The sequence below is a fragment of the Macrotis lagotis genome, chromosome 2 (assembly GCF_037893015.1).
Source record: "Macrotis lagotis isolate mMagLag1 chromosome 2, bilby.v1.9.chrom.fasta, whole genome shotgun sequence".
Classification (NCBI taxonomy): Eukaryota; Metazoa; Chordata; class Mammalia; order Peramelemorphia; family Peramelidae; genus Macrotis; species Macrotis lagotis.
The window spans coordinates 331,612,392-331,736,750 of NC_133659.1; the positions used below are offsets into that span (position 1 = coordinate 331,612,392).

At 44.4% G+C, this 124,359-nt stretch overlaps 2 protein-coding genes, 2 long non-coding RNA genes and 2 other non-coding genes across 8 annotated transcripts; 2 read left to right on the forward strand and 4 right to left on the reverse strand.

Annotated features, from left to right (window-relative positions):
• Window positions 1–17,596: 17,596 nt before the first annotated feature.
• Window positions 17,597–30,270, reverse strand: LOC141511795 (uncharacterized). The gene is made up of 4 exons (XR_012475410.1): window positions 29,992–30,270; window positions 24,641–24,766; window positions 21,842–21,910; window positions 17,597–18,043 (listed from the first exon to the last, which is right to left on the reverse strand). It is a non-coding gene; the product is annotated as an uncharacterized LOC141511795 (long non-coding RNA).
• Window positions 30,271–46,891: 16,621 nt separating this feature from the next.
• Window positions 46,892–52,920, forward strand: LOC141515420 (uncharacterized). 2 transcript variants are annotated; one of them, XR_012476323.1, is made up of 3 exons: window positions 46,892–47,184; window positions 47,548–50,855; window positions 52,161–52,920. It is a non-coding gene; the product is annotated as an uncharacterized LOC141515420 (long non-coding RNA). The 2 variants fall into 2 exon arrangements; XR_012476324.1 differs by having other exon boundaries at window positions 50,286–50,855.
• Window positions 52,921–57,050: 4,130 nt separating this feature from the next.
• On the reverse strand, window positions 57,051–62,057 carry RPL3 (ribosomal protein L3). Its single transcript, XM_074226964.1, has 9 exons — window positions 61,913–62,057; window positions 61,217–61,409; window positions 60,790–60,958; window positions 60,065–60,200; window positions 58,755–58,941; window positions 58,364–58,524; window positions 57,900–58,097; window positions 57,481–57,600; window positions 57,051–57,152 (listed from the first exon to the last, which is right to left on the reverse strand). Exons 1-9 carry the CDS (start codon window positions 61,913–61,915, stop codon window positions 57,108–57,110), a joined length of 1,212 nt encoding a protein of 403 aa, XP_074083065.1. The 5' UTR covers window positions 61,916–62,057; the 3' UTR covers window positions 57,051–57,107.
• On the reverse strand, window positions 58,594–58,686 carry LOC141515778 (small nucleolar RNA U83B). Its single transcript, XR_012476522.1, has one exon. It is a non-coding gene; the product is annotated as a small nucleolar RNA U83B (small nucleolar RNA).
• Window positions 60,201–60,256, reverse strand: LOC141515791 (small nucleolar RNA U82P). Its single transcript, XR_012476530.1, has one exon. It is a non-coding gene; the product is annotated as a small nucleolar RNA U82P (small nucleolar RNA).
• Window positions 62,058–65,559: 3,502 nt separating the features above from the next.
• Window positions 65,560–76,055, forward strand: LOC141515422 (uncharacterized). 2 transcript variants are annotated; one of them, XR_012476325.1, is made up of 2 exons: window positions 65,560–70,849; window positions 75,200–76,055. XR_012476325.1 is itself a non-coding variant. In XM_074226965.1 (2 exons), exons 1-2 carry the CDS (start codon window positions 70,675–70,677, stop codon window positions 76,033–76,035), a joined length of 1,011 nt encoding a protein of 336 aa, XP_074083066.1. In that variant the 5' UTR covers window positions 70,583–70,674; the 3' UTR covers window positions 76,036–76,055. The 2 variants fall into 2 exon arrangements, 1 of the variants encoding a protein (XP_074083066.1); XM_074226965.1 differs by having other exon boundaries at window positions 70,583–70,849.
• The last annotated feature ends 48,304 nt before the right edge of the window (window positions 76,056–124,359 follow it).

Genomic DNA, 124,359 nt, shown 5'->3' on the forward strand with positions numbered 1-124,359 from the left:
CTCCTGAACATGTGCTGTACTCTCCTGACTCCATGTCTTTGTGTAGGCTGCTCCCTCTGCCTGAGATTCCTTCCCTCTCTTCCACTATGGGCTTCCCACTCATCCATTAAAGCCTGACTTAGATGGCACCTCTTCCAGGTAGCCCCTCCTGACCATCCTGCCATTTGAGACCTTCCCCGGCATTCTTCCCATCCCTCTTAGTCTTCGGGGTGCTGGTAAATAATAGCTTCCCAGTTAAAAAATGAATTTAGGACCCTCTTTGAAGTTTAAACAACATAAGTAAATACCTTATTCAGTCTAAACAATCAACAAAATGAAGAAACAACCTCCTATTTGTATAGACTGACAGTTTCCGGGTGTCAATGCTCAGCCTTAAAATTTTACAGCAGACTCTAGTGAGCCGGTGTGAGCTGCCTCCAGCACCCATCTGCTAGTCTTCCTCCCTTAGAATATAAGTTCCCTGAGGTATTTGTGTCCCTTAGGGCTTAATACTTAATAAGCAGCTTCATCAATGTGGGTTTGAAGCCCAACCCTTATTTGTGTGTTCCACTGTCTGGGCCTCAGTTTCCTCATCTGTAAAAATAAGGCAGCCCAATGAGATGACCCTTATGATGCTTTCAGTCCTTCAGCTCCATGATCCTAATTAGGCACTTTCTCCTTTTTAGGGCCTGGGAAGGGAGAGGAGCCTTCTTCCCCTTGGTCTCCCCCCACCCATTGACCAGGGTCCATGCCAAGAAGCCTTTATTTTTAAACCCATAAACAATGCCCCAGTCACAGCTCATTCTCTCCTGGGGTGGACAGAGAGGTGGAATTCAGAGCCAGATTTTCCTTCCAGGCATTCATCACCCCTAGCCAGGTGCCAAGATAACCCCTGACCTTTCCCTTCTCTCCCTCTCCAGGGTGGGTGGACCCTCTTGGGCTCCTCAGCCAGGCCTACCTCCCTTTGTTCTGTCTCTCCTTCCCTTGGGTTTCTGGAATTGAGAGACTCACCCAGTTCTGAAAATTTGCCCTTTCCTTCCCTGGGGCTGTCTACCTCCACCCCTCGGGGATAGTATTGGGCACTGGAAGGGAGGGAGAGAGGAGTTGTTTATAAGGAGGCCTAAGACTGGTCCAAGATCTTAGAGGAAGCTAATGACCAAGCTCCAGTGAGGTCTCTGGCCTACCACCAGAATGCATTCTACTCTACAAAAAGCCAGCAGTTTTCAAAGTGTGGTCTGAGGACACTGGGGGTCTTGAGTCTCTTCAGTGGGTCATCATGGTCAATAAAATTCATAATAATATTGAGATATTTTAAATTTTAATACAGTAAATATTGTTAAATCCCCCTGAATTTCTTGTAACCCCCAAATATTCTGAAACTTCAGCATAATTAAATATAATACTCATAATATTGTAACATTTACATTCTGCTTAAGACATCCGTAAAGAACTGCTGGGGAGGGGCAGCTAGGTGGCTCAGTGAATAGGGCACCAGTCTTGGAGTCAGGAGGACCTGACTTCAAATTGTGGCCTCAGACACTTAATAATTACCTAGCTGTGAGACCTTGCCCAAGTCACTTAAACCCACTGCCTTGCAAAAACCTAAAAAAAAAGAATTGATGTGGGGAACCATTTGGAGCATTTTCAGGGACCTCCAAGAGGTTCCCATTCCACTAAATGGCCACCATTGCTCTAAGTTGCAGAACAAGGAGAGATGCTCTTTGGTAGAGATCTCCATTTTCCCCCCAGGGAGATTGGAATCCCAGCTCCAATGCCTATTTATTTCTCTCTCTCTTCTTCTCTTTCTATGCAGTCTCTTCCAATACACTGAGCTCCCTGAAGACCAGGCTAATTCATTTTTTTTTTACTTTCTAGTCCCATTAGGTGTTTCACTCATTGATGTTTGTTGATGCACTGCACATAGTAGGTGCTGGGAGTGGTCACTGATCAGCCTGGACAAGGGGAAGGTCAATGGCAGGGAAGAAAGAGGCAAAGAAAAGAGAAGGAGGTTGCCAAAGCCAACCTGGACTCGCTGCATAATCCTGGCCCAGAGGCCAGCTCAACCAACACATCCGTTCTCTAGGGATGTTCCTGTCATGGAACTACTAACACAAGAGAGAATCTCTCTCTTGGATCTGGGTCTAAAACCTCAGAATGACTTGATAATTAAGGCCAGACATAGTGTGAACCAGTGAGAGAGCCCTTCTCTGAGAGTTAGAAAGGCACCCTGTCCCACCTTCCCAGCTGGCATTCCCTGTTCTAAGCTCCACTTCCAGTTCTGACACTCCCTGTTCTAAGCTCCATTCTCATCTCCTACATTCCTGTTCTGACATTCCACGTTCTAAGACCCTTCCCAGCTCTGACACCCCCCGTTCTAAGGCTCCCTTCCAGCTTGGAAAGTCCATGTTCTAAGCTCCCTCCCACCTCTGACAGACTATGTTCTAAGTTTTCCCCAACTCTCCCACTCTACCCTACTAAACTTAGCACACTCCACACCAGCCAGATTGTCCTTCGCCTCCTATCCAGACTTCTGTTTCATCCATCTTCTTGTCATCTGTGAGGGAGTTAGGTTTTGAAGTGGTAGATAGAGTGCCAGGCTTGAAGTCAGAGGACCTGAGTTCGAATGTGACCTCAGACACTAACTGTGTGATCCTGGATAACTTAACAGCCTTTACCTCAGTTTCCTCATCTCTAAAATGAACTGGAGAAAGAAATGGCAACCCACTGTAGCGTCTCTGCCAAGAAAACCCCAGATGGGGTCACAAAGAATTGGCCATAGTGGGCAGCTAGGTGGTGCAGTGGATAGAGCATTGATCCTGGAGTCAGGAGGACCTGAGTTCAAGGCCCACCTCAGACAATAATCACCTAGCTGGGTGACCTTGGGCAAGTCACTTAACCCCATTGCCTTAAATAAATAAAATTTATAAGAAAAAGAATTGGCTATGACAGCAATGACTGAATAACAGCAACCAAAAAATGGGGATAAGCTCCTCCCTCCCAGGATGGTTGTGGGAATCACAAAGAGTTGGCCAGGACAGAAATAACTGGACAACAGTCAAAAATGGGGTCAAGCCTCTTCCTCTCAGCATAGTTGTGGGGATCAAATGAGACAAATGTAAAGTGTGTGGTACAATTCTTTGCACATAGTAGGTGCTGGATAAAGCCTACTCCCAGCTACCAAACAGAGCCCTGTTTCCCCTTCCCACCTCTGGTTTAGTCAACAATGATTCATCAGTACTATTACTATCTCACTTCTCTTTTGTAAGAGGTCCTTCCTGGGGCTCCCCTCCCCGGCCCTTCTCTCTGAGGCTGCCATCCCTCCCCCACATGGATGTGGCAGGTGCAGAGTGAGCTGCTTGTCTTCTCTCTCAGAGTGGAAGCTCCTGGAGGGCCGGAACTATAAATCCCCAACACTGGCACCAGCCTTAGCAGATAGCTCTCGATGAACTGGCCTCCTTCATTCGGTTTTTTTTTTCTATTAAAGGAGACAGGGCAGGAGCCATCAGATGGGTGAGGGGTCAATCAGGCGAACATCCAGGAGAAGGTGAGCAAAGGGGATCGAACCAAGAAAGAGGAGGTTGAGAAAAGGCTGTTAGACTGGTCAATTGTTGATCAACTGCTGTTAGCAACCAAGTGACAAGCAATTATTATGCACTTACTGAGTACCAAGCACTTTGTTAGATTCTGGGAAGACATAGAAAGGTAAAAAGCTACTCAAGGAACTTATATTTGAACTGGGGGGATAATAAATAAATATAAGATATGAAGGGTGACCTGAGATGGGAGGAAGCTGACAGAAATAAACTCCCCCAAAAAGTGTTTCTGAATGGTAGAAACTAACTGGGGGCCTAGAGCTATCTTCCCTAGCTGAATTTAGACATATAGAAAAGTAAAGCAATTGGGAAAATCAATCCTCTAAAGGCTTGGATTAGCAGGGAAGTCTGGCCTAAATTCAGTTCTATGACAAGGACATTTCCCTATCCCCACCCCCCCACCCCACCCAAGCCCCTTTCTACCTCAGGTTCCCCAGTTGTCACTTAGAATTGTTCATACATGTTGTGGGGTTGGGTTTTTCCTTAAACCTCTCAAACATTCATTATTTTCATCAGCTTAAATTTTTGTTTTAATTAAAAATTCTTAAATGGAAAAAGCAAAGCAAACCAAAAACAAGAAAGAGATCATTGGTGACCTGGTGGACGGATCTGCCAATTGAATAATGAGGTCAGAAGCTGGGTGATGAAGGGCTCTGAAAAGAGTGAGAGGAGATAAAGGCGAGGTGGGGACATAAAGGGAAGGTGGGGAGGTAGGCAGCTTGTTCAAGGTTTGGCTGAGACACCCAGGACAATGGGTCTGAACATCTCGATTTGGACTGGGGGAATCAAGGAGGGAGCTTAAGTTGAACATCTGCATGTCTCTTCTGACTTCACAACTGGATGCATGTGGGAGGTGGGGAGGTTATTCAATCCTTCCCTGCCACCTCCCCCCTTAGCCCATGTCTGTCTCCTCTGATGTTTGTGAGCCATAAGAGAAGGTCAGATGGGAGTCCTGCCTCTTGACTGAGCCCAGGGGTGAAGAGGTCATTTTATCTCTCTCAAACAGCCCTTGCCCCTGACCCCAGAACTGGAACCTGGCCCCCAGTGTCCTCCCCTGCCCCCCACCCTCTCCTGGCTAGTGACTCAAGGTCCTGATTCTGGCCCCGCCGGAAGCGTCCCTGACCTGGCTCAAGGCCCCCTGACAGGTCAGAGGCATGGAATGTCAGCTATGCCAGTTGGGCACCAAGCCTACCCGTCGGTGAGCAGCTCCACCGCCCATGCTCCCCAGGGGGTCTGGGTTCTTGCTTCCTTTTGCCCCAAGGCTCCACCAGTATTTTGGGAAATTCCTCTCTGGCTGTGCTCACCTGCTCCAGCCTGAGGAGGATGCTAATGTTCATCCCAAACTCTCAGCCCTAGACTGGGCCGTAGAGGGCAAGGGCAGGAGGAAGGAGGAAGGGTGGAAGCAAGTACACCAAGGCAGCCCCTTCAGGAGATTGGGTCCAAGAACCAGCCCTGCCCCTAACAAAGGCTGAGTTGGGGCAACCTAAGATGGCGGCTCATAGTTCTAAAGCTGGAAGGGAACTTTGGACCCATTTAATTAGTGTACCCCTTTATTGAATAGATGAACTCCCTGCGGTCCCAAGAGGGAGGGGAGCCTGCTCAAGGTCGGTACCCATAACTACAGCCAACCCTTCTGGAGCTTGAGGGTGGTAAAGTTATCATAACATTTGATCCTCACAACAATCCTCTGAATTTCTGGTCCACTCATTTCAGTTGTGGTCAGTTCTTGGTGATCTCATTTGGGGTTTCCTTGGCAAAGATACTAGAGTGGTTTGCCATCCTCAGTTCATCTTATGGATGAAGAAACTGAGGCAAACAAGGTTAAATGATTTCTTTGTGATCCTATTTAGTGTTTTCTTGGCAGAGATATAGGAATAGTTTGCCATTTCCTTCTTCATTTCATCTTACAGATGGAGAAACTGAGGCAAACATGATTAAGTGATTTTTTGTGATCCTATCTAGGGTTTTCTTGGCAGAGGTATTGGAGTGGTTTTCCCATTTCTATCCCCAGCTCATTTTACAGATGAGGTAATAGAGGCAAATAAGGTGGAATGACTTGCCCAGGGTCACACAACTAGGAAGTATCCAAGGTCAGATTTATACTCAGGTTTTCCAGACTTCAGGCCTGGCTCTCTATTCATGACTCCAACCAGTTGCTGGCTGAATTAACTGCCATCCTCGTCCCCAAATTGAAGCCAAGAAATTGAAGCCAAAGTAGTTATGTGATTTGCTTGGGGTCCCTCAGCTAATAATCCTTGGAAGCCAGATTCGACTCTAGGCCTGGTCGTGTGTGGTGCTCCTTCTGCCACGCGATATTCCTTTTTATCCATTTCCCATTTGTCGTTCTGGGAAGAAGAGAAACTGGGGAGGACCTGGTTTGGGAGGAATTGAGGCGTCCAGGGTCTGGAACAGTCAGCCTGCCTCTAGTGCTGGGAAAGACTCCGGGTCTACAGAGCCAGCCTGGGGAAGTATACTAGATGGGGTAACTTAAAAGGGAGGTAGGAGAGGTGTGGAGCTATGGAGGAAGAATACTGCTTACCCTGCCAGTCTGGCCCATTCTCATACACTCAGACCACACTAACCACACACATAGTCACTCACAATAAAACACACACACACACACTCTCTAATTAACCCACATACTCATACTCTACACACAAGCACATACTCACCATATACACACACTCACAGCACACACCCATACCATTACACATACTCACATATGCAGACCACTCACTCACACACACTCACATCACACACACACCACATACACACACTCACACCACATACACACAATTCACACTCATACACATACTCACATACTCATACCACACACACACATACTCACATCACACACACTCATGCCACATACACATCTTCACATTAACACACACTCATACCACACATAAACATACATACACCCTACATACATATATACTTATACTCACACATACTCACACAGATCACACACACATACATACACACTCACTCACATCACACACACACACCACATACACACACTCACACCACATACACACAATTCACACTCATACACATACTCACATACTCATACCACACACACCACACACATTCACACCACATACACATCCTCACATTAACACACACTCATACCACACATAAACACACATGCACCCTACATACTTATATACTTATACTCACACACATACTCACACAGATCACACACACATATGCACGCACATACACACACTCACATCACACACACACTCACACCACATACATACAACTCACACTCATACACATACTCACATACTCATACCACACACACCACACACACATTCACACCGTATACACATCCTCACATTAACACACACTCATACCACACATAAACATACATACACCCTACATACATATGTACTTATACTCACACACATATGCACACAAATCACACTCACACACACACACACACACACACCTCAAATAATCTTCTTCTACAGCCCATCTCCAACTCTCTAAGAAGCCCTCCATAAGCACTTTCAGCTTAAAGTATATGACCCTCTTCTCTTTGGGCCTCAATTTCCTCATTCAGAAAATGGGATCATTTTATCCACACCAGGTCCCTCTCTGCTTGCCCCTCCCCACAACCTACACATCTCCCTTCTTGGTCCCTAGATGAGTTCTATCCAGTTCAACAAACTCTCAGGTCTCTGCTTCTTCCAGGTGCCAGTGGGGAGACCGTGTGAAATAAATAAATAAATAAACAAACAAATAAATAAATAAATAAGTGAATGAATGAATGAATGATGAATGATGAATGAATGAATGAATAAGTAAATGAAGCCCCCCTTCTCTGGAAGGAAACAGCCTGGTGGGGGCTTGCTCTGATTGAGCTCTTGGTCCTATTTTGCTTTGTCCAGCTGTTTCCTTTGCATGGGTCTTTCTGACTAGTTAGAGATGCTTCTCCTGCAGTACCTAAGCCAGGGGTCACAACACTGGATGCTCAGCAACCCCAGATTGACTAAAACAGTGAGTAAAAACAGCCAACATTTATCTGGTGGTGCATTCTGGGTTATGAGACCCTTTCCTTACAACAGTCTGACAGTGAAGAGTTAGTGTGGGTATTTTTTTTCATTTTATGAAGGAGGAAACTGAGGCCAGAGAGGGGAAGTGATGTTCAGATGGTGACGTGTCAGAGGCTGGATTCGACGTCACATTCACTAATCTATGTTCTTTGATTTCATCACTAGATGCTGCTTGGACATGAGATATTTGGGGCACATCCTTCTAACTTGAAATGTCTAATAGGCAGGAGAAAAGGCAAGGAGGCTGAATCCTCAGAGGCCCAGGGTGGAGGTCCACTTCCCCAGATCCAGGGCAGGTGGGCTCCACCCACATAGATAGAGCTGGCATCTTCATAGTCTTTAAACTCAAGGCCATCAGTAGGCCTACAGAGGGAGGGAAATGCTTAGGCAGCTAGGAGACCTGGAAGGAGAGACCAGCATCAAGACCACCCCCTCCTTCCCCTCTGCTGCCATCGTTGGCCAGCTGCCCATGTCGGCCTTGGAGGGGGCCTTCAATAGCGGCCATTGTACCCAGGAAAGGTCACCAGCCATGGAAAGCCACTGGTCTCACCCCACCCTGGCCCATAAGGTCACCCAAGGAGACAAGAAGCAGAGAACAGAAGCAGAGGGGGGGGAGGGGCAGAGTATCTCTATCCTCCCCCCCCCCCCCAATTCTCTAGCGGTTTAAGGATCCAAGTTTTGTCTGGTTTTGGTTTTGGTTTTTTCAAGGCAAATGGGCTTAAGTGGCTTGCCCAAGGCCACAAAGCTAGGTAATTATTAAGAGTCTGAGGCTGGATCTGAACTCAGGTCCTCCTGACTCCAGGGCTGGTGTCTATCCACTGTGCCACCCAGCTGCCCAGGATCCAAGGTTTTATTAAATGCCTATCATGTGCCAGGTTTGCCATTAAGCACTTTATAATGGCTATCTCATATGATCTTCACAACAGCTTTTGGAAGTAGGGGCTATTATTATCCTCATTTTACAGCTGAGGAAACTGAGGCAAACAGAAGTCAAATGACATATCCAGGGTCCTAAAGCTAATAAGTGCTTAAAGCTGGATTTGAAGCTGCATCCAACATCTCACAGCAGGGTCAGGTTTCACACTATCAGTCTCCTGATTCCAAATCTCCCCCTCCATTCTCCCCATGTCTCACTTCTAGGTTTTTTTTTTTTTAAAAAAAACCCTTTATTTGGAAATTTTGTCATGAGATTTGGGCTTGAATCCCCACTGTTGCCTAGTGAATTTGGGCAAGTCCTATCCCTTTTCTGAGAGCTTCCTAGTCCATATAAAGGGCACAGTATTAGAGGAAAGGAAGGGGAATAAGGATTTATAAAGAACATGTTATATAAAGTTTCCCATTTGGTTTTATTAGTCCACAGAGAGACAGCAGCTTCGGAATCAGGAAGATGTAGGCTCAGGTTCAGAGACAGACAGGACACTGGTCATGGTGACTAAGGGCTTGGGTTTGAATCTTGACTTTGCCATTGCCACCTGTGTGTCTTTGGGCAATTCCCTTCTCTACTCTGGGCCTCAGTTTCTTCATTCATAAAAGGAGGGAATAAATGACTCTGAGATCGATTTAGGTCTAGAGCTGTGACCCTGCAGAAGCCAGCTGTCATTCTCAGGCTTACAGTTTGCAAAGGCAAACCAGGCATCTTCTTTTAAAAGAATGAAAGGAAAACATGCAGATTGGCTGCATGACCCTGGGCAAGTCCCCTCACCCCTACTCCAAGGCTATGAAAACTCTTAGTTATAAAGCAGATGTGGATCAGATGTTGGGGGGGAGAGTTCCTTTCCCAGGACATTCTTACAGGATGAAAACATGTCTATTCTCCCCCCCCCCCAGCATCTTTAGCCTCCTGTTCCCACAGAATTGCCTTAGTGTATTCTTGAAAAGGAGACATTGGACTCAATTGATAGGTTAGATAGATGGATAGAGACAGAGAGAAAGACACAGAAACATATACACACAGAGAGAGAGAGGGAGACAGAAGAAACAGAGAGAGAGAAAGAGAGAGAGACAGAGAGACAGAGACAGACAGAGAGAGAGAGACAGACAGACAGAGAGACTGCATTTCAATATATTGGTTTCCTATGTAATCCTATATTTTATTTTACACATTTAGCAACATGATTCTGAGAAGGGGTCATGAACTTCAGACTGCCTGCCTGCCTAAGGGGTTTAAGACATGAATAAGTCTGCGAATCTCTCTCCACTGACTTAATTAAGTAGTCATCTAGCCCTTGTTTGAATACTTCCAGAGACAGGGGCTCAGTACCTCAGGAGACATCTCTGGTTAGATTCCTGCTATAATGTGCCCTCCATTCCTGGGTCCCCTAAGAGGGTTATTCTTCACTCACCAATCCTAACCTCACTCTCAGAAGGCAATTTTCCTTTTCTGTGATGGTTTTAGGATTGGCTGTGTTGGAGTATCTGAAGGGCATTTAGAAGGGCATCTATGACTTACTTTGTTTGATCCTAGAGGATGGGATGGAGAGATCATGGCAGAAGCCAGTTTGGGATTGATATGATTGAAGCAGTGTGGTATAAATTAGTTCAAAAGTCAGTTCTACCTTTTGGAATTGCTAAGAGGAGGCATGTCATTTCATCTCTGAGCCTCAATTTCCCCATCTGTAAAATGAGAGGGTTAACTAGAAGGTTCCTAAGGACCCTTCCAGCTTTAGAGCTATGACCTATTGCCTATGAACAACTTTTTTTTTTTAGTTTTTGCAAGGCAATGGGGTTAAGTGGCTTGCCCAAGGCCACACAGCTAGGTAAGTATTCTGAGGCCGGATTTGAACTCAGGTCCTCCTGACTCCAGGGCTGGTGCTCTACCCACTGCACCACCTAGCTGCCCTCTATGATCAACTTTCTGATAATTAGAACTGTCAGAGGTTGAATGTCCCCTCTAGAGGACTTTGGGTAGAGATTGGATGACTACATGTCAGAGTTTTTGTAGAAAGAATTGATTCCAGATCCCCGGCTGTGATCCCTAAACCATTTGTTCAACATGTAGGTCTGACCTGAGCCCCAGGCAGGACACTGGAAGTAGGGAAAGGGATGCCCCACTTTCCCTGAGAACCTGGAGATAAGTCAGCGTCATCTTTCAACAGAATTTAGGACTACCCTCTCCAAGAACCTGGAGTGGGAGAAGTACTAGACTTTGTGTGAATATAGAATAATTCTAACAATTCTATTAGAATATACAGATATAATAAAATATATAATAGAATAAAAGAGCCTGCATCTCAACTGTGGCTTCTATAGATGACTGTCTGATTGTACCAGGAGAACAAGGACAAGGAATGAGTCAAAGATTTTGATGCCGAAAAACACAATCTCGTAAAAAATGCTCAACAATATCTGGGAAAGAGCAAAATTGCAATTCGAGGGGGCAACAGGGATCCCCCTCTATAAGCAGACTCTAATTTGCCTGCACAACTTTATCTGAGACATCATGTATTTATATTACGCAGTTCTATATCCCAGGCAAATGACAGTCTCATATAAAAACATTTCTGTTTATTTTGCTAAATATTTCCAGATACATGTACATTTTAAAAACATTTTAATACATTAAGTTCCAAATTTCTCTCTCCCCTCCTCCTCCTTGAGAAGGCAAATAATTGGACATCAAATTAGACATATAAATTCATGCCAAACATATTTCCATATTAGCCAAGTTGCAAAAGAAATCACAAACAAAATGAAACAATGAAAATAGAGTAGAAAAAGTATGCTTCCATCTGCTAGAGTTCATCAGTTCTCTGGAGATATATGGCATTTTTAATCATGGGTTCTTGGGAATTATCTTGGGTCACTGTCTCGCTCTGAGCAGCTCAGTCCTCCCCACCCCCCATCATTGCTACAACATTGTTGCTACGGTTACAAGGTTCTCCTGGTCCTGCTCACTCCCCTTTGCATCAGTTCATGGAAGAGCTCCTCGGTTTTTCTGAAACCATCCTGCTCATCCCTTCTTATACAGCACAAGACAATCTCATCTTGACTGCTTCCGTACTTTCACCGACCCCACTCCATCTCTGTCTTTTGTCATGTACTCAGTCCGATGAAAGAAGTCTCTGTTTGCCATAGGCAGACATTTATATAGAAGTCAATAGGCAAAGAGGATTGAAGGTTTCATAGTAAGAAGGTTGAGATCAGAGTCCTGGGAAGGTTGCTTAGGTGTCTGAGTAGAATAGGGAGGAACTTGAGGCAGGGAGACCAATAAGAAGCCTACTGAAATAGTTCATAAGAGTGGTGAGGAATTACTCAACCAGCAACTATTGCGTACCAGACATTGTACTAGGCAAAAACGAAATACTCCAAGGCCTTATATCCTATTAAATGAAATATCTTGTACACTGAAGACTTAAATACAGATATAGCTATAGTAAGTTCAAAATAATTGGAGGGAGGAAGGTTGCTGGTAACTGGGAGGATCAATAAAGGCAGAGGTAGTGTTTGACCTGAAATTAGGACATTAGGGATTCTAAGAAATGAATGTAAGGAAGGAGGGCATTGCAAATATGGAGGACAGCCTGGGCAAAGGCATTGAGATGGGAGGTGGCACTTCACATTCTCTGTAATAGGTGCCGGTGTTCTATGGTACTCTCTTAATATAGAAATGCTTCCTTGTAGGAAGAAGTTTCAAAGTAAGAAACCTCCAGGACCCCAGCCCATCAGTCCTTAGCACGGCCTAGTCTGTTTATCCTCCAGACCCCAACAACGGTAACAGTCCTTGGCAGCTGCATCTTGAAGGGCCAGCACTTTGTACTCAGTCCTTCAGCCCTTTAAGATTGAGCCAGGGAGTGAGTTTGAAGCTGGTCTTGAACTCTGAGAAGGAACCTTTCTCCCCAGGGACTCTGTTCACGGGCTGGGCCTGGCTTCCTGGCTTGAACAATGAGGCCAGGATGTCCCACTGGCGGCTGGTGGTGTGGGGGTGTTGGGACATTTGAAAGGAATGGGATTCCAGACTCTGAGAGGGTCAGGAATTTGGGGTTGGAGGAGGGGGGATGTAAGGAGGTGGAGGGGAGCTCCTGGAACAGGCCTAGTTTCCACCTGCCTGGTACTGTCAAATGCCAAACAGGACCCTAAAGGCACAATTCAGTGAGGCCTGACAAATTGGGAGGGAGCCAAGGCTGACTTCTAGGCCTCTGCCAGTAAGAAAAGATCCCAGCAGGTAAACATGCAGAATTCTCTCTTGTACCCTTCCCAGCAAGTAGTCTTTCCAAGGCCCAGATGGGCCATCCGTCTGAAAGAGCCAGTTATGGAAAATAGGAAACACTATCCAAGGAACTCAGAGTCAATTTGGTAAAATGAGCTACAGAAGAAAGGTAGCTGACCAGAACAGGCAATCTGGGCATGGTCAGGGAAAGCTTCCCAGAGATGCTGGGGAGAACAGTGTCTTGAAGGATAGAGAATTGGAGAAGATCCTGGGAAGGGAGGGCACCATTATGTTCAGCTCTGAATTGAGAGAAGGATAGTGCCAAAGTGGAACATGTCCAGGAAAGGGTGACCAGCATGCGGAGAGAGGTCAACTGAGGATTGGCGTTGTATCGAGAACATTGGAGGTGTGCTGAAGATATGGGCCTGGGATTCAAATCCTTCATCTGATACTTACTTTCTCTGTGATCTTGGGCAAGCCATGATATCTCTGAACTTCAGTTTCCTCATTTGTCAAGTGGAGATAATGGCAGCATCTACTTCATAAGGCTACTTTAAAAATAAAAATGATATAAAGTATTTTGCAAATCTTGCAGCTCTAAAGAAATGCTAATTGTTATGTCCCATCCTGAATCTCTTCTTCCCTCTCTGGCAGGAGATAGGCAACCTACTTCTTCACCCATCCCCTGGAATCAACACTGAATTGGCCAGAGTTGCTAAGCTTTTCAGAGTCATTACTGAATAAATTGTTTGCCAGTTCTGCTCACCCACCTGCTTCAGTTCATCATGTCTACCCAGGTTTCTCTAAAACCATTCCTTTCAAACTTTTTTTTACCAAACAGCAGTAGTTCATCATATACATAAACCATCATTTATTCAGTCATTCCCCAATTCCTAGGCACTCCCTTGGCTTTCAATTCTTTTCCACTATGAAAAAGCTGTTTTATATATGTGTGTGTGTATCCAAAAATACATATATGAGACTTACATATATGCAAATATTTATATGTAAAAATAAAATATCTTTAACTTTTAGAGCTTCTTCCATCCCTTTCCCTAAAAACTTTTCTGTGTTTATCTTATCTCCCTGCCTTCCCCAGTAGCATATAAGTTGCTTAAAGGCAGGTACTATGGTTCTTTTTGCCTTTGTATCTCTGGTATTTTACATAATGACTGGCACTGAAAGTGCTTAATTTGTTAAATTGTTAAAGTTTTTGAGTTTGTTAAGTTGAATCCAATTGAATTGAATAAGGGATCTTAATCCTCAAGAACAGAAGAAAAAATAAACAAATCAGTAAAAATTAGAGAAATACAAATTTTAAAAAATCAGAGATTCTCATGTTTATCCTATTGGGAAAAATAACAACAAAAAAAAGGAAAATGACAATTGCTGGAGGGGCTGTGGGAAAACAGGGACATTAGTGTTCTGTTCATGGATTGGTTCAGCCATTCTGAAAAGCAATGTGGAGCCATGCCACCAAAACTAAACTGTAGCTATAGCCCCAAGAGAGCAAAGAAAGAGGAAAAGGACCTTTATGTACACAATTATCTATGATAGAACTCTTAAGATAGAAAATAACTGTAAAGAAAGTGGGTACTCATTAACTGGTAAATATCCAAGAGGAAACTGGGGCTGGTTCCAGCTAAGAGGGGACTGTTAGATTTCCACTGTGGGCATTTCCACCTTGGAGATCAGTCACTGAGACCAAATAGAGCTCGATCTATTGTTCTGTTAAATGGCTAGACTTAGGAAAGTGTTAATCATATGGATTAAACTGAAAAGCATATGCATACATTTTTCTCCCAAGCCTGGTTACTAAATATTTATTGGCTCATCTGTATATTGTTTTATTAATCTTGATTGATCTTAGAAAGGTAATAAAGAAGTCTAATCATATTCATAATAACTGATATTTATATAGTGTTTTACATCCATTATCTCATTTGAGCCTCATCACACCTTTGGAAGTCTCTGAACAAACTATGACATGTCAATGTAATGATATATTTATTATCTTGCCATAAGAAATAATGAAGGGGTGGTTTCAGAGAATCTTCAGAAGATTTGTATGAACTGATACAGAGAAAAATGAGCAAGACTAGGAAAATATTTATCCAGTAATAACCACAATGGGACAGCTGAATGTTTCAGTGATAAGAGTACCAGGCCTGAAGTCAGAAACACTCATCTTCCTGAGTTCAAATATTTACTATTTATGTGATCCTCCGCAAATCACTTAACCCTGTTTGCCTCAGTTTTCTTATGTGGAAAAATGAACCGGAGAAGGAAATGACAAACTACTCCAGTACCTTTGCCAAGAAAACCCAAAATGAGAGGGGTGGCTAGGCGACACAGTGCATAGAGCACCAGTCCTGGAGTCAGGAGTACCAGAGTTCAAATCTGGCCTCAGACACTTAATAATTACCTAGCTGTGTGACCTTGGGAAGCCACTTAACCTCATTTGCCTTGCAAAAACCTAAAAAAACCAAAACAAAACCCAAAATGAGGTCATGAAGAGTCAGGCATAATTGAAAATGATTAAACAGCAACAACCACATGGTAAAAACAAATTCTGATAGCCATTAGAATTGTGAGCAACACAAAGGTGCTGATTTCAGAGGTCCAAAGACAAAGGATGCTACGAACCTCCTGTCATAAAAGTAATGGACTCAATTTATTAAACAAAGTCTACATTTTCTGCCACAACCAATAATAACCCTTAAATTTGTTTTGCTTGACTGTACCTATTTGTTACATGAAAAGGCTTTTATTTAGGGAAAGGGAAGAGAATGAGATGGTGATAATAGTGATGTGAAAAATATGAAAAGAAGGAAAAATCATCAAAAAATATTTATTTTTTTAAAACCACAGGAAAAAAAAATAAGAGAGTTTAGAAGGGCACAAGCAAGGCGAGGTTGATATTGCTGTTTTAAATTGAGCTTTTAAAAAAATTAGCTGCCTATGGTAGAGTCGTAATTTTAAATACAATCCTCTTTCCTGTCTTTTGAATAGGAAAATATTCATGTTTGTTGATAACTGTCAAATTCATAATTTAAAATATGTGTATATATGTAAATGTATGCATATATGTAAGTATGTATATAAATTATACTATGTAAATCCAATAGAGACACTAATAGTTTGTGACTCTGTGACTTCTTTTCCCTTCTAGCTCTATCTCTATAATCCCCTAGGTGATTTTCAGGCCCACCTCCCTGGGCCTCAGTCTCTCCATCTGTAAAATGAATGGGTTGACTAGATGACCTTTGGCATCTCTTCCAACTCTGGCTCGACATTCTATGTGTGACCTTGAGCAAGGCCCTTCCACTTCCTGAGCCTCAGTGTCCCATCTGTAAATGAGAGGGTTGAACCATATAGACTTCAAGGTCCCATCTGCTTTTTGGGTCGTGATTCTCCCCCTTCCTTACTCCCAACCCCTGAGTCTGTCCCTAGGAGTCCAGGCTCCCTCTCTCTTCCCCCAGAGACCAAGCCTCCTCCTAACTTTTATCTCAGCTAACCAGTTAATCAGGGCAGGCCTAAGGAAGGATGATGACCAAGAATTCAGGGAATTGGGGGTGAGGCTCTGAGAGCCCCAATGGGGAAAGGGCAGACTTGGATACCATGTCTAACGTGTCCAATTAAACCTGACTTTTTTCACTTATTTCTTATGTGACCTTCAGCAAAGAATTTTTTACAAATCCTTTGTAAAATGTTTTACAAAACTCTTTGACTCTTAAAGATGTCCCTTGTGACTCCACATTGCCTCAGTTTCTCTCTGAAAAATGAAGGCTGAACTGAGTGATCTCTATGACTCTTTGCAGCTCTGCATTCTAAAACTGTAAGGTCCCAGGAGGAGGAGCTGTGGGTGTAGGTGAGGACAGTCCCCCACCCCACTTATGGGGAAGCAGTAGGTATAGGGGGATAAGAAAGTGTTAGGAAGGGCCTGGGAACAAGAGGGCTTTGAGGAGGCCCCTATCTCTGAGCAAGACAGAGGAGGGGGGGAGCGGAAGGAAGATAAGGGCCCCTTCTCATTTTCTGCCTCAAAGTCAGAGATAACCCCATCGCCCCCCACCCCCAGCCCCCAGCCCACAGGCTGGTGGTGGGCATCCTTTTTCCGGAAGGAGGTTGTCGACTCCTCTCTGGCTCAGACTCCCGGAACCCTTCCAACTCCCTGAGCAGGTGAACCCCCAGGTGTTCCACCCCCACCCCTGGGGGGGGGGGGGCTTGGCTGGTGGTTATCAGGACATGCTAAACTGCCAGGCACTAGAAACCTGAGAAGTGCCTCGGAAGAGGTGGGAGATGATGGATAAAGGAACACGGAGGGCCAAGAGAGGAGGCTGGGAGGTGGGGAGGGGGGTATATTCTCAGGAAGAGGAAGAATTTTTCCCTGGAAAATGATCTGCAGGTTCATCCAACCTGAGTCAAAACTTACCCTAGTACCTTAAAGCCCACTGAATTCAATCTCATTTTACATAGGGGGAAACTGAGGCCCAGAGAGGACAATCGACTTAACCCAGGTCATGCACTGCTTGCAAGTATCAGGATAGTACAACTTTAGGTGGAGAAAATCCTGCTCTAAAGTCACAGGCTCTGGTTTCAAATCTTGATTCTGTGGCATTCTATCCCTGCAACCTTCATAAAATTTCACCTGAGTTTCATTTTCTTTCTCTCTCAAATGGATTTATTTCAGTGCAGTGGTCTTTGAGATGCCTTCTGTCTCTAGATTCAGGGACCTAAAATCTGAGGGACATTGGGTAGGTTTCCTCATCTGGACTAGATCACCTCTAATATTCGATTAGTGTTTTCCCCTCCTTCAGGACCAGGCTCAAGTCCCCATCTCCTCCAAGAGGCCACTCCCAGAGAGCCACCTGAGTCAACTGTGTGGGACTGTGCTTCAGGAAACACAGATTCAGGAAAATCACCTGCTCATCTGCATGTAGTAAGGATTGGAAAGGGGGGATTCTGCCCAAGGACCTCCTCTACATTGTTCCTCACAGGTGGATCATCCAGCCCCCTACCTGGATACCTCTAATGACAGGAGGCTCAGTCTTTAACCAGGTGATCTTTCCATTTAAGGGCAGCTCTGACTGTCAAAACATCCAAGGAGAATCCTTCTCTTCCGGTTGCCGCTCATTCCTCTCAGTTTGTTTCTTTGGTTCCAGCATAGGGCACCTCTACTCTCCCTTCTTCCAGGTCTCCATGTTCTAAACTCCCCTTTCTCCCTCTCTCTGTTCATTATCAGGGTCTTTCTGGATGAGTGAATCCTGAAACATTCCAGAAAACAAAGAGACAAGGGAGTTGGTCTCCTTTAACCTGGGTGTTAGGAAATATAGTTTTCTCTCCCCCCCCCACCTCCAGTCTCAATCCTTAGCTGGTCATCCACAGGGGATAGAATTTGTTATGGCTTCTTAAGTGCTCTTGAATGGATGAATGAATGAATGAGTGAGTCATAGCCTTGGGGACATCCTTCCCTCCACCGCCCAGGCAGTAGCATCTGCTTCTTCCTTTTTCCCCAGGTTCCTGTCTCTGAACAAGAGCTCTGAGCTCACAGCTAGCCCTTACCGCCCACTGCTCCCAAGCTGAAGACCCTGAGGAGTCATCAAATGTCAGAGCTGAGAGGGAACTTAATAATAATAATAATAATAATAACAATATTAAAAATATTGAAGAAAATGAAGCTCTAGCACCTACATAGTTCTGTAAGGTAATGGCTCTGGGAGATAGATGCTATTCTCCCCATTTCACAAATGAGGAAACTGAGGCAGACAGCAACAGCGACTCGCCCAGAGTCACACAGTTAGTATCAGAGGCAGAATTAGAACATAAGACCTAGTTTTCTCTTCCACTACTTGCCTAGTTAACACTGGTACATGTCAGAACTGGGAAGGACCTTAAAACATGGAGTATCTTTTTTTCTCTCTCTTAAAAAAAAAGTTATTTTCAGTTCCAAATTTTCTTCCTCCTTTTACTCCTTCCACACCCATTTTGAAGGGAAGAAAAATGATACCCATTGCATATATGAAGTCATGCAAAACATTTCCACATTAATCATGTTTTTCCCCCTCCCCCATAAGCAAGAAAGAGAAAAAAGAACCTTATATAACTTTTATCAGTTTACTTGCTCTCCTAGAGAAGGGGGAAGGAATGGTTGGGGTGGGGGGGTGGGGAATTTTACAAAACTGAATGTTAAAAACTATCTTTACATACAATTAGAAAAATAAATAAATGAATAAATTGAAAGAAAAAGGAAACAGATAAATGAATAAAGTTAAAATTTTAAAAAGAAAAAAGTTATGTTTTCAACTGGCACTCGGATTTCTTCATTTCTCTATCTGGAGGGGCTTAGCATTTTTCACCATGAATCCTTTGAAATTGTTGTAAATCATTGTATTGGCTACAGAGTAGCCAAGTCTTCCATATTGATTACCTAGATAATGTTGCTGTTTTTGTACAGATTGTTCTCCTGGTTCTGCTCACTTCATTTTGCATCAGTTCATAGAAGCTTGCAGGTTTCCTGAAACCAACCCCTTGTCATTTCTTAGAGCATACCAGTATTCCATCACAATCATATAACACATCTTGTTCAGGAATTCTCCAGTTAATAGGTAACTCCTCCGTTTCCAATTCTTTGCCATAACAAAAATAGTTGCCATAAACATTTTGTACAAATAGTCTCTTTCCCTTTTTCTTTGATCTCATTGGGGTACAGACTTAGTAGTGATTCATACTGCACAATCAAAAGATGTGCAGTTTTTTAGGCCTATGCTCACAGATCCAAATTGACTTCCAAATATTTGGGCCAGTTCACTACACTACTCTACCAATAGAACAGTAGTATCTCTATTTTTCCAAATCCCTCAGCATTTGTCATTTTTCCTTTAGCAAGCCTGAGGGATGTGAAGCGGTACTTTAGAGTTGTTTTAGTGTACATTTTTCTATTTATTAGTGATTTAGAGCATTTTTATGACTAGTGATAGTTTTGATTTCTTTTTCTGTTCATATCCATTGATCAATTAGGGAATTGCTTTTGTTCTTATAAATCTGGTTTGGTTCCCTATGTATTTGAGAAATGAGATCTTTATCAGAGTAATTTGCTGTAAAAAAATTTCCCCTAGTTTCATGCTTTCCTCCTAATTTTGGTTGCATTGAATTTATTTGTGTAAAACCCTTTGGATTTTCTGTAACTGGGAACTGTCTCTTATATGGTCATGAACTCTTTCTTTATCCATAGATCTGATAGGTATTTTTTTCCATGTTCCCCTAATCTGTTTATGATATCACCATTTACATCTAAATCAAGTGCCCATTTTGAATGAAACTTGTTATATGGTACGAGATGTTGGTCGATTCCTAGTTTCTGCCAGAACATGAAACAAGCAAACAATCAATGTGTTAAATCACCTGTCACATGCCAGGCCTTCAATTAGCCAAACACTATAAATACAAAGACAAAAGCAAAATAACCTCTGCCTTGAAAATGCTTACATTCCAGGGAAGACAGTATATCCATGATATTAGATGTAAACCGTATAGAGAGCATATCCACATGTACTATATTATAGACAGCATAAACAGTATATTCATAGATATAGTATGTTATATCCATATATGTATATATATACATGAATCTACACATATATTGTAGATATGGTCTATGATATGAATATATGTATAGAAGCATGAATGAATACACATGCACATATATTATATATGTATTATAAATCTACACACAGAAAATGAATGTAAGGTAATGGGAAAGAAGCACTAGCAGATGAGTAGGGGAGGATGGGGATCAGGAAGGGCTCCCTGTAGGAGGTGGTCCTTGATCTGAGGTCTGAAGTGCAATTGCAGTCATTCTGAAAGGTCAAGGGTTGAGGGAGAGCAGGTTCAAGACAGGGAGACAGCCCTGTGTGAAGGTACAGAGAAGGAAGATGAAGTGTGACTTGTGAGGAAAAGAAGAAGAAGGGCTCAGGTCTCTTCGATCCTGTGCCTGGGAGGTCTTTTGTTGAGCTAATATTCTGTGTTCCAACATTTTATGACCAAGGTCCCCTCCCCGCCAGCTCTAATATAAGATGTTAAAAAATACAATGTCAGAGGTGGGAGGGCTCTGGGAACAAAGAATGCCAGGATTGGGAGGGACCTTAGATCAGAGAATGCCAAGACAGGGAGGGAAAGTAGGACCTGAAGAGCTAGGAGAGAAAAACACAGAATGTTAGAACAACAGAGAGTTAGGACAACCCTGGGAGACCTGTTATGGAGAACACCATTCACACTCAGAAGAAGGGGAAAACCAAACAAAACAAAAAAACCAACTACAGAATCTGAGTGGACACTCTGTTCACTTTTTAAAAATTTCTCCTTTGTTTTTCCTTCCTATTCCATGGTTTTCTTTCTTTTCCTTTAGTCTTCATTACTCACACAGAAAATGACTAATCTGTAAACATCTTAAACACAAATGTACAATGTTCACTAGACTATTCACCGCTAAGGGGAGGGGAGTGGGAAAGGAGGGTGGAAGAAAATTATGAAACTTATAAATATGCACGTGGACGAATGTTAAGAAAAACTTTCATAACGTGTCATTGGAAAAATAAAATAAAATGTCAATAAAATAGAACAAAAAGTTCGAGACAAAAGGGATCTCTTGAATGGAACATTAGAACAAAGAATATCAAATTACAAAAGCCTGGCTAGGAGTCTCCTAACTAGAAATTCTCCTACCTAGGACTAGAATCTGAGTTCCTACCTGAGGTAGGCATTGACTACCCTGCAGGGAGAGGAAGGAGAATAGCCAATTCCTTCCTATCCAGGGAGGCTGATGAGATAGATTTGGGGTGGGGGTAGGGAACACAGACACACACTCTTGAAAACTTCACTTAGAAAGAAAAAATGGGCGTCAAATTGGAATCGGGACCACTTCTTGGGCTCCCTGGAGAATCACCAAGGGCCCTACAGAGGCAGTAGAGCAAGAGGAGATAGGAAAGGACAGTGAGTAGGAGTTGGATCCATGTCTAAATTGGGGGAATGTTGGGGGCAAGGGAGGTTCTGATTGGTATGCTTACCCCTCCCCCTGCACTCTCCTTCCGCCATCTTCTCCCATAAGCAGGATATGACTTCGTTGGCTGCAAATCCTAGGAGGAGGGAAGAGAGATCAAGCACAGAAATAACCTCTTTGGTTTACAATAAGATGGGAAATCCAGGTGCTGACTTCCTGCCATTCGACTTGCTCCCAGAACAAAACTGCACCAACCCTCCCCCAGGCCTTCCCCTTGATGGCCTCTAGCCTCAAGACTCTCCCCTTCCCCAGGTTGTTGTGGAAGCTTCCTGAGTGGGAAAACACAGAAAATGATCCACCAGAGATATCCTGGACTCCATCCCAGCAGTAACATGGCAGGAGAAAAAGCCTTGAATATGGAATCAGAAGATCTGGTTTCAAATCCTGGCTCTGCTATTTGCTACTTGGATGGCCTTGAGCAAGTCATTTTAAGTTCTTAGTGCCTCAGTTTCCCTCATCTGTAAAATGAGGGAGATGGTCAAGAGTATCCATAAAGGTTTCTTTCTAGCTCCAAATCCTATCATCCTCATTTAGAACCATGCCTGTTCTCGGCAGCTGAAATGTCATCTTATGTCCCGCAAAATATGACTTTTGGTGGATCTCTTCTGAACTCAAGAACCCCCATTACTCCCAACTGCCTGCTGGATAAAGTCCACACTCCCCACCCTGGTATGTGACTTCATCAGTTCACTTCTCTCTCTGAGACTTCATTTCCTTGTCTAGCAGGTAGAGGTTCATAGCTTTAGACTGGAAGAAACCTTGGAAGTCATCAATGGTCCAAGAGAGCCAGAGAAGTTAGGTGACTTGATTAAGGTCATGGGAACCAAATTCTGGCTCCCCAGCTGCTAGCATCTTCTCCTGAACCCCATGACTTCCTAAACCCTCTGCATTTCTGACTCCAAATTCCATGCATTGGAGCCAATTTTCAAAAGAAAGAGGGAAGAAATCAGAACTTGAAGACTATAGGCTCAGTGAACTTGGTTTCAATTGCTGGGAAAATTCTAGAACAGATTTAAAAAATATATGGTGAGTGAATCCAGTCACCTCATTTCCATGCTAGCTCCCAAATGGTGGTGAATCATGGTGATAACATAGCCTGACTGCCTCAAGGAATAATTGTGGGGGCAAAAATGACTTGAAATCATGGGAGAAATACCACCACCACTTTTCCTCTTCCTCCTCTCCAAACATAGCCAGTCAGTGCAGCCAATAGATAGCTCTAGACTTGGAACCTGAAAGACCAGAATTCAAATCTGGCCCCAAACACTTATTAGCTTGGTGACCCTGGGCAAGTCGCCTTAATGCCTTGTCTGACTTAGTTTCCTCAACTGTACAATGGGGTTAAGATGATACCTACCTCCTGGATTTGTGAAGACCATGAGAAAAAAAATTTAGCAAGCCAAAAGCAGAGTAAAAATTGTAGCCATCATTATAATGATCAAATCACATAATATGAGTAAAGACTTTACAAACATTCATGCTGTAGTTCAGTATGAGCTATTCTTTTTCTCTTCCTCCTGTTTCTCTCCTCCCTCTTCATTTCTTTCCCTTCCTCCTTCTATTCCCTACACAATGAAACCACAACCCACTATTTCATTCTTATTATATATATACTTCATACCAGCTACACTCCAGGCAGATTGGTCTCCTTTCAATCAATCAATTAGTAAACATTTATTAACCATTTACTAGATTATCAGATGCTATGCTAAGTAATTGGGAATATAAAGAGGCAAAAGGCAGACTCTGCCTGCAAGAAACTTACAATCTAATTGGACCAGGCTTCCGTCCACCTTTTCTGTGCCTCTCTAAATCATAAAAGCAATGAATTCAGAGCAAGAAATGATTCAATTCAACTCTCACATGTTACAAATAGGGAAACTGAGACCCTGTCAAGGAGAAGGTGCTTATTTCAGGACACAGCTAGCCAATAACAGAGCCAGGATTTAAACTCAGCCTCCCTACTGTCAAATCTAGTGCCTTTCCTACTTCTCTCTACAGATATATCCCAACAATCCCATTTCCTCCAGGAAGCCTTCCCTGTCTACCTCACCCTCTGACTGTCTGGACCATCTTTTTATTCTTGAATTTTACCACTATCAACCCCAAGCATCCATTGAGTACATTAAAAATCTGTCTTGATTCTCCAAATACCTTCCTCCATCAACTTGTATCTCTGTCATGCATGTTTCTCTGCCAAAGAGAATGATCTTTGCCTTGGAAATGACAGAATAAAAAGGATGAACTGGGAATTTATGTCCAATATGAGTAAGGAGACTGGAGAGATCTCCCAACTGCCAGCGAGAAATTCAAGTCACCAACCTGAATAAGCTCTCTCCTTGGTTCTGAAAGAGATGGGAATGGGAAACCGCTATCATTGATACTGGAAAGATCCTGGAAAGCGAATGAGGAACCACAAAACTGGAGAAGGGTACATGGTCTCCCCATGCTTAAGAAAGAGATAGGGGCTTCTAGACTGTAGACTATGAGTTGGGCTTCAATTTATGGAAAATTCTAAGGCATATCATAAAAGGAATTGTTGGTGAATGCCTAGAAAGGGAAACAGTGATGGTAAAGAGTCAGTCTGGCTTTCTCAAGTCCAGGTCATGCCAAACTAACCTCATTTCCTTTGCTGAAAGGATTACTAAATCCGTGGCTCAGGGAATGCTATGAGGGAAGTTTGCCTTGGCCTTTGCAAAGTATGGGATAAACGTCTTATGTTTTTCTGGTGGAGAAGGTGGAGAGATTTGACTGAAACTATAATACAGTTAGATTCATTCTGAACTGATTGCATGGGTGAACTCACAGAGTGGTTGTTGGTAGTTCCATGTCAATGTGGCAGGAGATCTCCAGGGGAGGCTCCCAGAGATTCATGTTTGATTTGGATCAAGGCATAGATGGCATACTCATCACATTTGCAGATGGCACCAACCTAAGAGAGAAATATGAAACATTGGTATCAGGATCCAAAAGGATATTGCCAGGCAGGCACATTGGGCTGAATCTAATAAGATGAAAGCAGACTTAAACTTAGGTGCATAATCATCTTCACTTGATGGCATGGTTAGTTGGCAGTTATTCCCCCAAAACATCTGGTGAATTGAGTGGGCCACAGGTATAGAAAATGTCAAACAGGGTATTGTGCGAACCCATAAGGTTCATGCAATCTTGGACTGCAGAGCCTTAAGCAATGAAGAGAGGGTGGTTCAAACTTACAAAGTCCTTTCTGAGTGTTACAGTCAGCCCGGGATACCACAGTTTAAGGTGAAGTTTAAGGATAAGCTGGGCAGTGTCCAGAGGAGGGCAACTAGGGGTGGAGAGAAGTTTTGAGTTACTGTCAGATGGGAATCCATTGAAGAAACTGAGGACCATTAGCCCAGAGAGGAGAAAACTTGGGGGAACATGAGAGCCGTCAAGGGAAGAAGGATTTTGCCTTCTTCTGATTGGCTCCAGAGGAAGAGCCAAGGAGTCACAGGTGGACATTTCAAATTGGCTAATGAAAACTTCCCAAGGTGAAAGCAGTTTCCAAGTGGAATGGGGTGACGTTAGCTTCCCCTCCCTGAAGCTCTTCCAGCAGGGGTTGGTGACCACTTCTCCAGAAGATTATAAGGGGGAATTCTCTTAGTGTATGGGTCCAACTAGAAGGTCCCTGAAGTTTCTGCCAGTTCTCAAAGTCTCTGATTCTTTTGCATCCTCCTCCATCCTGCCAGTTCTCAAAGTCTATGATTCTTTTGCATCCTCCTCCAACACTGCACAGTGTTAGGCACACAACGCTGAAATCTTTTGTCTTGGCCAGGTCAGCCTTAAGCTCAGATCTGCCTTGACTTTGGGGACATCTGCTTAGGGAGCTTCCGCTTCCTCCACCCATGCCCAGCCTGTGGCCTTGGGGATATCCTTCCCCAGATCCTTGGCCAGCCTCATCCTTCTGAAAGTGTGGGAACTGGGAACTCCCTGCTCCCCATCCCTAACTGGGGACTTCTCTATGGCCCAGGTGCTCCATGACTAAGTCAGCTAGGCCAAGGCCAAGGGGATGGAGAGAGATAGGAGCTTCATTTCCTCCCGGAATCTTCATTTCCCACCTGAGACTCATCTCTGCCCTTTTACTCCCACTTTCCTCTCTTCATATCTGGATCTGGAGAAACATAAAGGGTCCATCCAAGGGAAGGGGGGGGCACTTCCTTCCACTCCTCAGTCAACTGGAGCCAAATTACTCGTGCATAGCTTGTATATGTATAATGCTTAGCAACGTCTTATAGATATGAGGCAGAACATGTGTGTATCATTTCCATTTACATCTGAGCAAACTGAGGCACAGAATTAGAAGACTTACTCAAACTAATATAAATGACAGGTTGAGAGTCACTCTTCCCATTGTCCCCCCAACCTCTCCCAAGCACCCAGAGCCTTTCCTACCTATCATCCCTGTGTATCACTGCCATTCTGTGGTCAAGACCCTTCATTTTCTGCCCTTCATTCTCTGATATTCTCCTAATGAAGTCTGGAGTAGTGGAGGGGAAAGAATATGGAAATCAAAGCTAGAGACCAGGTTCGAATATCATTTTGGTGGCATTGGGCAAATCCTTTCTCTTCTCTTGGGTGAGTTTCCTCAACTGCAAAATGAGGAGATTAAATGAGAACCTCAATAACGTCTCCTATATTGATCCTCTTCAAGAATGAAGGACAGGCAGACACTTAATAATGACCTAGCTGTGTGGCCTTGGGCAAGCCACTTAACCCCATTTGCCTTGCAAAAACTAAAAAAAAAAAAAAACAAAAAACTAAAGACTAAAAAAAAAAAGAATGAAGGACAGGGGCGGCTAGGTGGCGCAGTGGATAGAGCACCAGCCCTGGAGTCAGGAGGACCTGAGTTCAAATCCAGTCTCAGACACTTAATGACGTAGCTGTGTGGCCTTGGCCAAGCCACTTAACCCCATTTGCCTTGCAAAAACTAAAAAAAAAACAAACAAAAAACTAAAGACTAAAAAAAAAAAGAATGAAGGACAGGGGCAGCTAGGTGGCGCAGTGGATAGAGCACCAGCCCTGGAGTCAGGAGGACCTGGGTTCAAATTCGGTCTCAGACACTTAATGACCTAGCTGTGTGGCCTTGGCCAAGCCACTTTACTCCATTTGCCTTGCAAAAAAGTCTAAGAAAAAAAGAATGAAGGACAAACAACAACTTGAAATAGTGACTTGCAGGCTGCTCTGTCACATGCAATCTGACCTGGTGTGGAATCCAAGCTGGCTTCCATCCCCACTCTGGTCTTAGACAGGGGAGCTCCCAAGAGCCTCACTCTTCCCCTAAGTCAGTCCCTGGTCTTGTCAACCCCATTAGACTGGCAGCTTCCTGAAGGCAAACAATATCTTTTGTCTTCCTTTGTCACCTCAAGAGTATAGCCTCGAGTCTCATCCATAGAGGAGACACTTCATTCATTCGGGGAATTTTAAGACTTTATTAATTTAATGAATAAATGTTTGTTGACGAGCTGCCAGACTCTGAGGTTGCCTTCCCCAGACTATGAGGATAGCTACTCAGAGCCTATTAGAACAGGAGCACCTTGAGGACAGGGACCTTGTGTTTGCTTTGCTTTCTATTCAGGGTTCAGGACAATGTCTAGCATACCACAAGTGCTTCGTGAATGGGTGCTGACTGATTACCCTGGCCGCCCTTTTCTCCTCCAGAAATAAGGATGCTCTCAAGATCCCAGTTCTGAAATACTAAGAATAAAAGATCTCTTTCAGAGAGGAAAGGGAGAATTGGATAGGATGAAGGAATGCTGCTGGTGCCTTCAATCAATCATTCATTTAACAAGCATTTATTAAGTGCCGATTGCATACATGCCAGACACCTTCAAAGAATGAAACACTATCTCTTCTGATGAGCTCACATTTTAATCTATTCTCTATGTGGCTATTATATACCTGTTTATTTCCATGTTGTCTCTTTTGAATGTAAACTGCTTGAGGGTAGGAACCATATTCCTTTAGTCTATGGATTTCCAGTGCTTGGTAAACAGTAGGTGCTTTCTTCCCACTGTTTCCCCCTGACACCTACTCTCACCTCCCAGAGCACCCAGGGTCTACTCTCTCCCTCCATCCCTATGTATCTTGTTAATCAATTTGAAAACTGGAGGAGGCTAAAGGAGCTAATAGCTTCATCTTACAATTTAGGGAAATGAGTCCTAGAGAGCTGAGGTCACTTGCTCAAAGTCATTCAGAAGGGGCATTCCATAGGATCAGGAACGGGGTGACCCACAATGAAACCGGAAGCCAGAGAAAGGATTTCCCTTATATGGGTACTGCTCTACCTAGAAGACTAGCCCTCCTGGAGGTGGGGCTGTATAGTCAAGGAGTGGGGGAGGTAAGTGGGGAATCCTCCCCCCTTCCTTCCTCCCCTTGGCCAGGCCTGGCTCCCACCTGGGTGCTGACTCACAGAGTGTGACTATATGAGAACTGGACCCTAGCCGCCCACAGCTGCCCAGCCTAGGCCTGGAATGGCAGGTCACAGAGATCAGGACAATGGGGTGGGGGGAGTGGAGAAAAGGGCAGGAGAAGTCACTGGGTTCTGCTGACCCTTCAACCTGAGCTCCTGGGAAATGATGGGGTCTGGGGGGATTTTCTCAAAGGGAGGCCAAAACTTCTAGGATATGAAGCTAGAAGGGGTCCATAAGATGTTCATTTTAAAAAAGAAACTGAGAAAGCCCAGAGAGGGAAGGTCACACAGCAAAGCTGGGACCCTAATCAGGACTGGTTGATTTGGAGGTGCACTGGGCCAGGTTTAAGGAAGAAAGAACAGGAAGGAGGAAATAGAGGGAAGAAAAGGGAGGAAAAAGGAAGCCCCTGCAACTCTGGTCTGAAGCCACAAGCTGCTCCGGGGGCCAACTACTTCCAGCCTATTTCTGGACCCAAGCTATATTTAGCAGCTGAGCAGGGCCCAGCCACCCGGATGTAGGTCAGGAAGCGAGAGGCTGGTGTCATTTTCACATAGACACCTAGACATTGGCCTTGGCCATCCACCCACCCACAGGAGAATAATGACAAATATGTATTGGGGCATTCATGTCAAATGGGAGAAACACACATGTCACAGCACATGTATCACAATAGGCATGTACAACTATGTACATGTTTCCCATTGTGCACACACATGTGCATTGTGTTTGTATGTCATATACACTGTGTGCATCGTTTATCTCATGTGTATCTATGTATTGGTGAATTTGTATATTTATGCATACATGGATGTGAATTATTTATGTATTTATGAACATTCATGTTCATGGGTAAAAGAAAGATTCAAATATAGACACACATACCCATTGTCATTTGCTTAGAGACACCAACATACAGTGACACACATGTACCCAAGTTTGTACACAAGGCCATGGAGGATTATCCTGATCTGACTAACGAAAGTTAATAATTAGATAATAGAGTTTCTTATGTGCCTTCAGGCCCTTTGCTAAGAGCTGTTTATAAATATTATTTCATGCGATCCTCACAACAACCTTGGGAAGCAGGTGCTATTCTTAGTCTTGTTTTACAGATGAGGAAACTGAGGGAGGCAGAGATTAAAATGAATCTCTCAGGGTAATATATATAGCCAGTCAGTGTTTGAGGTTGGATTTGAACTCAGGTCTCCCTGACTCCACATCTTGCACTCTATCCAAGGTATTCCTAGCTGCCCAAGAGGAAAACAAGGTCCTGAAGACCCAAGGTCTTCCTTGGCCCAAGGGAGTCAATGCTGTAACTGGATTCTGACTTCCTGAGCCCAATCATTTGTTCTACGTGATTCTATCTCCTCCTAGGAATAGAAAGAGAGAAAAACTGGGAAAACTTCTTGAGGTGCTGGGTCAAGACTTGGTGGACGGGTGGAATTTAGAGCAACAGTTCTCTAGGTATTTCTAGATGATTGGAGGATGGGACACTTTGGTGGAAGCAATGTGAATACAAGATGGTGGAGATGAGACTAAATTCAGTAGGCAATGGGAGAGTCATAATCTGTTTAGAAAGATTAATGTAGTAACTTCTGCTGGATGGGTTGGAGGCAAAGACCCTGAGGCTGGAAGTCAGGGCATTAGATCAATTGAAATGTCTTAATTAATTCCAAGTCACTATGTGACAAAAATTAAAAAAAAATCAACCCTCTGATTTTTTTACCTTTGTCCAAATCTGGATTTTCATCTGTTGTACTAACTCTAAGTGAAGCTGAAAGTCTTAAATGATGAATATGTAATGGTGGTGGCCATGCTGGCTAGTTGATGGTCCAAGTCCCTGGATGTGAAGGTAATGATGGTGCTGTTGGTAATCATGTATGTGGACAGTTGTGATGGTTGATGTGTCAGTGAGGATGAAAGTGGTCCTGAGGGTGATGTTGAGAACCATGACAATGCTGACAGTTGTGTTGGCTGATACTTCAGTGAGGATGAAAGTGGTGCTGATGGTGGTGTTGGTAACCATGGCAATGTTGCCAGTTGTGAAGGTGATATGACAGTAAGAATGCAGGTGGTGCTGATGGTGTTGGTGATCTTGATGATGCTGGTAACCATGGTGATGTTAATGGCTGTGATTACCATATGGCAGTAAGGATGAAAGTGATACTGATGGCGATGTTGGTAATCATGGATATTGGCAGTTGTGACATGATATAACAATGAGGATGAAGGTGGTGTTGATGGGGATACTGGTAACCATGGTGATGCTGGTAACCATGGAGATGTTGATGGCTGTGATGACCATATGACATCGAAGATGAAATCATCTTGCTAATAGAGATATTGGTAACCATAGTGATGTTGACAGTTGTGATGATGATATGACAGTGAGGATGAGGATGATGAGAATGGTAATGAGATCGGTGGTGAGGTGGAGAGAAAGGTGAGTGGCCAGATTTGGGGAGTGGAGATCCAGAGCAGTGAGAGATATTGCAATCCTCCCCCCTGCCCTGGGTTTAATCTGGGGGTGTGGGTACTTCCGAAGCCATTGGCCAGGCCTGGGGGCTAATGTGCCCACATTTCCTATTGCCTTGTGTTCCCCCACCCCCATGCCTGCCCTTTCCACTGAAGGCTTCCTTTTGTGTGTTGGGACAGAGGGCCCTTGTACAGAGCAGACTCAGGCCCAGCTGCTTAGACCAGGAAAAGGGCTGTCGTTGATATGGTAGAGTCCCAGTGCCCACGCTGGGTGATGAGCTCTTTCCGACCTCCGTTCACCCAAATCCCCCATGCTCGTCCCCCCGGGCCAGTCCCAAGCTCAGAGTAGCTGGGGGCAGGGTGGGGCTGAGCCTGAAAGGTCGGGTTGGACTACCAGTATGAGTCAGCAAAGTGACATAGCCGCCAAAAATCCCTAAGCTCTTGGGCTGCCCAAGAGGGGTGTGGTGCCCAGAATAGGGGCAGAGGGCAGCCCCCTTCCCCCATCCTCTGCCCTGGTCAGGCCAGAGCTGCAGGATTAGTCCTGCAGGATTAGCCCTGCGGGATTAGTCCTGGACACGGTAATATAGGAAAGACTCTGACAAGTTGGAGATCGGCCGAGTAGGGCAATCAGGGACAGCGAAGGGCCTTCGTTCTTGCCATATGAGGAGTGCCTGAAAGAGCTGGGCATGTTTAGCCTTAGAAAAAAGAAGAGTGAGGAGAGACATGATGCTGTCTCCAGGTATTTGAAGAGCTGTCACGGCAAAGAAAGGATTAGGATGATTCTGCCCAGGAGGCAGTGCTAGGAACAATGGATGGCGGCTGGAGAGGGAGAAATGTTGGCTCCATTACAGAACAGTGGAATCTAGAAATCAAGAACTGTTCCCAATTGTGATCAGATGGCTCCAGAGGTGGTGAGGTCCCCATCTCCAAGAGTGCTCAAGCAGGCGATGATGATGATGATGATGATGATGATGATGTAATAAAAGGTAATATTTATAATAGCTTCCAAAGACCCAGGTTCTTTTTTGAGATGTTACAGAGGGTCTCTGAGCCCTTTGCTGACTCTGAGCTTCCCATTCCATTTTTCCTTTACTCATATAGCCTAGAATTGCCATGGGATGGTCAACTCCTTTGTCCCCTTCTGCAACTCTATATAAGGATTGGGGAATCGAGGCCTTTGGCGGGGGGGGGGGGGGATCTGTGAACTACCTGGGCTTCACCACTGCACTTGGTGACCATAGATGGAATGACCAGCTGCTTCTTTGACCAGATGCCACCCCCACCACCCTTAGACAGACAGCCAGGAGACCTACAATTGTCAGTGGATGCTATTCGTCAATGTATTTATTACCTGAAGGGGCCACTGATAGCCCTTAGAATCTGACTGCACAGATGAGTCTTTTTAAAAAAAGTTTATTTTAGACAATGGGGTTAAGTGACTTGCCCAAGGTCACACATCTAGGCAATTATTAAGTGTCTGAGGCAGGATTTGAATTCAGGTCCTTCTGACTTCAGGGCTGTTGTTCTATCCACTGTGCCACCTAGCTGCCCCTGCATAGATGAGTCTTTGCTAGATCTGGAGCTGGAAGAGACTTCAGAAGTCACTGAGTCTAATCCTCTCATCTTACGAAAGAAGAAACAGACCGAAAGAGAGAAAGGCACTGGACCAAGTCACCTAACTTATGGATTTGAACCCTGATCATCTGACTAACTTCTCTACTCATCTCACTAAAATCGTTAGGGATCCTTATACAAAGGTGAGAGTAGGCAGAAGGCTTGCCCAAGGTCACACAGAGAGGCCACCCTGGCCCCAGCTCTTCACATTTCACCTTCTTTCCATGGCACAGATTATATTGCTGTCCCCCAGCATGGAGCAAGGCTTTGAGGGATTGGTCCCAGAGTAGGAAACTTTAAGTCCTTGGGGACAGAGTGTTGGGGTATCCCAGGGTCCAGGGAAGGGTGGGCCAGAGCACCATATTTATCTTTGAGGCAACATGAATAACAGAATCATAGAATTTTAGGACTAGGAGGGGTCTTAGAATGGGGGATGTCAGACCTGGCAGGGACCTTAGAATAGGGATGTCAAAGTTAGGAGAGGTCTTACAACAGGGGACATCAAGGCTGGGAGAGACCTCATAACAGGGATGTCAGAACTGGAAGGGGCGAGCCTTAAAATCTAAGGGCTAAGAGAGATTTTGGATCAAGGATGTCAGAAATGGGAGGGGCTGTACAGCAGGGGATGTCAGACAGACGGGGAAACTGAGGCAATTAGTCAGGGAGCTGGAGCTGTGGTCTGGGGGTATCCTGTTTTTCAGGCCAGGGCTCTCTCTCTCCATTAGATTAGATGAGCCACATGCAGGACCACCAAGGCCTGGGTTCCAGTCCTCTCTGCCACATCCTGGCTGCGTGAGCTCTCATAAGCTCTGCAGCCAGTGTTGACCCGCTTGGCAGGAGGCCGCTTCCTCATCAAGAATTGTCCAAATCACTGAAATCTCAGGTCCCAAAGAGGAAAACAGTCGAGTCCGTTAATAGCAAAAACAACAAGGAACGGAGTCCAAGGCCTCAGCAAAGGCTTTCCTCACCGTGACCTTGGACAGGAGCTAATTTAGTCTTGTTGACAAATCCAAAGTGACAGAGTGGGGTACTGAGGCAGGGGGAGGGGCCCGGCACTGAGGGTCCCAAAGCATCCTAGGTCATCCTAGGAGACACTGTGTCTCCGGCCCCTCCTCGCCTCCCTCCAGGCAGGCCTCCCCCTCCCCCAGCTTCCCTGGAGGATTCCTCTCTCTCCATCTGGCCAGTCCAAAGCCCAGCCCAGGAGCAGCAGGAAGGGAGCCAGGCCAGGCAGCCCTGACTGCTGGCCTCCAGCACCCCCTAAAGGCCTGGCCTTGTTTAGTGCTCTGGTGGTGGAGATGAAGGCAGAGAAGCCCCATGATGGGGGGGCAGCAGAGGGGAGAAGCTGAGGAAACACTGCCCTTAATTTGGGGGGACTTGGGCTACCTGGGAGGGGACTGGCCAAGACCAGAAGCATCTTCTCTAAAGCCAAGGCGGCTGAGACAGATGCCCCCCAAACCCTCAGAATTCTAGGGTCCTGGTGCTCCCTTCGGCCTCAAGTCACATGGAGAACTCTTTATGTTAAGAGCTGGGGCCTTGGGGGAGATACCCCCAAGTCCTGCCTCCTGGGGCTCAAAGTCTGCTAAGCAAGGGAAGACCCAGACACAGAGGGACTGGGAAAGGATGCCCGGGAGAGGTCCTCCCCACTGCAGACCTTGTAGCAGCTACACAGCTGGGCTCTGGTACAGGGTGAGTGATGCTGAGCTTGGCATGGGGGGGGGAGGTGGACCTTGGGTTTGAATCCTGGCTCTCTGGACTCACAATGCCTCCTCCAGCCTCAGTTTCCTCTTCTGTAAAATGAGGGCAGCCACCTTCCTCGTGCCTACAGCAGAGGGCTACTGGAGGTTTCCATTAGATCCAGTATGGCCAAAGTGCCTGTTAAGCTTTGAAGTATGTGAGAATTAGGCCAACTGTGAGCCTGGGGGACAGGTGGGTGCCCAGCCAGTGGAGACTCTGGGGGACCGCAGGCGCCATCCTCTCCTCCCTCCCCATTCCAAGTGGGAAAGTGAGAGAAGTGTTGGAGGGAGACAACCTTGACCTGGAGGCTCTGGGGGTAGAGGACTAGAACCTGGTCTGGGTCTGTCTTAGCCTTTGGAGGGTACAGAGAAGCTTTTTAGGGACAGGGTGGAACAAGGCCAGACCTGAGGCAAGGAGTCTCCAGTCACTGGTTTCTAGGAGAAAAAAAGCATTGAAAACTTTTCAGTCTGGCTCCTTTAACACTCCCCTTCCCATTCTCTATGTGCCAGCAACTGCCCTATTGGCTGTTTGTCATAATCACACTCCATCTCTCACCCCAGTGACTTTGCCCAGGCAGTCCCCTCCACCTAGCATGCCTTCCCTCTTCCCCTCAGCCTTTTAGAATCTTTATCTTTCCTCAAAGCTTAGCTCATCATAGGGGCAGCTAGGTAGTACAGAGGACAGCTCCAGCCCTAAAGTCGGGAGGACCTGAGTTCAAATCCAACCTCAGACACTTATTAGCAGGGTGACCTGGGGCAAGGCCCTTAACCCTGAATGCTGAAAGAAAAGACAGCACGGTTTTGCTGATACTCTACTCCGTTTACTCAGTTTATATTTTATATCTAGTTATATGGCAGCTAGGTTTTTCAGTGGGAAGAGCACTGGAACTGGTGTCCAGGAGATCTGAGAATAATTCTTTCCTCATCACTATCTGCCTCAGTTTCCTCATCAATCAAATAGGGATATTAATATTGAAAGCACCTACCTCAGTTATTTTGAAGCTCAAATAAAAGCACTTTGCAAGCTGAGTTAAATAACATTATTTGTTATTATTTGACATTTTGCAGTTGGCTCTGCAGGCAGAATTCTTAGCCACCTAAGAGCCTCCCTATTAATTCTTCCCAGTAGAATGTAAACTCCCCGAGGGCAGGAATTTTTCTTTTTCTTTTCCAAGCAGCCAATTGATATTTATGATACTAATGTCTGCCCTTCACCCTCAAGGAAGACCACCACATCAGGGAGGAGACAGGTTTATTAAGCCAAGCATGGAAGCTCCCTGAGGACAGAACTGGTGTTTTTTAATTTTTTAAAGTTTTTTTTAAAAATATTTTTTATCTTCTTTCTTTTTTTAAATTTTAAACTGAAATCCAAAATAAGAAAAGAAAAAAAAATCATTCCTACGCACAGAGCAGAAGATGAGAGGATTCAAAATGTAAGGCAATGTGTTTCCATTTCAAGAAAGCCTACACTCTGCATTGTCCATCTTCCTATACAGCAGGAGATTTTTCATGAGCAGCTTTGCAGCCCTACTGATGCAGTAGGGATAGGCACTTAGTTGGATAGCTTGTAGAATGAATGAATGAATGAATAAGTGAGTGAATGAGTGAGTGAGTGAATGAATGAAAGGGACGAGAGAGTTGAGAACTGATGCAGGAGATGGCAGAGCCAGAACTGGCCAGGGAATATGGTCAGCCTGGAGGTTGGGGTTGCCATCTGGGTGAGGGAGAGAATCACCCTCTCTGACTGAGAACGGGGTCCTGCACCTTGTGCAAGCAGGGCTTCTATTGAGGAGCAGGGACCCAAACTTTTTTTTTTCAAAAACAAGTTTGAAGAACCCAGGTGACAATGCTAGGAGGAGACCTGAATGCTAGGCTTGCATCTCCTTCCAAGGTGACCTTATTGGGGCCTCAGTTTCCTGATCTGTAAAATGGGCAAGTCAGACACTAGTCAACCTCTACTGTCTCTTCCTTCTCTGACACTCCCTCCACTGTTGTGCCATCCCCAAGTTCTAAATTTCCCTGAGGGACACCCTGGTCAAAGCCTTCTTAATCAGAGCATCTTGGGGGCTGCCTCAGAGCAACCCTCAGAACCTAAGGACCTTGGCTGGTGCTGGGCTGTGGCTGAGAGGAGCTCTCTGGGAGACAGAGAGAGAGAGAGAGAGAGAGAGAGAGAGAGAGAGAGAGAGAGAGAGAGAGAGAGATGGGGGAGAGGGTTGCCCCTCCCAAAGAGAGCCTATATTTACCTCTCCCTTCTTTTCTCTCTTTCTCTCTCTCTCTCTCTCTCTCTCCCTCCCTTTCCCCCGTTATGTCTCTTTTCCTTTCCTCTGCTCATCTGTCTTGCAATCCCTCCATGCTTTTCCCTCTCTCCATCCCTCTGCATCCCCCCCCCCAGTTTCCCTGTCTGCTCCTCTCATCACTAGATGCTCTTATCTCTCTGCTCTCCTTTCAGTAACTCGTCTCTCTGTCCCTCTGTCTCTCCGGATCTTTCCACTGCCCCTGGCCTTATCTTCCCATCCTCTTCAGATCACTTGGCCTGCCTCTGCCTCTGCCTCTGCCTCTGGCTCTCTGACTGTCTCTGTCCTCCCTCCATCTTTCACTAACCTTCTCTGCCTTTCCTTGTCCCTCAGCCTGGTTTCCTCCTCACCTGTTGGAAGGAGATACCTGGAGAGATGTTTGTGGACAGACTCCGATGATGTAAATGAGGTGGCTGGCCTCCATCATGTCTCTGGGCCCTTCCGGCCCCGACATTCCACAGCTGTGTGACTTGGGGTTGAGGTCTGTCTGTGCACGCCCCTCTGCCTCTGCCCGCCTGCCGGCCCGTCTGTCTGTCTGTACAGATCTTTGTCTCTTTCTGTGTGTGCCCTGGGTAGAGGGAGAGGAGAGATCCCCCAGCCTGTACCAGGGGACAGCTCCCAGACTACCAGGGGGCCTACCGAGGAGCTAAAAGCCATGGGACGATTTAAAAATGAAGGGTGATGTGGATAGAGCACCGGCCCTGGAGTCAGGAGGACCTCAGACATTTCATAATTCCTTAGCTGTGTGACCTTGGGCAAATCACTTAACCCTATTGCCTTAAATAAATGAATTTTTTAAAAAAATTAATGGTGGGAGAGATGGAGCTCCTTCCAAATGGATGGGACCTGGGGGCTAGAGCCTTAACATCTTCCTCTGCCCCACCCTTCCAGAGCCCAAAGAGACTGGGGCCAAATGTGCCAAACAGAAATGCTCCCTGTGAGCCCCAACTCACCCCCCTTCCCCTTTCCAATGGGAAGGTGAACTTGATGTCAGAGGGAGGGGAGTGGCTTTAATCCCACAGACCAAGGTCTCCTCCAGCAGGAGGTGTACCCCCACCTCCCCTTTGGCAGGGGTTCCCCACTTCTCCCTCTAGATTCAAGAGAAGGGTTTGTTTTATCTCCAGGGAAAATTAGTAATTCCTTCCCAGACAGCCAGACTTGCAGCCAGATCCCCATCTGGGAGAAACAACCATCTTCTGGGGGGGGGGCAGGGTGAGTCAAGGTGCCCTCACCTGGGAGCTGAGTCACAACTGGATGGTGGGGCTGGGGGAGACACAGACAGACAGACACAGAGACAGATGAACAGATAGAATTAGAAGGGGGGAGGGAGTGTTGTGTGTGTTTGTGTGTGTGTGTGTGTGTGTGTGTATGTGACAGAGAGAAAGAGAGAGACACACAGAGACAGAGACAGAGACAGAGGAGAGAGAGAGAGAGAGATTCAGAGACAGAGAGAGACAGAGAGATTCAGAAGGGAGTGAATAAGCTGACCTCCTTTCCAGTTGTAGAAGTCATGAGGGTCTTTTTTTTTCCATTCCAAATCTCAGAATGGCTGAGGTAGAAAGGACCCCTTCAAAGCATAGATTTAGAGCTGAAAGGGACCTTGGAGGTTACTGTGCTCAATCCCCCCCCCATCCCATTTTGCAGATAAGAAAACTGAGGCACAGGGATGTAAATCAGTTAGCAAGGGTCTCACAAGTAGTAAGTGTCTAAAGGTAGGATTTGAATCCAGGGTCTCCTGCCTTCTCCAAGCTCAGCTCCCAAAGTCATCTAATAGCACCCCTGCCCATTTTTCTGCTGCAAAGTCTAAGGTTCAGAAGTCAGTTTGCTCTGGGCCACATAGCCATGGGCAGGCCCTGCCCAGCTCCTGCTGGGTGAATGTTCCCCCTATGGTCCGAGTTGAGCTGCAAGGACCTCTTCTTTGAACCGATTTCATCTCATCTCACAGGAATTGTTTAAACTGAGCTCAGGGACAAGGCTCAAGGTGCTGGGGCACCAGAGACAAAGCAGCCCAGAGCCCCTGCCCTCAGGGAGCTTGCATTCTGTTGGGGTTGCTTCAAGGTTTTGCCATCACCCAGAATCCCTTGTCTCCTTCAAGGCTCAACCTGTAGTTTAGGGGGGGTCAAACACTGACAAGAGTCAGAGGACCTGGGTTCTAGTCTCACCTTCCAATGCTTACTGCCCATGTGACACTTCTCCAGGCCTCAGTTTCCTTCTCTGTAAAATGAGCAGGTTGGACTCTAGGGTTTCTGAGGCCCCTTCCACTTAGACCCCTGTGATCCCAAGGGGTTACCCAACCTCTATTTAAAGATCCCCGGGGATGTCACAACCCCCAGGTAATGAATGTCATGAAAGAGCATCTTGTTAGGAAGTAGAATATAGAACATCAGAGTTGGCAGGAGGGCCCTTAGAGATCATCTAACCCAATTCTCTCTGTCCTGAGGAGGAGGCCATGACCCAGAGAAGGGAAGGGACTTGCCCCAAATCACCTGGGCAGCAGTAGGAAGGCTTAATTTTAACTCAAGTCCTCTGGATCCAGATACCATGCTCCTGCCTCTCCACAGTACACCCACCAGACATGCCATTCTTTCCCCTTATGAATAATCCTTGTGAGATGCAGTCCTATAACCTGGATCTACAGGGCCCAGGAGGCAGACGGGAAACAGGAAGAGAAGTCAGGGGTAAGGGAGGGAGTTGGAAAAGGTCCTTGGAGGTCATCAAGGCTGAGCCCCCCATTTAGCAGAAGAGACAAATGAGGAGCAGAGAGATTCAGCTAGAATCTAAGATCAGATTTTGAACCCAGGTCTTCCTTTCTTTTAATACAGCTCCTTTTCCAAAAGTAAGTGGTTGCCAGAGGCATTGCAGGAGACAGGAAGGGTCAAGGCCCCTTTTTGCAGACCTAGGGGCCAGTGGGCATGACCCCCTACGTTTTCTCTCCCAGTCTGGTGGGTGCTTTGGTTAATTTTGCTGACTCGCTTATCTTTTCCTCCTTCCCCTTTTGTTCTTTGTTACAAGGGACAGCTGGTTGAATAGATGAGGGGAATGGAAGAGAATATATAAATCAGAGATACATTAAAAGTTTCTTAAAGAAATCAAATGTATTGGGCAGCTAGATGGCACAGTGGATAGAGCATCAGTCCTGCAGTCAGGAGGACCTGAGTTCAAATCCAACCTCAGACACTTAATAATGACCTAGCTGTGTGGGCTTGGCAAGTCACTTAACCCCATTTGCCTTAAATAAATAAATCAAAAATCTCACAAAGAAGACTTAAGTTTGAATTCTGGCTGGAAGTTTACATGACTTTGGAGAAGTCATCTCCCCCTCTCTGAGACTGGTCTTTCTCAGCTGTAACTGAAGGGATTCTTCTTTCTTTCTCATTAATAAATAAAGGACTCTCTAAGGTCCCTTCCCTGATCCATGACTGTCCCTAAACCCAAGGAGCCAGGAAGGTTTGACCAATCTGTTAACAAACTTTTATTTTTTAATTTTTTTTAATTAACCAGCATTGCATTTTTAAAAATTTACTTTCAATTGAAATATTAATTGAATTAATTGAAAATTAATTTTAAATTCAAGCATTTTCTCCCTCCCACTCCCCTCATCCATTTAATAACAATATCATGATAACATTTGTCCTTCATTATTGAAGAAGACCTTGACATCAGGGAGGTGATGCCATGACAAACACAAGGGGCAGCCAGGTTGCTCAGTGGCTAGAGAACTGGCTTTGGAGTCAGGACTGGAGTTCAAATCCAATCCCAGACACTCACTACTTGTGTGACCTTGGGACAGTCATTCCACCCTGATTGCCTCGCATCCAGGGCCATCTCTGGTCATTCTGATTCCTATCTGTCCACTGGACCCGGATGTCTTTGGAGGAGAAAGTGAGGCTGGGGACTTAGCACAGCCCCCCTCACTCATATCTAAAATTAATATCAAAAGAAAAAATGAAACCCCTGAAAATGCACATCTCATTCTGCACCCTAAGCCTGTCCTCTCTCTGTCACCAGTCAGGCCCCAGATTTCATCTTGAACTCTTTGGAATCAAGGTTTTGAAATCAGGTCCATCAGTTTTAGAGTTTTTCAAAATTGTTTACCTTGTTTCAATAAACTTTTCCTATTCGAGACAATGACAGCAATAAAACAGCCCTGCCCTCGGGAAGCTTCCATTCTGTGGGTGAGACAACAACGTAAATGCAGAGTAAATACACGACTAGAAGGTTATTTGGGGAGGGAGGACACTAACATCTTGGGGAGGGGGGTTCAGATCCAGAAAGCCAGCCTGTAGAAGCTTTCGAACCCAGGAGGTTTCTTCCTGGGAGCCTACTGGACCATCCCCAGACCTCAGAGATCTCTCCCTTCTAACTGAGGCTGAGGCAGGAGGAAAGATGAAAGATTTAGAAACTGGTCAATGTCAAAACTCTTGGGTCAAGGTTAAGATACCTTAAGACTTGACCTGGGTGTCCAGAAAACTGGACTGGATTCGCCCATGGGCAGGATCTTGTGTATTCTCCCAATGAACTGGGTAGGATAAGGCTGGAGCCTGGGGTCCCTGGGGCTGCCAGGACAGGGATGGATACTCTTCTCCCACTGATCCCCAAAGCAGTCCAAATGGTGATGAATGGTGAAGGATGGATAGGTCTGGTTTCTTCTTCAGCCTCCGCACTTACCTGCCTCCGGGCTCATAGTTCCTCCAATATGGGGCCTCTTTCCTGAGTTTTGGGAAAGAGGAATGGCCTGGGGTTTGTGTGTGTGTGTGTGTGTGTGTGTGTGTGTGTGTGTGTGTGTGTGTGTGTGTGGCGGGGTAGAATAATGGAAATCCTTCATCCTTACAATGGGGGGGGGGGGCTTCATAATCTCTATGGCTCCTCTCAGGTCTGACATTGCAAGTTCTAAAGTCTCTCTCAGCTCTGATTTGGGTTGTAAGGTGCCTTCCTGATGTGATATTCTATACTTCAGTTTAGAGCCGTGTGTGTGTGTGTGTGTGTGTGTGTGTGTGAGAAGGGGCAGGTGCCTGCAGTCTCTTCTCCCCTCCCCAATTGCCACCCCAGCCTTCCTCTCTTGCACAATGACAGAAAGGGAGAAACGAGGGAAATGGCCATTTTCAGCCTGGCATTTTCAGACATCTCCATGCATTCCTGTTGTTAACTGGCAGGAGCCTCAGGCCCCAGGAAGGCAGGGCATGGGGGGGCCCCACCCCAGGTCCCTTCACACAGCTCCCATTGTGTTCCCTGACTGCAGACATTGGAGCTGGGAACCTGCCAGGGTTCTCCAGTCCCCCGGCCTCCCTCTCCACTCACCTTGGCTAGTCGTGTGCTCTAGAGGGAAGAAACAGCCATGTGTTCAAAGGTCACCATTCATGTCCTCTGGGGAGATACTGGAACCCACTCATTTCACAGATCGGGAAACTGAGATACAGAGAAAAGGAGCAGTATGCTATGATAACAACACTCCTTTCCCTGGGGCTTTAAGATTTGCAAAGCCTTTCCTCTCTCATATTGCCAGGGTGACCTTGGTTAAATCATTTCTTGTCTCCAAGACTCTTTATATTGATCTGTAAAACATAAAATTGGACTAGATGACTTAAGTCTATGATCTAATGAAATCCTGTGAGTCAGGGAGTGTGTATCAAGAACTATTTTTTTCTAGAGGAGAAAACTGAGGTGTAGAGAAGTGATATCACTTGACCAGTATAAACACAACTAACCAGTATAATGACTCAAACAGCAGGAGAGGGTTTGCCCAGTCCTATGACCCTTGAACCCAATAACTCTCCCTAAGTCTCAGTTTTCTCATCTGTAAAATGGATGCAATGATACTTTTCTTGACCACCTCCCAAGGTTGTTATAAGAATCGCTGACAATAGACATTTATTAAACATTTATTATGAAGTCCTGGAGGACAAAGCAGGTTTAATTGAAATAAAGCCACTATGGATAGAGCACCAGCCTTGGAGTCAGGAGGACCTGAGTTCAAATACGGACTCATACATTTAATAATTACCTAGCTGTATGATTTTGGGCAGGTCACGTAACCCCATTGCCATAAATGAATGAACGAGTAAAGAAATAAAGAAATATAAAGAAATAAAAAGAAATAAAGCCACTATCCTTATCCAACTCACAGTTTAGGATGTCCACATAGGACACAGACTTCAGTAATAAAGTGAGAGGGACCAAGTGCTGGAAGAGGACACAGACTGAGAACTGAGAGGAACCTGAGAGGTCATTTAATCCAATCTCTTCAGTTTTTAAACAAATGTATGGGTATTTTTTGTTTTCCTATCACCTTCATTTAATAAGAGAAATGCAAATTAAAACAGCTCTGAGCTACCATTTCACATCTATCAGATTGGGTAAGATGACAAAAAAGAAAAATGATCAATGTTGGAGAGGAAGTAGGAAAATTGAGACACTAATGCATTGTCGGTGGAGTTGTGAACTGATCTAACCTTTCTGGAGAATGATTTGGAACAATGTCCAAAGGGTTATAAAATTGTGCACACGATACAGAAATACCGATTCTCATGGTATATCCCAAAGAGATCATAAAAAGTGGGGGAAATCTCACATGTTCAAAAATATTTATAGCAGATTTTTGTAGTGTCAAAGAATTGGAAATTTGAGGGATGCACATCAACTGGGGAATGACTGAACAAATTGTGATATGTGAAAGCCATGGAGTATTATTGTTCTGTAAAATATCATGAGCAATTGGACTTTAGAAAAGCCTGGAAAGATTTGCATGAACTGATGCTGAGTGAAGGGAACAGAACCGAGAGAACGTTGCGTGCGCACATCATCGACAACACTGTGAGATGATATCTGTGATGGCGGTAGCTCTTCTCAGCAGTTCAGAGATCTAGGACAACCCTGAGATATCCATTCAGGGAAATGCCATCCACATCCAGAGGGAAAAAACTATGGAGTCTGAATGCAGAGCAAAGTGTACTGTGTTTGCTTTTTTAAATATTTTATTTAGAGCTTTCTTTTCTTTCTCGTGGTTTTTTCCCCCTTAGTTCTAACTCCTCTTTCGCAACATGACTAATATGGAAGTATGTAAAACACAGTTGTAGATGTGCAACTTTTATCAGTTTGTTTACCACCATGGAGAGTGGGGAGGGAAGAGAGGGTGGTAGAAAAATGTGGAACACATAAACTTGCAAATGAACCAGTGTTAAAAACTACTTTTGCATGGAAAAAATTAAATAAAATTTCAAATAGGTAAAAAAAACCAACCAATCAAACAAACAAACAAAAACATTACCTTCATTTCATAATACATTTCTCTTCCCTGTCCCACTCAGAGAGCAGACAGCACAGATGATAAGAGTACTGATATGAAGTCAAGAAGACCTGAATTCAAATCCAGTTCCAGACACCTCCTAGTTGTGAGACCCTGGGCAAGTCACTTAACCTCTGTCTACCTCAGTTTCCTCATCTGTAAAATGGGGATCATAAGGCACTACTTTCATGCTTGTGAAGATCAAATTAGACATTTGTAAAGTGTTTTGTGAATCTTAGAGTATTCTAGAAATACTTATTATTATAATAACCAACTAACCTACCCCAGAAATCAAATCTGACTGTGTGTAAAATGTTTCACCCCCGGTTTCCCAATTCCATGAAGAAGAGAAGGAGAGCTAGTCTTATATCTCTTCTCATGACTCAAGATAATTCATTATCATGATTGTGTACTTTGTTTGGGTACTTGAATCCCATGACTTTCATCTCCACAAGCCCTTGCCACCTTGGACAGCACTCCAAGGGCTAATGGCTTTCTAAGATCCTGAGCTCTGAAATCCAACTGCCAGTCTTTCCTTTTCTCTTGGGTTCCTTTCCCTCTTTTCCTGAAGCCTTCCTCTTTGTTCCCTCCCTCTAGCTCCGTCTTTTGTCTTGATGTCATTTCTGAGCCCTTGGTCAGCCTCTCTCTCTCCCCAGTTGAAGCCTTTACCCCATTTTTGACCTTTCTCTGCTCCCTCCCTGGTCATTCTCACTACCTAGTGTTTCTGGTCCCACTCCTGAGCCAGCCTCTGTATACCGATGGAGAAACCTCAACAAATGTTCACTAACTGCTCTCAGCTGGGCACTCACTGCTGAATGGAAATCAATTCTGAAGAGAAATCTGAACCCGACACTTCTCTCAGGGCATCCACGACACCTCAACAGCCTTCCTTGATGCTCCCTGCTCTCTCCTCCTCAGAAGCAATGAATGAAAATGCTTCTTGAAAAATATTCACCTTGTGCTAAGCTTTCTCCTTGCTGTGGTCATTCCTTTTACTTGTGACTCCCGTTTTGTTTCGATTCACAGGATCACTGATGAGAGGTCAGGGCTAGGAGGGACCTTGGAGGTCATTTTGTCTAACCACTTGGAGGGAAGTTAGGGGACCTATCCAAGGTTGCACGGGCAAGTTTTGATTACAGGACCAACACTTTTTCCACTCTCCCTGGATCACACATGAACAAACATTTATAAACACCTACTAAGCTTCAGACACTTGCACTAGACATGGGGTAGACAAAAACAAGAAGAAATCCCCTGCCTCAGTCTCAGTTAGGAGGGAGAGTTCTCTGAGGTCTTGGTTGGGGGGTGGGGGTCAGGTAGGCTCCCGGGAAGAAGGCAAATCCGCAGTGTTTAACCAGAAACCTGCTGGAGATGATACCAGATCATGGAGTCTTGGCCAAAGGACTCTAGATTTGGGAGGAGGTTAGAGATTGGGGTGACAATCCTGGGGACTGAGATGGAGAATTCCCCAAGGGCTCATCCTCACAGAGCGGGTGGTCCCACCCACTTCTACCTTCTCAGCCTGCCACAGCCTGCCCCCTGCCCATCAGACGTTTGCCAACATTCTTCTGCCAGGGGCCCTGCGGCTGGCCACGTCCCATCGTCTCAGGGTCCCGGATTTTAGGCTGCCCTTCTCTCCCCCTTCGTGTACCCTCTCTGGATCATGTCCTGTCCTGTCCCCTCCTTCCCTCACTCCTCTCCTTGCGAGTCTGGTGGGATGCCCAGCCTGATTTCAAGGAGATGCCCCAGCAGGCCAGAGGCCTCCAGCACGTGCCAGGGCTTTTCTGAATTCCAGCTTCATCAGGAAACCCTGGGAGCCCTGCCAGGCAGGGCTGGGGAGAGGGCACCAAGCCCACTGGGAGAGGCTCAGGGAGGGCAACTCTGGCCCCTTTCATAGCCCTCTGAGAGTTCAGGAGCTCTTGCAGAGAACATTGGGTGGGAGGAAGAAGACTCAGTCTTCTACTATGTGCAAGTCATCTTATCTCTCCATGTCTCAGTTTCCTTCTCTGCAAACTGAGTAAGTGGGACTAAAAGATTTTTATATCTTCCTCTGTCATTCCTGTTCTAAGGTACTGCCTATTTCTGTTCTAGGGTTCCTCCCAACTCACATGTCCTCTGTTCTAAGGACCTTTCCAGCTCTGACATTCCCTTTTTTTTTTAGGTATTTTCAAGGCAAATGGGGTTAAGTGGCTTGCCCAAGGCCACACAGCTAGGTCATTATTAAGTGTCTGAGACCGGATTTGAACTCAGGTACTCCTGACTCCAAGGCCGGTGCTTTATCCACTGCGCCACATAGCCGCCGCCAACATTCCCTTTTCTAAGGGCCCTCCCAGTTCCAATATTCTTTGTTCTAAGCTCCCTCCCAGCTCTGATGTCCCCTCTTCTAACCTTCCTCACAGTTCTTTCATTCAGTGCTTCTCAGTGGCTGTGGTATGCAGCCTCTAGGTAGGTACCACTGAGGTCTAGGGAGAGAGAAAAGGCAGGGTGGAGGTCCTTGAAAAGGATGGTCAGATGGGGACAGCTGTGGGAGGGCAAGTGAGCTGGCGCAGCAGGTGGGGCCGAGGTCTTTGAATAGTAAGGTTTGGGTCCCTTCAAAACTTGCTTGGCACATCTGGGCCAAAGGGATAGGTCATGAAGAATGAGACACATGGACACGCTGGGACTTTTTTTTTTGGTTTGACAATATTTATTTGTTACAAGTGGTTTTATTTTCTCTTTTCAAGGGGGTTGGGAGGTGGGAAGGAAGAAAAAAATAAATCCAAGATAACTGGAAAAAAAGTTAAAAAAAGAGTAGGGACCTTTAAATTGAGATGGATTGGAAGGTGGGCGAGAGCTGTACCCAGAAAAGGAGAGGCTTCTGGGAGTACAGATGACATGGCTAAATGGAATGGATCCCCCAGGCTGCAACATTTCATCTAGAAAGGGCATGTGGGTCCCTGAGCAGGATCCCCACCTTGTCTTGGTCCCCCAGGTCACAAATAAGGAGATAGATCTCCTACAGACAGAACAAAGCAGGCATCCTGCAGATTTTGGAATGGGCATCGGTTCTTGTGGTGAAGAAATGCAACGGGTGATGAAAACTGAATTCAGAGAACCTTGGGTCATCATGCATTTTTTTCTACCTGCCCAAGACAGAGAGAATCTCAGGGCTGGGAGGGTTCTTAGAATAGGGGATGTCAGAGGAGGGAGGATACTTAGAACATGGAACATTCGAGCAAAGAGGGATTTTAGAATGTCAGAGTTGGGAGGGACCTTAGGGGGTGGCACATCAGAGCAGGGAAGGCCCTTAGAACATGGGACATCTGAGGTAAGAGAGATTATAGAACATAGAATGACTGATTTGCCCACAATCCCTTGGGACTGGTTCCCATCTTTTCAGAAAATAAGATGTAGAGAAAGAAACTTCTCCGCCCAACGTGACGGCTGCCACAAGTCGCTGGACAGCAGAGCACACCGCAGTTCGCTGGGGGTCAGCTGACTTGGACCTCCGTGGCGCCAGGTCCTCCTGCACTGAGGCTCAGGTGACTGTGAGGAGCTACTGGGGGTGAGAAGGCAGGGGCCAAGGGGGTTGTGGGGAAGACACAGGTGAGGAAGAGGTGAGGTGGGGATGGGGAGAGGACCTGGGACAGGCTGCCTGCCTCCTGAGCTCATCCTCCTCCCTCTGCTCCCTCTCCACCTCACCCATAGGAACAGTCAGGCATGATGGTTCAGGCACAGTCCCCAGAGCTGGCTGTCAAAACCGGGGCTGCCAGCCAACACCCACACTGCCACACCTGGTGTGGCCACACCAGGATTCCATTGGGAGACCCAGAGAGGGGCCAGGAAAGGGGCAGGGAGACAGCCTCTCCCTCCCCATTCCTGTCCAACCCCCCTTATTCCTACAGCTTCTCCCAGTGCCATCCCCCTCTCTCCTTTCATCTCCAGTCCCCAGGAAAGATGTGGAAACTCTTGGGGGCGGGGGGACTGAAAGGTGGAGAAGGAAAGAAGAAAAAGGGACAAGAGACAGGACTGAGAAGAGGAAGGAGCTCCAAGCTGGAACTGGGGACCTGAGCCGACACCCCAACTCGAGAACCCGGGGCACTGTGGGCAAAGCTCTGCCCTTTCTGAATCTCACTTTCTTTACCTGTCAACTGGAAGCTTGGGATGAGCTTGAAGGTCCTTCCTGTCACTAACATTTTACAATGTGAATTCTAAGAGAATGGAAAAAAGAGGCTGATGTTCCAGAGGGTCCTATAGGTCCACAGTCCCCCCCACCCCAAAGCCACTTAACCAGAGAAATAGCTGATGAAAGAGAAACAATTCTGTATTGTCTCCAGGGATTAGTTCCTCAAATATCAATCCTTTTGTCCTCACCTGTAAGTAGGGTTGGGATGCTAAGGTCCCTTCTACATAAAAATCTTATAATCCTAGTACAGAAGGTGCTTTTCCCTCTGGATGGGGGGGCAAGGGAGAGATTTTATTTCCCACAAAAGGTTCTCTCTCTCTTCTCTCTCTCTCTCTGTCTGTCTGTCTCTTTCTGTCTCTGTCTCTCTCTGTCTGTCTGTCTCTTTCTGTCTCTGTCTCTCTCTCTCTCTGTCTTTCTGTCTCTTTCTGTCTCTGTCTCTCTGTCTCTCTCTCACACACACACACTCTCTCTCTCTTCTTCCTTTCTGCTTCTCTCATTTTCTCTCTGTTGTCTTTGTGTGTCTCTCAGTCTCTCTGTCCTGCCTTCTCCTATTCTTTCTGCTTCTTTGTCTATCTCTCTGCCTCCCCTCCCTCTCTCCATGCACGTCTCTCTGTCTCTCACAGTCTCTCTGTCCTCTGTCTCTCTTTTCTTTTTTCTCTCTTTTTCTGTTTATCTGTCTCTCTCTTTCTCCTTTATATTTTTCCTGAGGTTGAAAGAGGCAACAGCTTTGTCAAAAAGTCTGGCTCACCCTATTCCATGGGTTCCCTTCTGGGTTGGGGGTATATGTCACCAAGTGTGGGGCATAAGGGGAAGAAGGAAAGACAAAGGGACAAAGAGGATGGAGCCAGGGAGAGAGAAAAAGAGACTAGAGAGGCAGAGAGAGAGAGAAAGAAAGGGGGGGGAGAGAGATACAGACAGACAGAGACAGACAGACAGACACAGAGACAGAGAGAGGCAGAGAGATAGACAGACAGAGACAGAGAGACAGACAGACAGACAGAGACAGACAGAGAGACAGAGAGAGAGACAGACAGAGACAGAAACAGAGAGAGAGAGAGAGAGACGTAGAGACATAGGGAGAGAAAGAAGATGAAGAAACAAAAAGGACCTCCCCTGTTTTCTTGGAAGGCAGCAGCAGCTTAGGGAAGGAGGGACTGTGGTGAGGATGCCTGGGAAGGGCAGATCTTGGGATTTTGGAGAGGTGACTAGATTCCCAGCCCCAGTTGGAGGAGTAAGGAATTTTCAGTTGGCACGAGCATCTCATCCTCCTCAGACAAGAAAACAATACCTGGCATCCACCCTCTGAGGCGCCCAAGACCTTTGACAATTAAGCATTATTTCTTTTTTTAAAACCATTTTAATTTCATTGTATGTGTTTCAATGGAAAAGCATTTATTTTCTCTCCTTCCCGCATACTGTTAAAAAAAAAAAGAAAACAAGAAAACCCTTGTAACAGACACACATAGTTGTAGCAACACAAACCCCCACCTTGGCCAGGCCCCCACAACCACGTCTCCTTCAGCAGCCTTCCACCTTGGTTCTCCCACACCCTGGCTAGCCACCGATTGATCTGAGTTCTGAAGAAGTCTGTCAAAATTCCTTATTTTTCAAGGTGGCTATTGTAGAAATGGTTCTGATTCCACTCACTTCCCTCTACATCTGTTCATAAAAGTCTTCCTGGGTTTCTCTGACATTCTCCCTTTCAACATTACTTAGAGTTCAATAATAGCTATTAACAGTCAGTCAATAAACATTTATTAACCTCCTACCAGGAGACAATCCTGTAGAGAAACAGAGAAAGGTAAAAGAGGGCCCTGGGGTGGGGTCTCACAATCTAAAGGGGAGGCAGCAAAGAAGCAGGGTAAAATAGGAGATAAATAAGAGAGGGAAAGCCGTGGAAGGAAGAGGAGCTGGGAGCCCAATCCCTTTAGTCTACTCTTTGGAGAAGGGCCCTGAGTGTGAATCCAGTCCACTTCCTCTCTGGGTCCCAGACACCATCTAGTCCAACTCTCCCATTTTACAAATGAAGGAACTGGGACCCAGAGAGAGGAAGAGACTCACACAAGGTCACCTAGATAGTAGGAGAGACGGTCAGGACTTGGACTCACATCTGGTGACTTGGAATGTGATTCTCTTCCCCATTAGATATCCTTGCCTCCTAGAATTTCTTAGGGCTCTTGGGAGGGAATTTAAGGAAAGTATCATGAGCCTTAAAGCACCATGGGAATGCCAATTATTACTATTATTGTTGTTGTTCTCATCATTTATTATCTGGCCTTTGGCACATGCTGATTGGGTGATCCTGAGCCTGTCATTGCCAGGCAATTGTCTGGCAAACATCAGGGGAGGTGTTGACCAGCATTGGTGGAGGGAGTTTACTCATCTGGGAGTCCCCACCCCACCAAAATCCCTCCCACTCCCATCCTTATCCTACCACCCCCATGATTATTTTTGCAGTTTTGATTATGAATGACGGTCCGGGGTCACCCCCAGACAGACGCAGAGGGACGCACAAGAGCCCTCAGGATCAGGGCAAGATTCCGGAAGGAGGTTTGACCAGCTGCCCCTGGTTTTCTCACTTCATCTTTCCTCTAGTGGCTTTGCAGAAGTCACTGAGTCTGGAACCCTTCCTCCCTCCCTGCTCACGCACGTACATCCTCCTTCCCTGGAAGCCTCGGCCCCTTGAGCAGAAGCAGGGGCCATGAGGCGGCCGGGCAGCGGGAAGAGCCCTGGGCTGGGGACAGGAGGCTCAGTGGCTATTCCTGGCTCTGCTCATGATCTAGGGGTGGCCTTGGGGGAGTCATTTCCTCTCTCTCTCTCTCTCTCTCTCTGTGGGTCTCAGTTTCCTCCTCTGGAGAAGCCGGGACGCTTCCAATCTCAATCCCTTCTCAGGGTGGGACTTGAAGCCAGATTCCCCGAACCCAAGCCCAGTGTTCTTTCTGCTGTAAAATGGGAAGACTGTATGGAGCGCTGTCCTGCCGCCCTCTCCAGGTGTCAAGGTTTGAAGGAGAAGGAAGATTGGGGCAGGTAGGTGCAGTGGTGGAGAGAGCACTGGATGTGGAATCAGAGGACCCGAGTTCAAATCTGCCCTCAGACATTTACTAGCTGGGTGACCCTGGGCAAGTCACTTAATTCCATCACCTCCCCCCAAAAAAGAGAATGGATCAAAACGTTCTTTGTGACTAGGGAGTTCTATTCAGATGGGAGGGGTTCCTGAGAGGGAGCTGTTGGAGACTTGTACCAGCATCTACCCCCCTCCCTGCCCCCCAAATAATAAACACCAGGACCAGACCTGGGCGTGATCATTGATTTCTCCCCAAACTCTCAGCAGGGAAATCTGAAGAGAGGCTTCTCCTCTTTCCCTGTCTTTATTCTGGCATTCAAGGCTCGTTACAGAGTTGATTTCCATCCCCCAAATGCCATTCCCCCCCTCCACCTGAGACGGGTCAGCTGTGGCCTGAGAGAATGCCTCTGGAAACAGAGAAGGTAGAAGAGGCCAAAGGGCATCCACTGACCGGCTCAGGAGGGAGCTGGGGACCCGTGTGGCCATGGGCATGCCCTTGGGGACTTAAGGGGTTGTGCCAGGTGGGTCCCCGTTATGAAGGCCTGCCCATAAGGCTCAGAATGTTTTTACTGAGGTCAGTAGGTACCTAGAGGTGACCCGGGAGACCTGGCCTAGGGGCCGCTGCGAGTCCTTGTGGGGTCAGCAGGAGGGCCCAACCTGGGCAGCCTCCCGGGAACTGACCCAGGGCTATTGAGGAGAATTGGGGAAGTCGGGAGCATGATCTGGCTATCTTTAGCATCTTCTCTCATGGCAGTTTTCCGATGACTCTGCTGGAGGATGTGGGGGGTGGGAGTGGGGAGGGGTCAGGGGTGGGAGGGGGAGTTGGGGAGAGTTCTCCAAAGTCACATGAGCACCAGGAACTCTGAGGCTAGCACCGAGGACCAGAGCGAGAAGGTGAGGGGGCTGGGATGGCCAGAGATGGGAGGGACCTTAGAACAGGGCATGTCAGAGTTGCGAAGGGGTCTTAGGACCGAATATTAGAGATGGGAGGGAGCTTAGAACAGGGAATGTCAGGCCTGAGAGGGAACTTTCAGCCCAACCAACGCTCTATACTTAAGAGAACCGAGATCTCTTGCCAGCCCCCCACTTCTGGACCCCCAGGGGCACACTCTGCAGCTCCAGTGACCCAGTCGAGCTGCCCAGGCCTTCTCTCAGCCCCCCAGGGAGTTCCAGGAAACTCCGCTCCTTTTAAGGTTACAGAAGTTCCCCCAAGACCTCCCTGTTTCCACACGCTCAGAAATTTCATCAGATTTTTTCTCTCTTTCAAGGGAGAATGGAATGAGGTCTGGAATGCCGGCCTGCACAGGTGATCCCTCTTTGGGGTGATTCCAGGGAAGCCTGTGCCCAGGAAATGTGAGCCTGCTGGCCTAAGAGGGAATCTGGGTCCAGGGAGATGCTTTCAACCCCAAGAATCTTCTCCCTGGGGAGTCTGGGAGCCCCGGACCCCGGAAGCCAAGGTCATCAGTTGGCCAGCTCTGGACACTGTCAATGTCCCCTCTCTATGGAAGGCCTGTCCCTGAGGTCTCTGGTCTTTCGGAGGCATCCTCCCCGTCTGCATCCCCCCCAACCCCGGCAGCCCCTCCAGACCCAGCAGCCCCTTGCTCAGGCTCCCCCAACCCCCTGCATGATCTGTGGAGGTCACCTCTTCACTGGCCTTCCTGCCTCCCATCTCTCCCCTCTGGGATCACCCTCCATAGCTGCCAAGGGGAAGCGTCCCCCTCAGAGTCTGCCCTGAGACTTCCCCATTCCACTCTGCTCCTTCAAGAACAACCAACCCCCAAGAACACATGAAACATGACCTCCTGGTCCTGGCATTCAAGGCCTTACACAGCCGGCCTCTAACCCGCTGGTCCGGGCCTGGCTCTCATTGTTGCCCCTTCACAGGGTCCACGTTCTGGCAAAATAGAAACGCTGTAAAGCCAAAAAGTGAAAAGTAAAAACAGAACCACTTCTGATCTCCCCTTCTCATCTGGCTCTCTCTGCTTTCCAAGTCTTTGTTCCTCTGTCTCCTGGCTGCACCTCCAGGAATCTCCCATGATTACTTCCCCTCCTCTGTTCCAAGCTGAAAGGGACCCCTCCCCATTTCCTCTATTCCTCCACCTGGCCCCTCATCAGTTCCTACCCTACTGGGTTCCTTCGGAGACATGTTCTTAGTACTTGTCTTTTTTACCTTTTCCTTGTAAACTCAGATGTAGCTTGGTGATTTATGGACAGAATGTGGATGGAAACTGCAGTCAGGAAGACCTGTGTCCACCTGGACAAGTCACTGAATCTCTGCCTCAGTTTCCTCATCTATAAGTTGCAGATGGCAGGTGGTACCAGTACATATAGCATACTGGACCTGGAGTCAGGAAGACTCGTCTTGCTGAGTTCAAATCCAAGCTCAGATTAGCAGCTGTGTGACCCTGGACAAGTCACTTCACTCTGTTTGCCTCAGTTTCCTTATCTGTAAAATGAACTGGAGAAGGAAATGACAGACCGTTCCAATATCTTTGCCAAGAAAAAATTAGACATGACTGAAAAACAACTGAACATCCAGGGTGTTATTTTGGTATTTTTATAGATCTTTGCCAGCCTTGAAGGTCTGTATCAGGGGAGGGAACACTGACCCCCCCAGCGAAATCATTTGGCCTGGCACTGCCACGGCAACTGCAGGCAGGCCTTGAAATTCAAAAAATCTAGAAGCTTTTTAGGGGTGAATTAATGAAATATTTAGCAAATAAAGCAGACACATCATTTTTAGGGGTTTTTTGGCAAGGCAATTGGGGTTAAGCGACTTGCCCGAGGCCACACAGCTAGGTCATTAAGTGTCTGAGGCCGGATTTCAACTCAGGCCCTGACTCCAGGGCCGATGCTCTATCCATGTGCCACCTAGCCGCCCCTAAATTGATAACTTTTGGTGATCCACAAGTGATCTTATAAACATCCAAATGATCCTTGGCAGAAAACAAGCCGCCTAGTCCTGCCCTACCTCAACGCTAGTTAGTAAATGGCATTCCTATGATTTCCTATGCGGTTATAGATCTGATTTCAAAAATCACAGGTTTAAAAGTTGGCTTAAAGGGAGAATCAGAATCAGACCCTGGTCCAGGCCCCACCCTCAATGAGTGCTGAACTGGCCTCTGCCTGAAGACTTCCAATGAGGGCCAGCTCCCTCTCCCATGGCAACCTCTTCCACTTGGGACAGCTTAGGGAGTTTGCCTTCCATGGACTGAACCCCGGAGCTCTTAGCTTCCCCGACCTGTGTCCCCAACTGCAACATTCTGCCCTCTGAAACCAAGCAAGTTAATCCCACTCCTTCTTGGCAGCCCTTCAAACGCCGGGAGATTTCAGCAGTTTCCACTCCCTCTTCCGTCCCCATCAAGTCTTCCCTTCTTTAGAACAGACACCCTCAATTACTTCATCAGTTCCTCATGGGGCATAATCTCCAATCCCTCCTCCCCTTGGTCAGCCTCCCCTGGGTATATATCCCCCAGGGTCACACAGATTTGAACTCAGGTTAACCAGACTCCAGGCCCTGTGTGCTATCCACCATGCCACTTGGTTGGCCCTTATTCAGCTATCATCTATCTTCTAGTTGATTCTATTTACCTATCACCTTTCTACCTACCTTCGTACCTCCCTACCTATCCTCTATCTATCTATTTATCCATAAGTTATCAGCATTAGAGGTCATCTGGTCTAGCCAGGCCTGGGGTCATTTCTGTTCTCCCAAGGTCTAACCTCTCTTGGAAGAAAACCCACAACCACACCCCAGTCATGAGTTCCTGATGGGAACAGAACCCCCAGTGACACTGGATATTAGCTCTTGTCCCAGAGCCTGCGCCTCCCCCAGGATGTTGCCCGGGCCCTGAAGTCCTCTCCCCGGGTGGATGGGGCAGCACCAGGAGCTGTGCACTTCCACCCCCTGGTGGCCTGGGCCAGTCTCACACTACTTTCCAAGTACACCAGTTTGAGGACCTGGCAGGTATTATTCCCTGGGATCATGGGATCGAGCTGGGGAGGGATCAGAGGGGAAAGCCTCGGGGTAGGCAGTGAAAGTCCAAAGCCCAAGGCAGGTAGTTGAGAGGGCCATGCCAACACCTTGTTCTACCAGACAATGAAGACAGCCCGTGGGCCCTCTTGGCCAGATTCTGCACACAGGCAGTGGGAAGCTAGAGCTGAGTGACAAAGTGGAAAATGCAAAGGCGGCCTAGCCGTATCAAACCTAAATTTAGATGATAAAGCATCACTTTGGTCCTGCCAAGAAAGAGTGCTGGGTTGGTGGAATAGATTAGGTACAAAAGAAATGGTAGTAAATGACTAGGGCAATCTGTTTGATAAACCAGAAAGTTCCAGCTTCTGGGATAAGAACTCTAACAAAAACTGTAGGAAAGACTAAAAAAATAGCATGGCAGAATCCAAGCCTGGACCAACACCTAAAAGAGCCCAGTACCTAGACATCCAGGGTCATTCCATAAGCCAGTTAGAACAATAGTTTTAACTGTCAACTGTATGGAAAGGGGAGACCAGAGAGATTATAAAATGCAAAATGGAATTCTGACTAAAGTCTTTGCACAAATAGAACCAATGCAACCAAGATTAAGAGGAATGCAGTAAATCACGAACAATTAGTGTATTCTGATACACTAGTCATTCCACAGGTGATAAAAGGAGTCATGAAAAAATGTTCTAAATCACTGAATGCAAACTAAAACAATTCGGAAGGACCTCACACCTGAGGCCCTGATGGGTGGAGTTGTCAACTAATCTACCCATTGTGAAAAGCAATTTGGAACCATGGCCACCCTGAGCCAGCAACACCACTTACTAAATCTGCATCCCAGAAATCACAAGGAGTAAAAGAAAAATCACGTACAGAAATAGAGCTTTTTGAAGTGGAAAAGAATTGGAAATTGAGGGGACACCCATCAATTGGGGAATGACTGAACAATCTGATGGAATGCACAACCTCCAGACTTGAGCTACATCGTGTTAAGATCCACTATGGACCCAGCTCCTCAGCATGATCAAATGGACTTCAGATGGAAAGCAAAGATTTTCCTTTTCAAATTTGACTTCACATGTGGAAATGTGGAACATAGCTATGCACGTATGATGTAGATTGCTATTGGGGTTAAGAAAAATTTTAAATTGGCAACTTCATAACTTCGGGATGAAGCAAGGTGTAGTCATGACTACAGGCCAGGACCATCTTCTCAGGTCTGTTTAGATGGACTAGATCTTGAGGCTACCCCACCCCCTAGACTTCTCCAGCTAATCCCCATGGTGGGGGAGGGAAGGCCTTTGGAAATTCTAAGGTGAACCTTATGGTCCTGGAAGAGAACATTCCAACTAGAAAATAACACCTGGAACTGTGGATTAATTCCAGTTCTTGCTGCTCCTTGACAGTCACCGTGGTCCACCAATGTTCCAGCCCTCACAGCCCAAAGCTATTCCTATCAACTTGCTTCCTTTGGGAGCAACGGATGAAGCCCAGGACAAGCCTGTTTGTTCCCTAAAGTGGCCCTCCCCCACTCTGGCTCCACCTGATAATGCTAGGTATTTAATCCTAACTGCAAGGCACAAGGGCCAGGCTGCCGGAGGCTCTCTGCAATAGAATGTGAGCTCAAGGCCACAGCTATACTGAATTCAAACTTTTAAATGTCTTTTGAGCCTGACTCTATGATCCCATTTCAGATTTTCTTGGCCCAGATACTGGAGTAGTTTGCCTTTTCCTTCTCCAGTTCATTCTACAGATGGAGAAACAGAAGCCAACAGGGTAAAGTGATTTGTGCAGCATCAATGAGTCTTCCTAACTGCAGCCTCAGCTGACTGAATTAAACCTTTAAAATGCTAACTTATACTAAATGACTAAACCGCCTTCATAGGTAGTTCATTTTATCTTTTCCCCCACATTTAAGGATGATTCTGATCTCCTGTTGGCCCAGTACCTAGAACTGATGCAGAATTCTCCAAGATTGCAAATACTCCAAAGGTTCCATTTCTAGCTGGAGGATCAGATATATTTAACTTTCCCTGAAAAGCAACCCCAATCAAAATCCAGATGGGGCAAATAGGTGGAGTACAGTGGATAGAGCACTGCAAACACTCCATTGCCTAGCCGTGTGACCTTGCGCAAGTCACTTAAAAAAAAAACATTTAAAAAACCAGACAGCTTTGAAAATAATTTCCATTTATTGAGAATCCACCAGCTCCAAGTTGGCTTGGTAACCTTAGGCAGCTTCTTCCTTTGCAACACGGTCCTTTTTGAGTGGTCCCTGCAAGGAGAGAGCACATCCTGGGTTAGCCCAATGGAAGCCTGAACTCCACCCACACACCACAGCTTAAGCTCCCTGACCACAACCTCTAACCAATCAATGGACCCATTCTCTAAGGGGAAGAGGCTAGAGACCTCAAGCTAAGGCTGAGGGGGGGACCTTGCAGCTGCTTCACTTAACCTGTTTTGGGTCAAGTGCCCAAATCATTGGAGTTAAAGAGAATCTGGGGGGGGGGATGCGTGTGGGAGACATACACATACAAATGAGGGGTTATCCAAGAGGAGCCACAAACCACACAGCTCTGCAGGTAACCCAGCACTGTACTTACCATGAAAGCTTTCTTCTCCTCCACGGTCTGGAAGCGACCATGGCCAAATTTGGAAGTGGTGTCAATAAACTTCAAGTCAATCTTCTCCAGGGCACGGCGTTTGGTCTGTACCAGCAGAGACTGTGGGACAAGAGCACAGCATTGCAGATGGCGAATTTGTGTACCAGGGAACCCACCACCCAGAAGACAGCTCAGTGGAGCCCTGGGCCTTAGTCCTCAAATGACTGTGGGACAACCTTGGGCACAATTGTTTAGTTCTGCCTCAGATTCCTCACTTGTAGAATGGGGGTACTAAGAGCAGCTTATTGGGAATATAGTAGATCCTGCCATAGCACAGGCAGTAAGGGTCATCAGCCCATTCACTTCCTGCCTGTGTGGAAAAACAAAGAAGCCCAGCTGCTCTCCAATTATCTGCTCACCTTTCGCAGGGTGAGGACCCGCTTCTTGGTCCCAACGACACAGCCTTTCAGCATGATAAAGTCATTGGTCACTTCGCCATAGTGGACGAAGCCTCCCAGAGGATTGATGCTCTTGTCAGACAGATCGTAGTCAGTGGATGCGTTGTTTTTGATCAGCTTACCGTCCTTGATCTGATAGCCCTGGCCAATCTTGTAGATCTACAAAGAAAGTTGCCATCAGGAGATGGACAGAGGAACCTCTCCTTCCTGCAGCATGACCACCCAGAGGGGGCAGAGAGACTGTCAGGTGCCATCTGGGTTGGATCAAGTGGGTTAAGACATGGATGAAAGGGAGTGGCCCATCCCAAGCTGAGCCCCCACCACAGAAATGGATAAAAACACCAGAAGCTCAGGATCCCCCTTCCACATCTCCCAGGAGGTGGGCAAAGGCTTGGAAAAACCCCTACTGCCCATGCCATTCTCACCTTCTTGTTGATCTCAGTGCGGTGGTGGTAGCCCTTCTGACCAGCCCGGGCAACAGAGAAAGCCACACGGGCAGGATGCCAGGCTCCAATACATGCCACCTTACGTAGGCCTCTGTGGGTTTTTCGGGGCAGTTTCTTTGTGTGCCAGCGGCTGGTAACACCTACAAAGAGGATCCTAAGTGAATCATAGAACCCAACCCTGCCCTTTTCCTGTCCCCTCCCCCAATACGGCAGTTCTCAGAAGGAAGGCAGCAAGGAATATCTCCTCATCAGGTTCGGGCGCTGTGCCCAGCGCACATTCCATGACTTCATCATTGAAAAAGGCAGGTGGCCCAGGTATCTAGACAGATGGCCTCATCCCCTCCCTGCAGGATCCTGAAAAACAGCTCACCTTTGTAACCCTTGCCCTTGGTCACTCCAATGACATCAATCATCTCGTCTTGCCCAAACACAGTGGACACAGGCACCTGCTGCTCCAGTTTCTCACGGGCCCAGTCCAGTTTCTCAGACACATTGCCACCATTCACCTGGATCTCCATCAGGTGAGATTTCTTCTGCCTCAGAGGAAGCAGGCGCATCTGCAGAAGCAACATCACTTGTAGAACGAACATGGCCAGCCAGCAGCTTGATCTCAGAATTCTAGTCAAAGCCAATCTCTAAGGCTCTTAAATTCACATGATAAAATACAATTGCAAAGAAAACCCAGGCTAAAAAACAAGCCTCCTGGATTGTGCTCTCAGCAGGAATGCTGCCTGGCAGAGCCCAGTTCAAAACCTCACCCACTGATTCCAGATCATAAGTGGAATTTGTCTCAAAAACAGGGAAGAGGCCTCAGAGACCCATGGTTTAGGTTCAACTCTTTCATTAGCCATAGGACCTTATGAGAATAGCTCTGATTCTCTGCAACAACTACACTGTTAAATGTGATTGGCCCTATCCAAAGTTCATTTCCTTAGACTCAGTATCTTCACGTGGAGGAAGAATAATCTTCCCATCTCCCTTCTGTAAAGGAGAGGGGGGACAAGGCACAGGTTAAGACTGCCTTCAACTCAAATGCAATTCTCATCATTAGGAGAAGCAATTCTCTTTAAATGCAGCACGTGCCTATGATCTAGGTCTCCTGGCTTTGAGAGACTAAATTCAGGAGGCAGCTAGGTTAAACAGTGGAGACAGCACCAGCCCTGCAGTCAGGAGGGTCTGAGTTCAAATCTGGACACTAACTAGCTGTATGACCCTTGGCAAGTCACTTTAGCTCACTGCCTTGCAAAAACAAAAAGACCAAATCCAGGTCCAGAAAGGACACTGAGATGGAAAAGGCAAGGAGCCACCACCATTGCTGGCTTTCTCCAAATCCAAAGTTCTCAGGCCTTTTATACCTTCAGGGACCCCAAACCAAGATATTCCTGGAAAAATCCTCAGGCTCATGGCTGCCAGGCTATGCTTCTAAAAACCTAGAACCTCCCTAGTCTCACAGGATTTACTGCAGTGCCATCTGTTCCAGGAATGTACAGACAGCATTATGATCTGCTGCACTAGAGGGTGGAAAAGGCCAGTCAGGTCATACCATGACTGGGCAGCAGTGCCCTCTGCTGGCAAGATGCTTCCCTCATTTGGAGGCCTAGGGAAATAGGGTTGGCTCCTCTACTCCTGTGCCACATCAGCCTCCTTCCTCTAATATGGAACCCCGGGCTCTGCACTCACCTGGGTGTGGGCAATGACTCGGATCACCTGGCAGTATTTCTTCATGCTGTTGAAGTCTTTCTCCAATTGCTTCTTGCCATCATCATCTTGCCACTTCTTGCAGTACTTGGTGAAGGCCTTCTTCTTGGACTTATGCCTTCAGAAGCAGAGCAGAGTTGGGGAGGGGGTGGGGGGACAGGCCTTCATCAGCTCCACTGGGGAGTGGAGTGAGCGGAAGGAACTGAGCCCTCCCAGGCTGAGGCTCATTGCTGGCTTCTAAGGATCCCTTTCCACCAGCAAGCGGAGCCTAGAGCTCATCGGCCAGGGCCGAGCGGAGCTGTCGCAGGTGATCCGGGTAAGTAAACGGGAGCTGCTCAGGTCAGAGGCACAAGGTACATTCAGTGCTCACGGACCTGAACACACCTGAATCTATGCAAAGGCCTCCCATCACAGCAGGGGATACAGCAGGAAGCCACTGCCAACCAAGGAATGGCCTATCCTGCCCAGATAGTCAAGAATTGATGGCCACTTCTGGGTTCTAGGGATTGGGTAGGCCAACACTCCTGGCCTCCTAAGTCCAGAGCTCTCCCACTCCCACCCAGGTGAATTCCCACCACTAAAAGTAGAATTACAAGCCCTGGATCCATCACCATTACCAATGAACACTATCTCCAGGCAGTCGTGGACCTGACTGCCATAAGCAAGGAGGTCCCACTTCTCACTGGCGGATCTCAGGCCCCACTCACCAGTTCTTGTAGAATCGCCTCTTACACTCATCACTGATGTGCTCAGCAAAGATGGTTTTGAAACTCCGGAGGCCTCGTGGGGTCTGCACATAGCCCACGATGCCTACAATGACCATGGGGGGCGTCTCCACAATGGTGACAGCCTCCACCACTTCCTTCTTGTTGACCTCTGCAAAAAAGGAGCCCAGTTATGTTTGCTGCTTGAACCAGGTTCCCTGTGCCCTCGTTAACTGTTAAAATTCAGTGTGTGGAGGGGTGTAGTAAGCAAACTTAGGGACAGAAGTTTCTGGAATGGCAGTGAAGCTGCTCCCATGAGTGGTGGGTAGGTGTGTGACTACCTAAGGGCCCAAAAAGGAAGACGAGGGGTCTATTTCAAACACGTGCCCACCCATTCCCAGATGCAGTGCAGTTCCCTCCCGTCACCTACTCGAGCCAGGCCTGTCCACCTCTCGGACGATGTGGGTCATGCCCGCCTTGTAACCCAGGAAGGCGGTCAGGTGGATGGGCTTGGTGGGGTCATCCTTGGGGAAGCTCTTCACCTTGCCCCGGTGGCGGCTGCTTCTCTTTCGGGGCAGGAAGCCCAGAGACCCGTGCCTGGGGGCCGAGAACTTCCTGTGGGACTGCAGGAGAGGCGGGCTGAGGGGCCGCGCGGCCGGCCAGTACCCGCGGGCACCGGCCCCTGCGGCCAGGGGTGGCACCGCGGGCAGAGGCCGGGCCCGGGCAGCAGGCCTCGGGCTCCGCGGTGACCCAGGCCTGAGAGCCCCTGGGGGCCCCGGCCACGTGGGCGGCCACGTGCAGGCCCCCCAGGAGCCGGGGGTCCCCCGGGCCTCCATCAGAGCATGACGATCAGCACGTGTGTTCTCTGTCCGCCCGTCATGGGTCTCATCCCCTGGAGCCCGTGGGGGACCCCGGCCCGGCCGCCCCCCCCCCGGGTGAGGCCTGCGCCAGGCTCGGCCCCCCCCACCACTCGGGTGAGGCCTGCGCCAAGCTCGGCCCCCCCCCGGCCGCCCCCCACTCGGGCGAGGCCTGCGCCAGGCTCCGACCCCCCAGCTCTCCGTTCCCCCCAGTCGGGGTGGCCGCGATGGCGGCGGGCGGCGCCCCCTGCCCCCCCCGGGGTACGTACCATGGCGCCGCGGCGGGTCAGGCCGGGAGAGAGCGGGCGCTGCGGGCGCCGCCCTATAAAAGGCTCGGCGAGGCCCCGCCCCTTCCGGCGTGCCGCCGCTCCCGCGAGGCCGCGCACGCCGTGTGCGCATGCTCCGCGCGCACGCGCCTCCGCACCGGGGCGTGGCGCCGACTGCTGTCCCGGAAGTCGCCGTTGGGTGCCGCGCGGCGCTCCCCCGGGCCGCGGCTTTGGCCTTCCGCGCTGCGCACTTAGTGCGCGCTTGCTGTGTGCGCGCCGCCCGCGGTTCAGCCTTGACCTTGCCTCGCCTCTTGGCCTGCCCCCATTGCGAGCTGCTCGCAGGCAGGCGCTGCCAGCCCCCCTTGGCATGCCCCAGGGCTCCTCACAGCCCCAACTGGCCCCTGCTCAGGATGGAGTCTGAGCATCCTTGGGTTTTTTTAATTAGTTTTTTTTAAATTTAAGGCCATGAGGTTAAGTGACTCGCCCAAGGTCACACAGCCAAGCGATCATTAAGTGTCTGAGGCCGGATTTGAACTCAAGTGACTCCAGGGCCGGGCTCCATCCGCTGTGCCACCTGGCTGCCCCAAGTCTGAGCATGCTAGAAGAAGACCCCGGGGTCAGGGCGGCGATGCCAGTCCTGTCCAAGGCTAGTCTGTATAGACGCTCAGTGCCTGGTCCAAGTGAACACAGCCATGCCAGTATTTAAGCTGCTCTGCCAGGTTGGGGAGACAAAGGACCAAACCCTCGTCCTTGCTTTCCAGGAGCTCACCTCCCCGGATAGACAATGTCCACGGTTGTCTGCCTGAGACCCTGAACACCGGCGGCCCCCTCCTCCCTACATCCCCCTCTAAATGAGTGAGGGTCCCAGGGTCTGAGTTCTGGGCACCAGTTAGAAGAAATGAAGCAATTGCAGTTCCAATGGAGGGAACGACCTCTGGCCTTTAGGTCTTCCAGGTCATCTGGTCCAGCCTCATCCTTCTTTTCAACCCGGTTTTTATGCATAGAAAGCCTGGTCTGGACTTCGTTGGGTCTTCCAACAAAGGAGAGCCCCCCTCCCCCCCATATCGCCCCTACACCAGCACGCCTGAAGCAGTGGGGGTTAATAGCAGGTAGGTCAAAGAATTTCCAGGAACAAAAGGAAGCCACCTTGGTCAGGTTTAGTTTGGGGTCCATCATGGCATGACGGACTGGACTTGGAGACAGGAGACCAAATTGAGTTTCTGACCCCACAACCTATTCACTGAGTCATCCTCGCCAAGTCCCTTTACCTCCCTTAGCCCCTCATGTATAAATTGGAAAGATAATATTTAGACGACCTCTCTCACAGGGTGGTTGTATGGCAACAGCTCTGCCAACTTTGAAATTTTCCATAAGAGTGACTTATAATCATCTGAAATACTTCCTCAAACAGTAATAGTTAGAAATAATTATCTTGACTTCTCTAGAGAGCCAAGACCTGGTTCAAGTCCCAGCTGTGTCATTGACTCAGGAGGTGTCTGTGGCCAGGTCATCAACCTCAGGTCCCTCATATATATGGGTGTCTCTTTCTAAGGACCAAAAATGGGAGGAGTGGAAGATGATCAGCAGGTCTAGCAGGTATTCACATAATAGCTGGATTATTTGCCTTTGAATGAACCCTGGGCAGGATCTGGACTGTGTTGGCTTCCTGGGAGTTCCGGAATCACAGAATTTTCCACTTTAGAGATAATCTCTTTCAATCCTCTCATTTTTCAGATAGAGAAACTGAGGTCAGGGAAGCTCTGTAATTTACCAAAAGTTATAACAATAATTCTGAAGTGTCATATAATCCCTTTAGGATTGCAAAGCAATTTGCAAATATGATCTTGTTTAATAATAATACTAATAATAGTGAACATCTCTATCATGCTTACCAGGTGTAAAGTCACCATGCTAAGCATTTTTAGTAATTATCACTGTTTATAATTTTGATCCTCATAGCCACCCTGGGAGCCAGAGAGATTATTATCCCAGGGTTACAATTGAGGAGACCGGCAGATGGGTAACTTGTCCAGGGTCTCAAGGCTGTAATATCTGAGATAGGATTTGAACTCAGGCCTTCCAGACTGTAAGGTCAGTGTTAGATACTGAACTAGAACTCAATAGCCTACATGAGTTCAGTCTTTCTTTTTCTTTCTTTCTTTCTTTCTTTCTTTCTTCCTTTCTTTCTTCCTTTCTTTCTTTTTCTTTCTTTTTCTTTCTTTTTCTTCTTTCCTTCCTTCCTTCCTTCCTTCCTTCCTTCCTTCCTTCCTTCCTTCCTTTCTTTCTTTCTTTTTCTTTATTAGGTTTTTGCAACGCAATGGGGTTAAGTGGCTTGCCCAAGGCCACCCTGCTAGGTCATTATTAAGTGTCTGAGACCAGCCTTGAACCCAGGTCCTCCTGACTCCAGCACTGGTGTTCCATTCACTGCACCACCTAGCCGCCCCTATGAATTCAGCTTTAATAAAGAATTAAACTAACACGTGTTAACCGCCCAAGCCTGTTCTAATAAAAGACAAATAAAAGCTAAAGCATTTCTGCTCCTGTCCATCAAGGGAGTGGCCATCAGCTCAGTATGTGCTCCAAGCCAGAGTTCCATAGGGGCAGAGGATTTGTTAAGAAATTCCATTAGGAGGAGTTGCTGGAGTTTCTTTGGACTCTCTCTGGAGTTTGGATATTCCTGACTGCCAGCTTGCGGAGAAGATGGGCAATGCCAACCCACTTCAGGTTGCTGAAGGGAGAAGCTGACTCAGGGACTGGTCATCTCCATCATGTCCCCTGCATGCTGAAAATGTGAGCTCCTAGAGTCCAGTGTTCCTCTGTTGGTCTCCCCATATCTTGGTAGAGTATTTGGCACAGGATACACTATAAATCCTTAGTACTTTTCATTCATTCATTCATTCATTCATTCATTTATTCATCATAGACCCCATTTTGGGAGAAATCTCTTCTCCAAACCAATTCTCTTTCTCTGACTTCTCAAGAATTCCCATTTCTGTCTGGTCAAAGGTGAACCAGAGCTACCTCTTAATTTTAAATTTTCGGTTCCAAATTCTCTCCCTTTACCTAAGAGCCTCCTCTCTTAATTGGATTAAACGAGACCTTCCCACTCTTAGTTTGATGATCTTTAAACAGTACAAACTTAAAGGGAAGACAGATTAGAGCTTTGACTCAAGGGAGATGAGGAACTTTGGCTGGCACCTTGGTCATAATCTTATTTCTTAATATATTCTATGCCACAAGGAAGGTCTTAGTCTAGACCAGCCTTGTCCTAATCTTTTCAGTGTTCTGGACCCTCAGGAAAATATGGCAAAATCAATGGATCCCTTCTCAGAATCATAATTTTAAGAGTATAAAATAAAATACATAGAATTGCAAAGGAAACTAAATAAATCGAAATATAAAATGTTCAAAAACCAAACAGATGACAGATAAAAATCTCCCTGGTTTAGTGTTCTATGTTTTCACAGGAGACATTGAGTCCCAAATCCTTGTGCTTTATGCCACTCCAGTGTCTTGCCCCAGATAATGTGGCTTATCAATGCGTGGGCTGCCACCCATGAGCCACCCCAGAGGAGACATTTCATTTTAGGATACTCCCATTTTGGGTAATAATGCTGACTGGCTCAGGGTGACATCATTCCCAGGACTCTTGTGCTGTAAACAAGAGTTGGGAAATCTCTCATTGGCTGAACGGTTTGGCCAGATGACTGCGGGCCATGAGAAGGTGGCCAGAGCTCAGCCTGGAACCTGCCGAAGATCAAAGCCAAGGCCCTAAGGAGCCCAGTTCCCCTGCCAGCAGCCAAGAGGATGACACCAAAGCCAGCCTGGACCTCAGCCACCCACAACTTCCTCCTTTCCTGGTTCTCCTGATTTATTCTTTATGCCAGGCCCTATGGGTGAGTCTCTATGTGCCCCTGCTGGGCTTCTCCATGGCACTGGTAAACCTGGCTTCCTACTCCCTCTCCCTCTCTGTCATTGGCTTCTACATACTGTGGCGCAGCAGTCTGCAGACAGCAGGGCTGCTGACTCTCATCTTGGCCCGGAAGCTCTTTGTGGAGGTGGCACTGCCCATGCACCAGGCTCTGTGGCAGCCCTGGCTGGAGCTGAAGGTTTGGTCCCTCACCTTCCTTTGGACACTATTCCAATGGGCCTGGGGCTGTACCTGGAACCTGCTGAGACATCTGAGCCAAGAGCTGGGCAGGACCATGCTCTCCTGGGCTGAGTGGGGCTATGGCAGCCTCCTTGGCTTTTGCCGAGACAAAGGCAGGGCCTTAGAAGTCATCATAAGCAACATTCTACAGCAGCTATTTTTCACCTTGCTCATGAGCTGCCTCAAAGGGTTCTGGGCTGTTTTCTTACAATGGGGAAGGGTCATCAGGGGCAAATGCTCCCAGCTCCTGGACACTGCCAGGTGCTGTTGGGATCGACACACTACACTGCTCTCCCTAGAGACCTGTGCCTCCAACCTCTCCTGCACCGACATCCCCCTGAGCCAACGCTTCCCTGGGCCAGACCCCTCCACCTTTAGCTGGCACTCCTCAGACTCCATCAGTCTCTGCTCTCTGGTGGTGCAAAGGAAAGCAGAAGGGGGAGCCCAGAATTGCCCTTGCGGGGGCAGTTCACAGCTGCCTCTGAACACCAGGTTCCACAGAAGGAGGGCTGCCCCATCCCCATCAGGGCAGGTCCTAGTGCAGCAAGTGAAGGCCATTTGCATCCTTATTATTTTACTCTACATCTATGGTGCCTCCCTCTGTATTCAAATCTTAAAATAAAGTGACCCAGATTGAAATGGCTTCATTCGTGCATCAAAAGCCCTCTGCCTCCAGGAAGCCTTCCTTCCCTGACAGCCTTTGTTGGACTCGACTTTCACCCACAGATTTCACCCAGTACCCTTCTTGTTGCCCCTAATGCACTTGGCACAATGATTACTAGAAACTAGAGTGTTGGTTTGGAGTCAGACAGCATGAGTTCAAATCCTTTGCCTTTGTTCATCGACAGGAACTTGGCCAAGACAACATAGATTCCCCATCTGCAAAATGAGACTATTGGATCAGATGACAAGCCTTCCATCCCAGACTTTTGGCTCAAGCCATTTCCCCTCAGTTTCTTCATTTGTACAAGAGGGGTGGGGGTGAGGGGTACTAGATGTCCTCTTGAGGTCCCTTCTCAATCTAGGGACCCATTCTAGTAAGCTGCTTCACCCTGATAAGACTCAGTTCTTTGATGGAAAATGGGTCTAAAGATGATGATGGTGATGGGGGGTGATATTTGTCCTTTGTTCTCAAAGAAGCCCATGACATCAGGGAGATGATGCCTTACAAACCCATGAATTTGATTTGAGTGAGGCAGGGAGGGACTGTGCTAAGTTGCCAGCCTGCTTCTCCTCCAGAGCCACCTGGATCCAGTAGACAACTGGAGAATCAGGATGACTGGAGATGGACGGCCCTAGATGAGAGGCAGCCAAGGCTGAGTGACTCGTCCAAGATCACACAGCTAGGAAGTATCAAGTGTCTGAGGCTAGATTCGAACTCCTGTCCTCCTGACTCCAAGGCCAGTGCTCTAACCTTGTGCCAAAGATATTTTGGTACTATCTCCTTCACAAGGTTGTTATGAGAAGAGGCAGCAAAAGCTGGAAATCACAGCAGAAGCTTGAGCTAGGGTCTGAAATGGGTAGCCCCTTCCCTCCCCCAGCTTCTATTTTCCCAAGTTCTGCCCATATAGGATTTAATAAATATAATATGAATAAATATAAATATATTTAATAAATATATGAATCATGCATGCATAAAAGACTGAATGGATGGATAGATGGGTAAATGGATGAGTAGCACAGTAATTTTGGGAGGGGGCCTGGAACTCAACCTTGGGTCCCCTGGCTTAGCAACCCAATTCTTTCCAGTATGGTACAGGGCTTAGGGTACCTTGCAATCTCTTCCATCTTACTTCTATCCATCCATATCCATCTTATCCAGGGACATCTCTTCAATTATAGATTGTCCAGTGAATGTCACATTTGCCCTAGGGTCCTCCTGGGTCATTACAGTTCAGACTAATGATAATAGTGACTCTGGGGTGGCATTTTGAGAGGACTTGACATTTATTGTCATATCTGAGCCTCACAACCACCTCAGGAGGTTTGGTATTATCCCAATCTGACAGATGGGCAAACAAGACTCTGGACAGTGAAGGGACTCATCTAGGGCCTATAACTAGGAAGAGACAGAGAGCTTGAATGGGACTGGGGGATCCTGTCTCCCAGTTAGAGGTTCATTCCTCTCCACCATCATGCCTCCCCAGAATGGGGAATTAGTTGTATCATGATAGCCTGTGAGTACCTCTAGTCCCTAGGATGTTTCCCCACGTGGATCCTGTGCCCCATCATGACCTCTAGCTGTGTGACTTTGGGCAAGTTAGTGGTGACAATGGAATGCAATATAGGTCAGAGAGCTCACAAACTTGATATCATGGCACCATAGCATTAACTGCCTCAACAGCTGGCTATGGGCTCTTCACTGGAAGCTTTAAACCACTGCCCTCTGTGTGGATCAAGCTTTGGGTCTTCTCCTCCACCAGGTGGCCTCTTTCATGTCTAACTCTACGTAAAGGCTCCTTGCTGATCCTTGACCATGAGGTTCCTTCCATGCTCATTCCAGAGGAGCACATTCCAAGGATCCAGAGACTGTAACAAAAGACATATCTAAGCCTTCGGGTCTCCTCCTTATTCCCTCCCCACAATATCTCTAAGGGTCGGAGGAAAAGAGATTTTGCTTGGGAGAGCTGAGGTCTGGGTCCCACATTTCAAGAAGGACCCTGGAAAGTGTGGGCAAGACCAGAGGAGGGAATATCCAAGGCAGAAGGACCCAGAACAAAATGCTATCATTATTCAAAAGGATTCTTTGGGAGGCAGATGGTGATGTTTGTCCTTTGTTTTTTGGTTTTGTTTTGTTTTTGTTTATTTTTTGGTTTTTTGCAAGGCAATGGAGTTAAGGAAGGTCACATGGCTAGTTTAAGTACCAGAGTTCAGATTTGAACTTGGGTATTCCTGACTCCAGGGCCAGTGTTCTATCCACTGTGGCAACCAGCTGCCCCTGCCCTTCATTTTTCAAAGACCCATGATGACTTGGCGGAGCCAAGATGGCGACAAGAAGGGATCGAGTCTTAGGAGCTCTCTGATAAAACTCATCAGCTAAGGACTCTAACTAAACTTTCGAGAGACAGAACCCACAAAGGGACCCAGGGAGGCAGTTCTCCTACTCAAGGTAACCTGGAAAAGAGCAGAAAGGCTCTGCTCCCTGGGATCAGAGGGGCGGCCTGCCAGAGGGGTGGCCCACCAGAACGAAAGAACCTCATTCTCCCGGAGGCAGCCCCAGGGCGCTGGGAGTCTCAGCTCACAGCAGTGGGGGAGTCTCCTGAGCTGCACCCCCAGGAGCACTGGGCACAAAGTGGGGGAACAGCAGGGGACCTCTGCCAGAGCGAGCACGTGGAGCCCAGCACTCTGGGCACACAGGGAGCAGCCTGGTCTTTCCCCAGCCCTGATCCAGGAACAGAAGCAGGCAGAGCTGGTAAGCAGGAGCCCCCAGGGCATGAGCCCATTGAGCTGAGGGAGGGGAGTGAAGAGAGACTGCAGAGCTCTGTCCTCTGCCCCTGGAACAGGACTCTGGGGCTCTGACCACATTCAGATCCTGATCCCAGTCTAGACCCCCCCATAGAACATCAGGGCCTCCCACCTCGGCCCGTGGCAGAGGGGGCGCTTATGGTCATTCACAGACCAGGAGGGAGGACAGAGCCTCACACACTGAGACCCTTGTGGGAGTGTCCCAAAAGCTCAAGAAACACCCCAAACCAGGCCCAGGCTGGGAAAATGAGCAAGCAGAGAAACAAAAAGAAGGCTATTGAGAAATATTTTGCAAATGAGCCCAAGAAGGACCAAAATACTCAGTCTGAAGACGAGGAAGCACAAGCTCCTGCATCTAAAGACTCCAAGAAAAACAGAAATTGGGCTCAGGCTATGACAGAGCTCAAAAAAGACTTTGAAAATCAAATGAGGGAGTTGGAAGAAAAACTGGGAAAAGAAAGGAGAGAGATGCAGGAAAAACATGAAAATGAAGTCAGCAGCTTAGTCAAGGAAATCCAAAAAAAATGCTGAAGAAAATAGCATGTTAAAAACCAGCTTAGGTCACATGGATAAAACAGTTCAAAAAGTTATTGAGGAGAAGAATGCTTTAAAAAGCAAAATTGGCCAGATGGAAAAAGAGATAAGAAAACTCTCTGAGGAGAACAAATCCTTCAGACAAAGAATAGAATTCAGGGAGATTGATGAATTTAACAGAAATTAGGAATCAATACTTCAAAACAAAAAAAATGAAAAATTAGAAGAAAACTGATATGGAAAACAGACTTAGGAAAGATAATTTAAAAATTATTGGAATACCTGAAAGTCATGATCAGGAAAAGAGCCTTGACATCATTTTCAAAGAATTACTACAGGAAAATTGCCCTGATATTCTAGAAGCAGAGGGCAAAATAGAAATGGAGAGAATCCACCGATCCCCCAGAGAAAGAGATCCCCAAAAACCAACCCCTAGGAATATTATAGCCAAGTTCCAGAACTCCCAAGTCAAAGAGAAAATATTACAAGCAGCCAGAAGGACACAGTTCAAATATCATGGAGCTGCAGTCAGGATCACACAGGACTTAGCACAGCAACTACATTGGAAGCTCGCAGGGCTTGGAATACAATATACCAGAAGGCAAAAGAGCTTAGAATGCAGCCAAGAATGAACTACCTAGAAAGGCTGAATGTCCTCTTCCAGGGAAAAAGATGGACTTTCAATGAACCAGAGGAATTTCAAATGTTCCTTTTGGAATGGCCAGATCAAACAGAAGGTTTGATCTTCAAATACAGGACTCAGGTGAAGCATGGAGATTGGAGGAGAAGGGGTAAATATGAGGGACTTAATGAGGATGAACTGCATGCATTCCTGCATAGAAAAATGACACTGATAATACTCATATGAACCTTCTCAGTTAATAGAGCAAGTAGAGGGAGCTTTTATAGTTGAAGCACAGGAGAAAGCTGAATTCGAAGATAAAATATAGTGTAAAAATGGAGTCAATAGAAAAAAAGGGAAATGGAATGGAAGAAAGAAAAAGGAGAGGGGAGAATAGGCCAAGATATTTCACATAAGATTTTTTTTATTACAATGAGCTATTGCAATGATATGGAAGTGGGGAGGCAAGGGGGAATGAGGGAACCTTTGCTCTCATCAGAGATGGCTAGGAGAGGAAACAGCAAATATACTCAATGGGGTATAGACATCTGGAGTAAGAAAGAGGGGGGAGCAGGGGGAAGGGGTGGGGATGTGAATAAAGGAGGAGAGGATGGACCATGGGGGGAGAGTGGTTACATAGAACACATTTTCTTTCTTACTTCTTGCAAGGGGCTGGGATTGGATGGCCTGCCCAGGACCATGGGGCCAGGTAGATTCTGGGCCTAAGGGGTGGTATGGGGGCTCAGGGCTTCTTGGCCCCAGGACCAGGGATCTGTTTGCTGCGCCACTCAGTGACCCTACAGCAGAGTCAGAGTGAAAGGAGAGAGAAAATAGAGTACATGGTAGTGGAGAAATAAGAAAGGAGGGAGTTGCGATCAGCAATGGCAACGGTGGAAAAATATGGAAGTAACTTTTGTGATGGACTTATCATAAAGAATAAGATCCACCCCCCAAAAAAAAGACCATGACTTTAGAGAAGTGATGGCATGACATGCACATGAATTAGATTTGAGTGAGGGATTGCTGTGCAAGGTCACCAGCCTCACTTCCCTTCTGGAGGCATCTGGACCCAGTGGTCATATATAGATCAGGATGACTGGAGATGACCCTGGATGCAGGATTATGTTACTTGCCCAAAGTCGCACAGTTAGTAAGTCTCTGAGGCTGGATTTGAACTTCGGTCCTCCTGACCCTAGGGCTGGCACTCTATTGGCTACACTAGCTAGCTGCCCTAGATTTGGTTCACTGCTGGCTGACATTTATAATGCACTTTAAAGTTTGCAAAGAGATTTGCATATATTTCATTGGATCCCATCTTGGGAATTATTTACTATTATTATCCCCATTTTACAGAGGAGAAAACTGTGGTGGACAGAAGTAAAGTGATTTTACAAGTGTTACACAGCTAGGAATTGTTTGAAGTAAGATCTGAATTCAAGTTTTTCTCTATTCTACCCAGTGCACCATCTAGCTGTGTCTAATTCCTCCTGTTCTTAAGCTGCAGAAGGCAGGATGAGTTCAGAGAGGCAGGTTGACACAGTGGGCAAAGCATAGAAATTGGAAATGAGACCTGAGTTCAAATCATAGCACCCATACTTCCTGGCTGTATGACCCAGAAGAGGTCCCTCCCCCTGTCTGCCTTGGTTTTTCCATCAACTCCATGGGTAGTCTGGTGATCCCTATGGACCTCTTTTCAGAAAAATCACTTTAAAGATATCACATGAAATATCTTTAGGATTTCAACAGAAAAATTATATTGAAACTATTATCAAAATATTTCTTAAAAATTCACAGACCTGGAAACAGTCTAAAGTAACAGAACACCTTCTGTGGGGGGTGGGGGGAGAGAAGCAAGAATGGGGGGAAAATTGTAAAACTCAAAATAAAAAAAATCTTTCTAAAAAAAATTATAAGGGGTGGTTAGGTGGCGCAGTAGATAGAGCACTGGCCCTGGAGTCAGGAGGATCTGAGTTCAAATCTGACCCTCAGACACTTAATAATGACCTAGCTGTGTGGCCTTGGGCAAGCCACCTAACCCCATTTGCCTTGCAAAAAAGACGGCAAAAAAAATCATAGACCTCAGATTAAGAAGGGGAAGGTAGAGGGGAATAACCCTAATATATTCCAGACCCTGTCCATTGGGTGGGTTCTGACACTTATTGTGGCACATTCAGGAAGCCAAGGTAAATTCTCAGGGCCTCAGTTTTCCCTTCTGAAAGATGAAGACATTGAAAGAGATGTTACAAGTTTCTTCTAATAGGGATAATAATGTCTGTGGAATGTGATTCCCAGTGTTCCTGATATTCTATGAAATATTCAACCCCATCAGGATTTCTTAAATCAATTGAATGTATTAATACTTTTTCAATTGATTTTATTTTATTTTTCCAGTTACATTCTATGAAAGTTTTTCAACATTTGCTCACATGCATATTTTTAAGTTACATAATTTCTTTCACTGTCCCTTCCCACATCAGTGAAAAGTCAGGTAAATATTATACATATATTTGTGTTGAACATTCTTATAAACTTGTCATTTTTGGTGTGAGGAATTAGAATTAAGGGGGGAAAAAAGAAAACCAGGAGAGGAGAAAGAAATACTTCAGAAATTTTTAAAAAGTGAATTAGTGAGGGGTGGCTAGGTGGCACAGTGGATAGAGTGCTGGCCTTGGAGTCAGGAGGACCTGAGTTCAAATCCAGCCTCAGACACTTAATAATCACCTAGCTGTGTGACCTTGGGCAAGCCACTAAACCCCATTGCCTTGCAAAAACTAAAAAAAAAAAAATGAATGTAGTGTTTATTCAGATTCTGTAGGGTGTTTTGGTTCATTTTCTTTTTCTCCCTCTGGATGGGAATAGCATTGTCCACAGAAGGTCTCCCAGGGTTGTCCTAGCTCTCTGAACCACTGAGAGGAGCTGCTTACATAAACTCACAATGTTGCTATTAATGAGAATGTTCTCTTGGTTCTGTTTCCTTCACTCAGCATCAGTTCTTGTAATTCTTTCCATGCTTCTCTAGAATCCAACTATTCAAGATTTCTTATAGAATAGTATTCCAAAACATTCACATACCATAACCTGCTCAGTCATTCCCCAGTGGATGGCATCCCCTCAATTTCCAATTCTTTGCTGCTACAAAAAGAGCTGCTGTGAATATTTTAGACCATTGGAATTTTTTCCCATTTTTTTATTTTCTTATGGATATAGACCGAGTGTTAGTATTGCTGGGCCAAAGGGGATGATCAGTTTTATTGCTCTTTGGGCATACTTCCATATTGATGAACTAATATTTGTTAAAAAAAAAAAAAACAAAAACCAAAAACTTCCCCTGGCATTCTCCCAGCCTGTTAAAAAAGATTTCCTGGTGCCCAGCAGATAGCCATATGCTTTACTTCCATAGGGTGAATCTCAAAGTATAAGCAACTTTGAGTTAATCACTAATACATAGCAAAGACAGGAAATGAAATCTAAAAACTAGTATTAAAATAGAAAGAGGAACTTTACATATTTTATCTGATTGAAATAAAGATGACTGGGGCAGAATGCTTAATTAGATTCACCAAAGGAGTTCTCCACTCCCATGATCAACCAAAAAAGTTCTTAGGGTTAAAAAACAAAAGCTGGGAGTGGAGGGTAGGCAGAGACATGTCAGACCCAAACATCTCTGTCTGCTCAAAGGACAATCTCTAAAAATTATACTAACTGAAATTTAGAAACCAGAATATTGTTAAAAAGGAATTTCTAATTCTAAATCAGACTGAAGTTTTTGAACAAAATAGCCTTCATGCAAAAGCTAAAAAAATGGGAGGAACTGCTACCTATTGGTTCTGAGGAAATTGAATTTCAGTCGGCAGGAGCATGAGAAACCACATCCTCCAACTCCTTCTATAGGATCTTAAGATGTTAAGAGCTAGAAGGAATCTTGAATAATATTTAGTCCATGAGGAAACTAGAAATGGAAGTTCAGAATAACTTGAGAGAGAGGGGTAAGCTGAGCCACATGGAAACAGCTATGCTACCATTTTGAAAGTGAATCTTCTGGGGTGGTGGGGTGGCTAGGTGGCACACTGGATAAAGCATCGGCCTTGGAGTCAGGAGTACCTGGGTTCAAATCCGGTCTCAGACACTTAATAATTACCTAGCTGTGTGGCCCTGCACTTTAACCCCATTTGCCTTGCAAAAACCTTAAAAAAAAAAGTGAATCTTCCCACTTAGATTGACAATGTTCCATGATGACATCACTCCTTAGGTCTTTGTGCTGTCACTGATTGGGTGTCAACATAACAAGAGGATATGGTCTGGTAGCCAGAGCCCAGCCCTGTGGCTGCTGGAGACCACAACTTGGGTGCTCAGCTTTCCTATTTACCAGCCAAAGAAGTAATGCCCCAGGGAGCCTGGCCCCCAGGGATTGACAGCCTTCTTCTTTCTTGGTCACAGTTCTGATCACTCAAGTACTTAGCTTATAGAACTCAGTCCCTGTCGGGAGAAATCTCCATGTTAATGTTTGCCCTCTCTGCAGCCATGATGGGTCTGGCTTCCCACTACATCTCCATCTGTGTGGTCTGTCTGTATATCCTATGGCGAATCCAGCAGGAAGCTGAGATGCTGTCCATGAACATGTTCAAGAAGCTGTGTGAGGAGATGCTGTTCCCCATTTTCCAGGTCATATGGAGCCCCCTACTCACTGTCAAGACCCACTCTCTAAACATGCTGTGCACCACATTCCACTGGGCCCAAGACTGCACTCTGTGGCTGTTGAAACATCTGAGGACAGAGGTGAGGCTACCATTGCTGTCTTGGGCCCAGGGGGCTTATTATGGTCTGGTCAGCTTCCACCAGAAGACCAAGGGCACAGATGTCATCCGGCAAATCATTCTTCAGCATCTCTTCTTCACCTGCCTCTGGGGCTGCCTGCATGTATGTAGGGAGATGGTCATCCAAGGGATTCAGGCCATGTGTGCTCATGGCTTCTGGTTCCTCTATGATTCCAGAACATGGTGGGCTCCCCTGTCAGCCCCTGACTCTCTGGAAGCCTGCCCTTACAGCTTCTCCAGCACTGGCATCCCCTTGAGCCAGCGCTTTCCAGGGCCCGACCCCTCCACCCTCAGCTGGCGCTCCCTAGATTCAGCCAGCCTTAGTTCCCTTGTGGTGCACAGGAATGTAGGAGAGCAAACCAGGACCTGCAGCTTTGAGTCCCCGGGTGTGTTTCCCACCCTCAGGTGTCAGAACAAGAGGACCAGAATCACCTCCCCCTGGAAGGAGGCCCTGGCTCACCACCTCAAGAGAGTCTGTCTACTGTTGCTGCTTCTCTTTCTCTATGACCTGATGGTACTCCATGGTCAGGTCAGAAAATAAAGTGACCAAGTGTGAAATGACTCCAGGAATTTGTCTTTATTTGTATCTGATGCAAATAGAGAGACTTAAAATCCTATTGAAATCCTATTTATCTTTTTTATATAATTAAAAATATGCTTTGAATGATTGTTCCCCCACCATTCTATTACTGAACCCTCTCTCTCTCTTTTTTTTGTAAGGCAATAGGGTTAAATGACTTGCCGAGGGCCATGCAGTTAGGTAATTATTAAGTGTCTGAGGTCAGATTTGAACTCAGGTCCTCCTGACTCCAGGGCCGGTGCTCTATCCACTGTGCCACCTAGCTGCCCCCTGGACCCTCTCTTTTATCAATGAGAACAATTTAGCCTAAACATTTGCTACAGAAACATTTTATGACAATATATACAGTAATGGTAACCTTAAGAGTCATATCTCTATTTGGGAGATAGGTAGTGTATTACATGGAGTGCTAGGTCCGGAGTCAGGAAACCCTGGTTCAAATGCAGCCTCAGATATTCACTAGCTGTGTGACCCTGGGCAAGTCACTTAACTCTGTTTGCCACCCCAAATGAAGTCATAGTCAGACATGACTGAAAGAAAATAGGTCTTCATTGAAACCAAAGCTAGATACACAGAAGAAGCCTGCTGAAATCCTACTAATGAATCCCCTTTCTCTGGGAACCCTTTCAAGTTTCATAGCAGGAGTAACCTTTTCCTGTAGACATTTGGAGGATCTTCCCAAAGAAAACTGGATAAGGATGAAATAAGTTGAAAAACTATTGACTCTTGGGGCAAATCTCAAGTCTGAATTCAGTTCTAGTAAATGCAGGTCCTGAATTGAATTGACTCAAAATTTAACCAACATTCAAAATTTCCTTATAGAAATGCTTTGTATTTTTTACATGCTTGCCATTTCTGTATAAACCACCAGCTCTGTGGAGTATGTAATGCAGGTATAAGGATTATCTCCACTTTCAGGAGGAAATGGAACTTTAGGGATATGAGACTTTGGGATCCAGTTTCCCCATCTTCTGAGACAGGACAAGTTTGCCGATGAAGTGATGGTATACCTAGAGAGCCCTAGAGAAGCATCTAAAAGAACTAGTTGAAACAATGAACAGCTTTACTAAAATTCTAAGATATAAAAGAACCCAAATTAATCATCAGCATTTCTGTTTACTACCAACAAAGCCCAGCAGTAAGAGAGAGGAGGAAAAAAAGGCAGGAGAAATTCCATTTAAAACAGTTAAAAACAAATACTTGAGCGTCTACTTTGCCAAGACTATATAAGAACACAGTTACAAAACATTTCACATAAAGACAAATTTAAACAATTGGAGAAAGATCCAATGTTTCTGGGTAGACTGAGCCAAAATAATAAAAATGACAATTCTACCCCAAGTCAATTTTCTTATTGAGGGCTATACCCAATTAGCAAAGAATTATTTTATAACACTAAAACAAAAAAAAAAAATTATGACTTCATCTAAAAGAACAAAAGGTTAAGAAACTATCAAAATGGGGGCAGCTAAGTGGCACAGTGGAGAGAGCACCGGCCCTGGAGTCAGGAGGACCTGAGTTCAAATCCAGCTTCAGACACTTCATAATGACCTAGCTGTGTGGCCTTGGGCAAGTCACTTAACCCCATCGCCTTGAAAAATCTAAAAAAAAAATCAAAATAGATGAAAAAATTGTGAATAAAGGTGATCTAGCAGTATCTGATAAAGTGGTAATCATGGAAAAAATCTGCTACTGGCTAAGAAACAGAATTGTAGATCACTGGAACAGATTAGGTGTACAGTACATAGTGGAAAATGACCATAGTAATCTAGTATTTAATACGCCTAAAAGTCCAGGCTTTTAGGGTAAGAAGTCACTAACAAAAAATTTCTGAAAAAAACTGGAAAGCAGTTTAGTAGACTAATATCTCACATTGTAAACCAAGATAAAGTCAAAATTGATGCCTACTTGAGAAACAAAGGAAGATATTGTTAATTAGGAAAGCATGAGACATATACCCGTCATATTTATAGATAAAGGAAGAGTTTGTAGATAAAGGAAGACAAAGGTAGAGAGAGAGAGCATACATTACAATTTTGATTATATGAAATTTAAAAAAATTTTGCAGGGGCAGCTAGGTGGCTCAGTGGATAGAGCCCCGGCCCTGGAGTCAGGAGGACCTGGGTTCAAATCCAGCCTCAGATACTTCATGATTACCTAGTTGTGTGGCCTTGGGGGAGCCACTTAACCCCATTTGCCTTGCAAAAACCTAAGAAAAAAAATTAAAAAATTTTGCAAAAACAAAACTTATACTAAGGGGCAGCTAGGTGGCACAAAGAGAGCACTGGCCCTGGAGTCAGGAAGACCTCAGACTCTTAATAATTACTAAGTTGTGTAACCTTAGGCAAGTCACTTAACCTCTTTACCTTGCAAAAACAAACAAAAAAAACTTCTGCAGTCAAAATTTAGAAGGTAAATAGGAAACTGAGGAAAAATTTTTGCAGCAAGTTACTCTGGTAAAGACCTCATTTCTCAAATATATGGGGGGACTGAACCAAATATATAAAAATACAAGTCATTTCCCAACTGGTAAAGAGTCGAAGGATATGAACAGGTAGCTTTCATACAAAGAAAGCAAAATTATCTATAGTCATATTAAAACATTCCCTAAATCACTGTTAATCAGAGAAATACATATTAAAACAACTCTTAAGGTACTACCTCTAAGCTATCAGAGTGGCTACTATGACAAAAAAAAAAAAGAAAATTGGAGGATGGATGTGGAAAAACTGAAAGACTAATGTGCTGTTAGTGGAGTTGTGAACTAATCTAACTATTCTGCAGAACAATTCTGGATTATACCCAAAGAACTATAAAACCATGCATACCTTTGATCCATATCATTGGTAGGTCTATGTCCCAAAGCCATTCCAAAAAAGGGAATAGGATCTATTTGTATAAAAATATTTATAGCAGTTCTTTTTGCAGAGACTAAGAATTGGAAATTGAAGGGATGCTCATTAATTGAGGAATGACTGAACAAGCTATGGCATCTAATTGTAACGAGCTATTATTGTGCTATGAAAAATGACAAGCAGGATGATTTCAGAAAAGCCTGCAAAAACTTACATGAAGTGATGATGCATTGTGAAGTAAACATTACCTGGAGAATGTTGTACACAATAATAGTAATATTGTTTGATGAAGAACTGTGAATGGCTAAGCCATTCTCAGAAACACGATGATCCAAGACAAATCCAAAGGTCTAATGTTGAAGAATACTATCTGCCTCCAGAGGAAAAGCAAAACAATATTGATTGAGTATAAACTGAGGCATACTATTTTTCTATTTGGTTTTTTTTAAATTTGAGTCTTCTTGTACAAAATGACTAATATGGAAATGTTTTCCTTAATTACATATATATATATATATGTATGTATATATATACATATATACATATATATCTTATTGCTTACCATTTCAGGGAGTGGTGGGAGGGGAGGATGGAATTTGGAACTCAAAACAAGTAAAAACATTGAAAAAGAAAAAAGAAAACATATGAACTATTTCCCCAATAAATGAGAAAAAAAATATAAACAGATGTTTGTTTTCAGAGAAAAATCAAAGTTGTTGGGGTGGCTAGGTGGTGCAGTGGATAAAGCACTGGCCCTGGAGTCAGGAGTACCTGGGTTCAAATCTGGTCTCATACACTTAATAATTACCTAGCCATGTGGCCTTGGGCAAGCCACTTCACCCCGTCGCCTTGCAAAAAAAAAAAATCTAAAAAAAAAATCAAAGTTGTCATCAATAGTCATATTAAAATGCTCTAAATCACTTTTTAAATTAAAAAAATTTCCAATTACATAAAAAATCTTTTATTTTTTTACCATTGAGTTCTAAATTTTCTCATATGCTCTCTTCCCTATCATTGAAAAGGCAAGTAATTTCATAAAGGTTAGACATGTGGAATCATGCAAAACAAATCCTTCAGAATTATCTTGGATTTTTATATTGCTGAGAATAACTAAGTCATTCACAAGTGATCATTGTACAATTCTGTTACTCTGTACAATGTTTTCCTGATTCTGATCACTTGATTTGGCATCCGTTCATTTAAATCTTTCCAGGTTTTTCTGAAAGCATCTTGCTCATCATATCTTATAGCACAACAGTATTCCATCACAATCATTTACACAATGTGTTAAGCCATTGTCCAATTGATAGGTACACTCTGTTTCCAATTCTTAACCATCAATAGAAGGGCTGCTATGAATATTTTTGTACAATATGCCCTTTTTCTAATGACCTCTTTCACATAAGAGAGGGAGTATTCCTAAGCAAGGGAGCAGCTAGGTGGTACAGTGGATTGAGTCCCAGACCTGGATTTAGCTTCCTGACTTCAAATCCTACCTCAGACACTTACTAGCTGTGTGATCTTGGGCAAGTTCACTTAACCCTATTTACTTTGGTTTCCTCATTCATAAAATGAGCTATAAAAGGAAATGGAAAACCCCTCAGTATCTTTGCTAAGAAAATCCCAAATGCAATCACAAAGATACATACATGAGTGAAACAATTGAACATTCCAATTCCTAAGCAAACAGACAAGAATGTACAAAATATATTTATAGCTCTTTTTTAGTTAGCAAAGAATAGGAATCTGAAGGGGTGCCCACAAATTGGGGAATGGATGAATAAGTTGCAATTTGCAAAAATATAATGGAATACTATTTTGTATTTTTTTTTGGTATTTGAAATGATGGAGATAGTTTCAGAGAAATCTGGAAACATATATATATATATATATATATATATATATATATATATATATATATATATATATAAACTGCTACAATAGGAAATGAATAGAATCAGGAGGATAATTTGTATGCAATAAGGTAAGGGCAAATAACTTTGGAAGAATTAGGAGCTTGTGTAGTTGGAGATGCATGATTAGGAGGTTGGCAGCCCAGGGAACAGCAATAAAGTAATTGGGGATGTATAGATGAGAAGTGTGGGTGGAGCAACAAAGTTGAGAATATGTGGAAGGGAACCAGTAGTCCTTTTGGGCTGGGGGATCCAGTGTTTTGTTGGTGGGGGCTTGTCTTGTGCCTGGGAGCAGGGATTTGTCTTGTACCTGGGGAGGCTGGTCCTTCCCATGGACTGGCAAGGTACTTTGTTGGGGACCTCCTCTTGATGACTTGGATGGTGGGATGGAGGCTGGTGTTAGTTTGGGGCCAGCTCAAGGGTTGACTATTTGCTCTTCAGGACCTAGGAGGAACTGACTACTGGGAAGAGGGAACTGGCCTGGCTGAGGAAAGTTCCAGAGGAAATATGATAAAAGTGTTTTTCTGAAAATACACATCTATTCACATAATTTCCCCTCTTCCTCAGTAAACTTCAGTGACTCCCTAATATATCTGGAATCAAATATGAAGTCCTCTGTTGGCACTGTAAGATCTTTACAACCTGCCCCCTTCCTACCTTCCTGTTGTTCTAACATTTTACTCCCCTCCTTACGCTGGTCATTACTATGTATTTATTTTGAATATTTTGAATATACTTACATAAGTTCCTGTTGTTTCCTTTAATAGAATATAAGATTCTTGAATATTAAAAAAAATCAAAACTCATGAACAACCACAATTCCAGACTAATGATGCAAAGGCTCCCTGCCTCTGATAGAGTGGGGGAAGGACTCAGAGTATAAAATGAAACAAATGATTTTGGACATGGCCAATACAGACATTTGTTTAGATTGACAGAAGTTTTGTTTTTCTTGTTTTCTCAACTGGCAGAAGTTGGGATGGGAAGCTGAGAATGCAGATTTTTACTAGATGAGAAAATTAGGTTATTTTTTAAAAAGAAAATAATCTAGTCCAGGATTCTCATTTTAAAATATATTTTTATTTTATTAAATATTTCCTAATTATATATGAATTTTAAACATTCCTTTTTTAAAAAACAAATAGGACCTTTTTCCTTGTCTTTGATCTCTTTGAGATACAGACCTAGTAGAAGTATTCCTGGGTCAAAGGATTATGCACAGTTTTTATAGTTCTTTGGTTGTAGCTCCAAATTGTTCTCCAGATAATTTGCAATTCCATATTGAATACATTAGGGTCCCAATTTTTCCACATTCCCTTCAGCATTTATCATTTTCCTTTTATTTTTTACTTGTGTTAACCAATCTGATAAGTATAAGGTGATATCTCTGAGTAGTTTTAATTGGTCTTTCTCTAATCAATACTGATTTAGAACCTCACACCATGAATCAAGTACATCATTTGAACATAAAGGATGATACCATAAGCAAATTAGGGGAGCGTGGAGGAGTTTGCTTCTCTGGTGTTTGGATAAGCAAAGAATTTATGAGCAAACAAAAGATAAAGGATAATTTTGATTACATTACATTACATTTTTTTTTCACAAGCAAGATCAATGCAGCCAAGATTAGAAGGAAATCATGGCCTGCATGTACATATTCTTTCTTCCTTTAATACATTAGGGTTCAATGACATTGAAATATTAACTGTATCCCCTGATTCACTCTTGTTTGTACTGATATCTATGTGAGATAATTTTTCCTTACTTTCCTTTCACTCCTCCACAGTGTGTTCTTCTTCCCCTACTGACAGACCTTGTGTAATTAGATTCCCTCTATGACCCCGATGAGGATAAAGTTCTAATTGGTTACATGTATTTTCTCTGCATATTTAAATATAAGGAATTCATGCTTGTTTAGACCTGTATCATTGGTTAGTCATACTTACCTTTTTATATTTCTCTTTACACATTCATGGAACTTCAAAGTTTCTCTGTAGTTCTGGTATTTTAATCAGGGATGTTTAAAAGTTTTGTATTTCATTAAAAATATTTTTTCCTCTATACCCTGAAGAGATGGGGGAAAAGGGTAAAAACATTACTTGTACAAAAATATTTATAGCAGCCCTGTTTGTGGTGGCAAAGAATTGGAAATCCAGTAAATGTCCTTCAGTTGGGGAATGGCTTAGCAAACTGTGATATATGTATGTCATGGAACACTACTGTTCTATTAGAAACCAGGAGGGATGGGAATTCAGGGAAGCTTGGAGGGAACTGCATGAACTGATGCTGAGTGAGATGAGCAGAACCAGAAAAACACTGTACACCCTAACAGCAACATGGGAGTGATGATCAACCTTGAAGGACTTGCTCATTCCATCAGTACAACAATTGGGAACAATGTTAGGCTGTCTGCAAAAGAGAGTGCCATCTGTATCCAGATAAGGAGCTGTGGAGTTTGAACAAAGTACAAGGACTATTCCCTTTAATTTGGAAAAAAAAACCAGATATCTTATTGTCTGAGCTTGTTACCTCTGAGAATTCTGTTCTCTTTAAGGATGTGATTTCTCTTTCTAGCTCTTCCGTCTGTATCTTGCTAGTCATATATAGAAAAGTTAAGAATTTGTGAGGGTTTATTTTACATCCTTCAATTTTGCTAAAGTTGTTAATTGTTTCCAGTAGTTTTTTAGATGATTTCTTGGGATTCTCTAGGTAGACCATCATGTCATCTGCAAAGGGTGAGAGTTTTGTCTCTTCCTTCCCAGTTCTAATTCCTTTGATTTCTTTTTCTTCTCTAATCGCTGAAGCTAACATTTCTAATAGGATATTGAATAGTAGTGGTGATAATGGGCACCCTTGTTTCACCCTGATCTTATTTGGAATGTCTCCAGCCCCTCCCCATTGCATATAATGCTTGTTGATGGTTTCAGATAGATACTGCTTATTTTTCTAAGGAACAAACCATTCATTCCTACCTTCTCTAGTGTTTTTAGTAGGAATGGGTGCTGTATTTTGTCAAAAGCTTTTTCAGCATCTGTTAATATAATCATATGATTTCTGATAGGTTTGCTGTTGATATAATTATTCTGACAGTTTTCCTAATATTGAACCAACCCTGCATTCCTGCAATAAATCCTACTTAGTCATAGTATATTATTCTAGTGATAACTTGTATAGTTTTACTAAGATTTTATTTAAGATTTTTGCATCTATATTCATCAGGGAGATTGGTCTATAATGTTCTTTCATTGTTTGAATTCTTCCTGGTTTAGGTATCAGCACCATATTGGTGTCATAGAAAGAGTTAGGCAGAGTTCCATCTTCACCTATTTTTCCAAAGAGTTTATATAGAATTGGAACCAATTGTTCCTTAAATGTTTGGTAGAATTCACTTTTTTTTTAGATTTTTGCAAAGCAAATGGGGTTAAGTGGTTTGCTCAAGGCCACACAGCTAGGCAATTATTAAGTGTCTGAGGTTGGATTTGAACTCAGGTCCTCCTGACTCCAGGGCCAGTGCTCTATCCACTGCACCACCTCACTACCCCTAGAATTCATTTGTGAATCCATCTGGCTCTGGAGATTTTTTCTTAGGGAGTTCAATGATGGCTTGTTGAATTTCTTTTTCTGAGATAGGGTTGTTTAGGTATTTAATCTCCTTTTCTTTTAACCTGGGCAACTTATATTTTTGTAAATATTTGCAGGACAGTGAATCTTGAGAAAATGAACATTTGGTTGGAGATTGAAGGAGGCTGACTTTTCACTTCAGAGAATTCACAAGAATAATTAAAACCATTGAGAGTTGGTTTACTGAGTGCTTTTTTCTTTGGTAATTGAACTGTAACTGGGTGCATGCAAGACTCCCTTGAGACACCTAGGGGTTTAGTGGATAATATAGATCCGAGTTCAAATTCTATCTCAAACATTTACTAGCTGTGTTATTCCATACATATCATGGAATCTTTATCTCAGTATCCACAACTGTAGAATGAAAATGTTAATAACTCCTATTTCCAAGAATAAAATACTTAGCCTGGCACCTAGCAAGCACTATTGAAATGCCTATTTATTCCCCTTTCATTGGTAAACATACCATGGAGGCTAAAGCTGTCAATCTCTTCAGCACCAGCGTTCTGAGCTATGGTGGACCTGATCAGCCAGATATCCATACTAAACCCTAAAATGATGAAGCAAAGGTGCACAAGGAGATGAAGTGACCTAGGTTGGAAAAGAGAGCGGGTCAAAGTTCCCAAGCTAAGCAGCAGGGGGGTTGTTTTGTGAGTAGTAGACCAGGTCTGCTGAGCTGACTCATCAGTACAAGAGAGAGGGTGGATAGGAACCAACACTTAAGAAGAGAGGCACATATTAACATGCTTGGCATAAGTTTATTGAGTAAAAACGAGTTTATTGGGGAGAATAGTCAAGTCATAGATTATGGTAGATGGCAGTGACCCAGAAGGCCATCTGATGTTATTCTCTGCCTGATAATAGGACTCTGGAGTCCTATCTAATAAGGAAAATGGTCTAAAGTAATAGTAGATTCATAGAGAACACATGCTGCCATTTTGAAAGCCAGTCCTCCCACTCAGGTTTGGCATGACACAATACTTCTCCTACCTGAGTGTGACCTCACTCCCCAGGCCTTTGTGCCATCACTACTTATTAATCCTCTTTTGACTGGATATCCATAAACTTGGAGGGTATAATCTGGTAAACCAGAGTTTGGTCCCGTGGCTGCTGGAGACCACAACTTGGGTGCTCAGCTTTCCTATTTACCAGCCAAAGGGAGTGATGCCCCAGAGAACCTGGGTCCCAGGGACTGACAGCCTTCTTCCTTCTTGGTCACGGCCGTGATCACTTGAGTTCTTATTGTTTACAACCCAGTCCTTGTGGAGGAAAATCTTTATGTTATTGTTGGCCCTCTCGGCAGCCATGATGGGTCTGGCTTCCCATTACATCTTCATCTGTGTGGTTTGTCTGTATATCCTATGGCTTATCCAGCAGGGAGCTGAGATACTAAACATGAACATTTCCAGGAAGCTGTGTGAGGAGGTGCTATCCCCCATTTTCCAGGCCATGTGGAGCCCCCTACTCACTGTCAAGACCCACTCTCTAAACATGCTGTGCACCACATTCCACTGGGCCCAAGACTGCACCCTGTGGCTGTTGAAATATCTGAGGACAGAGGTGAGGCTACCATTGCTGTCTTGGGCCCAGTGGGTTTATCATGGTCTGGTCAGCTTCCACCAGAAGACCAAGGGCACAGATGTCATCCGGCAAGTCATTCTTCAGCATCTCTTCTTCACCTGCCTCTGGGGCTGCCTGCATGTATGTAGGGAGATGGTCATCCAAGGGATTCAGGCCATGTGTACTCATGGCTTCTGGTTCCTCTATGATTCCAGAACATGGTGGGCTCCCCCGTTAGCCTCTAACTCCCTGGAAACCTGTGCTTGCAGCCTCTCCAGCACCGGCATCCCCTTGAGCCAGTGCTTTCCAGGGCCAGATCCCTCTACTCTCAGTTTTTGCTTCCCAGACTCAACTACTCTCAGTTCCCTCGTGGTGCAGAGGAACATAGTAGAACAAACCAGGACCTGCAGTCTTGAGGCCCCAGGTGTGCTTCCCACCCTCAGGTGTCAGAACAAGAGGACCAGAATCATCTCTCCCTGGAAAGAGGCCCTGGTTCACCACCTCAAGAGAGCCTGTCTCCTGTTGCTGCTTCTCTTTCTCTATGACCTGATGGTACTCCATAGTTAGGTCAGAAAATAAAGTGACCAAGTGTGAAATGAGTCCAGGAATTTGTCTTTATTTGTATCTGATATAGACAGGCAGGCAGACTGGCAAATATAAAATCCAGTTGAAATTCTATTTATAAAAACTGTTTTAGTGATACTTCTTTAACTTACATGGTAATATAGTTCTCATTTCCCATCTATACCATTATTGAGCCCTCCTTTTTATCAAAGAAAACATTTTAGCAAAGAAATTTTGATAAACATTTTATAACAATGCATATAGTAATAGTTTTAAGAATTATCATGGGGCAGCTAGGTGGCGTAGTGGATAAAGCACTGGCCTTGGAGTCAGGAGTATCTGGGTTCAAATCTGGTCTCAGACACTTAATAATTACCTAGCTGTGTGGCCTTGGGCAAGCCACTTAACCCCATTTGCCTTGCAAAAAAAAACAACCTAAAAAAAAGAATTATCATGTATTTATTAGATACCTAAGATAGGCAGATAGAAAAAGTCTGTTGAAATTCTACTAATCTGGGGCAGCTAAGTGGCATAGTGGATAGAATACCAGCCCTGCAATCAGGAGTTCAAATTTGGCCTTAGACAATAATTGCCTGTGTGACCTTGGGGGAGTCATTTAATCCCATTGCCTTAAATAAAATTTTTTAGAAACTTAAATGAACATTAAAAAAAACTCTTCTAAACCTTCACAGTCTATTAACTCCTTCTCTGAATATCTTCCCAGCTTCTCAACAGAGTGACTTTTTTTCCCCTTAGATCTCTCAAGATTCTTCCCAATATAAATTGTGGGTAATGACAAAATAAGCCAAAAGGGTTCATCTTAGGCCTGAACTCAGTTCTAGTAAACCCGGTTCTTGATTTGAATTCATCCAACATTCTGGAAGGGATGTGGGAAATCTGAGACACTAATACATTGTTGGTGGAACTGTGAACTCATCCAACCTTTCTGGAGAGCAATTTGGAACTTCACCCAAAGGGCAACAAAAATGTGCATCCCCTTTGTTCCAGCAATACCACTACTGGGTCTATATCCTGAAGAGATGATGAAAAAGGGTAAAATCATTATTTGTACAAAAATATTCATGGCAGCCCTGTTTGTGGTGGCAAAGAATTGGAAATCAAGTGAATGTCCTTCAATTGGGGAATGGCTTAGCAAACTGTGGTCTATGTATGTCATGGAACACTACTGTTCTATTAGAAACCAGGAGGGATGGGAATTCAGGGAAGCTTGGAGGGAACTGCATGAACTGATGCTGAGTGAGATGAGCAGAACCAGAAAAACACTGTACACCCTAACAGCAACATGGGGGCGATGATCAACCTTGATGGACTTGCTCATTCCATCAGGGCAACAACCAGGGACAATTTGGGGCTGTCTGCAATGGAGAATAGAATCCCATCTGTATCCAGAGAAAGAACTGTGGAGTTTGAACAAAGACCAAGGACTATCACCTTTAATTTAAAAAAAAAACCATTATCTTCTTATGTAATTTTGCTATCTCTTATACTTTATTTTTCTTCCTTAAGGATATGATTTCTCTCTCATCACATTCAACTTAGATCAATGTATACCATGGAAGCAATGTAAAGACTGACAGACTGCCTCCTGTGGCGGGGGGAGGGAAGTGAGATTAGGGGGGAAAATGTAAAATTCAAAATAAATAAATAAATTTAAAGTAGGAAAAAAAGAATTCATCCAATATTGAAAGCTTCTTTGTAAAAATAACTTGTATTTTTATATACTTGCCATTTCTGTATAAACCTCCAGCTCCACTGCCCCCTTTGTAATGAAGAAAAACAGGGAAGCAAAAATTAATAGAATGACCTTATCTTGGACGGTGAACCACATACTTTCCTCAGAGACTCTGCTGCAAGAGCAGGAGAGGCGTGTTTCTGAAGAGACAGTTAGGGGGCGGCTTGGTGGCTCAGTGGATAGAGAACCAGCCCTGGAGTCAGGAGTACCTGAGTTCAAATCCAGACTCAGACACTTAATAATTACCTAGCTGTGTGGCCTTGGGCAAGCCACTTAACCCCATTGCCTAGCAAAATAAAATAAAATAAAAATGCTTTAAAAAAAAAAAAGAGACAGTTATAATGACCTGTTCTCTGGAATTCTAAACTGGACTTTCTTTTGGAGATCCTGTCATGTACAGGCTTCTCATCATTGTTCACTTGGTGATTCTGGTTCTGATTCTGACTGTACATAATACTTGTCCTTCATTTTTGAAGAAGACCATGACATCAGGGCAGTGATGTCATGATAAGCCCATGAATTGCACTGGAGTGAAGAGGTACTGTCCTAAGTCACCAGCCTCACTTTCTCCTCCAGAGATCAGGGTCCAGTGGCCACCAGATATGAATCAGGATGACTAGAGATAGCCCTGGATGCAGGGCAGTCAGGATGAAGTGACATGCCCAAGGTCTAGTAAGTGTCAGAGGTTGGATTCAAACTCCCATCCTCCTGATTCCAAGGCCAGTGCTCTATTCACTGTACCACCTAGCTGCTCTTGGTTTCAACTGAGTCAGTTAATACAATCTTTCCTTTTTGGTCTGAATTAATTTCTCATGTTGCTTCTTGCACAACAATATTCCATTAAGCATACATACCAGTTTATTCAACCATTTCCCAAATAAGAGGTACCCCACTTGGTTTTCATTTTTGCTGTGACTAAAAGTAATTTTATGAATGTTTTGTTTAGTGTTTTCTTATTTTTTTTATATTTCAAATTTATTTTCAGTTCCTGGAACAAAACAAGCATTTCTACAACAGTACAATCTTCAAAATATGATTGCACAAGAAACAGCAAATCTAACTTGCTATTCCCTCAAAACACAACAAAATTGTATTGTAAATTTATTTTTTCCCTTCCCCCCCATACCCTAGAGATGCTTACCATTAGACCCAAATTGTGTGAGGAGATGCTGTCCCTCATATTCCAAGCCATATGGAGCCCCATATGGGGGATATTATATATAAATATATATATATATGTTACATATAATAATGGAGATATTATATGTAAAATTATTTTATTCATACTTTTATTTATCAGTTCTTTTTCTAGTTGCAGATAGCATCTTCCTATGTTCTTTATTTTTAATTTATATATTTATAGCAGTCAAAATCATTTAGTGCTCAAAATCATTCTTTTTTTTTAGATTTTTTTTTTGCAAGGCAATGGGTTTAAGTGACTTGCCAAGGCCACACAGCCAGGTAATTATCAACTGTCTGAGGTTGGATTTGAACTCAGGCACTCCTGACTCCAGGGCTGGTGATCTATCCACTGTGCCACCTAGCCGCCCCATAATTAGTCTTTAACATTTTCCTCATTCATATATTTTTTTATATCAAATTTCTATTAAGTTCTGGGTTTTTTGTTACAAATACCTAAAAGTCTTTCATTTCATCAAATATCCATTTTTTTCCATTCAGGATTATATCTAACACCACTGGGTAAATTATTCTTAGTACAATCCCAACTCCTTTGCTCTTTGAAATATAATGTTCTAGGAGTAGAAGTTGCTAGATCTTGTGAAGTCCTGGCTGTATTTCTTCAGTATTTAAATTTTTTCCTTGTTTCTAGCAAAATTTTCTCCTTAACCTGGGAGTTTTGAAACTTATCTATGATATTCCTGTAAATTTTCTTCCTGGGATCTCTTTCAAGCCATGAATGGTAGATTTTCTTTTTCTTTTTTCTACTTTACTCTCTTGTTCTAGAACTTCAGGGTAATTTTCCGCAATAATTTCTTGCAGTATTGTATCCGGATTCTTTACTTTAAGGTAGTTCAACCGTTCTTATATTGTATCTTTTCAATCTGTTCTCCAATTGTTTTTCTAATGAGATGTTTCAGATTCTCTTCTATTTTTTCTAATTAAATTATTTCTTGATGTCTTATAACACCATTCAACTCTTCTTATCCAGTTACAGTCCCTAATGTTTTAGACCTCTTTTTTGATTGGTTAACTTTCTTTTCATAATTTTCTTGGATTGCTTTGATCTTTTCCCTAATTTTTCCTCCCTTTCTCTTATTTGATTTTTGAATTCCATTTTTAAGTTCTTTCAAGAATCCTTTTTGGGGGTGGCACAGTGGATAGAGCACTGGCTCTGGAGTCAGGAAGACCTGAGTTCAAATCCATCCTCAGACACTTGATAATGACCTGGCTGTGTGGCCTTGGGCAAGCCACTTAACCCCATTGCCTTGCAAAAAAAAAAAAACCCTAAAAAAAAAGAATTCTTTTTGGACTTGTGATTATCTGATGTTACTCTTTGAGTTAGGAGTGGGGTTTTTTTTGCCCATCTTTCTTTGAATATGAACCAACCTCTTTTACAACAAAGTGGTCCCACTTTTTGGAAGGTAAAAGTTTGTGAGGTGAAAGTTCCTGATACTCTGAGATGAAGGTTTGTAAGGTAAAATTTCTGGAAGACTAGACAGACAGCTTCCTAACAGAGCTGCCCCAGGGCCTGCTGCTTGTCGATTCATTGGATTCTCCTGGAGGTATCTGCTCTTCACTCAGACCAAACTGGAGGTCCCTTTCTCTCAAGTTATCTTAGGAGGACAACTCTTCTATCCCTTCATTTTCTCTGCTCTAAGTTCATTTTGTGTCTATTTTCCTGTCTGTGAAGGAAATCTGGTGAGACTGGAAATTTCTTCCCGGAATGCCCCACTGAGTTTTTTATCTTTATGTGTGTCTTTGTTTTTTCCAGGAGGATATAGTATGGGCAATAGTGGAACTGACCACTACCCAAGGGAGATGGACATGTTCTCAGGTCATTTCCTGCTCTCAATTTCTATCTAGCTATCAAAGCCAAATTCAATTGGCTTCTCTCTGTCTCAGCTCCAAGTAAAGACACAAGGATCCTCTGGGACCTTTCATTTTATTTCTTGCTGTTTATTTCCTATTCAACTCAGAATACTACTATATCATTGATATAGAATATGGTTAGTGTCTTACTTTTCTCTTGCCCCCACTTCCCACTCCCTTAGACTGCACCCAGGTTACCAGGGGGCAATAAAACTATCTTATCTAAACTATGCCCAAGGCTTGTGCAGTGAATGGGGGTGGGGGGGATAGGGCAGTTTGGAATATGAACACTTGGTGAATCTGAAGAATGATGGAGCCTGGTTTCCCCCTGCAGAGCGTGTGCAAGAGTATTAAGGCAATTTTGAATTGACTTGCTGCTTGCTTTTTTGATTGGAGATTAACTGGGTATCAGCATACCAAAGACTGCATCGACTGGCTGTGGTGGCAAATATGTCTTGGAGGCTGAGACCATGGGCCAATTTTGAACACAACAGTGAGTTACAGTGGACATTATTAATTAGATGTCCATCCTGAACCCTATTATGATGAGCTCCATGAGGAACAAAGGGCCACCAACCTGCCTAAGGAGGTGAGTTGGCCTAAGTTGGAAAAGAAAGCCAGTCAAATCTCCCAAGTCAATCAGTCCTAAACTTGGTTTGGGAGTAGTAGCTCCTATACTTCCAGTGGGATTCAGATAGTGAGACAGTCTCAAAAAATGGACAAACGAAATCAAAAGACTCTCTTGGGTCGGGGGCAGTTCTGACCTATGTGCTTTCCTGGTGTTCAGGGGGTAGGAGAGGTACTGAGGGCCTCTGGGGAGGGAGGGACCTTGGGATTTCTCTCTCACCTAGATCCAGTAGCATAAAGCTACAGTGCTCCTCTGGTGTTGGCAAAGAGGCAGCTCTGGCACCTATTGCCAACTCTCCAGCAGCACCTGATTCCCCAGAAAGTCAAAACATGTATATGACCCTGCTTTGGACTCTTTCTCTGTTGTGCCCATTCTTTTGTGCCTTAGGTAAAGGAAGACAAGAGGAACAATAGACTAGGTTGTGATCCAATAAGCTTCCAAAGGTCAGCAGAGCAATCAGAGACCTAGGGATTTTGGTCTTGCCAGCTATATTCACCAGCTTGGCCCAGAAAACCAACCAAGGTTGAGGCTCTGCCCTAAGGGTTAGACCTAGTGAGCTGCCTACATCCAAGATTCCTGGTCCTAGAAGAGAGAGGGACCCTGTTCACTCCTACAACACATTCAGAAGTGAACTTGGCAGCGGAGATGTTTTAATTTGTACCCACACATTCTAGAGACCAAGAAATGAATGTTAAAGAGCGTGGCTCTGCTGGGGGGGAAATGCTTTTGACTTTTTTGTTGCTATTGTGGTTGCTTGACTTGAATTTATTTTTCTTTTAAATTGGGAAATTGTATTGATCTTTTTTTAATCAAAATTTTATTTTTCCAATTACATGCAAAGGTAGTTTTTCAACATTCATGCACTTACAAATTTATAAGTTCCACATTTTTCTCCCACCCTCCCTTCCCTCTCCTTTCCCCATGGTGTCAAACCGTCTGGTAGAAGTTGCACATGGACAATCCTGTTTCACATATTTCCATATTAGTCATCTTGTGAAAGAGGAATTAGAACCAAGGGGGAAGGGGCAGCTAGGGGGTGCAGTGGATAGAGCACTGGCCCTGGAGTCAGAAAGACCTGAGTTCCAAACTGGTCTCAGACACTTAATAATTGCTTAATAGTGTGACCTTGGGCAAATCACTCATTGCCTTAAATAAAAATTTTTTAAAACTGAGAAAGAAAAAAAACCATGAGAAAGGAAAAGCATAAAAGAAGTTGTTAGAAACTGAACATAGTATGCTTTGCTTTGCATTCAAACTCCGTCGTCTCTTTCTGAATGTGGATGGCAGATCTCGAAGGATTGTCCTTGATCTCTGAACCGCTGAGAGGAGCTGCACCCACCATAGTTGATCATCTCACAATGAATGGTTTTGACTTCTGTCCTATGTATAGCGTCTCAGTAAATATCCCTTTTAAAAGGTTAATTGATGCCAATGGGTTAAATGATTGTAGCATTGATGATACAAGGGAGATCCTAACTCTATTGGGGAGCATGAGTAAGAAGTGAGGCCTAATAGAATAACGTTAGAGAAAAATCACTCCTAATCCCTCAGGAGTAGCAAGTCCACTCTGCGGCTCTGACTCATCAGAGACAGGGTGGATAAGAAACTACATTTTATTAAAGATAGACATATTTACATGCTTGCATGACTTTATTGGGGGTGAAAATCCCAAGCCAAAGAATAAAGAGACTCAGAAGGCCATCTGATGTTATTCTCTGCCTCATAATAGGACTCTAGAGCCCCATCTAGAGCTGAAAGGCCCCCTAGTGGCAACGACTTCATAAGGAAAATGGTCTAAGTAATAGTGGATTCATAAAGAAACATATGCTACCATTTTGAAAGCCAGTCCTCCCACTCAGGTTTGACATGACACAATACCTCTCCTCCCTGAGTGTGACCTCACTCTCCAGGCCTTTGTGCAATCACTAGCTATTAAGAGGCTCCTTTTCTGACTAGCTCTCCCGATGACTGGAGGGTATAATCTTGTAGCTAGAGTTCAGCCCCACAACTTGGGTGCTCAGCTCCCCTCTTTACCAGCCAAGGGAATAATGTCCCAGGGAACCTGGGCCCCAGGGACTGACAGCCTTCTTTTTTGGCCAAATTCGTGATCACTTGAGTTCTTATTGTTCACAGCCCAGTCCCTGTCGGGAGAAATCTCCATGTTGATGTTTGCCCTCTCTGCAGCCATGATGGGTCTGGCTTCCCACTACATCTCCATCTGTGTGGTTTGTCTGTATATCCTATGGCGTATCCAACAGGGAGCTGAGATACTGACCATGACCATTTCCAGGAAGCTGTGTGAGGAGGTGCTGTTCCCCATTTTCCAGGCCATGTGGAGCCCCCTACTCACTGTCAAGACCCACTCTCTAAACATGCTGTGCACCACATTCCACTGGGCCCAAGACTGCACCCTGTGGCTGTTGAAACATCTGAGGACAGAGGTGAGGCTACCATTGCTGTCTTGGGCCCAATGGGCTTATTATGGTCTGGTCAGCTTCTACCAGAAGACCAAGGGCACAGATGTCATCCGGCAAATCATTCTTCAGCATCTCTTCTTCACTTGCCTCTGGGGCTGCCTGCATGTATGTAGGGAGATGGTCATCCAAGGGATTCAGGCCATGTGTGCTCATGGCTTCTGGTTCCTCTATGATTCCAGAACATGGTGGGCTCCCCTGTCAGCCTCTGACTCCCTGGAAGCCTCCCCTTGTAGCCTCTCCAGCACTGGCATCCCCTTGAGCCAGCGCTTCTCAGGGTCAGACCCCTCCACCCTCAGTTGGCGCTCCCCAGGCTCAGCCAGTCTTAGTTCCTTTGTGGTGCACAGGAATGTAGGAGAGCAAACCAGGACCTGCAGCCTTGAGTCCCCAGGTGTGTTTCCCACCCTCAGGTGTCAGAGCAAGAGGACCAGAATCACCTCCCCCTGGAAGGAGGCCCTGGCCCACCACCTCAAGAGGGTCTGTCTCCTGTTGCTGCTTCTCTTTCTCTATGACCTGATGGTACTCCATGGTCGGGTCAGAAAATAAAGTGACCAAGTGACTCCAGGAATCTGTCTTTATTTGGACCTGATATAGCCACCTTGCCTTTTGAAAGCCTACTCATTCTTTACAAACCAACTATGATGATCCTCCTCAAGGAATTGTTCTGCAATTTCTGGTCAGAAATAATCATCTCCCTTAGGACTCACATTTGTTGTGATTCTTACTGTTTGCTCTATTTGGATCATATTCTTCTTCATGCTGCAGGATCTCTAGGGGGCCAACACCTGTCTTTTTCTGTGAGAGGCACTGGGGGAGTAGTGGTAAGTGGCCCTTGACTGTTCTGAACCTGACACTAGCTAGCTAAAGTGACCAAAGAAAGTCACCATGCTATACATTTGAACGTGGAAATGACCTTAGAGATCATTTATTCAAAACACCCATTTGTAATTCCTTCTCCAGATTTCTCTTTCCATTTTGTCATCTCTGTGCTCTAGAGAATTGCAGGGAAATGTACAGATGGATTGTCTGAAGTATTTATAATAGCAATCTTTCACATGTTCTATATTTGAAAAGAATCCCCAAATCTTTTCAGAAAGAAGACAGAGGTAGAAATAGGAAGATTATGGGTAGGGAAGAAAAGAGTTTGGAGGCACCCCTGGGTAGTTGATTGAGAAGCTGGAAAAATGCTCTGGAGAAGATGCTTGGAATATGACCCCTGACCTGGATAGCTGAGGTAATCAGCTTGGTAGTGTAGTTTCACCTAGTGAATTTTTGGTTGACCTTCCAGGTAGGAGCAGAATTTTCACGAGATGTTTTCCCCCTACTTTCCCTAAATGACTTTGAACATAGGATATGGGAAAGTAATACATAATTCCCTTAAAAAGGTAGTGAGATTTCCTGTGTAGGGGAAGTTCTCAGACCTTGCTAATAAGCAATGGGACATTGCACTCAACATTGCTATTTTTGTTTTTAGTGGGAGTTGATATTTCAGACTTCCCATCCTTCACTTTAGATATCTTCACTTTGTTCAATTTGCATCTGTTCTCCTAAAATTCACCCTAAGCTATTCATGAATAAATATTCCTTTCAGATCACGTGCCATTGCAAAAGAGATCAGAATCTCAGTGGGATGGGGTCTGAGCCATGACAGACATAAATCATTATCACATCCCCTTTTAATAGACATGTGCATTCTAGCGACTAGAGTGTGTGGCACACTGAAATAGAAGTTCTCCAACCAGAAATTGTGATATTGGAAGCTAACCATTATCTGCAAAGAATTTTCAGAGGACTAATTTTGGACTGCACTGGAGCTAGAGGAGATCACCAAGATGGACCAGACCACTTGTGAGCAGGCATGCCATGAAAAGGGGTCAGATCATTGGATGATACGGCTCACCTGCCCTAGGAAGCCTGGGCAGTGCTGTCCAGGCTGCTAGAGATTTAAGAATTGATGGAAAAAAAAGAGAGAAGATTGTGAATGCTATTGATGAACCAACTTAGGAGCTAAGTGGGTTGCAGTGAGACAGTGGATTTAGATCTGATTTTGGAGAGGGAAAGCAGTAACACAAGGTCTCCTTGATCAAAGGCCTGGTTGGGAGGGGAGTAGTTTCAAGTCCATTAGGACCAAGAGGGTCAGAGATATGGGAAGGCATCTCCTCCATCTTTCTAGACCTGACCTAGATAGGATTTTAGAGCTGAGAGTTTTAGAATCTATGTATCTCATTTTAAAGACTAGTAAACTATGATCCCCAGAAGGGTTTTTAAGGGGGCAGAGGGGCAGCCCCGGGAGGCAGACTTGTCATTTTTCATAGGTAGTCTTCCTGTTGCAAGTCAACACAACCTCATGTCATGGGATGACATCACTTTCTAGACCTTTGTGCTGCCAGTGATTGTGACACTGACTCTCTTTGGGTAGATGTCCAGATAAATTAGAACCTTGCACCCGGTGGAGATTGTAACTTGGGTGCTCAGCATCCCTTGTACCAGTCAAGGGGATCAGATGCTCCATGCAGCCGGAACTCAGAGGCTGACAACTTCCTTGCTTCTCAGTGTCATGGTTCAGATCCATTGGGAGAAAAATCCCATGCCATTAAATTGCTGATCTTCTCTGCAGCCTTGAAGACAATGTGGCTTCCCACTTGTTCCCCATCTCTATTATTCATAACTAGACACTATGGAGCAGTAATTGAAGGCTACTAGCAGCAAGGAATGGCCTTTACTCTGACCAGGAGGCTTTACATGGAATTTCTTATCCCCCCTATACCACACCCTATGGCAACCCTTCCCAGAGGTGAGTTCCTACTCTCTGGGTTCCCTGTGTATCCTCCTCCTGGGGCTGGAATGCCTTCAACTTCATGCTGCAGTTTCTGAGTCCCTGTACAGGTTACTCAGCCCTGATCTCTCACACACGGTGGATTTACTCTAGGCTGAATCAGGTTATGTTTCCCAGAGAACTCAGGCCTTGTTAAACTTTCCCTTGGCTCCATTTTACAGCTTGCACTCTCTAATCTCTCTCTCTTTTTTTTTTTTAGTTTTTTTTTGCAAGGCAATGGGGTTAAGTGGCTTGCCTAAGGCCACATGGCTAGGTAATTATGAAGTGTCTGAGGATGGATTTGAACTCAGGTCCTCCTGACTCCAAGGCGAGTGCTCTATCTACTGCACCACCTAGCTGCCCCCAATCTCTTACTTAGCTACCTGATCAGGGCCAAGAAGATGGTCTGCCAGTGGTTGGCATCAGTCAGGGCCTGTGGCTTCTGGCTGCTGGAATACACTGACCTAGTAATGGGCTCCCCTTCCATCATGGTCAGCCTCCAAAGCAGCAGCAGCATTCCCCTAAGCCAGCATTTCCCAGGCCCAGATCAAACCACTTTGAGTTGGCTAAACCACCTCAACTCAGTGAGGCACTGCTCTTTGGTGGTACATCTTTTTTTATTTAGGTTTTTGCAAGGGTTGCAATGGGGTTAAGTGACTTTCCCAAGGTCACACAGCTAGGTAATTAGTGTCTGAGGCTGATTTGAACTCAGGACATCCTGACTCCAAGGCTGGTGCTCTATTTACTGTACCACCTAGTTGCCCCTTGGTCACACATCTTGATGTAGAAAAGGGAACCTGGTACTGTTGTCATGAGACCACCGAGGGACCCCTTAGCTCTACCAGGTTCCAAGGAAGGAAGATTGCCTTGTCCCCATGCTGTGGTGGTGTCTAACTCAAAAAGTCAAGGCTGCTTGCTTTGTTTTTGGGCTGCTCTCCATCTTTGGCTCAAAGTTCTTTGATTAGATCCCAAAATAAAGCAGCTGAGTGTGAAAATGAAAAGTCATTGAGACCCTGTGCTTTCCTATTAAGGGGATAAAGTTACCCTGTTGAATTCCTCCTACCCAGCCATTAAATCCTGCTCACGTAATCGCCGCTTCTTTGAGGCCTTGCCCTGATTTACCCTGTCAGGATAACCAGGCCTTTTTGTTTCTCTCAGATCTCAGTGTAGTGCTTTCTTTGCCAGCCAATGACTTTATCATGTGAACCAGCTCTTGACCCCATGACCAGGAAACTTTTATCCTCTCCTTTAATTCCTAAATCCAAACTGCTATCATTTATATAGTGTTTTAGGTTTGCTGAATGTAAATCCAAGATAGGATTTGAACTCAGATCCAGTGCTATCCACTACCTAATCACCTGTGTTGTCCATACTCCCAGCTTCCATCCATTCCCAGGCTCTCTCATCCTTGCCAAGAAGTTCATTCCCCAGAGTAAAGAAAAGAGCTATTAGAAATAAAGAACTCTCTTAGGATACTTGGTTTCCCCCTTACAATTACACTACTGTATTATAGTTTTGTTTCTGTGCAGTCATCTGTCTTCACCCACCCCCTTTGGAGTTTTCTTGGCAAAGATACTGGAGAAATTTGCCCATTTCCTTCAACTCTTTTTACAGAGGAGGAAACTGAGGCAAACATGACTTCCTCGTGATCACATGGCTAGTAAGTGCCTGAGGCCAGATTCCAACTCAGGAAGAAGAATCCATTGCACCATGATTGCCTTACATCCTCCCAAACTGCAGGGAAGATCCCAGGGAACAAATTACTAAGTCCTGAGAGGATTTTACATTCTATTCTGGCCACACATCATCAAACCAGTCACCAGAATCCATGGGAACTAGAAAAAAACAGAACTTTTAACAGATTATGCATGATGTGGTTGCAAAGAGTTATGTGATGCTGCTATAAAATAAAAACAGCTAATATTTATAGAATGCTTCCTAATCATTTTAACTATAAACTGGGGGAAAGAGGTGCTATTATCTCCATTTTATAGATGAGGAAACTGAGGCAGAGAGAAGTTAAAGGCCTTACCCAAGTTACATATCTTTTTTTTAACTTAATAGTATTTTCCCAATTACATGTAAAAATAGTTTTTGACATTCATTCCAAATTTTTCCTTCCCTCCTCCCTCTCCAAGGCAGTAAGCAATCTGTTAGAGGCTCTACATCTCCAATATGTTAAACATATTTCCACATTAGTCGTAGTGTGAGAGAAGAATGAGAACAAAATGGAAAAAGCAAAGTCACACATTAATAAGTGATTTGAATTCAGGTCTTCCTTTTGACTTCAGGCCCAGGACTCTTTCTGCTATGCCATCTAATTTCCTGTAGAAAGGGAAAGTGGACGAGCCATCTTTGATGATGAATAAACTCTCTCCCTTCCCCACCTCCATCACCCCAGAGATGGCATCCTGCCCAGAATGATGCCATCTCATGGATTCTCATGACCCTCATGGGACGTTCTCCTGCTAATGCCCACCTATCTGCTGCCTGTCCCAGCTTCTGTGGACTATTTAGCCCAGATGGGGAAGATGGAACAGTAAATCCCCTTTAACTCTGCCACTCAATCTGGGGCAGTGCAAACCCTCTCCCAGCACTAGCTAATCTGAGAGCCCGAAGCTCTTTAGTAGCTGCCGGAGACTGGACTTCAGGCAGAAATCTGAGCTGTTTCCTGTCCCCCCTCCCCAGTAGGGTGAAATATTCTGCTTGAGCTCCAGCAGCCCTATCCCCAGCCACCCCCCATCCTAGCCTCTTCTAAGGGGATGCAACATGATCAAATACAGAGTTGGGGTTCGAGATAGTTACTAAATGTGGGACAAAGCGCAAATCTCTTAAGCCTCGGCTTCCTCATTCATAAATGGGGTGATACAGCAGTAATTCAGCCTGGTGTTTGTCAGGGAGACCCCAAGGAGACCTGGGAAAAAAGGGCTCTAAATATTTTAGAATTCTTAAAAGCCAGTCATTCACTAATGAGGATGATGATGATGTTATCATTCCCCTCTGTACCACACAGGCAGCGCCACAACTCCTTTGAGGGTCACCTCTGGTTTCTCCTCTAGCCCACCCATTTCTGAATCCCATTCACAGTTCTACTCGCCCCTCTTGGTGGTTTTAGTTGGAGGATAAAACAACCGCCCCCCCCCAGGGGAAAGAGACCATACAGTCAGAATAAACACCACTTCCATACTTAGATAAGAGAAACCTATTGAATCCCTTCCTTGGGTTTTTCTCCTTTGTTACAAGAGAGTGGGCTCATTTCTTGGGAACAATCCCGAAATGGCCTAAAAACCAAAGGATCTAATTAATATAGACATGATATTTATAATCTAGACACATTTATGCATAGACATTGGGGAAAGTTGAACATAGACAGAGAAATGCAGACCAATCATTCCTCAGAGTGAGCATTAGTTCAATCAGATAACTATTTAGTAATTCAAGTTTAGCTTGAGTAACTTCAAATGGTAAAATCATTTAGTCAAATAAATTAGGTCACAAACACAGAAGGGATTGAGAGGAACAGTTGGCTAATAAAGACTCTAGAATAAAGGAAGCCAAAACAAACAAGATGGACTATTGGGATTTGATGAAAGTTGGAAACTTGAATGGAAAAATCATCTCGTGGGGTGGCTAGGTGGCGCAGTGGATAAAGCACCAGCCCTGGAGTCAGGAGTACCTGGGTTCAAATTCGGTCTCAGACACTTAATAATTACCTAGCTGTGTGGCCTTGGGCAAGCCACTTAACCCCATTGACTTGCAAAAAGAAAACCTAAAAAAAAAAAAGAAAGAAAGAAAATCATCTCGAGAAGAGAGGACCAGGCAAAAAGAAAGCTTTCCAGGACTCCATTGACTTTTTTTTTTGATTAGGGTGTGTTGCAGCTCTTATTTATTTCAAAAAAACGAGAGCCTCCTGAGTCCCTCAAGAGTCTCAGAAAAGGAGATGCAGACCATTGTCTAGTGTTTGTCCAAGCCAGAGAGAAGAAAGAAAAAAACAACATAAAATAACTTCTCAAAAGCAACAGCAAGAGAGGAAAAGGCAGAGAAGAAAGGAAGAAGGATCAGGATAATGTTGCCTCTATTCTTTAGCATAACGCTATTTTTCAAATTATACCTCTCTATCTATCTATCTATCTATCTATCTATCTATCTATCTATTTGCCTATCTACCTACCTATTTATCTTTCTATCCATCTATCTATGTGTATGTGTGTAACATGCCAACTACCTCCATCTCCAGAATACTAGAGGACACTTTTATATTTCATCAGCATTATTACATTTTCCTCCATCACTTAAGTCTAGACAATTAAGAGAACAAAAGATCCATCCCTGACATATATGACATATATATGCCAATTTCTGAAGCAGAAAATGCTCACACTGAAAATTTAACATGCCCTGTCTCTGGAGTTAATATGAGCCAGATCTAGCACATACCTTTTATATGGTTGGGTTATCACTCCTAACTTTTCCATACATTATTTGTTGCTGTTTAAGTGCATCTGGTTCTTTTGAGACCTGTTTGGGGTTTGTTGGCAAAGATTCTAGAGGTTTGACATTTCTTTCTCATTTTATAGATGAAAAACTAAGCCCAACAAGATTGAGTGACTTGCCTAGGATCACCCAGCTAGTTAAGTGTGATCCAAGACTAGATTTGAAATCTTGTTTCCAGACCTGCTGCCTTTCCCACGAGAAGAAAATACAATAGAACTCTTCTTGGTTCTAATATTTAATTTCTTCAGCTATCTGCTTTCCAAACCTTTGTTTCATTTCTATCAGCAAATTGGTCTAGAAAGCCACACAAAAGGCCTTTCTGCAGTCACTTTGAGAGATCTCCTTAGCCTTATCAGCCTAGCAGTGTGGGATGAGAAAAAAATCGTATAAAAGATTGTGTGCCACACAACTGTCTGGTCTTCGAATTGCCGGATGACTTTGAATGTTTGTCCTGGCCCTAGTTTCTTTTAATCTTAGGTAAAAAAAAAAAAAATTTCTACAATTGTTGATACACACAATGTTTCTTCTTATTAACCAAGGATGGTTGGGTGGTACAGTGGATAGAACACTGGGCATAGGTTCAGGAAGATCTGAGTTTGAACCTGGCCTCTGATATTTTCTAGCTGTGTGAATCTGGGGAGTCACTTAACTCCTATTTGCCTCAGTTCCTCATCTGTAAAATGGGAGGCACCGGAGAGGAAATGGCACACCACTCCAGTATCTTTGCCAAGAAAAGCCCATGGGCAAAAAGCCCGTTGCATCATGTAGAGTTGGACATGACTGAACATAATGAAATCTGCAATCAACCAGCTGCCCCTTTCAAGAGAGGGAAAACAAGGAAATCTAGAGACCACTCCTCCTCCCCTTCCTTTGGTTCTGTGTATCACCTGAGATTGATTCAGTATTTCCATGGAAAGACACATCGATCACGGCTAGGGTTTATCTTTCGTGATTCTCCTGAAGTAGGCAACGTGGTAACAAGAAGTTGCGAATGAATTTATAAAAGCTACGACAAAACTAATTTGTAGCCCTGGAGTCAGGAGGACCTGAGTTCAAACCCGACCTCAGACACTTAATAATTACTAGTTGTGTGGCCTTGGGCAAGCCACTTTAACCACATTGCCTTGCAAAAACCTAAAAAAAAACCCTAATTTTTTTTTTTTTTTTAGGTTTTTTCCAAGGCAAACAGGTACTCCTGACTCCAAGGCTGGTGCTTTATCCACTACGCCACCTAGCCGCACAAAAACCCTAATTTGTAAAACTATACTGGAGAAAAGAGAAAGATCAGAAAAGGACTTGCTCAGAGATATGAGATACTGATGAAGATAATACAATGGAATAAATCCCAATCTACTCAAGTACTTTCTGGCCAGTCTCCATCCTAAGTTTTGGGTTTAAAAAGACAAGAAAAAAGAAACTCCCTGACCTCAGGGGGATTATGTTCTATATGGTGAGAAACTAAAATGATTTCTTCTAGAACAATTCACAACAGACTAATTGGAACCCTTCTTTTTTTGATGAGATTACTAGCCAGGGATGAGCCCTATAGACAGAGTTTGCCGAGTATAGGAAAGGGAGATATTATTCCCTAACCAAATCTCCTACCTGTCCATCCCAAAGCCCAAAGAGGAAAGACTTCAGCATTTCATGAAGGATCTCAAAAGGCAAAAGAGGAGCTGTGCATAGGACTAAATGGTAATGATGATGTTTGTCCTTCATTCTTGAAGAAGACCATGACCTTAGGGAAATGATGCCATGACTAGCACATGAATTGGGTTTGAGTGGGAGGGGGCTTGTGTTTAGTCACCAGCCTCACTTTCTCCTCCAGAACCATCTGGATCCAGCGGCCACAGATGAATCAGGACAACTGGAGATGGCCCTGGATTTGAGGCAATCAGGGTTAAGTGACTTTCCTAAGGTCACACAGCTACTCAGTGGCAAGTGTTTGAGACCAGTGCTCTATTCACTGTATCGCCTAGCTGCCCCATAGGATTACTATCCTTGGTGTCTACATGGGACTAAGTGGAGGGGAGAATTCAACAATAGTTTCTGACCCAATCAGCCTAAGCAACCCAGAGTCCTGGCCCCTTTCTCTCTGCTTTGTACTTTTGAATCCTCAGCTTCACAAAACTTCCTTCACTTTCCATTTTGTGACCAAAAAAAAAACTTGTTCTAGGATCCACCTATAAGTCCTGTTGCCAATTATACAATCAATGACATGGATATGAAAAAAGCAATTTATTATTTTCAGATGATTGGTATCACTGTATACAAAACTCATTGAGCCCAAACATCAGTTTCAGCAACCTTATATGGGTTCTGATTACAAAGGCAGAATTCCTATAAGGGAATTTCAGAGAGAAATAAGGGAAGGTGATTTATCAAAGAATAGATGGCAGAAAGGAAAAATCTCCACCAGGGTAACTCCAGTCCCAAAGCCTATTGTTATGAGATTCTTTCCTTATCTATGGAGATCAGTATCCTGATTACATGAAGGGCCAACCAGAGTTGACAAGAGTCAGAGAAAGTAGAACTTCTCAGTTCTAGCTCAGTTTTCAAGTTCTCCTCCAACTTTGAGTTATTTTGAGGTTTGCATTTGTTTCTGGCACTTCTGACTTTTTTTTTTAGGTTTTTGCGAGGCAAATGGGGTTAAGTAGCTTGCCCAAGGCCACACAGCTAGGCAATTATTAAGTGTCTGAGACTGGATTTGAACCCAGGTACTCCTGACTCCAGGGCCAGTGCTTTATCCACTGCGCCACCTAGCCACCCCTCTGGCACTTCTGACTTTGAGAAAAAAGATGGAAGACACTATCCCCACTTCATGTTGCCAAAGGAAAAGATAGGAAAGGAGTTTGTCATGTCTATCCCATCCCTATCCCCAACTTGCTACACTACTTTCATTTCATAGCATCACCTCACTGATATCAGGATCTTTTTCGAGAAGGAAGGACAAAGTGAGATCTTGAATCATCACTAGGAAGGCACTGGGAAGTATATGGAGAAAAAAAAGAAACTCAGAAGCCAGGAGCCACTGTTGTCGCAGATCTCAGGTACAAAGCAAGGTCTCACTTTCAATGTCTACCCCAGTCTTCAGTAAAATCACTAGGCCAGGAATCCCAAACCAAAGGGGGAACCTACAATTCTGCTTTTCTGAGCCAAGAGAGCTTGACTTTTAAAAGTTAAATCCAGTAGTATCTACCCTTGCTCAGACCCAAACCCACATTAGGAATTTGCGAGACCTGAAGACCAGTGGGGCGATAATCAGACTTTGTCCAGGGTGGGACTAATCTGGAAGCATTGAAATCCTTCAGGTGCCCAAGCTGAGCCGTCCTGGAGACTCTGGAACAACATAACTTCTCAATAATCCCCAAAGAAAACAAAGATGGGACAAGTCCAAACCTTCTTCCCAGAAGTGACAAATCCCAACCTGAACAAGGTCTGAAGTCAGGAAGCAGATTAGAAGAATGGGCAAACAAATGAAAGAATACAGGATGCTCAAGACATAAACACAGAAGAAAATGACTTCGAAATATCTACAGATAAAGATTCTGGAAAAAAATATAGTTTGGACAGAAACAGCTAGAATTTTTGGAAGAGATGAAGGAAGAGTTTTAAAAGATTTTTTTTCCCTCCACTTGAGGAAAAAATAAAAAAGAAATGAGAGCAATGAAAGAAAAAATGGAAAGGGAATCGACAACTTGGCCCCTCTGACCTCAGTTTCCTGTTTTGGTCCCTGAGGGGTTATCTTTGAGAGACAAGCCTGGCAATTGGAATACCAGGTAAGAGGAAAGACTTTGAAAAAGGTCTTTGGAGGGTTAGGAATGGAGAATGAGGTTTTGGGGAAAAATAAGAAGCCAAGCCTTAAAATATGGTGGGGAAAGCCTGGAAGCCTCTAATCAAAGAAACTGGGGTCTCAGCCGCTGAACTAAGGCCACGAGGTGGTGCCAGAGTGCAGAAGTTACTGTTCAATCATATCCAACTCTCCATTTAGGGTTTTCTTCACACAGAGTAGTTTGCCACTTCCTTTTTTTTCCCCCTGAGACTATCGAGGTTAAGTGACTTATTTAGGGTCGGACAGCTATAAGTGTCTGAGGCTGGACTTGAAATCAGGTCTAATCTGACTCCCATACCAGTACTGTAAATATTGCACCACCTACCAGGGAGTCAGGAAGAACTGAGTTCAAATTCAGTTTGAGACACATACTAGCTATGTGAGTCTGGGCAGGTCACAACCTCTCAGTGTTCTTATTATGCTAAGGCTCTAAGTTACAGAGGAGGTGCTGATATGCATTGGAAGATGGAGTTTCCTCCTTCAGGAATACCAAAAATGACCAGTCTAGTTGCTGACCTTATATTGTTGTGGTGCAACCAGTGTGATTACGAGTAAGGAGTCAGACTTAATAATTAGCTGCTGCAAATTAAAACAATTTCACATCTATCAAATTGGCTAATATAACAGAAAAGGGAAATGATTGCTATTGGAGGGATGTGGGAAGACTGGGACACATGCATTATTAGTGGAGTTGTGAACTGATCCAACTATTCTGGAGAGCAATCTGGAATTATGTCCAAAGGGCAAGAAACTATGTATACCCTTTGATTCAGCAACACACAACTAGATCTCATTCTCAAAGATCATAGAAAAGGGGAAAGGACCCACATGGTCCTTTTTGTGGTGGCAAAGAATTGGAATTTGAGGGGATATCCATCAATTGAGAAATGGCTGAACAAGTTGTGGCGTATGAATGTAGTGGAATACTATTGTTCTATAAGAAATGTTGTACAGGCAGGTTTCAGAAAGACCTGGAAAGACTCACATGAACTGATGCTGTGAAGTGAGAAGAACCAGGAGAACTTTGTACACCCTATCAGCAACATCATGTGATGTTCAACTATGACAAACTTAGCTCTGCTAATCAATACTGAGATCAAAGACAATTCTAAAAAATGCCAGCCACAGCCAGAGAAAGGAGAATGGAGTCTGAATGCAGATCAAAGCAGGCTATTTTCACCTTTTAAATTTTGCTTTTGTTGTTTTTTCTTCAAGGTTTTTCCATTTGGTTCTGATCCTTCTTTCACAGCATGACTAATATGGAAATATATTTAACGTGACTGTGCATATATGAGATTGCTTCCTATCCTAAGAACAGGGGAGGGAATGGTGGGGGGGAGAAAGTTTACAAAAATGAATGTTGAAAATTCTATACATATAATTGGAAAAATATATTTTTTTAAAAGGAAAAAAATATTAGCTCTCATGTTCCATACCCACATTCCTTCCAATTCTCTGGGTGAGGGCTATGAGTTGAGAGAGTGAAAACTCTCCTAGACCATCTTCTTCCCTGGGTTCTCTATCATATTATAGACTCTGACACAACTAATCCACCCCCATTAAGTATACATGTAAACTGAGGCTCAGAAAAGTCCAGAATATCACAGAATCACAAATCTATATTAGAAGGATGAAGAGTCCATCTACTCCAACCTGTCCATTTTACACAGGAAAGTGAGGCCTACAAAGGTGAAATGATTTGCCTGAGGTCCAAATAGAATTGAGACAGTCTCAAGCCTCCTGTTTTTTTTTTTTACCCAAAATCCAATGTCCTTTCCACTATCCACCTCGTTTCCTGAGGAAAAGAGAAACCAAATGGGCAAAACTCAGAAGCTTGAACAAGATACCTGGCAGGGCCAGGTTAGAAGAGAGTTCTGAAACTAGAATTTAAAGGGAAGGGGAAATCCCCCATTGCTTTCAATTGCCCCCACTTGGACCCAAGGGATCAGATTGCTTAACCTTGACCTGAATCAGGTCAGAACAGATTCCTGAGCTCAAGCTCCCAGGAGAGCCAGGACTGGGTGGGTGAAGGTGGAGATAACCCACCCCAGCTGGGAAGCCACAGCAGGAGAGCAACTGATGTCATAACTTGCATGCTGTACTGGTCGGGACACCTGGTGGTAGGAAAAGAGGCAGGAGAAGAGGACCTCCAACTGGTTGCCTTGGACACCAGCAATACAGTATAGGGGCGATAGTATTAGTGCTCATCAACCCCACAGGGCTGGTGTGGTGGCAACAACCAGATGTAGGCAGGAAGTCAAGAAGGCATCAGATCGTACCTAGCTGTAAGTCCCTGGGGAAGTCACTTTACCTCTGCTCCGGTTCCTCGTCTGTAAAATAGGACTAATAATAGTGCCTACTTCCCAGAGTTGTTGTGAGGATCAAATGAGATAACATTGTTATTAAAAATATTTAGTAGTTAATAATGGTGAGTAAGTAATTGAGGAACAATATTAAGAACTTAATGTTAGCAAAGAATATTGCATAATTCACATTCACAATATTATTTGGTTAATGCTATGTAATATTAAAATATTAAAGAGATACTATTCATATCAAGTAAATAACATTAAATAGCTAATAATGCTAATATTCATAATATTAAGTAGCAAATGACTGAGTATCTAATAGCAATAGTATTTACTAACAATAGTAAATCATGACAATAATCTCACATAGTTAATAATGTTAAGTAAATAATATTCACAATATTAAGTAATGTTAATAATATTAAGTAGTTGGGGCAGCTAGGTGGCGCAGTGGATAGAGCACCAGGCCTGGAGTCAGGAGGACCTGAGTTCAAATCCGGCCTCAGACACTTCATAATTACCGGGCTGTGTGGCCTTGGGCAAGCCATTTGCCTTGCAAACAAAGACCTAAAAAAAAGTTTAAAAAATATTAAGCAGTTACTACTGTTGAGTAAATAACATCAATAGTATTTACTTTTTTTTTTTTAGGTTTTTGCAAGGCAATGGGGTTCAGTGGCTTGCCCAAGGCCACACAGCTAGGTCATCATTAAGTGTCTGAGGCCAGATTTGAACTCAGGTCCTCCTGACTCCGGGCCTGGTGCTCTATCCACTGCGCCACCTAGGCGCCCCAATCATATTTACTAACAATATTAAATAGGTCATATCAATAATATCACATCATTAATAATATTAAGTAAATATTAACAATCTTAGTAATGTTACTATATTAAGTATTTGCTATCGTTGAACACATAACATTAGTAGTATTTACTAGCCATAGTAAGTCCCATCACTAATCTCACGTAAGGAATAATGCTACGTAAATAATGTTAACCATGTTAGCAATGCTGACAATATTAAGTAGTTACTATTGTCGAGTAGATGGCGTTAATCATATTAAATAGCTAATAAAACTAAGGAATTAATAATATCGCTGTCAATAATGCTAACTAAATACTAAGGATTCTAACTAACATCATCACCCAACAACTGTCATTCAGGAAATAATGCTCAGTTGCTATGGTTGAATAGATAATGTTAATATTAAGTTGTTCATGTTAAGTAAATATTTATAATGTAAAAAATTACTTTATAAACTTTAAACTGTCTAGAAATACTAGTTGTTAATGGGGGGTTTTTTTAGATTTTTGCAAGGCAATGGGGTTAAGTGGCTTGCCCAGGGCCACACAGCTTGTGTCTGAGGCCAGATTTAAACTCAGGTCCTCCTGACTCCAGGGCCAGTGCTCTATCCACTGCACCATCTAGCCATTCCTAATGTTGTTTTAACATTTTGAATTCATTTTTTTTTAGGTTTTTGCAAGGCAAATGGGGTTAAGTGGCTTGCCCAAGGCCACACAGCTAGGTCATTATGAAGTGTCTGAGACCGGATTTGAACCCAGGTACTCCTGACTCCAGGGTCAGTGCTTTATCCACTGCGCTAGCCACCCCAACATTTTGAATTTCAACAAAGTGCTGCTGTAATCTGTGTTCTGATGATAGCACACATGGGAACCCTACCAAAAAGGGGCCAATGCTCCCCAACTTTATTTCATTAGTTTCAATTAGTGCTCATCCACGTTGCTCTTTCTGTCAAGAGTACCTTTCAGTCTCTTTTGTTGCTAACTTTGGTATTACCTCTGACTTCTCACTCTCCTTTAGGCAATCAAGGTTAAACATACTTTATTAAGTCCCCACTAAGTGCTAGTTGCTTAGCAAGCAGATATTATTGTGGGGACTAGTGATCATTGCAGAACAAAGGGAGAGGCTACCCAACTCCTGTTCTCAATCACCTCGGTTGTGGGTACAAGTAAACTGATGAAGGGGTGAGTGAGGGAGCATCATTGAGATGTCCAAAGTGGTTTGAAGAGTCTTTGAAATAAAGGAAAAGGAACATTGGCATCAGGGAAGATTTCCTGGTGGAAGAGGCAGCTTGAGGGAAGGGAGAGACTTCAGGAGATGAAGATGGAGCAAGGCGTCTGGGGTTTCCCCCCTAGAAATTGAGGCCTGGGGAAGAATGAGGCTGGGGGCTACAATGTTGACCTAAAATCTGACACAAAGGTCCATGAAGAGGAGAGGTATGAGTCAGACCTGAGGGAGGAGAGTGAGGCATGAAGGATGCTTTTATCTCAATATCTCAAGAGTTTGAGGTCTCAGAGGCCATCTAAGCTACTACACAGGAATCCTGTGCATTCTGCCCTCACTTGAAGACCTCCATACCTCCACAAGTGATTGGATTCCATTTGGGGTTATCACAAATGGCTGGGTTTTAAAATATATATCTAGCTAAAATCTGCTTTTTGTCTTCTAAGTCATTACTCTTAGGTCTGCTGACTGGTCAAATAATCCGATGTGGCAGTCCTTCCAATACTTCACAATGTCTCCCATTCAATTGATCAAAACCTTCTATTCTGGGGGAGAAAATTGGTGTAATGGATGGAACTTGGGAAATAAAGTCAGGGAAGAGCTGAATTCAAACTCTTGCCTGAGAGGCTTAAGCTTTGTGATCCTAGCCAAATCACTTGCCCTCTCTGAATCTTAAATTTCCTCATCAGTTAAACAAGGGACCTCAGTGTCCCTTCTAGCTCTAGAGCTAAGATTCTAGGCACAAAAACGTTTGCATACTAACTAGACACAAGACAGTTTTAGGAAGGCGGGCACTAGGAGGTGACAGGATCAATCACTAAAAGTTTCATTCTAAAATGAAAATGGTACTTAAATATGAATCTTTAAGGGGGGGTGGAGAATGATTCTTACAGCAGGGGTGAAGAAGAAGGGTATTTCAGGAATGAAGCAAAGGCCTGGAGGAGGGAAAATAGAACATTACATGAGAGTAGGAGAGTAGTTCAGCTGGAAGGGTAGTTTCCGCCAGGTCATGACAGGCTTTAAATGCCAAATAGATGAGTTTATATTTCAGCCCAGAGCTGAACATTGAAGCTTATTGAATAGATGAATGACTGTGCTATAGCAAAATCACTCTGGATAGACTAGAGAAGCAGCTAGATGGTGAAGTGAAATACAGGGCCTGGAATCAGGAAGACTGGAGTTCAAATCCAAGCTCAGAGACATTAGATTTATTAGCTGCGTCATCCTGGCTTTAACCTTGATTGCCTAAAGGAGAGTGAGGAGTCAAAGATACTACCTAAGTTATCAACATAGGAGACTGGAAGGTACTCTTGACAGAAATAGCAAAACATGGAAAGCAGCTAGAAGGAGGGTGAAGACAATGGGCTCTGGGGAATACCTCCTGAGTTGGAGAAATCTTCCCATTCTATCCAATTTGATGTGTCCAGAGGGATCTAGAACTATGCTCAAAGAGCAATAAAACTGATCATAACTTTGACTCACCAATACCAATCCTGGGTCTAAATCCCAACGAAGTCATAAAAATTGGGAAAAGTCTCACATGGTCAAAAATATTTATAGCAGCTCTTTTTGTAGTGGCAAATAATTGGAAATTGAGGGGCTGCCCATCAACCGAGGAATGGTTGAACAAATGTTATAAGATTGTTATGGAGTATTATTGTTCTGTAAGAAATCATGAATGATCAGACTATAGAAAAGTCTGGAAAGATTTACATGAACTGATGCTGAATGAAGTGAACAGAACCAAGAGAACATTGTACATATTAACTGCAATATTGTGAAATGCTCCTCTCAGCAGTTCAGAGATCAAGGACAACCTTGAAAGACCTGCTATGGACAATGCCATCCACTTCCAGAGGAAAAAGACACCCTCGGGATCTGGATGTATACTCTGTTCATTTTTTAAAAACTTCTTTATATGTTTTTTTCTTCCTTTCTCATGGGTTTTTCTTTCCCCTTAGTTCTTATATCTCTTTCACAACAGGACGAATCTCTAACTATATTAAACATGAAGGTCTAAGCACAACTTTTACCAGACTGTTCAACACCATGAGGAAGGAGGAGGAAAGGGAGGGAGGTAGAAAAATGTAGAACTCATAAATTTGCAAACTGATCCATGATGAAAAACTATTACTGCATGCAATTGGAAAAATTTAAAAAAATCAATGAAAAAGAAAAGAAATCCAGGGGGAAGTTATGTGACTGGAGCTCTGAAGAACCTAGGACTGGACAGATGGATCTGAGAACCATATGTAGAGGTAGCTTTATCAGGACAAATAGTCCTACGTTTTTATGGAATGATTTTCAGTTCTCTCCCCATTCTAGTTGTCTTCCTGTGAATCACTCTGGTTTAGCAATGACTTCAGTTGATCTTATGAGGGCAGAAGACAGCAAGATGGTGGCCTCTTTTGTTTGGGGTGCTAAACTTCCATTAAGGTGATGAACTGTCAAAGTGCCTTTTTATCCTGAATCATAATGAGCTGACAGTCCAGGAAAATCCTTAGAATGTAGTAGAGAGGCCTTCTAGTAGAAATCTAGTTCAAATGTGAGTTCACATCCTAGGACTCCCATTTATTGCCTTCATGATGTTGAACAGATCACTTGAGCTCATGGTCTTAAGTTTTTTCATCTGTAAAAGGGGCTCAGTGATCCCTTGGATGCTTCCAGGCTTGAATGATAGTCTGCTTTTCATCTTCTGCAACCAATACATATATATGACTGATTTGTTGTCTTTTTTTTTAATTCAATGCCATGGGAATAGTTATTGAATCCAACATACTATTCTTCCATCCATTAAATCAACCAGCATACTACAACAGAAAGAGTGTGAGATCTAAATTGAGAAAATTGGATTTGAATTCCAATTTGTGTGAATGTGGGCATGTCACTAGGCTCCTAGTTCAAGCCAGACCCTGTATCTCCTGACTAAATATTTTCACTAGCTGTCTCCCAGAGCTGAAATCTTCTCCTTCCCTATCTTGTCTCCAGGCTCTTCTGGCTTCCTACTGATCCCAAATAGGTCCTTCTGTAGGAAGTCATTCCTAATCCCCCTTAATGTTAATGCCTCCCCTTTGTTGATTTTTCCCCAATTTATCCTGGAGATAGCTTCTGTGTACATAATTGTTTGCATGGTATTTCCTCATTATTCAGTGAACCACTTAATATATTTTACCTTTGTATCCAGGTCCTTTAATAAATATTTATTGACTAACTGACTGATTCTTTAAGCTTGAGCTATATTATCTATAAAATAAAAAAGTTGAGAGGGCTCTCTAAAGGTCCCTTCAGATTCTGTAGTTTATGATTTGGCACTTTTCCCAACAACAAAGATACTCTGTTTAGCAGTAACAAAAATAATCTCTTTCATCAGAGGCAAGTTTTATTTTATTTTTTTTGCAAGACAATGGGGTTAAGTGACTTGCCCAAGGTCACACAGCTAAGGCATTATTAAGTGTCTGAGGCCACATTTGAGCACAGGTCCTTCAGACTCCAGGGTAAGTACTCTATCCACTGCATCACCTAGCTGCCCCTAGAGGCAAGCTTCAAAGTTTCCCAAAGTACAACCAGAACCAGATTGAGATATAATTGGGGAAGGTCGGCTAGGTGATGCAGTGGATAAAGCACCAGCCTTGGAGTCAGGAGTACCTGGGTTCAAATTCTGTCTCAGACACTTAATAATGCCTTAGCTGTGTGGCCTTGGGCAAGCCACTTAACCCCATTTGCCTTGCAAAAAAAAAAACCCTAAAAAAAAAGAAATATAATTGGGGGGTGGCTAGGTGGCGCAGTGTAGAGCACCTGGGCTCAAATCTGACCTCAGACATTTAATAATTACTTAGCTGTGTAGCTTTAGAGAAGCCACTTAACCCCATTTACCTTGCAAAAACCTTAAAAAAAACAAACAAAAAATAATCAGGAGGGTCAGCTAGGTGGTGCAGTGGAGGACCTGAGTTCAAATTCGACCTTGGACACTTAATAATTACCTAGCTGTGTGACCTTGGGCAAGTCACTTAACCCCATTGCCTTGCAAAAACCAAAACAAAAAATATATAATTGGGAAATATTAAATAAAATAAATAAGAGCACAATGCAACATGGATAATGCATGCTGTTTTTTCTAAGACAACGTGGTTTCTTCTTGAATTCTGCATGTGTACAACAGTCCAAAGATTTTTTTGTTTGGAGTGTTCTTGGTGGAAAAACTAGACCAGGTTTTGAAAGGCAACAATTATTACTTTTCTCCAACAACAAAGAATCTTGGACTTCTCAGGAACTGCTCTAAACCACTTATTAATGACTGGTCTCATCACAGCTATTTTTCCACTGCTGATGAAAGGCTGGTTGGTCTGGGGAGGAGACTGACTCACTCTCATCCCCAGAGGCAGCCCTCCTGGCCTGCTCCAAACCTACCCAAGTATTTATAGCACAGTCAGCCCAGGCTGACTAGAGCATAGGATTCATGAACATACCAGAAGGAATGGTGCCTTTTATCTATGGGTGGCTGGTTGCCACATTTCTCAACATTCTTCCCAATTAGTCAATCTATATACAAAGAACCTGTGATACTTGTATTAAAAAAACAACCCACTGGGTCCTAGTAGGTGGTTGCAAATTACACCCTAAAAGTTCACAGCTGTGAAAGGGTCTTCAGGATGAATTGTTAGGGATCTTAGATGTATAATGCAGGAGTTAGAAGAGACCTGAAAACATGGAATGTCAGTGTTAAGAATAGGGGAGGTCAGGGCTGGAAGGGACCTTAGAATAGGGGATGTCAGGGCTAGGAGGGATCTTGAATTGGGGATGAGGAATCCTAACAATAATGGAACTTGGAGTGTAGGGAGAAGAATGATATATTGGGGAGGTAGATTTTGAGGAGGTTGAAGAATAAGGGTTTGATAAGCAGAAATATGAAAGCGGTCTTTGCCGGTACATGAAGCTGGAGACAACATTTCTAATGTCCCTTAAAGTTCTGATTCTGAGTCATAATGGTCACCCATGTCTCTAACCTCCTCCAACTGGGGCATTCTAGATTCAACTATTTCCTGTTTTAAGATCTCTCCCAGACCTCTCATTCTGAGGAAAGTGTGAAACAAAGGTTGCTGCTGTTCAGTTGTGTCTGACTCTTCATTTGGAGGTTTCTTGGCAAAGATGGGGGTTCTTTACCATTTCCTTCTCCAGCTCATTTCACAGATGAGGAAGTTGAATCTAAAGTTAAGTGACTGGACCAGGGTGACACAGCTAGTACGTGTCTGAGATCAGATTTGAGCTTAGGAAACTGTCTTCCTGGCTCCAGGCCCAGGCCTCTAAAACTCCCAGCTGCCTGCTTTATTTAAGGCACTTCAAAAAATCATTCTGAGAGGGGGTCCATAGGCTTTAACAGATCAGCTCAGGAATCCAAGAAGCCTTGCTCTAAAGACCCCTACTGACAAGGAGCTCATCACCTATGAAGACTGCCCATTTCACTGTGGGAAAGCTTAGCTGGTCAATTGTTTTTCCTGATTTTGAGCTGAAATCTGCTTCTCTGCAATGTAGATCCATAGGTCCTGGTTCTGACCCTCCAGGACAAATTTCTCCAGTTCCTTTCACAGTTTTTTTCTTCTTTTGTATGATACGGCTTCAGGTCCCCTCACCATCCCAGTTCACCTCATGCTCCTGTTAATGACTTGGTTTTTCATCTGTTTTGAGCGGAAATCATCTTGAGACTTCTGAGTCAAAACCTGTAGCAACAGATAACATGGGAAGCAAAGGTAGGTCCTGCTTCATATAAAGACAGCTTTCTCTTCAGTCTGTGGAGTTAGCTTCTCTTTCTTCAGATCCTGGCCATTTCACAGCTCATTAGCACCTCTGCCCCAAGGAAGAACATTTAAAGAAAACAAGCAAGATCAAAGTAAGATTGTGCATGCTTTAAGATTAGCTTCCTGGAAACTGCACCACCCAATCATTCCTAATCCTCAATTAACTGCATATTCAGCATAAATGTACCCAGTCAGGTGGACCAGATGCAGGAAAGGGCCTTCTGTTTGCTAGAGAAGAATGCACAAGTCAAACTTTGAGCTTAAATCCTCCATGATCAAAAATCAATGGACTCATTGATTTAGAGGGGGAAGAAACCCTTCAGGACATCAAAGTTCAATCCCTTCATTCTATACATTAGGAAACTGAGGCCCAAGGAAGTTAAATGAATTATCTCTTTAAAAAGTTTTCAAAAGGGATATATATCCAGAAAAGACCTTAAAGGACACCCTTCCCCTTACCACCTCAGTCAGTCCCTTGGGAGAATGCATTCAAACTTAAAACACGTTTAAGTATGTGTTTTCAGTCCTGGGATGTGAAGTGAGGGGCAGCAGGTGAGGCAGAGTTTGGATTACTAAGGGGGATGATGGTTCAGGTATATAAATAAGAGGAGAGGAGAGGTTCTGCCTCACCTGCCATTCCCTCACCCCACACCCCTATTTTTCACCCAGATCAGTCAGTTGATAGACATTTATTATGAACTTACTGTTTGCCAGGCACTAGGAGTAAAAATTAGTTTGCAAGGAGTTCACATTCTAATGCAAACAGCTACAAACAAACAAACTATAGACAATCCATGAGAGATAATCAGCAGAGTTGACTCTAGAATTAAATTCAGTCAAGTGACTTGTTCAGAGTCATATCCTTATTTGGGCGCATTGGAACCCAAGTCATCTCCAAATGTCAAATTTTCCCCATCACTCTAAAATCCTAATTCAATTAAATTCAACAGAGTTCAGGGGTTTGTTCAGAACTGGGATATCAGCCTAAATTTTCTGAATGAGTGAGATACCTTATCAGGTCCTGATGAAGTCCTCTCAGGATTGAAGAAATGATTGTATTTCTTAGATGGAACTTAACATCCCAAGAGGCCCAGTAAATCCTGTCTTTAAATCTAAAACAGGACTGTTCTGCTGACTATGACATATCCTGATCATAAGGATCTGTTTCTCAAGTAAAGAGGTCACAAAGGTCCCAAAGACCAGAGGGTCTGGTGACAGGTCACTCCACCATCTGGCAAAAATATGTGTGGTGAGACTACCATACTCTTTCTTTATGTCTGTGGTTGGGCAGATTTCTGAGAATAGATTGTGCCCCCTGAAGCCAAGCCAATGGGCAGAAGGGGAAGGAGGTTAAGGTTGGGGAAAATGCAGTTAGGATCCATATAAACCAAGGTATGGTTTTCACCACCTTGGTGAATCTCTTAGCATGCCCTTTATAAAGAGGGAACTTTCTTTTGTTCAGACCCAGCCTCTGAGAACTTATTTGAGGGTCTTTTCACCCTACACAGTTCTGGGGACTCGTCCTGGGATTGGGTATCCCCTCCACAAGATTCTCCTGGACATGGATTGGAGCAGGCAGACTGATTCTGGCAGCTCGTGACTCAGTTCCTGGATAGATCCCTTGAGGAGCAGGGAGGAATCCTGTCCAAACAGGCCCCTACCCACCACAGGAAAGTGACTTGGAGGTACCACAAGGTCACATAAATTCATATGCGAAAGTATAGGGAAGTAAGACCTGTGAGTCCTGGGGAACCTTAGAGTCTGTAAAGCCAACTCAGACAAAACTGGTGAGCCCCTGGGTGACCTGGCCCTCCAGAGGGCCTCACCTGAGTAGTTCAAATCTGGAAAGTCAGAGACAGGGTGGAGAGTTAATTCTCAAGCCTTTAATAAGGCAGCTGGGTGGTGTAGTGGCTGGAGCACCAGTCCTGGAGTCAGGAGGACCTGAGTTCAAATTTGACCTCAGATACTTAATAATGGGCTGGCTGAGTGACCTTGGGCAAGTCAATTTAATCCCATTGCCTTTCCAAAAAGAATAATAAAATAAAAAAAAATTCTCAAGTCATTAGAGTTCATAGATATGGGGAGGCCAAATGCGAAACTAAGGAGCAAAAACAGCAATCCAATCCCCAAGTGCCAACTGAGAGCCCTTTAGGATCTTAGATGTAGCAATTGGGGTGAGATCCCAAAGTATAAAGAGAAGGGTAGGAAGAAAATGATTCAATACTGTTGCCTGGTTTAGGCTAGTGCCTAACTCAGAGGAGACTTCTTCTGGCCAAAGTTCGGCTCCTCCTAGCTTGGAGTGTGCCAAAACTTGAACATTTATGTAAATTCTAAGACTCCTCTTAATGAGGAGGAAGTAGTTTGTGCAGCTTTATGACTGCCTAGGGTGGGTCAATTTGTAATCAAGGGCAAGTATATGGAGGAAAAAAAGAAGAAAACTCTAACTCCAAACAATGGGACCCTTTGCTAACTCTTCCCCTCCCTGTTCCTGACCTGCAGCTTCCTCCTTTGACACCCCCTGAACCACCCTAGGGGTGGGCAGATGGAGAAGACTTATTTATCTTAGTGGGATCTAACACTATTTCCCCACATACATGCCTTAGGAGGGGAATGGAACAGCTCCTGAGGGACCAGGAAAATTTTGCTCTCCCCAGATCATCCAAGGTTTTCCCACTGAGGGGAGTTCCTTTGGGGCTCGGGGGATTGCATATATGAATGCGCCCTTAAGTAGTAGTGAGGTGAGGGATTTTCCAAGAGAAGTGAATGTGTTCACTGATGGTCCAGAGGGAACAACTGACCAGTTTATCCAATTCCTGGGTCCCAACTTGCATACCAGGTCTGAGCTAAGTGCTAGCCCAGGAATTCTATTGGTGGGAGAGGAACAAGGACAGAGTAGAAGAGCTGTCATGAAGGCTTGGGATGATTCCCACCCTTTGGCACAAGGAGGGCCAACAGGGAGCACAAAAATTCCCCTGCAAGATCCAAACTGGGCTTATAACAATGTGATTCATCAGCAAAACATGAAAGACTCAAGAGATATGATAACTCAAGGAATTAGAAACTCAGTACCTCAGAGTCAACATCTTAAAGTTTAGGAAGTACATCAAGAAAAAGATGAAGTTCCCTCTGCCTTTTTTTAGAGAGATTAAAGGAGCAAATGAGAAAGTATTCTGGGTTACGCCTAACCAATCCTACAGCACAAAGCTTACTCAGGGTTTAATTTCTAACTTATTCCTGGCCAAGAAGCTGCAAATGATTGAGGGATGGCAAAACAGACAAATAGAGGAATTGTTGGGAAGGGCACAGAAGGTTTATGTGGGCAGAGGAGATGAAGAGAAGGAGTGGGGATGACAGGCCGGGTTAATACTGCAATCACTAAAACAGCAAGAACAAACCCAAGTAATGTTACAAATGGTACAGACAGTGGCCAAGTCAGTAATGCAATCTCCACAGGGAGGCCTGCTGCCCCAGAGTCAGGAAAGAAAAGTCCACCTTAGAAATAGAGAAAGGTGGTACTGAGATGAGCAGGCTCCATGAATCTGTTTCAATTATGGGAAAGATGGACACATGAAGTGGAAGTGGCCCTAGAAAAGGAGAAAACAAAGTGTTCTGGCTAATGGAATTAGAGGACTGTCCCACCCAGAGCCCTTAATCAATTTGAGGGTAGAACCAAAAGAGGAAGATTATGTCTTCCTAATTGACACTGGAGTGACTAGGTCCTCTGTAGTAAAGCTTCCCAATGGTGCTGAATTGGGAGGAGAGAGCCTGATGATTTCCAGGATGAAGGGAGAAAATTTCTCTGCTCCCCTGCCCAAAGTCTTAGAAATCAAATATGGAAACACTCATGTATTAGGAAGATTGTGTATAATACTAGAGGTGGGAACAAATTTACTGGATTGAGACCTGATGACCTTACTGGATTGAGACCTGATGACCAAATTAAACCTGCAGTTAACACCTCATGGTCCTGTTATTGCCTACAAATGGATGTTGATATTAAAAGAAGAGTAGACACAAATTGATGAGGAAGTCTGGACTCAACCCCATCACACGTACAAATGATACCTATAAAAATTAAACTTCGAAACCCTGGGGCTGCAGTTAGGGTAAGGCAATACCCCATCCCTCCAGAGGGCAGAAAGGGATTGCAGCCAGTCTCATTCAGGGACTAATTCAGGACAAATTATTGGAGCCCTGCTTCTCTCCTTACAATACTCCCATTTTGCTAGTAAAAAAAAAAAAAGAAAAAAAAAGGAGGGGCGGCTAGGTGGTGCAGTGGATAGAGCACCTGCCCTGGAGTCAGGAGTACCTGAGTTCAAATCCAACCTCAGACACTTAATAATTACCTGTGTGACCTTGGGCAAGCCACTTAACCCCATTGCCTTGCAAAAACCTTAAAAAAAAGGATACTACCTACTGATTGTGCAGGATTTGAGAGAAATTATCAAGATCGTGTCGCCAGCTCATCCTGTAGTGTCAGATCCATATACACTGTTAGGAAAAATTCCCAGTGACAGTAAGTGATTCAGTACAATTGATCTCAAGGATGCCTGTTGGGCTTCTCCCTTGGATAGGGAGAGTAGAGATTTGTTTGCATTTGAGTGAGAAGACCCTGCTAGTGGGAGAAAACAGCAGCTCAGATGGTATGTACTTTCCCAGGGATATACAGTCTCTCCGAATCTCTTTGGGCAAGTTTTGGTGGGCATCCTCCCCAAATTTTGTAGTTCTCCGGGGACCCCAATTTTACAATATGTGGATGACTTGCTAGTTGCAGGAGCAAAAAAGGGAAGAAGTCAATAAAGCTTCAATTCTGCTCCTTAACTGTCTGAAAGAAAAGGGTTATGGGTATCCAGAAATAAATTGCAATTGGTGGAAAAGGAGGTGAAATTCCTGGGACATGTGACCCATCAGTGAAGGGAGTAAGAAACTGGGCCCTGAATGAATCTCAGGCATTTTACAAACCAGTCTTCCTAGAACTAAGCGAGAGCTAAGGAACTTTCTAGGACTAGGAGAGTATTGTCATAGCTGCATTGATTGCAGTGCTAACCAAACCTCTACATCAACACTTACTGGAAGATTAACCAGTATAGTGTGGCGAGGGGGGAGGAGAGCAATTTCCAGAAGTTAAGGCAAGTCTTAATGTCCCCCCCCCCCCCATTAGAGCTTACCCTGCCCACACTTCATAAGCCTTCCATTTGTTTGTTAATACAGAAGTAGGCATAGCTTTGGGGGTCCTTGCCCAAATAAGAGGGGAGAGAGATGACCTGTGACCTTCCTCTCTAAGGTACTAGACCCAGTGGTCGGAAAATGACCTACCTGCATTCAAGCACCAACAGCTATAGCAATACTAGTGGAAGACAGTAGAAAGCCGACCTTTGGAGGAGTTCTGTGGTAAATGTGTCCCACCAATTAAGAACTATCCTAGGGGTGGCTAGGTGGCACAGTGGATAAAGCACTGGCCCTGGAGGCAGGAATACCTGGGTTCAAATCCGGTCTCAGACACTTAATAATGACCTAGCTGTGTGGCCTTGGGCAGGCCACTTAACCCCATTTGCCTTGTAAAAACCTAAAAAGAAAAAGCACTATCCTTAAATAGAAAGCTGGGCAATGGCTAACTGATTCCAGAATTTTTAAATATGAAGCTATTTTACAAAATAAGGATGATTTAATGCTACTCCAGGATAATAATCAAAACCCACATCATTCTTATCTAGCCTTCCATCATTGCAAGAAGAGTAAGGGACCATTGTTGTTTAGAATTAATTGACTTTCAGACAAAAGTGAGAAAGGACCTGCAGGAATCACTAATTCCAGAGTCAGTCAATCTGTTTAGTGGTGGCTCTTCCAGCATAGTTGGAGGCTGAAAGGATCACTGGATACGCTATCATAGATGGGGACTAGCTAGCCTTGGTGGAGGCTGGGGGCTTGCCAAAATCAAGCTCTAAAATTATTGAAAAGAAAAGAAGCAAGCATATATAGATTCAAAAATGCTTGAGGTGTGGTTCATGTCTTTGGCAAAATTGGGGTGAACAGGGAACGATAAATAGCAGAGGTAAGGAACTAGCCCATGCCACTCTGATATCTCAGATTTTGAAGAATCTCCCATTTCCAGAAAAATATTGCAATAATACATGTTAAGAGCCATCAAGCAAGGCACTCTGGCTGCCCTGGACTAAGTGTCTTCCCCTAGCCCTTTTGAGAATCAGAACCAATCCTAGGAGGGATATAGGACTGTCTCCTTATGAGCTCCTATATAGACACCCTTTTTGGGGGAATAAGGCTGAGATTACCTCAGGATGGGACACCTGAGACCAATTTTTGGAGGGAATTTGTGCAGTCTCTGGCAAAGACTTTGTTTTCACTTCAGAGAAAAGGACTCATAGCTCAGACCCCACCATTGGGATTTCTGGTGGACAAGTTTCAGCCAGGAAACTAGGTACTGATAAAGAGTTGGAAAGAAGAAAAACCCACCCCAAGCTGGGAAGGCCCACTCCAGATTATACTCACCTTTGACACGAGATTGGACCCATCACACCTGGGTGAAAGGACCTGTCTCACCCCCCCAGCTGATTAAACAGTAATCCCTGCCAGCCCTGAACGACTGAAGCTAAAATTAAGAAAGGAATGTATTCAGAGTGGATGCATGACCCCTAATGTACCCATGATATTGAAAATTGCAATTTGTACCTGCTTTTTACTAATCATCCTGATCCCGATTCTGGTAGCAAGGGTCCTTACTTGTGCTTACTCATTTTGCTTACTTGATACCAGGGTGTAACTCCAGTGGAAACCATAGGGCCTGCCTTGGGGCAATGATGGGGGGGGGTCCTTATCATAGGCTTAAATCGGTCTAGGCCCCTGCCACTCAAACCTCTGAGTGAGGGGGAAAGTTTACTGAACTGATGGAGACCATTGCAGGCAGCTTTAATGTGACTAACCATTGAATCTGTGGAGGACCCTAATGTTTGACCCAATGACCTTGAGTCCCCATTCCCCTTAGCCCTGCATGGATCCTGAGCAATCAATCAGAAATCTGTGACAGGACAGGATTCTGGGAATCATGGGAAGAGCATGAGTGATCTCTAACAAAGAGTAGGTTCTGTCTACAGCAGCAAGGGGAAATACCAATGGGAGAAAGTGATTGCTAATGGACATACTCTTTATGAGTTAGTCCAATTATAACAAATTGCACCAGATATGTAGGGAGGTGGAACAGGACCCACATTAAATGTAACAATGGGACCTGGCTAAAATGCCATAATGATGACATTACAGGGACTAGTGACATCACTGCACCTTTAGGCTATCGCATCATAGTTGCAGAGGGGATGTCATCATAGGCACTTGTATGAAGGAGAACTCCATTGGGTTATTGACAAATCCTTGGCATAATTGGGCATGGCATAATCAGATGTGATCTGGATATTTTAATACCTTTTGGAGCAGATCAAATAGGAGTGAATCACATATTAAAAAGTGTATTTGGGGAAAAGAAGAGCAATTGTAGAGCTGCAAATATTTCCAGAACATATTGGCTGTACACCTAGGGGGACGCCTAGGGGACAGGGACATGCGGTATTACCCAGCGGTACCAAGCAGAACTCTCATATCAGCCGGGAGAGAGCCTGCCTGAAAAGACCCATTGCTGAGTTTGTTTACTTGCTTGTCACCTGGGCTAGGAGCTGCTATATAGAATTAGTGAGACAGCACGCAGCTTTTCTTCTTCTTGGCTGTGAAGGAAATCAACTGGGAATAGGATTGTTTGAGGAATTGGGAGAATGAAATGGGGAAAAGAGAAGCATGGACACGACCCTTGGTTACCAGGAGACGCCGATGACTGGAGTGATTCTTGCCCCCGGAAAGAATCTCCCAGACTTCTGGCCCTGCAACTTGGGCTCAGGATGGTAGTTGTAGAACTCCCAGCTATGAGCTGAATAGATTGATTAGACTACAGACGGAGGCAGGAATCATCACTCATCAGACAGCCCAGTTTTAAATTTGTTAGCTGATCAGGCTAAACCCAGGAAGCAGTTATCCAACACAGAGCAGTACTAGATGACTTATAAGCCTAAGGGGGTGGAATCTGGTGGTCGTGGTTTGAAGGGCGTTGGTGGAAACAAGCCTTGCTGATTGCCGTCAGTGGGTGATTTGGCTCCCAATCTGTCTGTCCTGCCATGATGCAGCTAATCACCTGAATAGTCCAAGGCATCAGATCCAAGATGATTAGCACTGAAGGGAAGGCAGAGGACTCTGTCTGCCTAATGATAGTGAAAGGACAGGCCGGGTCTCAGAAGAACAAGAAGGGAGAGTGGAACCTGAGGGAGATGATGACTGTGAGAGCCTTGTTGAAGAGATGTTATCCAGGATGGTATGAGAGGCCTTCAAGTGGTAAGAAATAAGAGGGGGGATTGAGTGAGATAACTTATCAAGTCCTGATGAAGTCCTCTCAGGATTGAGGAAATGTTTGTATTAGAAGGAACCTAACATTTGAAGGGCCAGCAAAGTCTGTATTTAAATCTAAAACAGGACTGTTCTGCTGACCATAAGGATACCGTTTCTCAAGTAAAGAGGTCACAATGGTCACAAAGACCTATAAACAAAG

Excerpts from the sequence above, each read along its gene's own strand:
- RPL3 (XM_074226964.1), bottom strand. Across the intron at positions 60,959-61,216 it reads GGTGGACAGGCCTGGCTCGA|AGGTCAACAAGAAGGAAGTG; the intron begins GTAGGTGACGGG and ends CCTTTTTTGCAG. Across the intron at positions 58,942-60,064 it reads GAGTCATTGCCCACACCCAG|ATGCGCCTGCTTCCTCTGAG; the intron begins GTGAGTGCAGAG and ends TTGCTTCTGCAG.
- LOC141515422 (XM_074226965.1), top strand. The coding sequence starts at position 70,675 with ATGCAGCCAAGAATGAACTACCTAGAAAGGCTGAATGTCCTCTTCCAG. Across the intron at positions 70,850-75,199 it reads TGGAGATTGGAGGAGAAGGG|CCATGATGGGTCTGGCTTCC; the intron begins GTAAATATGAGG and ends CCCTCTCTGCAG.